General features: G+C 28.0%; 4 protein-coding genes across 4 annotated transcripts; 2 read left to right on the top strand and 2 right to left on the bottom strand.

Annotated features, from left to right (window-relative positions):
- Positions 1-1,664: 1,664 nt before the first annotated feature.
- On the top strand, positions 1,665-3,022 carry LOC136088995 (gamma-interferon-inducible lysosomal thiol reductase-like). The gene has a single exon (XM_065814354.1). It carries the CDS (start codon positions 1,715-1,717, stop codon positions 2,312-2,314), a length of 600 nt encoding a protein of 199 aa, XP_065670426.1. The 5' UTR covers positions 1,665-1,714; the 3' UTR covers positions 2,315-3,022.
- A 19,861-nt stretch (positions 3,023-22,883) lies between these two features.
- Positions 22,884-83,671, bottom strand: LOC100204420 (acyl-CoA dehydrogenase family member 10). The gene is made up of 22 exons (XM_065814353.1): positions 83,094-83,671; positions 82,296-82,454; positions 82,064-82,195; positions 81,541-81,666; positions 74,789-74,835; positions 74,649-74,717; positions 74,222-74,397; positions 60,082-60,232; positions 59,819-59,964; positions 56,322-56,618; positions 55,247-55,419; positions 54,920-55,060; positions 54,771-54,842; positions 54,466-54,531; positions 52,255-52,345; positions 40,688-40,764; positions 40,526-40,607; positions 31,285-31,373; positions 25,199-25,377; positions 23,797-23,845; positions 23,562-23,639; positions 22,884-23,460 (listed from the first exon to the last, which is right to left on the bottom strand). The coding sequence occupies exons 1-22, from the start codon at positions 83,583-83,585 to the stop codon at positions 23,311-23,313; spliced, it is 3,042 nt and encodes a 1,013-aa protein (XP_065670425.1). The 5' UTR covers positions 83,586-83,671; the 3' UTR covers positions 22,884-23,310.
- A 27,011-nt stretch (positions 83,672-110,682) lies between these two features.
- Positions 110,683-118,081, top strand: LOC101239158 (cell death-inducing p53-target protein 1 homolog). The gene is made up of 3 exons (XM_065814352.1): positions 110,683-110,838; positions 115,829-116,102; positions 117,876-118,081. Exons 1-3 carry the CDS (start codon positions 110,754-110,756, stop codon positions 117,982-117,984), a joined length of 468 nt encoding a protein of 155 aa, XP_065670424.1. The 5' UTR covers positions 110,683-110,753; the 3' UTR covers positions 117,985-118,081.
- A 7,688-nt stretch (positions 118,082-125,769) lies between these two features.
- On the bottom strand, positions 125,770-129,514 carry LOC100211519 (small ribosomal subunit protein uS2m). Its single transcript, XM_065814351.1, has 4 exons — positions 129,359-129,514; positions 126,696-126,773; positions 126,400-126,593; positions 125,770-126,285 (listed from the first exon to the last, which is right to left on the bottom strand). The coding sequence occupies exons 1-4, from the start codon at positions 129,396-129,398 to the stop codon at positions 125,863-125,865; spliced, it is 735 nt and encodes a 244-aa protein (XP_065670423.1). The 5' UTR covers positions 129,399-129,514; the 3' UTR covers positions 125,770-125,862.
- Between the last annotated feature and the right edge of the window lie 539 nt (positions 129,515-130,053).

Below are 130,053 nucleotides of genomic sequence, written 5' to 3'. Positions count from 1 at the left end.
AAAACTATTATAACGAAAACCTGTTTACGTATATGATACATAAAAAAAATTATTGGACAACAAAAGTTTGAGCTTAAACTTATCAGCAACAAACACTTCAAAAAAATAGTATTGTTGTCATGTTAAAATAATAATAATAAAAAAAAAAAAATTAACACTAAGTACCTTTCTTTTAAGTTTTCATTTTATGCGACCCACCCGGCATATCTAGTTTCACTGTCGAAATTAAAACACGTATAGAAAAGTGTTCGTCACGATCTAGGCGTAAATCAAAAATACGTTAGTTTCACGCAGTTTTACTGGAGTGTAACGTGTTTTATGAGGTTTCAAAGTCAACTTTAAATTTTTTGTGCTTTTATTACTGGTTTCACATTCATTTCATAAAACTTAGTAAATGTTATACTAAGTTTCCGTAACGGTAAAACTATGAATAAAAAACTTAATATTTTAATAGGTTTTATTGATAAATAGTAAGATTTAATTTGAAAAAATTGGAAACATATTCTTGACCCATGCTATTCTATTTATTTTTAGGAGTTTTAAACATACAACAGAAACCATGCGTAACTTATAACGGAGTTGTGCCGGTTGAGGAAGTTTAGCGAGTCGACAAAAGCCTAATTTTTTAAAAAGCACAACCAAGCCTGTTAAACTTCACATTATTTACAAACAGTAAATAATGTGAAATTGTTTTTAATCAATCCTGCTACAGTTAAAATCATGTTATTAACAAAAACTGATTTTAAACAATCATTACATCTGAAAGCTTGAGCTCATAATAAATCATGCAGCATACAATCACAAATTACTTAAATCCTGTCAATTTAATTAAAATTTCAAATGACCTCTTACTCTGGTTACAGAAAGCTGATGTTCGAAAACTTTTAAGTTTTTAATATTTAAAAAACTATGACGCTTTTTATTTTTGGTAATTTTGTAATATTTAATTTTATATATATCTCCCCCTCCACCCAATAAAATTGAATGATTTATTGCGCTTTCACAAAGAAACAAAAACATTAATTTAACTATTGTTTTAAGCGTTAAAGAAAATATTTTACTTTGATGTTAAAAAAAGGAATAATTCAGTTCAAAGTTTAAAAAGAAAATTAACTCTCATCAAAGCTTTTATTGTTTGTTCACGAATTTTTTAAACCGAGCTCATAACTTCGACATATTTTAAATAAGGGATCGTCCATAAATTACGCAACGCTAAACTTAACTTTTAAATTTAACAGACAAAACAAAAAAGATCAAAAGTTTTCCTTCGCAGTGTCTTTAAATTAAACCCAAAATAAAAATAGCCCTTAAAGTCCAGTGAAATCACCGGGCAAAAGAGTAAATGATCTCTTATTTTTACTTTTTAAATGAGTTTACCATTGCGTAATTTATTGACAATCCATATTTAAGCTCACATGATTATATATTTGCTGTCATGAGATAATACGTCATGTTTTGACTTATTATATTATGCCATTTGATCAGTCATATGCTTTTAAAGCAAAAAAGTTAACAAGCTACTAACACAGTAGTTTTTGAATCACTTACTTGTAATATTTATTTAATTTTGTTTATAAAGTTGATTTAATTTTAAAAATTCTAATTTAATTTAAATTGAAATTAAATTAACTATTATAATAAATTTGATATGTTAAATTAATGTGTCACCGATACAAATTTCTGCATTAAACCTTTTAGTAAACTTAACAAAAAAATGATAACAAAAGCAATTTTTTTGGCGTGCTTTTCTTTAATCTCGTCAAATGGGGAAGTAAACGTTGACATTTTTTTTGAAAGTAAATGTCCCGACTCAATCAAATTTATCAAAGAGCAACTATGGCCAACTTATCAAGTATTGGATAAAGAGATTGTAAGCTTCAAGCTTTATCCTTACGGAAACGCTCATACTGTCATAAGTCAAAATGAAACAATCTCATTTGAATGCCAACATGGTCCTCAAGAATGTTTGTTGAATACTGTAGAGGCATGCGTTATCAACCAAACACCAACTGACGTTTCCATCAAGTTTATTTATTGTCTTGAAAAAAACCCTACAGAAAAAAGAGCACAAAGGTGCTCTGAATATTTAAAAATAGACTGGGAAAAACTATCGGCATGCTACAAAGGACTTGAAGGTAAAAACTTACTGCGGAAAACAGGCGAAGCAACACCAGCACACACATTCATACCTTGGATTGTGGTTGACGGAGACTCTGATGAAAGTATACAGGAAAAAGCATTAAGTGACCTTTTAAAACTTGTGTGTGAAAAATATTATGAAAAAAGTGGAACAATACCACGTTCTTGCTATTAGAGAAACATATTTTCACAATGATGAAATACCATTAACAATAACAAAAGAGAGTTCTGTATTTCTAAAATGTTTATTAACTGATAACTATTTTCTAAATTTGAAATAACTTTAATTTTTATCTAAATTGTAATAATCGCGCTTCCATGGTTTTATTCAATATCATGCTGAGCTAATTTTAAAACGTTTGAAATATCTTTAAAATGGGATTATAATTTTTATTGAAATAGATATTTTGTGATAAATTGAAATCTTAAAATGAATCTTTAATTAAATCATAATTGCTACATTTCAAAGTTATAATTTGTCTGGAAAATATGTAAAAGAGAATCGTTATTTAGATTTGTTAGTTTTTTGAATTTTGTTAAAACTTTTACTGTTTTACTTTATTGTTCTTCTTTTTTATATGCCAAGTTAAATTTGTGTTAAATTTAAAGTAAAAAAAAAAATTGACAAAAATTTATGAACTAATAACTATTCTCTTTTATATACTTTACAGAGAAAATATTATTATGTAAAGCATATCAAGTATAATTTAATCAAAGATTCATTTTTAGATTCCACTTTTTAACAAAAAACTTGTTTTAAGAAAAATTATCCCGTTTTGAAGATAAAATATTTCAAGCGTTTTAAAATTAAGATGTATTTAAAATGATGTAATAATTATATTTAAAATGATGTAATAAAATAAAAAGGTCAATTATAAAATAGTGAAAAGTTTCTGTTAATGCGCAGCTATGTTCACTTTTTTTCGTCGTTTTCTCAAAATCAATTCATTCTTTTTATTTTTTTATTTCTTCTATTTCATTTATTTTACTATTTAACAATAAATAATTGACATATATATGTACAAGAAAGATAAAAAATATCCGTAGAACGAAGAAGACAGTAAAATCCTGTCAACAACTTTGTATATACGTCTTTGTATATACAATATAAGCACCGTCTTTGTATATACAATATAAAGTATAAACTTTTCTTTTTTACAACGGTCTTTATAACATAAAGAATTAAACATACAGGGGCTCAAAGAAGATGGAGATGACAATACGTATCGCAATCTTTTCATAGAGCCTTTATATACATTTTTAATAGATATCAATTTAAATACCATTATAGATATTAATTTAAATACCATTATAGATATTAATTTAAATACCATAATGGGCTGCAGCGCTGTTCAGTAAATCAAATAAATATAAAAAAACTGAAAAATTAAAATCAAATAACTTCAGAGTTACTCAAGCACATAAAAATCTCAAATTTTTTAAATTTCTTTTTTGATTTTTTTTTTTTCAACTTTTATTTCGCTCATACAACAATTTCGTTCATACAATAAAAAATAAAAAGAATTCAAAGAGAGATTTTTAAATACAAAGAGAACGTTTACAAAATATATATTTATATAAATGATTTATATAAATAGACAGAGACTCAAAGAAGATATGGATGACCACAGTCATTACAATCTTTTCATAGAACCCCTATTTAGGCTTTTAACAAGTTTAAAGTAAATAAAAATTGTTTAAAAAAATTATATAAAACTCCGTTTAAATATTAAAAAGCAAGCATCTCCGTTATATATTTAGAGTAAAAGACAATAAATAGAATAAACTTCTATAAATATAAAGTTTAATAAAAAATAAAACATAGTTATAAGAAATTAGGTTTAACAAAAGATTTATCAAAAAAGTTTGTATATCAAATTTTAAAGCTTTCATTTGATTTCAAAATTCTCTTTTTATATGAAATTTAAATGACTTAACTGATTTCACCGTATTGAAATGGCTATTTTTAAAGCTGTTCGGTATCTTAGGTCCTCGGTATGATATGCTGTGCTCTTTATATTTAGCTAATTTATGAAGGAGTGTATTAAATATGATTAGAAACTTAAATAAACTTAATGACTTTGCCATACATTTGAATCCTTTTTGATATATATTTCCATATATTTTGTCCTCGATATGCAATGCTTCATTATATTTATTAAACTAAAACTTAGCGAGTTTTAATTTAATAAATAATAATGGCTTCTCACTTAGTGAGAAGCTATTATTATTCATTAAATTAGACTTAATAAACAAATGGGCTTCTCGCTTAGCTTAAATAATAACTAATAATTTTTTATTATTAATTATAATAGTCATAATTAATAATAAAATATTTGAAAAAAAAAAAAACAGTTAAAAAAAAACAAAAAAAAACGAGACAAAAAACTAAAAACAAAGAAAAACGAAACAAAAAAGAAAAGTTAAGATATAAGGATTATTAAAAACAGTCAAAATTAAGGTCGAATCTTAAGATAGCAAGTTACACCACAAATGACCATTGTAGTTGTATAACATTTTGCCATAAAGGTATAATTTTCTACCTTAAACGGTAAGAATATGTAATATACCTTAAAGTTTAAATTTATACCTTGTTTTAGTGCGTCTTTTTGTTTCGGTGTTTTTTTCTCTGCTTGTTTCTTTGGTCCTTTTTTTTATTTTTCAAAAAAAATTATTAAAATAAAAACAAACGTTAGAATATAAAGATATATCATACAAAAGAAAAAGTACAAAATGTTTTTCTTAAAGTTCGCATTAATTACTCAATAAGGTCGCAAATCTTCTTGTAATATCATTGACAATCATTTCCATTTTTTGCAAAGCTTAACAGTCTATATTTTAATTGTTTATGCCGCCATTTAAAAAAATTGTAAATGTCTGTCACAATCCCCAGTTCTTTCTGACACAAAAACAACCGATGAAGATGGTTAAGATGAAGATGGTTAAGATGAAGATGGTTAAGATGAAGATGGTTAAGATGAAGATGGTTTATACAGATTTGTAGAGCTACTTTTAAATAGTTGAACATTTCTGGAATCAAAGACAACCATTGCTTTATAAACTTCCGCATACTTGAAAAATCTTGTTTCTATACTGATTGATCCAAATAATACATAAAACTTCAACATGAAACTTTTATTCTTTTACAGCTTCATTAGTTGTCATGAATTTTTCTTTTTATCTTTCCAAGCTTTTTTGCTAATAATGAATCTTCTAATATCAGATCCATATCTGCATCTTCTAGTAACTTGTTTTGACAGTCAACGAACAGTTTAGCAGCAGTGCTTAATAGTTCAAAAACACGTGACATTTTTTTATGGATTTGAAAGCCACATTGAAAATGTTTCAAACTGCCCTAACATGCTACTTGCTCCATCAATGCTGTCAAAAATGCACTTTTATACTTCTAAGCTATAGCTTTTTTTAGAATTTGATCTTACTTGTACAAACAACTCTTTACCTTTTTCAAATGACATTCAATAAAAGACAACAATTTTTCAGATTCCTTGTGATGTCATAAGTTATGTAAACTTGAACTAAATAAAATCTATTTTCACTGATTTTATTTAAAATTTTAAAAATAATATTAATGATATAATTCAACATTGTTTTTGAGATAAATGTAACTAAAAAGCGGTTTTTATGATTTCCAAGAACATATCTTGCAGCACGTATATATTTAATTTTAAATTTTTTTTTTCTAAATGTTGCTTTAATCGTTCATATTTTGACAATTAGAAAGCTATTTCAAAAAATGATCATTACCTTCAATGATCAAAAAATGATCATCACCTTTTTGATGATTATTTTTTGGAATAGCTACTCTACTTTATGATTTATTTAGAGTAGCTATTCCACGACCATCACATTAATGTTATCTATAAAATGAATAAGCCCTTTCATTCCTCTAAGATTTGTAACCGAGTCCTCTTTTTCAAAGGAAAAATACATTTTAAATCTTTTCGCCTATTGATACTAAAAAGTAGGTACATGCCCAGTAAACACACAAACGCCTATTAGACGTTGAAATAACGTTTAGACAAAACGTTTAGATATGGTCGATTATCCGTTTAGAATGAAATAAAGATTAGCGTTAAGAACAAACCTTCATATAACCTCGATACTCAAACGTATTTTAGACGTCTATTATAAGGTTATTATACATATATAAAGCGTTAAGATATAGTCTAAATAAGTTTATATTAAACGTTTAGACCTTGTCTTTGATTTAGTTAACGTAACTTTTATATATATAAGCTTTAAAACTTATATTTATTAAAATTACATTGTAACTTTTTGACTGTGTATAAGTATTTTATTTTTAACTAGTTAACTTATTTATACTTTGCATAAATAGTTAAATAGTTATAAAAGTATATAAGACTTATATAGGTCTTATTTTTTATAACTTTTATAATAATATATATTTATAAAATTTTATATTATACTACTTATACTGTACTTTTATACAATAAAACTGTATACAAAATTATAAACTTATAAAAAACGTTTTCATATAGTGGGGATTTAGGAACGACATGATATATTTACTGATTTCCCCATAAATAGCAGGAAAAAAATGTTTTTGTAAGATACTTATTTATGCTTTGATACGCTTCAAAAAATGTAGTCTTTGCTGTGGAAATTTTGTACTAACAATTTCTAACGTCATTATCAAATACTTTTTAGATTTTGTCTCATCTCTATGTTTTCTTGTTTATGCATCATCAAAAATCTTTCTAGTGTACCGTCGACCACTTGTTCATCATGCGCCGGTTCTTGTGCAACATCATCACCAACATTCATTTCCTGATTGTCTTCTTTAGATTCTCGATCTTCATTTATCACACCATTTTCTTCGTTCATGAGCAGGAAAAAAATTTCTCTATCCTCCTTGTTCCTTTTTGACATTAAAGAATTAGTAAAAAGTTGCGACATAATGTAAGCAGTGGTCTTTTCCAAGCCTGTTCTACCAGTTTTCTTTAGCAAATGCAATCAAAATAAAAAAATAAAAATTCTCTAAAAAAAGTTATTAAACCTCTTGAATAAAGCAAAAATGAATAGCTACTGCCCAGTGGGCATGCGTTGTCCGGGGGACGTCCGTCGGATGTCTTACGGACGTCTGGACGTCCAGGAGACGTCTTACGTACGACCTCCAGACGACGCATGCCCACTGGGTGTTACACAATCACACTAGCGTTTATAAAATGAACTGTTCAGTTGTTTACAAAACTTACGAAAAAGGTTTTTGCAGCAGGACTTTTATAACGAGAGATCAGCAACTCAAATAGTTCAACTGTGTCAGTGTGGCCATCAATGATCTCTAAAATAGTCTATTGATTTGTTGGCAGGGACGTAGCTGATGTTGATTGTCGCTAAATGAGCTTTTTAACTTACACGACTTAAATCGGCGCACCCGAAACTTGTTTATTATTTATCAAATGTTTTGCTTTCAGTTGTTTTAAGAAAGAATCTTGAAAACGTTTAACCTAATTTAATTATTTAGCCAATGAAAAATGACTTTTCAGTAGTAAAATGAAAATCTTCTTTATTTACTGAGTCACGGTTACGTCGTTTTAATGTCCGCCATTTATTTTATATATTTAATTAGAATTACTACATTTTTCATTACTACAATTTTCTTTAGCAAGTGATTGTAGGTCGTCACGCTCTCGTCAGTTTTTAACTGTTTGCTACTGTTATAACACCATTAAACTCTAAAGTTCTTAAAAAATTATTAATTAAGAGATAAGAAGCTATACATTTTATTTACTTATTATATTCGAATGAATTAATAAAGAATAAAGTTCATGAGTATCCATAACTGCAATCCAAATATTTACTTACAATAATATAATAAAATATATATCATTGAAATATTCAACCGATGTTACCTGTTATGTTAGTGATAAGATTAAATAGTTTGTTGAAATTATTTTTATTTTCGTAATATTATGCTTTTAATATTGACTTTTATTTTAATTTTTGAATTTCTACTTTCTGATATCTATATATATTTCCCATTATCTCGGCACGCCAGTTCGCCAATTTAATAATGTCATGTTTTCGCATTGTTTGTTTCATCAAGATATATATATATATATATATATATATATATATATATATATATATATATATATATATATATATATATATATATATATATATATATAAACTATGCGCAACTTCAATTATTCACTCAAATTTGTTGAACTATTTGGTTACAATTTTAATTGCATATATTTGTTCAGATCACTTGATTAACTAAAGTATTAGTTCAGTTTTAATTCAACGTGACAAAATGTTGCTCCATGCATTGGGTAACATTGAAATATGTTTACTGGAAGTTATGTAACAGTGCTAAACCAAGTTAGATCTTGTATTTTTAAATCTAATTATAAAGCCACTTGCATAAGCGCTTGTTTACCTAAATAAAGTCAAACATAGATACACTTCTTCAACATAATGTTTTTCCAACAATAAATAAGTTAACCAAAATAACTAAGAACTCTTCTGCTTTACTTGATAACCACTAATAATTTTTACAATATGTCTTTACAACATTATTAAGACTTATCAGATCATTTTTACAGTATTATTGAGACTTATCAGATCATTTTTACAGTATTTTTGAGACTTATCAGATCATTTTTACAGTATTATTGAGACTTACCATTTTTCTATTTTCCTAATAACTAGCAATATAACTAATAATATTTCTTCTAAACCTACTATACGAGGAGCCCATCTGCAAAACGCACTAACTCACAACAAAAAAATGCTCTTAGGTATAAATTTTGTTTGAGTTTCACATTCTATCTAATGAAATCTATCATCTATTTAAATATTGAACCAATAAAAAAATTTTTGGTCCTAAAAATAAACAAAGAAAGTATCAATTTTTGTTGATGTGCAACTATAAGCAGTTTAGTTTTTCGTTGTTTTCTCAAAAACAGTTTACTCGGACGGAGAGATTCTTACGTAATGTTACGTAACTAGCATGAGGTAACTTAAGTAATGACATTGCAAAAAACTTACAAACGGACTCACAGTCTTTATAAATGTAGTTACAAACCTTTTTTTTTCCTCATCAAATACCATTCAGTATTGCTCCATCAACACTCTTGGTCATGCTCTTGGACAGATGAACGGAAAACTTTTTTAATACACGAGTCTCAAATTTTTGAAACAGCCTGCCATCTAAAATAGTATGTTCAACATCTGTCGCAGCGTTTAAAAAACATCTAGAAGCATATTTGGAACATCAAATGTGCAACTAAATACAAACAAACAAAAAGTTAATGGGCTTATTTATCATGTCTAAATATTCGATTTGTAAAATTATTACCTTAGGTAATAATAACAATTTCTTCCATTTTATTTTTTTTTATAATTTATTTTTTTATATTTATAATAATTAAAAAATAAAAAAAGTTTAAAAAAACAATAAAAAAAACAACAAAAAAAACAAAAACAAACAAAAAAAAAAAATAATCTATATATATATATATATATATATATATATATATATATATATATATATATATATATATATATATATATATATATATATATATATATATATATATATAAGGTAAGTATGGGTATTAAGGCCCACCTATAAAAATGAAAATGTAAAGAAATGCTGATTTTTTTTTGCTGCCAGTGATAAAACCAGATAACTCTAATATTAAAATGTCGAAAAAAAGTTTCACAATTTATTTTTTCCCTAAGTTTGGATTAGTGGGCCTTATTACCCGCCGGGCCTTAATAACCACACTTACCTTATATATATATATATATATATATATATATATATATATATATATATATATATATATATATATATATATATATATATATATATATATATATATATATACATATATACAGTGATGGGCACAAACTTTTTTATTATAGTTTAACTAAACTACTAAAACTAAAAAAAAGTAGTTAAACTTTTAGTTACAAACTTTTTATAAAAAGTAGTTAACTTAAACTAATTAGAAATAGTTAACTAAAATTCAACTTTTTTGCGCATAAAATTCAAATTTTTTTCATCAGGTTTATCACTTTTTAGTTTAACATCTTTGTAGCACATGTTCACAAGTAAGCTGTTCATGTTATCAATAACAATAACAGATTATTAGATTAACAGTTTGAATTTATGGTATTATCAGACCAAGCGGAAATGATGTTGAAAAGTCCAGTTCATGCACTAAATAAATAAATACATAAAAATAGTAATAATAGAATTCTTGGAGTCCTTGGTCAGGTGAGTGGTGCATAGAAATAGAACGATTTATTTGGCGATATATAAAAAATTTAGTTAATAAAAATTTAGTTAAACTTTTTCAACTAAACTAGGAAAAAAGTTAGTTAAACTAAAAGTTTAACTTAAATAAAAAAATTTAGTTTAACTATTGCATTTAACTAAAAAAAAGTAGTTTAACTAAAAGTTAACTAAAAAATTAGTTAACTATGCCCATCACTGTATATATATATACATATATATATATATATATATATATATATATATATATATATATATATATATATATATATATATATATATATATATATATATATATATATATATATATATATATATATATATATATATATATATATAGCATAATATTTTTTACATCCTTGATAATAGACAGATGAAAAAATGAAATCGCTACACAATTTAAAAAAGGATTTTTTTAATTTTTTTTTTTATGTGTATATATAAAATTAATAAATATATTCATAATTATATATCAAATCATAAAAGTACTCTTATTTAACGCCTTAGAAGAAATTTAATTCATTGTCGTTTATTAGAAGAGTTTGCCTTAGTTTTGTTTTAGATTGGTTAAGCGAAGAGTGTGTTTTAAGATCATCATTTAAAAGCGTATTCCATAATTTAAGTCTTCGATTTGTAATTGAGTATTTAGTGGCTGAATAATAGGTTTTGGATTGACTAAAGTTATTTTTTGAGAATCTTGTGCTGTATATATGATTCATTTTTTTTTAAATATTGAGTTAAATAAAGGCGGTGCCGTATTTTTTATCAAGTTTAAACATAAATATAAGAATTTGATAAAGATTTATTTTGAAAATATTTAATATATTGAGTTTACAAAAAAATAATTTTTGTATGGGAGAGTCGACCTTCATTTGTAATAATCCTAATAGCATGTTTTTGTTTGCAGAGAAGTTTATTTATTTTTGTAACGTTGGTGCTGCACCAAGCAATATTGGCATAGTTTAGGTAACAATGTATAAATGAAAAGTATACGTATTTCAAAAAAGATTAGTTTAAAAACTTTTAGCTTTATAAAGTATATCAATATTTTTTTTGAAGTTTTATCCTCAATTACATTTATATATTCTCTCCAATTAATATTTTCACCAAGAATTACGCCAAAGAATTTTAACGATATTTTCCTTTTTATTAAATTATTATCAATAAAAAGATTCGGTAGTTTCAATGGAATATATATTTTTTAAATCATGATGGAATAATGTGTATTTAGTTTAATTGATGTTTAAGGATAGTTTATTGATTTAAACCATCGGCTTAGTTTATCAAGTTCTTTGTTTACTGTTAAAAATAAAATATTAATATCTTCATTGGAATAAAACAAGTTAGCATCATCGGCAAATAAAATTGAGTTTAAGATATTAGAAAATTTATTTAAATTATTAATATAAACTTGAAACAAGAGGGGTCCTAGTAATGAACCCTGGGGAATACCGCGTGTGATCATATTATCCGTTTTTCCACCTTCGTATAAAATAACTTTTAAACCAAGCCAAGTTTGAATTTCTTATGCTGTAGATTTCGAGTTTGGATAAAAGAATTATATGATCAACTGTATCAAAGACTTTGCTTAGATCTATAAAAACACCTAAAGTATACTTTTTTTCATTAAACCCTTTAAATATATCATGTACAAGATGTAAGATTGCGTGATCAGTAGAATGACCAGATTTAAAACTAAATTGTTTATTGTACAAAATATTATATTTGCTTAAGAAAGAATAGAGACTATTATACATAATTCGTTCTAGAATTTGTAGTTTTTATAATTAGTTTCTATAATAGTAGTAATATCAGTTTATCTAATAACAATCATAATGACAATAATAGTAATAATAATAGTAATAATAATAACAACAACAACAATAAAAAAAAAACGTGAAACGTAACTTTTTTATTTATGTTACTTTAAAGGTGTCCGAAAAAGACCTAACGGTCTTATCACAGAACACCGCGGAAGAGCATTTAATTAAGAAGTTTACGCCTCTTTCTTTACCGATGCATTTTTGTTTTCATCCAATTGTAAGAACTGTGACCAGTTTTTCCAAATATAAGTTGAATCAAAAACATATACTCTCACACCATTCTCACGACACTGTCTGGTCTGAGTTTTTAAACTATGTTGAAAATAAACGTCAAACGCAAGGTCATTCTTTTTTATTTCTTTATGTTTTGTTGATGTGGTTTTGATTATTTTTTCTCAAAATTCAATTTCAGAATACTTTAATGTCTTCAAATATACTGGAAAAAATATATGAACAATTGCTGAAATATATGAACATATGCTTTTAAGAAAGAAGCTGCTCAGATTATCATCTATTTTTTTTTTTTTTTTAGTTATTATTGACTTGTCGTATATCATTTTCCTATCTACTAAGAGTTTTTTTTGGCTTATTACTTATTCCATTTATTAAATACTTATTCCATTTATTTATTTGCTAATAATTACTTTAACTAGAACGTGGCGCAGTAATTAAAGCGATTGATTTAGAAGCAAAAAATCCAGGGTTGAAAGCAAGCTTTGAGCGTATTTCGTGCAATTGTTTAAAATGCTTGCAAACAACTTTGTACAAATACCGACATTTGACTTTTAGTAACGTCGTTGGACGAAACTGTTTTATCCAATTTCAGATATTTTAATGAAAAGTCCTTCTTTGTAACTATTACAAAGTATGATTTTTCATAGAGAGATTTTATTTGACACTAGAATTTTGTTAAATGTTAAAAACGCAGTTGACAGTGTGCATCAATTGGTCTGTATTAAAATAGTTGACGCAGAATTTTGTAAACTGTTTAACATCGCAGTGTTGTTGCAATCTCAATTTCTGTTTTTATACAATTAAAGAGTATCAAGCAACTTTAGATTTGGGGTTGAAATATAAATGATAGCTTTCAATACACTATTACGCACAAAAGATAGATGAAAAAGTAGAAACTGTTTTATTGTGGTTTGCATTCACTATAATTGATACTGTGTCTACATTTAAAGGACGGGGGAAAAAACTTACATTGAATCACTATAACAATTGAGATGAAGAAATTCCTAGATCATTTTGCAGGTAACTAATGTTTATATAGTATAAAAAGATAATTTTAGTTAGCTGCTAACTTCATAAATTATTTTCTTATAAGCTACTATTTTGTGCAAATTTAGTAAAATATGTTGTTTTATTTATTATATAACTTGTCATATCAAAATACAGAATTATTGCACCTGATTCACTGCTGCTGTCTGTGGGTTACATTACTTTACTTTATGATAAGACAAATTCTACTACTGACATCACCAAATGCAGAAGGCTTCTGTAAACTAAAAAGTTTCGACAGAGTGAGGGGTTAACACTTACAAAAGGCGCACTCTTTAAGCATTTAAAAAGAGATGTGTTTAAAGGAAGGTACATCTTTTTTTTGAATGGCCTTATTACCCCAAAAAATTTTGTTGAATAAAATGTTTAAAAATGATTTTTACGTATAAATATTTATTTAGTATCATCTGATGACAATCTTTAGTGTCACAACAGATTGTACCCAATGCTACTAAATGGGGTTGGAAAAAAACTAACACAATGACACCTTTGTGGATGATTCTGTGCGTCGATTTAATAAAATGTGAATGCAAGAAAAGTTACGGAACGCAATGCAAATGCAAACATTCAAGGTTAAGCTGCACAAAGCTATGCGAGTGTTCTGGTAAGTGTTTGAAATAAAAATGAACAAGCCTCATTTTTATTAACTTATTACCAAATTTTGAAAAAAATTAGTTTCATGGAAATATATATATATAAATTTAACTTTTTTTTTAAATGCCGTTATCTTTTCAACTCTGATCTTAACACAACCTTATGTCATCGGTTTAGAAGATTGTATAGTATCTATAGTCAGCTCAGTTGGGGGTTACCCTAGGACTAAAAAAATATTTTCAAAACAGGGTCTTTTTTTGTGTGAATACTTTTTGAAGTTTTATTGAAATGTATTGTATTGTTTTCTTTTCTTTGCGTTACCCTTAGTGGTTCTTTATTTGCCTTTTTTTCCAACAACAAAACTTATGCAGTTCCCGGGAATTCTCAAATTTTCACATTTATCACATATAGCGGCCGTCATGTGCGATAAATGTAAAAACTTGATGCGCCAAAAAAAAAAGCGCTAATATTAATATAAACGCATTTTTCATTGGTTTTTAAAAAGTTATAACGTCATGTATGAGGTTATGCTTTTTTAACTAACTTAAGTAATTTAAGTAAAAAAAAGAAGGTGATTTTCAAGTTATAGTCGGGTTTTTTTCGAATTTAGTTGGCTAGTCGGGTATTTGACACAATTCAGTCGGTTAAACTTTCGTTTTAAGGACCTTTTTTTTTTTAGAAGTCAGTCGGTGCTTTTTATGGATACACCCCCACCCTTATTTTATTCGTAGAATTGCATCTGTGCATAGTATTCGCTCAATAAACATTTAGATGGCATTGAAACCATTATTTGTCATTTTTTATGCTATCATTTTAAAGTAATAAAAACTAAGTAAAATACAAAATTATGAACTCGTACCTTGTACAAGTTTGAGACAGTACCAATATTACTTATTTATTATTTATTTTAAAATTTCCGAAAACAATAAAGTTATACATATTCAATATAAAACGCGACAACAACCAAGAAGAAATAAAGGAAAGGCAGTGAATTATTTAGTTATTTTTTGTAAAAAAACCATAAAAAGCTTCAACTAGCTTGTTACAAAATATTTTAATCTACTTTATAACAAAATAATTAAAAACTATCAAGCTGATAGACGGTCATTTGAAAATGGAGAAGATGTCTTATGATTATGTAATGGAAAATAGTTTGCTGCAAAATGATGATATACATGCAAAAATTTTAAGTTTTGTTTCCGAAAGCAATTTTAAAGAATTTAATAGTTTCTAATAGGTTGTCAATTATTTCAAAATTCACTTATTAAGCCAAAAAAAAGTGGAAAAAATCAAATAGAACGAGTTTGTAATGATACCTCTGCAGAGGTACCATTGCAGAGGTACTATTACAAGATCTTTTTTTTCATACTGCATCAAAATTATGTTTCAGCTTAAAATTCGCCTGTGCTTAAAGATTGTACTAGACTAATTCTAATATACAAAGCTGGCTTTAATGGTGCAACAATCTGACGATCTTTTTAAACAACAGTCAGATGAAGCGAGTGAACTTAATACTGACGAATCGCTTTTTTATAACTTGCTTTGTTCCTCTAGAACTATAATGTTTCAAAGATGAGAAAAAAACAGGTTGTTTGGAGAAATCCGAAACCATCGTCAAATAGTTACTGTAGGCCTCTCAGATTTATATATAGAAAAGAATCAAAAGAAGTTTTTGCAGAGTATGAGTCAATTATGGCTTCTATTAAAAATATAGCATTATCCAATGTATCTGTTTTATTGGAGGACGGTACAATGAAGGATGTTGTAAGTACAACATATTGTAGATATAACAATGATAGATGGAAAAATTTAAACTATTATTTCCACAGTTACCAACTCTTACCAATGCTGTTCAGTGCATCTCCAACCGAAATGAACGACCTATTTTTAAAAGTTCAAAAAAAACAACAACTTTAGAAGGCAATATCAGACATTATTTTTCAACTTTGCATGCTTGGATAAGGTTTTTAGAATGTATACTCCATATCTCTTCCAAGATTCCAGTTATAAAGTGGCAGGCTAGGATTAAAGAAGAAAAAAGGATTGTTAAACTGAGAAAGGTTCAAGTTCAAGCTGAATTTCAAAAAAAGGCGGGTCTTGTCATAGACCAACCAAGAGTAGGTTGGGTTATTAGCTCATCAAAATTTAAAACATTCTGTTGAGAAAATGCTTCGCTATATGTAGACCTGTACCCTTGGTATCCTGACCCAAACACTTTACTAAAACATAAAATTTTGATTCATGGCTATGAAGTTATTGAATTATTTACTGAATGTGTTTTCTGAAGAGGCTCTGAAATATTTTTTGAAGAGCTCAAGAGGCTACCGATAAGGTTTTTAAGATCTTTCGTGAAAATTTTACAAGAAAATGCGATCAAAAAAAAGGAATTTAGACCTTTTTCACAGTCTTTTGTGTGCATCTGATCCTTTATTTCGACATTTAGAAAGAAGATGCATAACAAAAAGAAATGACTACCACCTGGTGTCATTAAGCTATTGCATGAGCAACATACTACAGAGCATACAACAGAATACTCTAATTAAAATATAAATTTAATTAACATCCTTGTTGTTAATTTGTTGGGTGATTTAACGGAGTTTTTTATATATGGAAAAAATTGGGTTTTTAAATAATTTGCGTAATTATGTAATAAAATTTAAAAATTTTTCAAAACAAATGTTATTTTTTCCGCAGATTGTGTTTTTCAATGTAATTAACTGTTTCTAATAAAAAAAGTTAATAAAATTTTTGTTTAAGGGGTTTTGGCTGGATAACGTCACTTTTGACCCACTGTGCAATGGAGTACTATTCTACAGTTTTAGGCCCCCACAAATGCTGTATTAAGTTACCTCATACTAGCTAATAGTAAAAAATCGCTTTTTTAATAGTTTTGTCGATTGAAGTAAAGTGCTTATGGGTTGTAGTTTACAAAATAATGTCACTTACCGATAGACACGGTTAATAACATACCTTAAAACTTAGCAACTTTAAAAACTAATAAATTTGTCATTAAAAAAAATATAAAACTCGGCCTCTCCCAGACCTAATGATGTCAAATAATATAATGTAAAAACATAACTATAGTTGTAACTTCTTTACCATATTAAATTATTTGTTACAACTCTTAAGATGTCTCTGCAATTACAATGTTTCATGGTGCCCCACTCTCCCCTACTACTTTAAGTGCTTTAAGTTAGTTAAAAATGTACTTCTGATTCCGCAGGTTTCAAAGCTGAAACCTAATTTTGCTTAGCATGATATGAAAATGTTTTGATGTTTCAATTATCTATTTTATATTTACAATTTTTTTTTTTTTTATATTTTGCAATTTTTACGTTAGTAACGACAGGACTTCTTGAAGATCATGAGGATCTTGTCATGAAGCCCTTTACAATATATGATTAATTTTTAATAAAAATACAATGTCTTTAGTGAAATAATAATACACCTTTATGCAAAAACATTTAAAAATCAAAATAAAATGTTAAAAAGCTAAGATAAAATGTTAAAAGAAAATAAATATACAAAATAGAACAATAACAAAAAAAAAAAAAAAAAAAAAAAAAAATATTAAAAATAAATCAAGATATTATCAATTAAAAATATAATTTTTTTAAGTTTTTGTTTGAATGAAGCAAAAGTCAGTTGGGTAGAAAAATCAAAATTTGGTAAGACTATTTTTGTTCCAGAGATAAGGACCTCGATAAGAAACAAAATACTGGTCTTTGCTTTTATGGCAAAAAGGGGCAATAAGATTGTTATTAATTCGAAGATTATATTTGTTTTTAGGTTTCATACAATAAAGATTTTGTAATACGTTTGGCAACAAATTTTCTCTACATTTAAACATGAAACATAAAATATTAAAGACATTTTGTTGATATACATTTAAAATATTCATTTCTTTAAAAAGTTGTTTCGTATGAAAAAACCGATTTTTAAAATTTATTATGCAGGCTGCGTGTTTCTGATGAAGGTAAAGAGATTTTAGCTTTGTTCTATGAGTGCTTCCCCATATAATATTCGCGTAGTTTATATGACAATGTATAAATGAATGATATAACTGTGTTAACTGGTGTTTACATAATATATTTCTTGCTTTATAGAGAATTCCGAAGCATTTAGCAATTTTATTGGAGGTATTATCAATATGATTTCTCCAAGATAGATTTTCATCAATATATACTCCAAGAAACTTAGTAATTTTTCTCTTTTTGTTATTATATTATCAATTAAAAGGTCTGGCATGATATGAGGCAGTTTCTGTTTTTTTAAAGGTGGATAAAAAAGTGTCCATTTAGTTTTTTCTATATTTAGAGACAATCTATTTTGTTTAAACCAAGCAGATACTTTTTTTAATTCATTTGTCATATTAGTAAAAAGTATATTAATATCTTTATGAGACAAAAACAAATTAGTGTCATCTGCAAAATTTATTGTTGTTAAGTTTGATGATTTATGAAGATCATTTATGTACCAAGTGGACCAAGTTATGGACCAAGTATGGATCCTTGTGGAACACCACATGTTATATTCATTAATGGATGAGATATAGAATCTTTATTGTAAACAAACTGTTTACGGTTAGTCAGATAACTTTCAAATCATAATAGGGTTTTATCTTTAATACCATATGATATTAGTTTTTTTTAACAGGATTTGATGATTGACGATATCAAATGCTTTAGACAAATCAATAAACACTCCTAGTGTAAAACAACAGTCTTTAAAAGAGTCAGTTATATTGCGCGTAAGTTGAAGAACGGCATGCTCGGTTGAATTATCTTTTTTAGAACCAAATTGGTTTTCGTGTATTTTATTTTCAACAAGATAAGAGTAGGTTTGGTTGTACATTGTTCTTTCTAAAATTTTTGAAAAAACTGGAAGAACTAAAATAGGGCGATAATTTGTTATATTTGTACGATCCCCTGTCTTAAAGATTGGAGTTACTTTTGCTATTTTTAGTTTATCTGGAAAAGACCCTTGTGCAATGGATGCTCTAAAAATTTTATAAAGAATATCTTTTATAACATCGTAAGAATCAATCACAATATTTGTGTTAATATCATCTTTATCACGTTTTAATGACTTAAAAGCAACCTCGAATTCATTAAAAGTTAACTCAGTAAAATTTAGATTAGAGCTTATTTATGTTTTGAAATCATCAACAGATTTATCTTTAACGAACGAAATACTATCGCTTAATTTTGTACCGATAGTGGTGAAAAGCTTATTAAATTCAAATGCAATATCATTTGAGTCATTTATTAATTTGTTATCAATTTGTATAAAATTTGGGAGTAAATTTTTATTTGGTTTAAGTTTTCCAGACAACTCTTTCATGATTTGCCAGACGCGTTTTGAGTTGTGCTAATATTTATTAAGTTTGAATAGTAGTTTTTTTTTTGCATTTTTGCGAAGCTTTTCATATAAGTTTGTATAAGTTTTATAATTTTGTTTATGTTTTTCAGATTTCTGCTTAATTTTTGACGATTTTTGAGAGCTTTAGTAATCCCGGGAGATGACATTTCTTTATTGCTTAAAACTATTTCAAATAAAGGAAAATTGGAATCGCACACTTGGTAAAAAGTTTTGAAAAAATTTCGTATATTATTTTGAAATTATCATTAAAGTTAATATAACCCCAATCTATAAGTGATAATTGTTCTCTGAAAGAATTTGAATTATTATTATTATTATTGATAAGCCGTTTTTTTATAAAAACTTTTCCCTGCTTTTCTTTTTTTAAATTAACACATATAGAAAAAAAAATCGGGAAGTGATCAGAAACATCGGTTTTTATAATTCCCGTTTTTAGTGACTTATTAAAAAAAATAGGTTGTCAAAATGTTACCAATTAATGATGATGAATGACTTGTGATTCTAGTCGGGCGATTAGTTAAATGCGTTGCTCCAGTTTCAAATAAACCATTAAAAAACTTTCTTGAACTTTGATTTTCATAATAATCAAAGGAGTTTATGTTGAAATCCCCGATCAAGTAATTTTTTTTTCTTTTCAAGATCAGTTTGCTTTATTATATTTTTTAGTAAAAATTTGCCAAAGTTTTCAATTCTACCAGTTGGTGGCCTGTAACAATAGCTTATTAGTATAATTTTTGAACGCTTATTGATAAGTTCTATTGTTAAAATCTCTTTGTTTTCGTCAGAAACGCACATCTCGCTATGAACTTTATACAGAAGGTTAATTTTAACAAAAAAATAAAACTCCTCCTCCTCGCATGTTAGTACTTCGTTCTAAAATTACTGGATCAAAAAGGGAGATGGAGATTTGAGTTATTTTTAAAATCTGCTTGTAAACACCAGGTTTCAGTTAAATAAATTAAATTAAAAGAACTTTCCGCTACGCTAATAAAATTTAATAAGTTTTCAAAATTCATTTTTAAGCTATGTATATTAATGTGGACTGCATTAAGATAATCACTTTTATTATCGCTTTTAAAAATTTTTCCCACGTCACTAGGATAAAAATAAAAGGTTTCAAATTCAGGAGAATTAATTTCATTAAAATAATTAATATCCGGATCGGATTCGTCGTCTTAGTGTAATTTATAGGTTTCAAATAAATTAACTTTTTTTTCGAAATCGTTATTAGCTGTTTCCATTTTCGCTATAATTTAGATTTGGCGATAAATAATAGTATGCAATAATTTGGAAGTCTTTTAGGAAGACTTAGTGATTAACTTATTGCTTACCACAAAAAAAAATTTAAAAAGATAAGATATTACTTTTTTAGGAATTCCAATCCCGAACAATAAATTTGTCATATGAAATATACGCGTATTTGCCAGCTTGTCTTTCGACTTTCATTTTTCAAGTAATGTCTTTCGTATAACATTCGTTTCCTTACAGTAATCTTCATATATGAAAATATTTTTACCTTTTAATTTAGAAGAGTTGTTGAGAATTTCAGTTTTATCTTTAAAATCCAGAAGTTTTAGGATTATTGTTTTATGTTTGTTGTGAACTACTTTGCCTATTCTATGTGCTCTTTCAATGTTTACACTTTACACTCCTACTATGTCGTTGAATATTTCTTTTACCTTTTTTTCACATTCAACCCAGCTTTCATTGTCATTTTCAGAGACACCATCGATTCTTAGATTATTACGCCTTGACCTATCCTCAATCTCTCTGAGTTTGTTATTTATTTTTATAAGTTCATTGTTGTTATTTTGTATTTTGATGTTAGTCAGATTTTCTTTTGCAAGACAATCAATGGCGGTTTTTATATTTTTATTGAAAAGATCTTCATGAAAATTTAAACTTTCTTTGATTTCTTCTACTTCCTTTGCAATTGATGCTATTTCGGTTGAGTTTTGAAGGATGTTGAGTTCAACTCTGTCTAATCGATCATTTAATATTTTTTTGTTAGAACTATGTTGATAAAAGTATTTTCTTGTTGCTTAAGCATTTCTTCCGTCTCGATCTTAAACTTCATAAACATTTCCATTATCAATTTTTTAACTTCAACAAGTGTGATAGAAATGTTTAATAAGTATAAATTATTATAATATAAATATCTATTAATACTATTAACGATTTTTTACTTTCTTAAAGCAGCGAAAAAAGCATGCATTCACTTCAGCGTCCTTACTTAGACTAAGATTTTAAGGACTAAGACTTCTTTTATAAAAATAATATTTAAATGAGTGACGGATTTCAATATATAGCGTGTGAAAATGGAATTAATTCCAAATAGACAAATACCTAGTAGCTTTTGCCACAAGTATTTGGAGATAATCCGCAAGGAGTATCTGAAGATAATCTAACGTCACCAAAAAGCTGAAAAATGCGTATGGCATAAATAAAATGGCTAGCCGATATAGTGATTTTATTAGGACTCTATTTAAAAAGTATTGATAAAACCTGCATTTTATTTTATTTCCAACATGAGGGATTCTATGAAAAGGTTGCGATGATAGTTTTATCTTCAATAATTCTTTTAGCCGCTATCTGTCTATTTTACAATTTAAAGTGTGAAGCATTATTGTAATCGCTATAAAACTTGTATACTTTACTTTTATAGTATGAAACTCTTTGTTAAAACTTATATATTCAGAAAAAATAACTCTTTTGTGATTCTGGTTAAATCTACAAAAAAAAAAAAAAAAAAAAAAAAAAATATTAAGGGTCATATTTAACGGAAGTTTTTATAAAAAAAAAAAGAAATTTTTTTCTTCGTTATATTCATTGCCTTGTCTTCTTGTACCTTACTTTGTCTTGCTTGATTTTAGTTAAAGAGTATGTCTAAAGATTTAAATATAATTCACATAATAAATATTTAATTTAAAAAATATATTTAATAAAATAAACTTTGTTATTCTAATTACAAAATACACATCGTTGTCAATGAATTAAGTAAAATGCAAGCCTTTTAGGGAGCCACTATCTTATTAGCTGATGTAACAGTTTACATTTTTAAAACTTTTTGTTATGAAATTAGGATTAGATCCTGCAAAAAAGACATTTACTAAGATATTCGTGGACCATAAAATGTTTTGGTTTGTAAAATAGTTCGCATTTAACCGGTTCGCAGTTTGCATTTTACCAATTAATATTATTTCTGGAAGTTATAAAAAAGTGCAACATATCTTATGACATTAACAATCAAATTTTTAAAGCGTTAAACTAAATATGCTTTTAAATCAGCTGATAAAATCTAATATTTCTTTAGATGACGTTTCGTCTGACTTTTATTTTGAGAAGTTTGGTAAGTAAGGAGAAAAAAATTGTTTTTTTTGTTTTAGCATATTTTATTAACTTACACTGCGTGCAAAAAACAAAATAGAAAAAAAAAAAAAAATTAAACTTTTTACCTACAAATCAATTTATAAATTTTTGGTTTTGTCAGAAAAACACTTTAATAACATCATAGAAATTGTTTGATTCACATACTTTTGACATAACTGTTTGACGCTAATTCTTTTCGACATAATTATTTGACGGAAATATTTTTCGACCTAACTATTTAACGCTTATGTTTACCGGGATAAGCGTTTAAACTAATTTTTTTGCCTGACTTCGTTCAAGAAGTTGAGACAAAATATCACCCATCAAGCGAACAACATTTGAGAACAAATTGGCGTACTGTCGAAAGTAGTATTAGGTGCAATTTTAACTAAGCACAATTAAGCTGAATAGCTAAGTACAATTAAAACTTCAGAGTCGTGTAAGTTGTCTTTTTATTTCAATTTTGGCGATGGCTTGCTTATGTACTTCATCGGGACCATCAGCCAGACGCAAAACGCGCGAAAAAGCAAACATGTGTGCAAGAGGAGTATCAGCAGATAATCCAGCGGCACCAAAAAGCTGAAAAATCCAAGTCATTTATTTTAAATTAAACACACACACACAAAACACGCACAGAAAGAAAAAAAAACGGCATCGCACAAGAATCTTAAAATTGTTACCTGTATTGCTCTATCGATAATCGTCTGCGCTGTACGAGGAGCAATCACTTTTATCATTGCTATCTCAGAAGCTGCAACCTTAAATAAACGTCATTTTACACTTTTATGTTATTATAAAAACATCATAAAAAAGTAAAGTTTAAAACGTATCTATAAGATAACAGTAAGAAATTAAGACGTTTTGTTTTGTTTTGCATTTCATTGCATTTGTTTTGTTTTGTTTTGCATTTCATACTTTGTTACCGACTGTATCCATCATATGTGCTGCTTTTAGAGTCAATAACCTAAAAATATTTTAGAAAATCTTTTTTAAAATAACTTCGCACTGACTTCAAAACTTTCAAATATACTCATTTGTTTTAATTATTTGTATTTAAGGTGTCCTAAAGGATAAACCCTGTTTAAACGATTTTTTTTTTTACGTTTTTTAAATCTTTATTCACCTCGAAAAGGCCAATGCAGTCGAAGTCGAAAAGGCCAATGCAGTCGGAAAGGCTACTGTGTGTTAATGGTGGTTACAACCCTCTCTCAACACTAATTCCAAAACACGAACCTTGATAAACAAGACCGCTGCGCAGAGAAACAAGTTGAGCACGGTACTAACAGGGACGTGGTGGGGATCGATCTTGGAACTTTTTGCTTATGAAGCGAGCTCTCTACCACTACAATACTACCGCAATTTGTGGAATATTTCCCAAAGAAAAATCCCAATTCTAAAAATAATAGCACCTTTATTTTGTTTTTATTTTGTTTTGTTTGTAGTTTTTTTGTTTTGTCTTTCTACTTTTTAAGATTTCAAGTTATCACAAAAAAATAAAAAAAATAAAAAAAGTTGCTCAATTTATTGAAAAAAATGGAATGTTTTTTTTTTCGTCTGCGAATTTAAATTTTAAATCAACACAAAGACATTGATTAAATGTGAATTAAATGACTCTAAATCGTCTTTTAACTTTAATTTATCTTTATCTTTTGACAAAAAAAATAAATAAATAACTATATACAAGGGTACAGAACCTTTTGATATTTAATATATGACACTTTTAGGCCTAAAAAACCTCTAAACTTAAATATGCTTGTGTGCTTGTGTCAAAATGAGAATGTGTTGCAAAAAAACTGCAGTGAAAAAAATATCCCTTTAAAAACAGTTTGCTTCTCTACCTAAAAAGCAAGAAAATATTAATTCACAGACTGCACTCACCACAATTTTTGTAAAAGATTCTCATTAGACATTAGAAAAACGCAGATAAGTTTGGAGCTACCCAATATATAAAAGTGTCATACCTTAAACATCAAAAAATCCTTCACCCATAAATTTATGAAAATTCATTTGGATCTATCAACAGGTTTAAAAAAAAAATTGTGTTGCTTTCAACCCCATTATTTAATATCATAATAAATAATTAATTACACTATTAATGCATAAAATATAATTTTTTAGTTTCAAAAAACAAATACAGTAGACTGCAAGTTATAAAAATAGAGTGTTTTCCTAAAAATTTGGTTTATCCAATGGGGCTCCTTTGGTTTATCTTTTGGGGTTCCTTATTAAAGATTAGTAAGACTTAACTAGACAACCAATATTTTTGTTAAAATCTATAAACAATTTTAATTTCAAAGTAACATAAAAAAAAAATTACCGTGCTTGTTCAATTTCAATTCTGGATTCGGCAATATGTGATTGAACTGTTCCTTGTGCAATAAGTGGCTTACCAAATGCTGTTCTTGAGTTTGCTCGATTAACCATGAGTTCCAAAGCACGTTCTGACCATCCTATTAATCTCATACAGTGATGAATGCGACCAGGACCAAGACGGCCCTGAAAAAATTCATTTAACTTATAAGTAATTCAAAACTTTTAAAAATAAATTTATCACAAAATCAAATTTAAATTATTGTCCAACAGCTGAACACAATGTTATGAAAATGAATAACATGAGAGAAAATGGTTTATCAAGAAAAACTTTTTTTGCAGTGATATAAAGCTAAAAAATGTAAAAAACCATGCAGCAATCTTATGTGCATTTTAACTATTTTTTTCCCTTTTAAATCTTCAAAAACCTATTTTTAATTCAAAATTTAATGAATCCTGAGTAGTATTCATTTTAGTAAACCATATCTGAAATTATTCTCAAGTATATTTGATTTCTCTATTAAAATGAGTGAGAACTTTGTTTACCAAAATATGACATCTACGCAAAGTAAATTTCTTTAAAACAAATTAAAAATTATAATTTTTACTTTTTTCATCACTCAAAAACAAAATTACAATAGTTATTTTTTATAAAATATATTATATTATATATATATAACTATATGTAATATATAAAATATATTACATTATATATATATAATTATATAAAATCATGGCTGCCGAGAGAGAGAGGGAGGGTAGACGGGGAAGATTCCCAGGGCCCCGTGTGTGTACGAATAATTTTTTTTCATGAAGCCTTATTTATTTATCACTTATTTTTTAAAAAAAAATATTTAAAAAACGTAAAGCAGACACAAATCGAAAAGTAGAGATTGCAAGTATATTACTTATCGCCAGACATTCAAAATGAATTCATATCATGCTGTGCAGATTACTTGAGAACTTGTATTTTAAAGGAAAGAGAAACTATGAAGTATTATTCCCTTTTTGTTGACGCAACACCCGATTCTGCGCATATAGAACAAACTACATTCATTTTACGGTACATTAAAATGAATGTAGTTAACGTTAAGTCCAACAAATTTGAAATTATGGAAAGATTTCTTGCATTTGTTGACTGCAATAAGAAGACTGGAGAAGATATTGCTAATTTAATTCTTGAAATGCTACAAAGGTATAATATTCCTATAATTGACTGTTGCGCACAAGGATATGATAATGGATCTATCATGAGTGGATCATATAAAGGTGCACAAGCTCGCATTTTGCAAATTAATCCATTGGCAATTTTTTCTCCTTGTGCATGTCATTGTTTAAATTTTGTGGTGTTCATGCAGCAGAATCTTGTATTCATGTTGTAAGATTTTTCAGCACTATACAAAAATTATACAATATATTTAGTAGTAGCCCACAAAGATGGAAAATACTAAAAAATAATACTGGATGTTCTTTGCACGCTATGTCAAATACATGGTAGTCTGCAATAATTAAAAGTGTTAAACCATTTGCTGAAAAATTAATGAAATTAAAATAGCAATAAACGCTGTTTATGAATTAAACTTAACATCAGAAACTCGATCAGATCATATTAGAACAAAAAAATATATGGAATCTTTTGAATGCTTAGTACTGGCAAAAATATGGTACAAAGTTCTTGCAGCTATAAAGTACAGAAGTACTGTTTTACAAGCTCGCAGTGCAACAATTGATGTAGAAATAACCAATTTGTTGAGTCATCTTGTTGAATTAAACACGATAAGAGATAGTTGGGATACTATTTTAAATGAATGTAGATTGTTAGGCACATCTTTACAGATAAACAGAATTTTCGGGGAAAAAATATACTAAAAGAAAAAAAACAACACACAAGTTAATAAGGACACCGGCAGAAGAATTTAGAATTAATGTTTTCAATGTTTTCATGGATAGCATTATTGGAAATATGACAAGAAGATTGAATGCAGCGAAAGAAATAGATTCTTTATTCAATGTATTATGGTTGTTCCGTGACTTAAATGATTAAGAAATACAAAGTAGGGTAGGGTGGGGCAAGATGACCCGTGGTGTAAGAAGTCTTTTTGCTTATGTGAGAGTATCATAGAACGGTAATGTTTTATTCCTCTATAATACTATTCATAAAGTTAAAACAAAATCGTGGAATAAAAATTGTTTTTAATATTGTTGGTAGGAGAGGTTTAAATCGGTTTATAACTTTTTGGAATATTTTGTTAGTAAGTTACTTCTAATTTTGAATGTTTATTGGATTGGCAATACTTGTGCGATTAAGGCAAGAAATGTGTTGTTTTATAGAAAACTTATCCCACAATAATATATAGTAAAGTAAGTCGCGATTTAACGGAATTTCTACCAATTTTAAAGTGTGTTTAGAACATAAAAATGTACAAATTTAGTTATTGACAATGTTTATATGTTGGTTTATATGTTGATAACTATTATACATATTTATAAATAGCTTTTTAAAATAATTTTGTATATTAAGTAAATGTTATAATATATATGCTAAGTAAAATGAAGCTGTATCACATGCTATTTTTGCAATTCGATGCATATTTGTAAAACTTTTACAAATATGCATCGCATTCAGCTGAATGAAGTTGTATTAATACAACTTCATATATTATTACATGCGCGTAATACAATTTTTACTAAAAGGAGCTGTGTTTAGCATGCAACATCATAATAATAATTGCAACATCGTATTATTGTTAATAATCTTGAGTAATTTTGTATGTACATGTAAATTTAGTAAGTTCTTATTTAACTCAAATAGAGTTAATTTATAGATGTTATGTAATGTATAAAATAATAATGTATTAAATAATTATAATAATACCGGTATGTGTTTGTATGTTTATATAATTAAAATTTTAAGGTTTTAATATTTCTTTAGATACATATTTAAATATTTCAAATAATGGTGAGAAACTATGTGCGAAAAACACAGAGAGATGCAACAAATAATAGAATAAAGTCAGCATTAGATGTAATAAAGTTGGGCTGCAGTCTAAAGAATGTTGCAGCTGGTGGTTTGTCTCTGGGTGGTAAATTTCCTATTTTTAGTAAAGAATTTGAATTAAAGATTGTTACACAAGTTCAGATAATGGAAACAGGATTATTTGGCTTGACAACAATAGATGTGTATTGCCTAGCATATGATTTTGCTAAACAAATGGGAATCGATAATCCTTTTAATAAAGAGTCAAAAATGGCAGGAGTGGGTTGGCTGCGAGGATTCATGTCTCGCAAATCACAACTTTCTATTCAAACTCCACAAGCCACCAGTATAAGCAGAACCATTGGCTTCAATAAACCAAAAGTAAATCAGTTTTTTCCAGTATACAAGTCATTATTTGAGGAACCTAAGTTTTCAGCCAAACAGCTCTGGAATATGGATGAAACTGGAATCAAAAATGTCCATAAGCGAGGAAAAATAATTGCAACGAAAGGCAAATGACAAGTTTCAAAAATAACTAGTGGAGAAAGAGGTGCTACTGTGACAGTTGTGTGTGCAATGAGTGCAAGTGGCACTTATGTCCCACCCTAATTTATATTTCCCTGTAAGCAAATGACTGATAATCTGGCTGTTGGTGCACCTTCAGGCTCAATTATTAGAGTTAGCTCCAGTGAATGGACTGATTCATCTTTATTCATTGAATGGTTAACACATTTTGTTGCTGTGACTCATGCTTCTAAAACTAATGAGCAATTAATTGTACTTAATGGTCATCACAGTCACAAAACACTTGAAGCCATTAACTTTTATCGTGATAATGGGATCCATCTCATAACTATTCCACCTCATTGTACACACAAGATGCAACCTTTAGATCATACATTTTTTAAACCATTGAAAGTTGGCTACAATGCAGCAGCAAGCAACTGGATGTTATCAGGGGCGTAGAATTTCATTTTTTGACATGGCAGGTATTTTTGCAACTGCCTACAACTTCACTGCAAACATTGACAAAGCAATCAATGTGTATAGATGCTCTGGTTTATACCCAATAAATGACCTTATTTTTAATAATGAAGCCTTTGACGCAGCTTTGCTCACTAATGAAGTTGAGCCATTGAAAATCTGTCAGCAATCTAGTGAATTGCCTAACTTGCCTCTTGTTGCACCTATACAGTTGGCAAATGTCATGAGCACAACAACTACTGCTGCAAAATTGAAGGCTGTTGATGATGCAGATTTGCCAATTGTTGATGAGTATCTTGGCCTTAAGTCTCCTTTAAAAATTTTGGAAAAGATTTCTCCGCATCCCAAAATTCCTGTTTTAAGACAACGAAAGAGAAAGACAGAGTCAGCTGAAAACCTTACTTCTTCACCTTTCAAGAAGCGACTAGAAGAGCATGAAAACAATGTAAAAAAAAGCAACAAGCAGTCATATTGCGTAAAGAAAAAGCTGCACTTAATAAGTTGATTAAGCAAAAAATGAAATCAATAAATTTAAAGACAAAAAAGGTAAAGAACCTGAAAAGCAGAAAGCAGAAAGACCTAATGGAATAAATGAAAAGGAAGAAAGATATGGTTTCTGCCTCTGAAAGTTTTATCACTGATACAACTTTATGCACCATATGCAACTGTTTCAAAGGTTTGGGGCAAGATGCACTCCTTGGAGCATCTTGCCCCATGGCTGGGGCAAGATGTCTCCTTGCACAATTATTAGTTTTTTTAACTTTAAAGTTTATCACCAGTAATAAAGTAGTTATTTTATCTTACCAATGTCTTCTCTTATAAGTAAACTTTGATATTAAAAAGAAAAATTACTAGAAAATGTAAAAGTGTTTGTTATATACGCTAAAGTTTGTTAAGGGGGGCATCTTGCCCCACCCTACCCTAAGTGTGGAAAGTTGCAAAAAATGTATGAAAATGATATTGATGATCATCAATATCATTTTCATAAATACTACATTTGAAATCAATTTATCATGCCAATATACAAAATATTTCAGCTTGTTGAATTGTTAAATGAAATTAAAAAAAACAAACTGGATGTGCTGTTTCCAAACATTATAATTGCAATAAGGCTATTTTGCACAATTCCAGTGACAGTTGCCCAAGCAGAAAGATCTTTTAGCATGTTGAAAAGAATAAAAAACGTATTAAGATCAAGAACGACACAAAATCGTTTAAATGACTTAGGACTTTTATCTATTGAAGCCGAAATGGCTATGAAAATTAATTTTGAAGAAGTTATTATTTTGTTTGTGAGTCGAAAGGCTTGCAAAGCTCTATTATGAAACAGTGTAAAACATTGTTTTTTATACACTTTTTCCTAACTTTAAATTTCAAAAGATTTAAATAGTTTTGACTTTTAAAAGATTTAATTAATTTTCATTTTTAATTTTTAATGACCAGAGCACGCTTTCTGGTCATGGGTATATGATTAAGCATATTGAGGGCCCGTTAAGAAAACTTCCCCAGGGCCCGAAATTTCTCTCGGCGGCTATGTATATAATATATATAATATATTATATTATATATATAATATACTGTATTAAAATTATAATAGTTATAACTATTCAGTTTTTTTTCCATCTTTACTTTGCATGTATTATACTAAAACCATAATTTTTTTTTTACTCTGTCTTTATTAAACTGAAATTCTTCAACTTTTTCATACTTTCATAACACCCTTATAAAACATCATCAAAAGAAGTATTAATTAAATTTTATCAGCTAAACTAAAAACTTAATTAAAAAATTTTAATACAGTAAATTACTTATATAAGATTGTAACTTTATCTAAAAAAATGACAATTGTATAAAAGTTAGAATTGGCTAATTATTATTTATTATAAATATATATCTATTAAATATTTGTAATAAATAATAATATTTCAAATAACTGAAATGTTAAATTTGAGAATTTTCTGTCATAGTAGTGATAAATTCTATGACTTGACAGTTAAATAGTTAATAAAACAAAGCTTTACTAAAAATCAACATTTTTGTATAAATAAAATGTTAAAATAATATTCAGGGCCAACAACACGAGTTTAGAAGTAGGAAAAATAGCGTTGGCCCTGATATAAATTTTCTATTACCTGGGCAATTTCAAAACCACGACCTTCACCAACCAGAATATTAGAAACAGGCACACGAACATTTATAAATTCTATTTCTGCATGACCACCTGTAAAACGATAAATCAAATCATATGCACAAAATTGCATTTCATTACCTTTAAATGTATTCTGAATAATATAATAACACTGGAAATAAAAAAAGTTTGAATTAAAAATATTTTTAGAGTTAAACATTTACAGAGTATCTTAAACATTTACCTAATAAATATTTAGTTATATTAATTATATAATATATTTATCTAATTCAATATTTAGGAAAAAAACCCTTCAAAAGTAGGTCAACCTTGTACTCAAAAGAAGCAAAATTATATACAAATCTCAAATAATATTTGCTTTATAAAAAAAAATATAGAAAGAAAAAAACATATATTATCAAAAACCTGTTAAAATGCACCTTTTTTAACTTTTAAAGTGCTTACAATACAAAAGCTAAGGTAATTTTTTCAATGGGTTCTAAATTATTTCAATTCATTAACTTTTATACAATTAAATAATATTTTTACAGGATAAAAATTGAGAAATTGTTGAAGGAGTGGACAAAATTAAAAGATGAAAGATACAGAACAAATTTTGCTGAAGTAAATAAAAGACATTTGTTTTAAGAACAAGTTAATAACGTATTTTGGTTAGGAGAACATCTTCATGTTATGTTTGAGGAAATATTAAAAGATATAATGCGAAAAAATGAAAGAAACAAAGAAGATATTGCTTTCTTAAAAGACCAGCTTGGTGAAAGAAAAGGAAGACTTGGAGGTAGAGATGAAAGATATGAAGAAGTAAAAAAAAGAAAATTCTGAAGAAATAAAAGAAGCATATCAAAGTTAAATAAAAATCAGCAGAGTAAGATTAGTTTAGATTAACTAAGATTTGCTAGTTGCACCAGAGAAGAGTTAGGCTAGGAAACAAATATATTGTTATTGATCAATTTTGAAGTATATGGGCAAGTTTTGGGCACCACCCAAATTCAAAATTTGAGGACTTTTTTTTAACTTAATTTTATTGGCAAGTATTGTTTTTTTTCTCAGAAAAATGCCTTTATTTAGTTATATTTTCATCAATGTAACCTTACATTTCTTGGCACAGGGGTACCGTCACCCAAATTGTTTTTGTAGAATAGCTCCTGAAATAGATTTAAATTTCACTTACCATTATACCAAGGAATCAGTTTGCCATTTAAAATTTATTGGAAAAGGTTTACAGTATTTAAAATTTATACTATTTAAAATAGTATCTTTTAATGAATGAATTTCAAAACCTGACTGACAAGCACAAAGTAGAAATAACTGTAATGGCTTTATTAATTTTTCATTTTTATACAGAGTGGTTTGGAAAAGCAGAGCTAGCTTCCTTGGCACAAACACAGGTATAAAATATTTTTATATTTTAATGATAAGTTAGAAAGCTCTTTATTGATTAAAGTGATTCAAAATGTTAGTTTATACTATTTATTAGGATATGAAAGCTCAAAGACAAATGAAAAGATTTGAAAAATGGATTCTACTTGGCACTCCAGCTGCTTCAAGCTCTATTCTCGGACATACTTTGGTAGTTTTTGTCCTAGCAGGTAAAGAATGTAGGGAACATGATAATATGGCTGGAAAACCATACAGTTTACAAAGATGTCCAAGTGACAGTTTTCCTTTGGAGCACCAGAAATGAACCAAATTATATTGAATAGTCTCAACTTAAGTGAGGATGAGCCACCTAGTTTGACTTCATTAACAACAGACAAGTTGTTGCTAGTTTTCGACATAGTTTGACATGAAAAGGCAGAAACTCAATGGATGAAAACTTCACTACAGTTTTGGAAATTCAACAATTTTTATCTAGAATTTAGAGCAACATTCAAAGGACTGGATGTTGTTAATCAATTCTTTAGAGCAACATTCAAAGGACTAGATGTTGTTAATTCTTTGAGAGGGTAGTTAAGCTAGTTTAAGACCAAATAAATAGAGCATATTCTGAGGAGAAAAGACAGGGGACCTTTCTTTTTACAAATAATTATAAAAAAACTGAAAAGGGAGGAAAAAAACAGATAACAAAAAAATCGCTATAACAAATAAAGTCTTGTTTTTTATGTTTTTTATTAACAACTGTTTTTAAAGAGAGAATAGGGAGGATTATAAATTTACTGGGATTGCTGTACTTTAATTTAAAACAAATTTTACTATTGACTTAACAATTTTTCTAGTTTTCAAATTTTAATTTTTTTAAATTTGAGTAAAAACCGTATGGTTTTGACTATTGACTACAAAAAACTTATCTTTGTTCCCTGTCCAGGCCGTCTCTTTTACATATTTTCCATAATAAACCCTGAAGCTGGATATAATTAAGAAATCAATATAGCACTCTATTAAAAGTAAATTGAAAATATAATATACTTTTATGAGTTTTAAGAATTAAAAAAAAATATTTTGTACTTATGTGCTTTGTTATGTGCTTTGCTAAATATTTATGTGCTTTGTTAAATATTTATGTGCTTTGCTAAATATTTATGGATTTAAGTGATTTTTGAAATAATTTTTTATAAGTTTAAAACTTTTTTTTGAGAATAGAGCCCCTTTTATTTCGATTAAATAAGTCTTTACAAACATAAATATAAAAAAAAAAAAAAATTAAAATTATCTATTTTAATACTTTCTACAAACTGTTTTAAAATTAGTACAAAATACCTCTTATTCCCCTTGAAGGTGCCCTTAGGATCTTAGAAAATTAAAAAAAAAATTTTTTGGTACTAAATCATGGTCTGGGCAGATGATAAGCTCTTTGTTTTCTTTCAGACATTACCTTTTCTTGAAACACCCTAATATATATATACATATAGGGCGGGTAATAACCATACTTTTTTTAAAAATTTTGACAAGCAGCATGTGGTGGTTATGAACTGAGATAATCAATTATATAAACTATATAAAAAAAATTTACACATAAAAATTTTTTATTAAAATCTCTTAACAATTTTATTTAACTCATGTAATACTAATTTCAAAGTTTTTAGTTATATATATTTTACTTTTATAATTTTAATATAGGATTTTATGCTATATATTAATCTAAACAATATTATCTTGCTATAACAAAATTTATATTGATTTGAAACAATTTGTTGTATATTTTGTAATAAAAATATATGTATTTTAAGTATTTATTCTTAGTAATTTAAAATTGTATATAATTAATAAAAAGCAACTCATTATATCATGGCAGCATTTCATACTTGTGGTAATACTGACAACTTAACATTTGAACAAGATTATAAATTTTCAACAGCAATGGTACCTACAAAGAAAGATGTCAAAGTATCAAATTAAATGAAACTAATGATGAAAATGACAAATGTTATGAATCTGATGATGTCTTAAAAAAATATAACCAGAATAGGATTGGCAGATCATTATTGTGTCAGTTGCATTAAAACTGCAGCTATTGTTAAAGCTGCTCTAAAAGATATGGGAATAATAAATGAATCAAATATGCTTGATAGGAAAAAAGTAGAACAAGGAAGACTTCATGTTGGTGAAGTCTTTCTTGTTCTACTGAAATGTGAAATTTTGAAACTACTTTAAATGTATTGATGTAAGAAAAGATAATTCAATAATAACTAAAGGGACAGTTAAAGAATAACATATTAAAATAGTTAGAAAACCAAGAAGCAGCTATATAGATCATCTAATATCTGATAACCTCTCGATGTATTGCTGATGAAATTCTCTATTTAATATTTAAAACTGGCAATAGTGGTTCTTTAAATGCTATCTTATGTGATGCAACTGTAGTAAACACTTATAAGTTTGGAGGAGAAATAAAACTAATAAAAGCAGAACTTTGATAAACCAATCCAGTGGCTCATTTGTCAACTCCATTTAAATTAACTTCCATTTAAATATTTGTTCTTCTGGCCCAGCGTTATTTAAAGGAGATATTGGTAGAAAAATAACAGAAGACTCAACTAATTTAGCAGAAGTTCATTTTAAAAAAATCAAAGTGTGCTTTTCATTTACTTGCTGATCCTAGGTACATTAAGCTCAGATTAAAAATATCTTTACAGTACCTTTTTATTTAATCAAGTTTCAAATGAAATATCTTTAAGTGCTCCTCGAAACATTCGTCATTCTTGGTGGCTCACAATACAAAAGCTTAGGTAATTTTTTCAATGAGTTCTAAATCATTTCAATTCATAAACTTTTATACAATTAAATAATATGTTTCATATGAGCCAGCAAGAATGACGAATAATATTCGTCATTCTTGGTGGCTCACAAGAGCAAACTGTGTTTCACTTTTATATATTTCTACTATAATGCTGACAAAAGAAGTTTTTGATTTGGTAACAATTCTTATGCAATACTATGCAAAAGGATGGTTCCATATTACATCACATTGTTTGGCGATAAATGGAGCTAAAAATTTATGGTATCTGACTCAATTAATAATAAATGCATTGATAATTATTGATAAAATACAAGGTGATAATAATGATAATTGATGCAGTTATTGATGTAAAATACAAGGAGGTAATGCAGCAAATTTTAAAACAAAACTCATATTTTGCCAACACTGAGAATATATTATTGGCAATCATAAATGATGAAAGAAAAGAAGTTAGAACTGCAGCCAGAAATAATAACCAATACAACAGACATTTTAAACTTTCTGCAACACTAAATCTTGGGTTCAAAGATTACATTGAATTGATAATTTGAGACATTGAGGAAACAAATAGGTAACAAAAAAGGGACATTGAGAAAATTAATTCAGCACCTTTAGCGAATGTCTTGTGGAAGGAAGATATTTTGAAAGCCAATGACGGTCTATTGAGTATTCCAAAATACTGCTGTCGTAGTCAAAATGCAGAAAGAATTGTTGAAATAGTCACAAAAGCATCAAAAACTAGATATGGCTGTGAAAAACATCATAAATTTGTAATAAACTTATTGGAATCCAAGAAAAAAATACCTAAGTTTGATTGGAAAGAACAATGGAAAGACATTTAAATAAAGATATAAACAAATATAGTTTTTTAATAATGTATATTTAATAACATCTAAAGTTTTTTTGCTACATTTTTTCGTTTATAAAAGTTCATTTTATAAACTAAATCACTACAATTTAATGGTATAAAACACAATTAATTAAAAGAAAATTAAGATGAAATTTGCTAAACTTAACCACATTTTTCTTTAAAATGCTATAAAATCTGATTTTGTGTGCGATCCCTACAAAGGCTAGCGCACAACTCAAAACTGCTATATATCCATTATATATATAGGAACTCTACACAATATACTGCTTCTTGAAAAAAATTGATATGCCCTAATATATATATATATATATATATATATATATATATATATATATATATATATATATATATATATATATATATATATATATATATATATATATATACATATATATATATATATATATATATATATATATATATATATATATATATATATATATATATATATATATATATACATATATAAATGTATATATACATATATAAATAACACTGTTGTAAAAAATGACCAAAAACTGAGCTGACCCGAGAAAACCGCTTTGACAGGATGAAACTACAATGTTTCCTGACTCCAAAAATGTAAAATTTGAAATCTAACTATTTCGTCCAAGAAAATAATTTTGATTTTTAGTTTTTAGTACTTTGCACAATAGGGCAAAATGACAGCTTTTCAAATTTTGCATTTTTACAGCATTCAAAAACTCTCCAAAATTAGCATTTATTACTCTAAAACATAACAGTCTATATAGCAAGTATAATTTGTATTTATTTTAACTCAGAAGATAAAATTTTACCTACAATTTCATGGTTGAACTATATTATAAACATTTTGTTGCATCAAAATTGTAAATAAGCTAAAAATTCCGGGAATAGGCAGTGAACATGACTATTTTAAGTTTTGCATCAAAATTGTAAACAAGCCGAAAATTCCGGGAATAGGCAGTGAACATGTTTGTTTTAAGTTTTGCATCAAAATTATAAACAAGCTAAAAATTCCGGGAATTGGCAGTGAACATGTTTATTTAAAGTGTTTCACTTATCAGTTGTGTAAGAAAAATTTCAAAATGCCAAATTTTTCAAAAAATCATGAAGATTGTCGGAAATCTGTCTGTGTCTTGTGACTGAAGAAGTGCTCTCGAGAGTTGACACAGTTCCTTGTTGAAAAGATCCTCAAGCATTACCATACAAGTCTTGATTTGACTGATACCAGAGTGCCAAGAGGCATTTGTGACTCATGTCAAACAATTCTTCGGAGAAAAGATGAAGGAAAAGATGTTAACCTGCCACCTTTGTTTCCTTTCTCATCTATAAAAGTTAGACCACCAACAAGAGATCAAGGTTGCAACTGTCTTATTTGTCAAGTTGGACATTTGAAGTTGAATGAGAAGAGCCCAGTGGACTATTCTAAACCTGTGGAAGATTGTACTCCTCAAAGATGTGGTGATTGTTTGAGTCTAGTTGGAAGAGGTCTGCCACATCAGTGCACTCCATTCACTTTTAGAGAGAATCTCAAGCAGCTAGCTACAGCTGATCCACTCGCTGCAGAGCAAATAGCTACTCAAGTCATCTCTACTAAACTTTCCACACCTGGTGGTACTGTCAAAATATCGCATCCTAAAAGCAGCCCACCACTTAGAGTTAAAACAGGTGATACTTTTATATTTACATATAAAGATGGCAGATTCAGAGGGAATACGTTTAATTTTAAAACTTAAAATTACAAAAAGTGTTAATATAATTTCATTTTTAGGAAGCTCAAGTGCAAGAGCTCTTTTTCCTGAACCCAGCATCAAAACTGAAGATCTTGTACAAGTTCAGCTAAACACAGGACTGTCCAACCTTGGCATGAAGAAATTGGCATCAACCATCAACAGAGTCAGTGACACCAAGATTGTGGAGACTAGTTTTCTTGCTAAGTTTGAAGCCATTGGCAAACAGTTGTCTGAGTTTTTTACTCAAACCAGCATCCAAGTTTTATCAGAGAGTAACTCCACTGACTTTGTGGTTGTGCATTGCAAGGATCTTGCCGAGCTTTTGAATGAAGTCCTGCTTTCTCGAAGAGTTTTCCAGAATCATATTGTCAAGTTGGGAATTGATGGAGGTGGAGGATTTCTGAAAGTTTCTCTTGGCATCATGGAGTTGGATTCTCACTGTGATTCAAGGTCACCACCATGGAAAAAACTTTTAACTCAGAGGACTGCCAAAGACAGTAGTGTAAAGCGTCAAATGCTTGTGGCTTTATCAGAAGGACTACCAGAAAACTTTGAAAATGTGAGGCAGATCTTGTCTTTAATCAAGTTAGACAAAGTCAACTTTGTTGTCTCATGCGACATGAAACTTGCCTACATCCTTTGTGGCCTTCAGAGCCATGCAAGTACTCACCCTTGCTCTTGGTGCAACACAGAATCGAAGCATCTTTCTCAATCAGGATCTTTGAGGACACTAGGCTCACTTGCTGCCTGTTATCAAGAGTTTGCTAAGTCTGGTGGTGATATCAAAAAGGCAAGATCTTTTGGCAATGTAGTGCATGAGCCTTTGCTGTCTGGTTCTGAAAACAAACTCATCTTGGAGCTCATACCACCAATGGAACTCCATCTTCTCCTTGGTGTGGTCAATCACATGTACAAAGCCATGACAGAAGTTTGGCCCAATGTTGTCAAGTGGCCCTCAGCTCTCCACATTCAACAAGAACCATACCATGGTGGGCAGTTTGCAGGGAATGCCTGTCACAAGCTTCTCAGCAATCTTGACCTCCTTCAAAGAATTGCAGAGACTGAGTCTGCTTTTCAAGTCTTTGGAATCATTGATGCCCTTCGAAAGTTTAAGTCTGTGGTGACAGCATGTTTTGGTATGGTTCTGGAGGATGACTTTTCTGAAAAAATTGATCGCTTCAGAGACTCATATTTGGCAATCATGAACATCAGTGTGACTCCAAAAGTTCATGCTGTTTTCTTCCATGTGAAGCAATTCATTGAGATCAAAAGGGCTCCCTTGGGGATCTTTAGTGAGCAGGCAACAGAATTAATGCATCATAATTTCAGCTCACATTGGCAGAGATACAAAAGAGACCGCAATCATCCTGAGTATGCAAAGAGGCTTCTTTCATGTGTTGTGGACTACAACAGCAAGCATTTGTGAAGAATCAAATATTGAGAAGAATTTATTTTATGTACCATTTGCTCTTTATGTGTTTAGAATCAAGAGGTTGTTTTTGTGTTTTGGCTTAGAATAACTAAAAGAATTATTTAAGAAAGTGTTTATTATTTCCATCTTGTTAATGAAAAACTATATCAGTTGTGTCAGAATAAACTATTATTCAAGTGAATTTTAGACAGTTATGTTTTGGAGTAATAAATGCTTATTTTGAAGAGTTTTTGAATGCTGTAAAAATGCAAAATTTGAAAAGCTGTCATTTCGCCCTATTGTGCAAAGTACTAAAAACTAAAAATCAAAATTATTTTCTCGGACGAAATAGTTAGATTTCAAATTTTACATTTTTGGAGTCAGGAAACATTGTAGTTTCACATTGTAGTTGTCAAAGCGGTTTTCTCGGGTCAGCTCAAAGTAGTTTTTGGTCATTTTTTACAACAGTGATATATATATATACATATATACATATATAAATGCAGCATTAAACGCACACTGATAACATGATACTAAAACAAGTAGTTGTGGGGACTTAAGTACATGAATCAACTATCTTATAGCCTGCTGCCACAAAGAAGTCCTACTACATGGACTGAGTTTTGGCATGAGGGAGCAATCTCTTCTTTCATTATTCTTCTTTTTTTTTTTCTTTCTGAAAAATTAAAGTGCGCATTTTTTTATCAAGAGCGCAAAAAAAAAATTAGGAAATTGCGTCCTTAGATATGAACTGTTTGTGATATATAAATATATATATATATATATATTCATATATCATTGTGCTTCCTTCTGTATCACTTTTTGGGCTAGAGCTGGCATCGAACCTTGAACCTCTTAGTTTTGAGCCAGAACTCTAACCACAGCACCATGGCTACTTATACTGACTTTGATTTACAGCAAAGATTAAAACAAATTGACCAAGAGATAGATTTACAAATTCATTTCTTATCTTTCAAACTCAACATAATATAGTTTATTATCATGCATATAAATCTATTTAATAAATTAAGCTCAACTAAAAATAGTTACTTGGTGCATCTTCATAACCAAAAACAGAAAGTGGCCTTATTACCCTCACACCTTCAGCATTCATTGGAATAAGAATCATTGACTAAAAAAAGTTTGAAAATTAAAAACAAACAGTTATTTAACTTTATAAATATTTTATATACCTACACACCAAAACAATACCTGCTGCAAATGCTTAGGGGCAGAAGGATTAGTCTTACCCATGAAAATACAAAGAGCACATCGTGGATCCATCGCACCTAAAAAATAGCACATTTTTTTCATAATTAGCATTTTTATTTCCTAAATAAAACACACACACACAAATTTAAAAAAAGAAAAAACACATTTAAAATCAAACAAAAGTATTTAAAATTGGATTTTTATGATTCTCAAAAGATTCCCCCCCCCCCCCCCAGTTTTTTCTTAAAAGATATCAGAAACAGGTGAATTTACTTACAGTATGAAAACAACAGCTAACTGATGGCTCAGGTTAGGGCAGAAGTCATTGAATTATAAAAAAAATTTGATTTTTTTTTTCATTAATCAGCCTTGTTTATATGTAGACAATTCCTGCCCAAAACCAAAACCAAATGTAGCTGATGCACTTTCTGCCCCAGTGTATCCTTATGATAGTGTACACTTTCTGCCCCAGTGTATCCTTTCATGATATCATCAGCAAAATTTCATGCAGACTTGAGTTTACAGTTTAATATATAAACAAAATATAATTTTTATTGATTGATATACTTTTAAATTTCATGATGTCATCAGTAAAATTTCATGCAGACCTAAGTTTGGAGTATAACATATAAACAAAATATAATATACTGAACACAAACACATTTTAGTGAATATAAAATATAAATGTATATAAATACATTTAACATTAGCTTTGTAGAAAAATCCATTTTTTAAACCTTACATATGCTTTACATACCAATATCAATATTTATGTAGAACCATACAAATAGTTAATTCATTCTGACCCATTACAGCTCATGAGGGTCAGCATAAAGGCTAAAGTTATCTTTACACTAGAGTAAAACTTAAATAAATAATCATCAAGCATCCATTAGATATATCTACTGATTATATGTCTGTTTTTTTATCTCTGGTAATCATTTTTAATTAATCTGAGTCTGTTTTGTGTGATAGCTTATTGTCTCTACTTATCAGGCAAGATTATATATTTCATACTATTGGATCAACTTTGGTTGAAATATTTTAACTTGGTTGATATATATTCTAATTTGGTTAAAATGTAATAGTTTATAAGTTGGTAAAAATGTCTAATTAATGTCTAAATATCTTAAGATGTGTTGATTCTCAAGTAAAAATGTTATGATGCATTGATGCATTGAAAATATTCTCAATAGCTAGTTAAACATTTATTTAAAAAACTCCCAATCTATGATAATATCTGTGAATAAATCAAAAAATTTTATATAAAATATACTCACAAAAATTTGAAATAAGATTCACAATCTATTAATTGACCATGGTTATTAATTTCATAAAAAAAACTCTTTCATAATAAAAAGTTTCTATTCAGATAAATCCAATATGGCTAACATCTTTTTTGCTTTATTATTTCCATAAATTTATTTGACATTTTTCAAAATATACTATGGTATATGTTTTTTAAAACTACACATTTCAATTATCTACCGTATATCACTTTTATATGGTTATATATGGTGATATATATTATGCACTTTTGATTAAGGTGTATTGAAAAACAAAATTATCGAATTTCAAATTGTAACAGAATGGAAATAGTGACATAAGTAGTAACTGTGCCAAATTTAAAAACTGTTTTATGAGTTTTTGCCAAACAAGCTGCATTAACCATTTCTTTCAACATGTGAAGGTTCTCTACATCCAACATAATACTGAAATATTTTGTTTACAGTGACCAGCTACCTGATATTGGTCAGGTTTTCCAGGATTTTAGTTATAGCAATAATTTAGTTATAACTGGATAGACAATAACCTGTAGAAATAAATGTAAATAACCTGTAGTAACTATGCAAATATTAAGTATGTAATTTTGGTTAGATCTAAGAGATTTTTTTACTATTTTTGGTAATGTAACACTGACTGGAACGTAATTAATATTGGCTAGGTATTATAAGACTTAATTTCACTTCAAATTGGTCCAGGACATCCATTGGGTTCTGACATCAAGAACTTGATGGCGTAGGGGCAGATCATTGGCATGTATTTGACAAATAAACAAGTGAACAGATCTTTTTAGTATTGTATAGTTGTTAATACTGAACACTTTTTAGTATCCGCTATTGACAACTGTTCTGTCACAACCCAAAACAACTAATCTATTAATGTTATTTTGAAATAAAAAATATGCTTATACTTTTGTTAACGCTGTTCATTCTGATTCATTCACAACATGTCCCAGATACTTTGATTCTAGTTTCTCTATGTAGTTTTCGTATATTTTTCTCTTTGTTGGTACCAATAACTAATATTATATTGTATCTATTAGTCTATTTTTCTTTCATTCTCTTTGAAATTTATTTTTATTTGCTAACTTTATATTACTTTAGAGTCTCCTTTTGAAACTATGTTCATATCTTCACTGTTATATACTATAAATATCTTCACTGTACATGCTGTAAATGAAACTATCTTCCAGCACTGTACATGCTATAAATGCAGCTTTATCTGCTTGAAACACCTACTTAACCTGTCATGAACAAGTTTTTGGACTGGAATAGAAGCCTTATTTTTGGAACAAATTGTTTTTATTTAAAACACAAAACTTAAAAATAATAATAAAAAAATAGAATTTTTTTTAGTACTTAAAGAGAAAAAAAAATGTCTTGTATAGTCATGTCTTCTTGTATAGTCAAGTTTTTTCCTAAATATGGTTTTGTACAAACTCAAGATCCATTTTACCAAGACAGCAGATAATTCTAGATTTCAAGATTCTTAACTGTCTAATTGCCTTCATAAACTTTATTTTATAAGTTTCCTCAAAAGTCTTCTATTGGCAGTGTTTTAGTAATATTTGCAGAACTGATTGATCTTGGTACAAAATTTATTTTTTGCTTATTTAGGTTATTTACCACACTTTTTGCATAATGAGCAGATGCCAAGTCTAGCCAAAATACCCACTCTCCTGTACTATAAAACTTATTTATAAAAGGTACTAAATAAATTTTAATTATGGTTTTTAGGTAGACTGTTTTGTTCATTGCCATTCTTGAAGGAATAAAAAACAGCTTTGATACGCCTTTTGGTGAAATACAAAGCCAAACCAATAATTTTTTTTCATATTTGGCTTTAAAATCAAACTTTACATGCGGGTAGGGGTGGTAATAAGTCTGGTCTAGACCAGACTAGACCTGACCTGTTAATTCCAGGCCTGGTTCTCATTTTTTGGGCCTGAAACTCGCCAGACCCTGACCCATCAGACCCGTTAACCGAAAGGGTCGGGTATTGATCTTATGTCTAGACCCATTATACCCAGACCCGACTAACATTTTCTTAATTAATATGTTTTCATTATTATAATTTTTTTATATACTTTTTTCATTATATCTTACTTAATATTAAACATATGCCGATGAAAACCAACAATGATTTCAGAAATATTTAAAAAGGTTCATAAACCAGATTATAAAACCCAATTTTATGCACACTTTTAAAAAAGATTTTTTTAAGAAAAAAACTTTTCAAGCTAATGTCAATGGTATTTTGGAGTCTAAAAGTTTCAAATTTAATCAAGAAACAAGCAGAAACGACTTGGCCCACATGATAATACTTCATAAATATCCTTTTTCAATTGTTGAACATTGTGGTTTTAGAGAGTATAGTAAAAATCTGCAATCGATTTTTAAAATGGTTAGTTGACGTACAATTACAAATGATTGTTTGAAAATCTCAGAGGATGAAAAGGAAAAGTTATATGGTGTAATGGAAAAGCTACAATGTCGAATTAATTTCACAAGTGATTTGTGGACATCTATTCAAATTAAATCCTACATTGCCTTTACCTGCCACTATATTGATAATAATTGGAGACAAAAAAAAGCATATACTTAACTTTATTGATATTGATACGCCTTGTACTAAAATAGCACTATATAAAACTTTACTTGAGAAGCTATACAAATGGAGCATTGATAAAAAAACCATGTGTTTTGTTCTAGATAACTGTTCAACAAATGACGCAATGATTAGAATTCTCAAAGAGAAGTTGAATACTAAATTCATCAGTGATGGTAGTTTTATTTATGTTAGATGTTCTGCGCATATTGTAAATTCGGTTGTTCAAAATGCAATTGAAAGCATTAAACATATAATAGTAAAAGTTAATGAAAGTGTGAAATATGTCAAATCAACTTTGAAACGGCAACAGTTTAAAGAAGTAGCATCCCAAGTACAAGCTACTAGTAATAATGTTGTTTTAGATGTAAAAACAAGATGGAACTCTACTTAACACCATATAAATAAAATTTCAGACAAATTTTAATTGCATTTATTATGTAATTTATTTCATGCACACAAAAAACCTTTATACTTATTTGAAAGAGGATTTTATAATCTATTTAAATTTAATTTAATTAAGTTAAAAATATTATTTAAATATTGAAAATAAAATAGTCAAAGTTAAGGACCTCGAAAAAATTATGAAAATTTTTTTCCAAAAAAATTGAGAAAAAGGTAAAGCGTTTGTTGCTAAGCAGTTTATGGAATGGGGTTTACCCAGATCAACTGCTTACAATAAAACTATGAAATTGGAGAATGGATCTCTAAAAATAATAGTTGGAAGTGGTCGAATCGCTAAAGTAGCTACTAAAGAAAATATTTCAAAGATTGCATCATTTTTTGAAAATAAGTCAGAGTGCTCCCAAAAGAAAGTAGCTCAAATTTTTAACTGTAGTCAAACTTGAATTTCCCAAGTATTAAAAACAATTACTAACATTTGAACTTTCAAAAAAACAAATCGCCCAGATTGTAGCCATCAGCATAAGAAAGCTATGTGTCCTAAATGTCGTAAATTGTACGAAAATTATAAAAACTTGGGTTTTGTTATGGATGATGAAAGCTATTTTACCTTAAGCAATAGCGCATTAGCTGGTAATGCTAGGCTTTATGCCGCTGATCATTCTCAATGTTCTGACCAAGTAAGATACAATTTGCGTAAAAAGTACAAGGATAAGCTATTAGTTTCTTGTTGCATCAGCCTCCATGGAATAAGCCCTCTTTATATTCATCACAGTAAGCAGGCAATCAACCAGTACACTTATAAAGAGATACTAGAAAAAACTTTACTTCCTCTAGTATCAGAATATTATAAAAAAGACAATGAGTTTATTTTCTAGCCTGATCTAGCTCGATCACATTACACAAAGTTGGTCATCAACTTTTTAAAATTGAAAAAAATCAAAGTTGTACCCAAAGATATAAACCCAGCTAAGATTCCAGAAGCAAGACCAATTGAAAACTTTTGGGGTGATTTAAAACGGCTAGTGTACAAGAATAATTGGAGAGCTGAGAATTTGGAAGAGCTTGAAGCAAGAATTAGATATTGTTATTCAAACATGAATAAAGAAATTTTTCTTACTCAAATAAAACATCTTTCAAAAAAACTCTATAATATTGCTAAATATGGTATTTGAAATAATTATTTTAATATATTTATAAACTACATATACTAACATCTTAACAGTTGAAATATTAAATAATAAAAGTTATTAGCTTTTTAAAATATCAACTTTTAAATTTTGTCCAAAATTTTATTTATGAGGTGCTATATAATGTTGGATACTGCATTGATACTGAATTCAAAAATGCCTTTATTCGTCTAAAAGAAATTGATTTAAGTTACACACATTCGCTAAATGAAGATTGGACAAATGTTAATGGTTGTTGTGACTATTTCAAACCTTATCTCTACAATAATAAATCCAACAGCAAACTACTATTTTAATCATATTTGTGAAATTTATTTACAAATAACTGATATGGGTAGCAATCATTTTCAGTTTATCTGTGAAATGGGGAGGAAAACGACAGCAAAATTTTCAAAATATTGTAAAATTAGTTCTGATATATTAGCCATTGCATCTGCGTTGGACACGCATTATAAAATGATCAGCGTTGAGTACTACTTTAGGGAAATTTATGGTGTTGCAACTGAACTGAAGTTAGAAAATATTAACGGACTATTAAAAAAAGTTGCATAATGAATACGCTCCTAAATATTTCAACAAGGTAAACACTCCAGTGCTAAAGGAAAGTATTTGAAATCAGTCTTCTGCTTCTTTTTGATATTCAAAAAGGATTATTTCTTCTGAGTCACCTTTAGCGCAGGTGATAGAGTTCTTGATAAATATTGTAGTTCTATTATTCCAAGCACATTGGAAGCCATTGTATGCTCACAAAATTGGGTAAAATCTGAACTTCAAGGTGTTTTAGTTTATAGCCTTTAATTTTAATTTACTTTAATTTATTTACTAATTTTAATTTTTCAATTATAATAAAAAATCGGTACTGCAATCTCCATTAATGAAAACGAAAATGAAGCTGCTCTAATTTCTTAGGAAAAAAAGAAAAATACTAGTGACCTTTGTCAATATGAAGACTTGTGCAAGATTTTGTTTGGAATTTACATGAAGTTTAACACTGTTATTAATAATGAAGTCTAACAATTATTAATAATGAAGTCCAACACTGTTATTAATGATGAAGTCTAACACTGTTATTTTTTAGTGAAGTCTAACACTGTTATTACTAGTGAAGTCTAACACTGTTATTAATAATAAAATCTAAAACTGTTATTAATAAAATTATTGCTATCTATCATTATTGTAAAATCATTTCTGAAAAAAGTTTTCTGTTATTATTTTCTAAAGTTTTAATTCACCGTTATCTGAAATTATAACTTCATTAAAAAAATAAGGACCCAACCACGTTAAAAGAAAAACAAAATCGTTAAACAAAATCAAGTACACCTTTTGATTTTGTATAAAAAAAAAAAGAGAGTTAAACGTGGTCCTGGTTTTTAGCTATTATAATAGTTAAATTATAGGAGGGGTTTGGTACATACATAAGTAATAAAAAAAGTACATACATTGGTAATAAATAAGGCCTTTTAATTGTTGGCCTGTGAGTCTCAATTATTAACCAGAACCCTTCATATTCGGGTGTGAATGTCATATCAGAAGGCCTACATCGAAAGTGTTTGCATAATGTAGGGTCTTACCATTCTAAGGCCTTCAGTTTGAGACCCACAACCTAAGAAGTATATTAATGTGGGGCTTTCAAGTTGCAAATAAAAGTCCTGAAAGAACTTTTTGAATTTTTGAGTATGAGCAACACTGGAAAAGCATCTCGCATGAGGTATCTTTTCATAAAGCATACTAAGCAGGGTCTTCTCAAACTAATGTAGATAATATTAAAAATAAAAAAAAGTGAGTCACGAAAGCCTTCAGACACTCTAACGCATAAAGATTTTCTTTATATTTCCATGGTGTCAGTAGACATACTTTAGCCTTGCTCTTTTAAAAAGCTTCCAAGGTCTTCTGTTTTAAGTGTGTCGTTGCGTGGGTATTAATGTAAGCTCTGAAGGCCTTCAAAGACCCTTACGCATATAGATATCACCCCTCCTTACATTATACGATGGAATTTATAATAGCTAAATGCTTTAGTTTTTCAATATTTTCATTATTTACAACGCTCCACTCAATATGATGACTGAGAAAAACTACTTAATTACCATACAGTTTTTGATGGCCATGATGATACTTGCATTAATTAGACCAATACCAACTCTTAAATTCTGTGACAAGACTATTAGGACTTCTTAGAGCACTTTTAAACAAAAAATGCTCTTTTTTTTTTTGAAATAACTGAAAGGGTCAGGTCTGGACCCAGACCATACCAAGACCCTTCTTTTAAAATTGGATCTGGGTCCGGGTCAGGTCTGTTGAAACTCAACCTAAACCCAGACCTGTTTATAAAAGTCGGGTCTGGGTACGGGTCAAATTGTCAGGCTGTGATGAATGACTTTTTTTTAATATATCAAATGTTGGCTTTCGAAGCAATTATAATAAGTTTACCACAAGATATTTTTCTTTTCAATGATTTGAGTTTTAATAAATATAATCCAATTATAAACAGATGATTTTGCATACCTAAAAGCTTAAAATGGTAAGCGATTTCCTTTTTTTTTGTTTATCTGGATTTCCCAAAACTTGTACAAATTGTTCTTAATGTTTTAATTTTTTGCCATTGTTTAAAAGAATTAAATAATTTTTTTTTTCTTTTGATTCTTTCAAATACAATTTAAGCACAGCTTTAAAATGAGACTATTACAAATTTTTAAAATAAGACTCTTATGTATCTTTGCAGAGATAACTTAACATTAATTCAAGTACAAAACTTATTCATAACCTGTTATTGCAGGCATGTGATTTTTTATTCTGTTTTTTCTTGCTTCTTTGCACCATAGCTTTGAAATATTTCTAATATAAAGACCTTTCATATACATAATCTGCATAAATCTCTGATTGCTGAAAAAATCATGCTCTCTCTTGTACTTTTTACCCTTTTTACAGATGCATTTAGGAAAATCCAGGCACTTGCATGCTGCAACATTAAAGTATTTTTCGCATCCTTTCGGAATGTGATTAAGTTTGAATAAGTTAACTTAAGTTGGAAAATGTTAAATTTGTCTGTATGTTTTGTTTATTAAACACACTTCATAATATTTCTATACTTTTGATTGTAATCAACATTTTCACTGAAATTATGATACACAGTAGGAATACTTTTCTCCATAAATCTTCTTTGTGCGCCAGGAATTAAGTTTTTTTTACACTTTGTCTGAATATATTTAGTAAAAAAGAACTTATGGTAAATGATAATAAAATAGTAATAATAAATAAGAAGTAGTAAATAATGATTAAAGTAATTAAGTAATTAATGAAAATTAAATTGTTGACATAATTAATAAAATTAAAACTATATTTTCAATTTACATGCTTCAATGTAATATTAATAATCATTGCTGTTACCAATGGTCACAGAATATTTGCTCCATAACATTTTTATCATCATTATCCTCAACAAAAAAAAACCCTCCTGGTGCCAACTGAAGACATCAAAATTAAAAAAATTTTGTTGACACAATTAATAATAAAAACACAATCACATTAATCATTTGTTTAAATGTTTATTGACATATTCTAATAAAAAGAATAAAGTTACCAGTAATATTTTACTCTTGTATATTTGTACTTTGTTGCTTATGTTTTCTTGAGAAGAAAAACTAACTTTTTTATTTTAGTCAAAGCTTGCCTTTTTTGTTTTGTTGTATGCCAAAAAGTCAGCATAATATAAGCCGCAATCTACAGATTTGATAATTTATTCAAGCGCGTTTTATTTCTAAGAGTTTTAGTACATGGTGTCATTGTCTTTTTTGTTTGTTTACATAATGGATCTTTAACACAAGCAAACAAAATCAATGTACTGAAACTTGAAATAATATAGCTTGAATAAATTATCAAGTCTGTAGATTGTGGTGTATATTATGCTGACTTTTTGGCCTATAACAAAACGATAAAGGTGAGCTTCGACTAAAATTAAAAAGTTAGTTTTTCTTGATATGCATTTATTCTTTTGTTTTAATCAAAAAAATTTAGCCCAAACATTTTTTTAAATCATTTTCTTTAATATGAACACAACTTGTCTTGGAGGTTTGGGATTCCTTTAAGGTATGGATTGTAGATTATACTATTGTAGTCAAAAAAGTGAAATTGTTTATAAAATGTAAATTCTTTATTTATTCTTCCGAATCAATTTCATCCCCTTCAAAGTAATCCCCATCTGATAAAACGCACTTTTTCCAACGCTTTTTCCAGTCCTCGAAACAGTCGGAAAAGTCTTTATCTCCTCAATCGGGCCTAAATGGCATCCTTGCATTGGCCTTTTAAGTATGCTGAATAGCCAGAAGTCAGATGGGGCCAAATCAGGCAAATATGGTGGTGGCAGAACAATGTTAGTCAAGTTTTTGGCAAAAAAGTCGCAAAAAACCGATGCAGTATAACATGAAGCATTTTGGTGATGAAGAAACCAAGAGTTGTTTGCCATAATTCTGGTCGTTTCAGACGAACTGAAGCATAACGCTCAAATAATATTCTTTGTTGACAGTTTAGCCCGGCAGAAGGAATTTATAGTGCATCACACCACAATAATCAAAGAACACTGTCAAAATGACCTTGATTTTCAATCCACTTCGCCATGGTCTTTTTGGTCTTGCTTCAACTTTTGCACGATATTCACTAGATTGGTCGATGGTTTCAGGGTCGTATGCATAAATCCAAGTCTTGTCTCCAGTAATAATGCATTTCAAGCAGCCCTGATAGTCACACAACAAAGTTTCATACACATCAATGCGACTTTTTTTTATCCAAAAAATTGAGCACCAATCGAGACTTGACACCTTTGAGACACAAAACATTCTTTAAAATGGTTTGGGCCAAATCATATTTCAACACTATCAGCGAGATCCCTAATTGTCAATTGACAGTTTTCAAGTACCAAATCTTTGATTTTTTGGACGTGTCCCTCGTTGGTAGATGTTGATGGTTGTCTAGAGCGCGGCTTGTCTTGCATTCTCGGCCCTCTTTGAACTTATTGTACCACTTATAAACGTTTTTTTGAGCCATAGTTTGATCACCAAAGGCCTACCGCAATATTTTCAACGTGTCTGCACAAGAGTATTGGTTCCGCAAAGAAAATTTGATGCAACTTCTTTGCTCAACAAAATCACCCATTGAAGAAATCGAAAAATTTACTTTTGCTTGTTTACAAAAATATGTGTAACTCGGAGATAATAAAACCTTTTGGCAAACAGACGCCAGACAGTCCTACCAACCTAGGAAAAAAACTTACCTACCTTCATAATGCCCAGGAGTTTTAAATGATAATTTCACCTTACTTTTTGTAGTATTATCAATAGACTTTTTGTCAAATTATCATTAAGGTATGGATTGTAGATTATATTATCAATGACCTTTTTATCAAATCATTATTAAGATAGTAGATTATTTTATCAATAAACTTTCTATCAAATTATCTTTAAGTTATGGATTATTAAACTGCTGCATAAATCAAGCCTTTTACAGGCTTTTTACTTTTAAGTTACAATTAAGTTAAAATCATCAAAATAATAAGTAAACAAATACCCATCTACTAATAGCAATAACTGTAAATAACAATTAATTTCTCAAGCTGAATTGTTATAATTTCCTTAAAATACTTTGTTTACATAATTAAAAAAAATTAATTAAAATATCAATTAAAGAAAAAAAATCACACATGCTTTATTTTCATTCTAGTTACTCTACCATCTTTATATTATAAAATATTTTTGATAATTTTATTGCAAAGTTGTATTTTAATGAATACAGCTTTGCAATGAATTCAAAACATAAAATGTAATAGTGTCATTTTTAATTTGCTGTTTTAAAATCATGTTCAACAATAAGAATTTAAGAGTTAATAGAATAATTTAAAACTTCAAATTTTTGATTAAAAATCCCTTTAAGCAGAAACTTTTTTTAAGCACTAATCAATTAAGTAAAAAGCAATATTCAACAATTGGTTGTATTATTTTTCTTTTTATTTATAAAAATTAAATAGTTAAAATCAAATGTATAACAGAAAATAATTATTAGTTTATAAAATCAAATCATTTCATAAAAAATTAAAACCTGAAATCCACCATTTTTTTCCATTAATAATATAATTGTCCCCTTCACGTACAATAGAAGATTCAATATTTGTTGCATCAGATGAAGCAACCTAAAACAATGTTTAAAGAGATAAATAAGACATAGCTGGTCTGGATTTTAGATATTTTGGATCTGGATCCTATCTGGATTTTAAGGATTTGTATCTTAATACAATTTAAAATTAAAAACATACAAATAAATTATAAGTATTTTCTAGCTGTTTTTACTGATTGTTATTACTATTATAGTTATATATCATTTATACTGAAAATATCATAAATATATACACACTTCATACTTTATATCATACTGGAAATATCATAAATATATACACACTTCATACTTTATATCATACTGGAAATATCATAAATATATACACACTTCAGTAAAAATTGTGTCTATTTGTAGTAAATTAAAAGTTAAAAGCATAAATACATTGTCACAAAATTAGGCAGCATAAAAAAAAAGCATAACACAAATAAATGTAACTTAACTCAATTTTGATATTTGTTGAATAACATCAATATTTTAAATTACTGCATTGCGATTAAATTTAATTTCAAACCAATTTAAAAATGGTTTGAACAGTACAAATGAAACAAAAATTACAAATGAAACTTACATTTAATATTTGAAAACAACTTTTCTTCATTATTTATTTATTAAAACAATCTTTTACATAACATTACTTTGAGAAATTGTTCATGGGTGAATTTCTTAACTTTTAATCACTGAATTTTTTTTAGACCAAGTTAATTGACTATTTTTATTAACAATTTTGAACTTTTTCTCTTATAAATAAATAAATTTTAAAAACTTATACATAAAATATTAAGTTTAATATTTCTGAAAATTTCAGTAAAATTTGTCAAAGTACGATCCAATTAGTAATTAGTCAAAGTATAAATTCCACCCATAACATTTGTTGTGAATGGAATCAATTATGCTTTGAATTCGAGTTGAACGCACTTAGACTCTTAGACTGGCTCTTTCAAAACGTCATCTATCATAGGACTGGTAAAATTTACTGTGTTGACGTGTTCAACTAAATTTATAAAAAGGGTACTTCTTTCTCTCACCACAAGCTATTATTACAGCTGCAAAACAGCCCGTTGTCTATGTTACCAACACGACAGCCAGTAATATCACTGATGCTAGATTAACCAGAGCATCACCCACAACCGCAAAAATTCAGACCTAAACCAGACCAGCCTTTTTTGTAATAGTCAAGACTATTACAAAAAAGAATTGCGTAAATTAAAAGAATTGCATAAATTATTTGGCATTATTTGCCAAATAATTTACGCTTAAGAGCATTATTTGACAAATAATTTATGCTTTTAAGCCAACAACTCTCAAAACATCACAAAACTTAGCTAACAAAAAGACTAGCAGTTACGTTAATAGAAAACCAGCTGCACCACATGTTTTTTGTTGAAATATGGTTCAACAAAATATCGAATACAATCATCAATGGTTACCAGCTACACTGAATTGATAAAAACAACAGAGGTGACAGAGTTGTCATCTACACAAAAGACAACTTGAAGATGTCAGAAGTCAGGATAAACCAACTGAATTCAAACTCAATAGAACAAGTTTGGAGAGTAATAAATTATGGAGGTGAATTGTTCTTGCTAGGCTGCACCTACAGGCCTCATAATCAAAACAACTTATACATCAAATATAACTTATACGCCAAAATCATCGCCAAAAATGCACTGATGATAGAAAATTGTTCAGCTGTGCTTCTTTTTGGCAATTTAAATTTTAGCCACATGTGGTATGAGTCTATCATTGCCGGTGGTGTGGCAACTGCTGGTCACATGATTGATGAACAAGCATGCCTTGCAGAAACACATTTGACACAGCTTGTAACTTTCCCCACTTAATGCCAATCGTGTCTTGTACTGTCAAAAACAACCCTTGACCTAATAATTAGCAACAAGCTGGACCAAACACTGGATTATTCAAAGACCAACCCTCTTGGACACATGCCAATGCAAAGTGGGCCAGAATTAACTTTTACTGGATTAAATTCTTAACTAAATTAACATTAGGGCTAATTTTATATAAAAATAAAAATGAAAAAGTTTTAGATTTAGTTTTCAATTTGAATTGATTTTACTCTTGAAATTATAAAAACACAACTTAAATAAACTTCACACTTCAACCTAATTTAAAAAGTACCTGCGGTTCAGTCATACCAAAGCATGAACGAATTTTTCCTTCCAGTAAAGGAACCAACCATTCATCCTAAAAAATGTCCTAAGATAAAGAACCTAACATTAAGTCCTAATGTTTAGGACTTAATGTTAGGCTGAACATTAAGAACCTAACCTTAAAAACCTAACATCAGGAACCTAACATTAGAAACCAAAAACATTAGGAAACTAACATTAGAAACCAAAAATATTAAAAACCTAATGATTAAAAAATATTTTTAAACAGTGTTTATCAAACTTTAGACTTTATTCAAAATGTTTTCATTATACCTGTTGTTTTTTATTTCCATACTTAATTAAAACTTCCATATTACCAGTATCAGGGGCTGAACAGTTAAAAATCTATCAGTATATTAAAAAATAGCAAATTAAAAACAGATAGATAAAAATGCTAAAAGCAAATAAGGAAATTGAAGTACCTCTGGAGCTGAAATCACCTTTCCCATTTCTTCACAAATAAATGCGTATTCCAAATTTGTCAACCCTGCCCCAAGTTTGCATTCAGGATCAGTATTCAATGGAATAAATAAATTCCATAAACCTGCTGATTTTGCTTTGTCCTAAAAAAAATTAATTCTGCAATAAAATGCATAAAGTTATTTCATACAATATTTTCAATTTTATACTATTATTATTATCGTTATTATTATAAATATATTTCAGACAACAGACATATACAATTTAAGTGCCAAGTCCATAGTTTTTAAAAGAATAATATTATTTTAAAATTCGATTATTATTAATACCTTTAATTCTTCCATTTCAGTGTTTGTTGTCCACTTTAGTTCCCCAACTTTTTCTGACATAATTTTGTTTTCAATTGGATACACATTATTCTTCATAAATGCAACCACATCAGCATAAAGCTTTTGGGCATGTGGTGACAAGCCTGATACACTAAATGCAATTACTGAAGATTCTAAAATATAAATTTTGATATTTAAACATTCAAGTTGTATGATTGGTATGATTTTCATTGTATAATTTAAAAAATAATCCATCCATACATACATACATACATACATAAATGCATATATACATATATATATATATATATATATATATATATATATATATATATATATACATATATATATATATATATATATATATACATATATATATATATATATATATATATATATATATATATATATATATATATATATATATAAATTAAAATACAGTATATCATCTTATGTCACATAATAAATTTAGCTTAATCTCTGAAAAGTTTTTTTTAATTGATTGATTGCCTGCCCAAACCAAAACCCTTAGTCAATGTAGCAGCACTCCTAGTGTGTTCTAAAAAGTTGTTAAGAGCCATTAAATATATATATGTGTGTGTATATATATATATATATATATATATATATATATATATATATATATATATATATATATATAAATAAATATATATATATTATATATATATAACATATATATATATATATATTAATATATATATATATATATATTTATATATATATATATATATATATATATATATATATATATATATATATATATATATATATATATATATATATATATATATATTTATACATATAAAATTCATAATTCTAAAACAGTAAAATGTGAGATGTCGAAACTACAGTTGTATTCTTCATAAATCTAAGCTAGTAAAATAAAAAACATTCTTATGCAAGTCTTAACTTTTTTGGTAAATTTGGTTAAGCTATTTATTAAAGTGACTAGTTCACTTTTTTATCAACAGTGTATTACCATTGCAACAACTACTACAGCAACTCTACAGAAAATAAACCATCATTATCAGCTATATTTGAAAAAAAATCTTACCATTTTTGGTAAAGTTTTTAGAAATACTTAAACTATCTTCTTTATCTGCAAACTGACATCCAATCGTTGCCATCATTTGAGTATATTTTTCTAAGTATTTAGCTTGGTCTGAGCTGGATTGATTATTTAAAGATCGTTTATAAACACCTTGAATAATGGCAGCAAGTCGAAAAAATGAAAATGCCATGTACACATTCCATTTCTTTATTTCAGAAATTTTCATTGCTGTGCAATATTTTTTTAAAACATCTTGTTCAGTTGGAATGCCTTGTAACTTTAGGTCAACACCATGTAAACCTAAATTATTTCAAATCAAACTTAAAAAAAAACATTTAAATAAATAAGGTTTCTTATTCTAAACCTAACTCTATGCCCAATTAACTATATACTTATAACTCTAGAGAACAGTAAACTAGTAAATAAATAAAAATGAGAAAAAAATTTATATATATATATATATAAGAGAGAAAAAAAATTAAAAATATATTTTTTAATTATTTGATTGCGTATCTGTTTGTAATCATGTGTTATTATTTTAACATATTATTTTTTATATTTTTAACAGTTTTTAAATTGCTTTTTATTGATATATTATTGTTATATTTAGCTTAAATTTTTGTTTGAAAAGATTGATGAGATTTTTTTTTATCATTTATGATGGCGGTCCACTAATATTATGGATAATATTATAAGGTTCACGTTGTTTTCTTTTAAAATGAATGGCTTCCCATTAACCCAACTTTCTGAAGGTATAGCATAATTTCTTTTAAATATCTACATAAATTACTTTTGTAACTATTCCAATTTATTATCCCAAATTATTTCATTCTATTTTTACAATGTCGCCTCTGACATTTCAACCAAAACAGCCCCTACCTTAACACTACATCTACCATATTTCACAGTCAATAATACACACTGTTTTATCATCCCTATGTATAATAGGGGAGACCAGGGCTAGTTGCAACGAGGGTAAAATGCAACAGCGCCATTCCAAGGACGGTTTTTATAATAACTTTACATTATGTAACTATAATGATAACACGTTAATTTTTTTCCGATATAAAATTTTATTTAAATTTTCAAAGTCTTTTATAATTGTAAACAATCTATAATAATGGAGGTTGAAAAACTTTTTATGTGAGAAAAATTACTATAGCATAGTTTAATATAAATTACTATAGCATAGTTTAATATAAACATCATTTTTCTGAGGTCTCAGAAAAATGATGAGTTAGTTTATATTAAACTATGCTATAGTAATTATATATATATATATATATATATATATATATATATATATATATATATATATATATACATATATATATATATATATATATATATATATATATATATATATACATATATATATATATATATATATATATATATATATATATATATATATATATATATATATATATATATATATATATATATATATATATATATATATACAGTGTCTCAAAAAATTATCCGACCAAACACTTTTTTAAATATTTTTCCAAAAAAAAGTGCTGTATTTTCGTAAATTTAGACTTTTTTGGTAAACTCAAGATTAATAAAAATAAAAGAACATGTTTTTAAATAGATTTTCTTTATTTCAATGTAAAATATGAATCACAAAGTTTTCAGTCTTTAAATAAATGAACTTAGGTCGTTTTTTTATTGTCAAAAAAATATTCGACCAAACGCATTATTTGTTCCATAATAAATTATTATATAACAAAACAATTATTTTAATACTTTGTTGGGCCTCCCATTGCTTGGATTACAGCTTCTAGACGTCTAGGCATTGATTCGACTAAAGATTTTGTTTCTTCTGATTGAATCTTTTCCCAGGCTTCTTCAATTGCCACTTTGAGGTTTTCTTTTTTGGAAAATGACCGATCTCCAATTTTTTGGTCTACAATTTCCCACAAATGTTCAATGGGATTAAGGTCCGGTGATTGTGCAGGCCATTCCAAGACCTCAACATTATTTTCAGCAAACCACTCCTTTGTTTTAGTGGCACAATGCTTGGGATCGTTATCTTGCTGAAATGTAAAATCAGATCCTAGCCGAAGTTTTCGAGCAGATGACTTCAAATTTTGCTTTAATATGTTTCTGTATTGCACCTGATCCATTATAGTATCAATAAATTGGAGTTTTCCTTCCAAGCCATTGAACCCCATACCATCACGTTACCGCCACCATACTTGACAGTTCCTCTCACGCAGCTTAATTTGTAGGCTTCTCCGGCTTTTCTCTAAACTTTTTGGGCTCCATCAGATGACTTTAAGTTGAATTTCGATTCGTCGCTCCACAGGATCTTTTTCCAGAAACTTAACGGCATGTTTTTGAACTTCTTAGCAAACTTCAATCTTCTTTTCATGTGTTTCTTACTCAAATATGGTTTATTACGCACAATTTGTCCTTGAAATCCCTGGTCTCGGATACGATTTCTGATTGTCTGATGGGATAATTTGATTCCATAATTCTCTTAAGCTTGCTCAGCCAGTTTTCGAGCAGAAATGAAGCGATTTTTCTTGACTTGTATAATTAAGTTTCTATCAAAACTCTTAGAAGTCTTTTTTTTGCGACCCTGGCTTTCTTTTGTGGCTGTTGTTCCGATCAAATTATACTTCTTCATTATGTCGGATACTGTATTATGAGGAATTCCAGTCTCTTGCTGCACCTGACGATAGGTTTTACCCTGATTGACTAGATCGACAGCTAAATTTCTCTGAGAAACAGTCTAGTGACGTTTACCTCCAACCATTTTACTTAAAAAAACATTAAACCTTTTTTTTATACAAAACTTTTTTTTTACTACAAAAAAACAGTTTTTTGTTATCAATTTCATTAATTGTATAAAAATTTGCTAAAATATTTCAACAAATTTCACATAAAATTAATTAAACTTACATAAATATGGCTTGGTCGGATAATTTTTTTACAAGCTTATTCAGTACTAAGTTTCTTTTAGGTCAAATAATAAACTAACTGAAACATGAATCAAATATAATGAACGCTTAATAACATACTATTCCCAATAGAATTAAAATGACAGACAAAATAAGTATCGCTATTCATTGTTTTTAGTATAATTTAGAGCGTAAACATTTTTTATTGGGAAAAACTTTTTTGCTCGGATAATTTTTTGAGACACTGTATATATATATATATATATATATATATATATATATATATATATATATATATATATATATATATATATATATATATATATATATATATATATATATATTAATAACAAGTTGTTGCTATTAATATATATATATATATATATATATATATATATATATATATATATATATATATATATATATATATATATATATTAATAGCAACAACTTGTTAACTAAAATTATCATAGTAATTTGAAGGTATTTACTTTAAATTAATACTTTTACTACATGTAAATATTCCCTGGAATGTAAACAACTATTTTCAACATTTTATTGGATTTTAATTCTATACTAAAAACTTACCCTGAATAAGTGAAAAATCTTTAGGAAGATGATATATAGCACATAAGTAAGCCAGATCAGTGATTGGATCGCCAATTGTAGACAACTCCCAATCAAGAATTGATTTAATTGAATATGAGTTCTCATCGAATATGCAATTATCCAGTCTAATATTATAAATAAACTTTTTTTTAAAATCTCTCATAAATTTTAATAAATGAATTTATTAATTTGCTTAACTATTTAATTAACTTAATAACTTTCATAATTGTTCAATTAAATACCTAAAATCACCATGTACAATAGTTGATTTCTCAGTTTCTGGTAAATTCTTTGGTAGCCAATCCATTAAATGATCCATTTGAGGAACACTGCATGTCTTACTTGCTTCATACTGCGCTGACCAGATAGAAATTTGTCTTTTCATGTAATTTCCTGTAAAAAATATTCAGAAAAATGCTTAGCTTAGATAATAATAAAATAATAAAAATAATAAAGATAATAATAAAATAATAAAAATTCAAAGAACTTACAATTGTAATACTTAAAAAGATTTTGTGTTTTTCTTTTTTTTGTTGTTTAATTTTAGAGCTAATTATTTAGAGCATTATTTATTATCAAATATACCATTACTCATCATTAAATATTATTCAATATCATTAAAATTGATTTAATTATAGCATTATTACAATTAATATATACATATAGGCCCGACACTAGACTTTCTGAAGGTGGGTGAAAAAAATATTTTGGTGCTTTAATAAAATAAATTTCAAGTTTTTAAATGTATCTTAATCCAAATTTTTCAAAAAAAAGGTTATAAAGTAATTCTTTTTATAAAGTAAATCATGAAAATAATACTTTTCAATAATACTTTTATTTGAGAAAATCTCAACCGCAAATCTTCACTATTTAAATTAGCAGTTATTTTATTTTTAATGGAAATCATTGCAAGAATGTATAACCTATCCTGGCCCATTGTTGATCTTAAATAATTTTTGATAATTTTTAATTTAAAAAAAAGATCTCTAGGCATTAGCTACTGTTGGTAATTTGAGAAGGATTTTTAATGCAACAGATACATTCTTTTACACAAATATTTTAAAGCATTTTCAGGATCCAAATTTTCAGTAAAACGAGAAGAAAGAGACATTAATTCAAAACTTAGTTCCTCACCAGAAATATCCTTTTTTCCATTTCCTACTAGTTTACTTTCTAATGCAATGCAATAAGAGTTTAAAACATCTGTCATAGCTGTTGAGAGTTTTTAATATTGAATAAAAAGCTAAAAGGGACAATTCCAGCTTTAAAAGCATTAAACCTATCTTTTATTGCAATAGTAGCACATTTAAATATTTTATTGAAAACCTCTTGTTTGTACTTTTCTTTTAGACATAATTGTTTTGTTAGGGTTTATCAAAGAGTCTCATGCTTTTTCTTATTTTTGAAACAGATTCTGCTTCAAAACTTTCTTCTGCCTTTAAAAAGAAGCAAGTTCTTGTGCAATACAAGTAGTCAAAGTTTTCCTGGTTCTAATTTTCTTTTTTTTTAAAAATCATTCTTTCCATTGACTTTAAAGCCTCTAAAACAAACAATATTATGATCAAACACAAAAAACCAAAGCTTGCTATTTTTAAAGCAATCATCTGTGATTTTTGCAATTGTTTCTTAAGTGGTCTTGAGCATCATGCAGTGCTTTGTTAATTTTTGACATTTCAAACCAAAGAATTTTTAAAGCATTGATGTGGCTTTTCCTATCTTGTATCACTTAATGGTTTAACAGTTAAAGATGGAAATTTTGATTGCAAAATTAACCATCCTTTTGTTAAAGAAAAAAAAAAAATTGTAAACTTGATCAATGATATTGAAAAATATAGCAATTTTAGGTGAACATCTAACAGAATCAAAAACTAATAGAATCAAAATCAAAATTAAAAACTTTTTTAAAATCAATTTTTAAAAAGTAACAGAACTAATATTTAATGAATGACTGCAATGAATGACTGCAGCATGGAATATAAAACACTCGAACTTTTTTTTTAAGAATATGTACACAATTTTTTCTCCTTTCTTATCCTTATTTAGATTTGAAACACTATCAGAGCTCTGACCTCTGGAATGTTTTCCACTGACAAATTATATAAATCAATAAATAATATATAATTTAAATAAAATTATATATATAATTTAAAAATAATATATAATATAAACTAAATAAATTTAAGAAAATTTTAAAATTTTTTGATTTATTATAGTTTTTATCATAAATTAATAAATAATTATTCTTACATAAATAATTATATAAACTTTGCATAACTATTCTTATAAACTTATATATTTTTATACTACCAGTAAAAAAAAAAATATTCAATAAAAATTTGGCCATTTGAAGCCTTGGTGCTTGGATGAAAATTACCCGATGTACCAACCTTCCGCTGGGCCCGAATGCATAAATAGAATCATATATGTATATATATATATATATATATATATATATATATATATATATATATATATATATATATATATATATATATATTCAATTTACCTCAATTAAATTTAATAAATATAATAAAGTATTTATTGAATTACTGTTATAATTTTACAAAACCTTTTTATAATAGTTATTCTTATTTTGTATGAATTCTGTAAATCCATTTGTTTATCATGCATAACTTTGCTGTATGACACATACAGCAATATTATGATCCTTAATACACTTTAAAAAGTTAATATAAATTTTTGAGGGGATATTTATATGGGCCTAGTTGAAAAAGACTCCAATACTTTGAAACTTATATTATTGTGATATGTAAATAAGCAATTCGTAAAAATTTAAAAATTCGTTATTGGTAAGAATAAGCTAATAGAGGAGAATGTGTAGTGTCAACCAGAAAATTTTTTATGAGATGCATGCCTTAATGGAAATGTTGATCTTTGTATGGCTTATTCCTATTTTAATATTAAAGAATAGGAAGCTGTTAAAGACAAAAAAAAAAAGGACAAATTTGGACTTTCATCTTATTTTATCTTGATCTTAGTAACAAAACATTATCCATAGCTTGTGTTTTGTGTCTTTACTGGTATCATTATGAATGTTCCAGGTTAACTAAAAAGCCAAAACAATAACTCTGGTTTTTTCAGATTTGCAATAAACCTAAAATTTATTTAGATTACTAAAAGAATTTTTAGTAACATTTATAATATTTTTGGCTAATGAAAAATATATAATATTGTTCAAGAAAATAAAGAAACCAAATTAAATTAATATGTAAAATTTGGTTTGTAACAAGAAGTAATTTTTAGTAACAAGAAGTAAATTTTGCTATTTTTATAGCAATTATAATATTTGTTATAATTATTGTAATATTTATTCGTTTTAGTTTATAGTAGAAGCAACTTTTTATTTTTATCTTTTTTTAATACCTTAATTTTTTATTATCTTGTTAGTGACCACTCATGGAAACTATAAATACAACCCATTGCAAAGTTACTGTGTGCTAAGCCTGCCTTTATCGTGCTTGCCATTTTCTTACTCCTGATTCCATTCTCTACTTCTATAAACCTTTTATTTTTCCTTGTAAGAAATACTGTTGTCTTATTTAGGCTGATTCTTCTAATGATGCTTTTTCTGTTTTAGACAAGGTCAAAAAAAGTATTGTAAATGCTGTCGGAGCAGCTCAACCATTTCAAGCTTGAGCCTGTTTACCATCATTGCAAAGTTGCATTACTCTTTTCTACAAATAGTACCTTGGATACTTAGAAGCTTAATCAAGCTACCAACACCTGTTCCATCAACTAAAACTCAATCTCGTGTTACTTGCCATTGAGCAAAGTTGCATTCTTTTATTGCGATTGTTTCTCGTGTAAGGAGCAGTTTTTACAGGAACTGTTCATAGTAATAGTTAATAATAAATTGGATGAGTTGTGTTTTTCTAACTCATCCAATTTACAATTTTTTAAGTTTTTTGATACTAGAGGTGTGCCAGGTACCCAACCTGGACCCAGGGATCTGATATTTCAGCAGTTTTCCCAATATTCGTTACTAGGTAATAAATAATATTTTTGACGAACATGGCCTTTAAATCAATCAATCGATAAAATTTATTGACAGACTTAAGAGCCAAGATAATAAATAAACAATGGGTAATTGAAGTGGATTAAAAAAATAACGCAAATGAATATAAACATATCATATCAATTGAGATCAAATGATCTAGGTATTTATATTGCGGAGTGTAAGTGAGAACAATGTTAGATAATGTGAAACAAGGACTATTTACAATGGGTTTATATTTTTAAAAAAAATTATTTGAGGCTTGATTATAAGCTATATCATGTTTCACAGCATACGCAAGTCAAGCAAGATCTGGAGACCTCTGGCTAACGGTGCACACAGGACAATATCATGCAAAAAGAAGATGGTTAATGAGAGAAGGAACCGAGCAGCAGCCTGTGGTAGCTTTATTGAGTAGAATACTAAGATTGCTAATATATATATATATATATATATTAAATAGCACATGTCTAAATATACAACATGTATAGTATATACATTAAATACAGATGTATAATATATACATTAAATAGCAGAGGAGACAGTACACCTCCTTGTCAAACTCTATTACTGATGGTAAATGTTTTAGATAACATGCCATCTCATAAGATCTGACCAGCATACCAGAAAATAAGTAAGAGTAAAGTTACACCAGAGAGAGTTTCGTAAATAGTGTGTCAAAGCAAACTCTATCAAAGGTCTTACTAATCTCAATGAATGCTACATGCATATTTGAGCCATACTCATCTTGGGCAGATGTTAAATGCATCCAGCTACTGTCTTGTAGAAGGCCTCCTAGGCAAAGACTTAAGGGGTAAACAGATTCTATCTGTTGACCAGCTTTGCACCCCTTCTTCATCTATTAGGCTGGCGCAGATGTATTTTTAATACATTGTTTCCAGTTTAGGATGTTGAATGCTGGATCTTCTTAACTCAATGCATGGGTTTTGCTTGTGTCTCTGCTTTTATGACTAGGCAACTCATTCTATTATATCCTAATGAGGGTACAGCTCTAAAACTCAGTTTTATGGTTCTGAGGCCGGCTAGTAGTCAGGATTACTAAACTCTGTGGTAGCTCTCAGAGAGGCTGGTTCCATCAACAGCTGAAAAATATCAAAATATTAACAGTGCCATGTTGCGCATGGATGGTGTCCCTGTTTGTACTTTTAGTGAGCATTGCAGAGGCCGCATTTGGAGCCCTTTGTTACAGCTTAGGGTTTATTAATAGTAATGAGGCAATTGCTTGGGCTATTAAACAGTGTTCTGAGTACTATCTATGCTTTGAGTCAAGTTTTTCAACAAATTTAAAAATGAATAAAGTACCAAAAACTATAAAACACAAAAAACCATCATCATCACCAAGTTCTCTAAACCTATCATTCACTAATACTCGTGGTCTTCGAAGTAACTTTTCTTCTGTTAAGTCTTATCTCTTGCAAAGTTCACCAGACCTACTTGCTCTTTGTGAGACTAATTTGAGTTCAGCTGTGTCATCCTGTGATCTTAGTGTTGATGGTTATCTTCCTTTAATTCGTAAAGACTCCAATAGTCACATGCTTGGCCTGGGCATTTACATTCGTAAGAATTCACCCAGTTCTCGTGAAACTAGGTTTGAATCCACAGACTATTCTTCCATGTGCGTTCGTTTAGTACCACTTCACTCTATCGCCTTTCTCTTTGTTCTATATCGTTCTCCTTCATCTCAAGACTGCACTCTTTTTGATGCTATTTCTGGTCATACTGACCAAGCCCTCTCTCTTTATCCATCAGCTAATATTGTTGTTGTCGGTGACTTTAATGCTCACCATTCTGAATCGCTTGGCTCTAGTGTCATTTTGCAGGCATTAACGCCCACAACTTTTGCCTTTATCAATCCCTAACTCAAATAGTCAACTTTTAAACTTGCTTTCCAGACAACACGAATCATTTACCTTCTCTACTCGACTTATGTCTTGTATCTGATCTTAGTCAGTGCTCAGTTTCTCCACATTCACCCTTAGGTGCTTCTGATCACAGTTTGATCTCTATATAACTAATATCTCATTCTTCTTCATCACCTGAATCCCCCTATTATCGAACCTCTTACAACTACAGTAAAGCTGACTGGGACTCTTTCTGTGATTTTCTTCGTAATGGCCCTTGGGTAGAAATCTTTCGTCTTCCTGTCAACAAATGTGCTTCTTACATAACTACGTGGATTCAGGCTGGCATGGAATCTTCTGTCCCCTCTCGACAATTCTAGGTCAAGCCTCACTCTCCTCCATGGTTTTCCTCACACTGTGCTGCTGCGATTGCCAATCCAAACCGTTATTTCCATATCTATCAGCAAAACAATTCTCCTGAAAAGAGACGACTGTTTATTACTACTAGAAACCATTGTAAAAAGGTTTTGTCTAACGCCAAAGCCCGCTATTCTCAGGCCATGAAATCTTGTATCTTATCTCAAAAATTAGGCTCTCGAGATTTCTGGAGAATCTTTAATAGTATTAATAATAAAGGCAAATCTTTATTCCACCTCTCTTGTATGGTTCAGACTTTGTCAGCTCACCTAAAGACAAAGCTGAATTGTTTGCTAAAAACTTTTCATCATCTCTTGATTCCACTAGTTGCGTTCTACCTGATATTCCCAACAAACGGGTTGATCCATTGCTTGACATTTGTATCACTCCAGCTTCTGTATATAAAGTGATTTCCTGCCTAGACTCTTCTACAGCTTGTGGCCCAGACAACATACCTGTTATTGTCTTGCAGAAGTGTTCTCTAAAGCTTCAACAAGTGCTTATCAGAGTCTTGTTTTCCAGCCTGCTGGAAGGTGGCATCTGTTATCTTCAAAAATTCTTGAGAGCGATCTGATTCATCTAATTACCATCCCATTAGTCTTCTTCCTATCAAAAGCAAGGTTTTTGAATCTTTAATTAACTAACACTTAATTTCTCATTTTGAATCTAATAACTCACTTTCTGACCATCAATATGGATTTCAATTTTCTTGTTCTACAGCTGATTTGCTAACAGTTATAACCAACAGGTTTTATCGTGCATTAGATAAAGGTAGAGAGGTTAAGGCCATTGCTCTTGACATTTCAAAACCTTTTGATAAAGTTTGGCATGCTGGTCTTCTCCATAAGCTTTCTTCTTATGGTGTAACTGGCAACATCTTTAAGATCATTGAATCCTTCCTTTCCAATTGTAGCATAAAAGTTGTCCTCGATGGACAGCACTCTTCCTCTTATTCTGTAACTTCAGGAGTTCCTCAAGGTTCTATCCTTGACCCTATACTCTTTTTAATTTACACTAACAATCTTCCAGATATTCACACATCTAAGGTGGCATTGTTTGCTGATGATACTACCACTCATTTTTGTCGTTATAAGAAGCCAAAACTCTCATGGTGATGTACTCGATGAGTCATCTACTCTTCATCTTCTAGGATTAACTCTGATCTGATTACTTCTGATCTTTCTTGGAAAACATATATCAAATCAGTTGCAAAATTAGCATCTGCTAAGGTTGCTTCTCTTTATTGAGCTCGACATTTTCTTACTTCGGATTCTATTCTCTATCTCTATAAATCTCAAATCCGGCCTTGTATGGAATACTGTTGCCGTATCTGGGGTGGATCTTGTAATGATGCTCTTTCTCTTTTAGACAAGGTGCAAAAATGCATTGTAAACATAGTTGGACCTGCTCTTGCAGCCAACCTCCAACCATTATCACATTGTTGCAATGTTGCTTCTCATTCTCTTTTCTATAAATACTATAATGGACACTGCTCTAAAGAGCTAGCGTCTCTTGTTCTATCTACTAAAATTTATTCTCGTGTTACTTGTCTTTCAATTAAGTGTCATCCTTTTTCTGTGACTGATCCTAAGTGCTCCAAAAACTCTTATTTGTCTAGGTTTTTTCCTCGAACATCAGTTCTTTGGAATTGGCTTCCTTCATCTTGCTTTCCTGATTCATATAATTTGCAATCCTTTAAGTCGTCCGTCAGTCGTTATCTTGCTCTACAATCTTCATTTTTTCTCTTCCAGTAACTTCCAACTTTATTTAGTGGTTGCTTGCAGCCTTGTTGGAAGCGAAGATGTTTAAAAAAAACAAAGAAAAAACAAACAAACAATGACAGGTAAAAATTTAAAATATCTTTCAAAATAAGAACATGCATAAAAGTGCTATGTTTTTTTCTTATATCTGAATGGAAACTTTCATTAACACAAGAGACAAAAAACAAGTTCCAAAATCTTGGAGAAAATTGTAACCAAAGCATTTGGACGATAACTAGCAGAATCAGAGATGTTACCATTCTTATCTTTAACTACATGAGAAATAGCAGAGTGTGAAGCACCAATAGACATGTATCCATGGCAAAGCGTGGAGGAAAAACACAATGATAATATATTAAAGTAATTGAGGCTAGCATAGAGATAATGCTCAAACTGAAGTCCAAAATGGTCAGCTGCCTTTCCACAGGTCATATGATTTATGATAGATTGGACTTCATCAGGAGTGACAAAATGGGCATCATCATCAGAAGAATACAGCATTTAACTGTAAAGGTATCATTTATATTGCATGTTGGCTTGACTGAGTTAAACAGGGTACAATAGTTATTATATGGCATACATTATCAGAACCTGAGTCAATAAAAGGTGGAAGACTACATTTAAACATACTATAACTGTTTGTTTAGGTAATATTTTAAGTTGTATAGAAAATTATCAGGGGTATCATTTGATTTGCATAAACTTCTTGATAGCTACAGATTCTAATGGAGTCAACAACACAAAAGTCTCTATTAGGTATGAAGTCTTATTTGCGCATCAATAATTAAATCTTATTTATCAATTTCAGAAACCTTTAAGGTAAAAAACATGTGAACTTTTTGAGATGTGAAATTTTCAAGATAAAAAACATTGTGAACACTTTTTAACAATTAAAGAAGATTATTATCTTCTTCGTGATTAATTTGTGAAATTGAAATTTTGTTAATAAACGCTGTTAACATTCTTTTATTAATATTTTTTAAAAAAACTTTATTAATTGAAAAACTTTCCTTTTTCATGTTTTTTTTTCATTTTCATTTTCGATTTTTATGTTTAACACAAATAGTTGTTGTTAACAAAAATTCATGATGTTTTCAAAGTTATTAACAAATAAAGTTTTTATACTCCCTTCATATTCTAAAGAAAGAATAAATAAATATCATAATAAATATCATGTTATTTCATGAACAATTTTAGTTTTCCATTTTCTATGCTTTTTAATTGGGTCATTGTTAAGAACTTTATTCTCTTCTGTATTGGGACTTTTTACAGCCTATTTTTTTCAGGTTCTCAAAAAAGCTACTTTGCTTAAGCAACCATTGATGATAATAAATTATGCAACCATTAATGACAATAAATTATGCAATCATTGATGACAATAAACTATGCAGAGACTGCAGGTTTTACTGTTAAAATATTATTGGAGAGTTGGAATCAATAATATCTCATGCTTTTTTTGGTCTTAAATTTAATAGAAGTTCTTAATTTCATTCTGCATAAGTTGAAAAAAGAAACTTTTTATTCCATCATTTATTGTAGCATTTCAAATCAATTGTTCTAATGAGTTGCAACATTTTGTGAGGTACTTAATTGCTGCTGAATTGATTTTAATTTTACGTATGCAATTGGCGAATGATTAAGATGTGTTGTTATTCCTATGCATAAAGCTAAAATGTCTTTAATTGATTTTTGGCTCAATATACAGTATCGGACAAAACATGGTGGACAAACTCAAATTTAGAACAAAAGTTTATCAAAAACTAAAAAAAAAACTAGTAAAACAATTGTACACATTAGCTTTTAAATAGTTTATTATGTTCTTAATAAAATTTAAAACGTTTGAATCATACTAAGAATCACAAAAAAAATTTATAACACATTTTTCTCGACAAACATTTTTCCTTGGACAAAACAAGGTGGACAAATCAAAACGATGCTTTTTTTTATAAAATTTCATTGTCGTTATTCAATTTAATGTATTCTTTTGTTTTCACTTTTAGCATAACATTATTCTAAAATAATAAAATAGATTTTGGAGCGTCTGACCAATTATTTTTTCAATTGAACTAAAAATAGATTTAACTCGTGATATTGAGTGTAAATTGGCGTAAAAATTGGCGTAAAAATAGATTTAACTTGTAATATTTGGCGTAAATTGCAACTTAAAATGGCTTACGACAAATTAGGAAGTGTTTTACGTGAAAATATTATTAAAGATTTTAAAAGCGGAGAATGCCGAGCTGAAATTTGTAGAAAATATAACATATAGCTAAATCGACTGTAAGCAAAACTGTCAAATCATTTGGATCTCTTGACTGCTATTAAACGAACCATCGGGGGACGTCCAAGAAAAATATCACAAAGACTAGATTGAATAATTGTTAAAGAGCTTAAAAAAGATCCGTTTTTGTCATCCACAAAGTTAACCGAAAAACTTGAACTACAAATCTCTAATCGCACTGTGCAACGAAGAGCTAACAAAGCAAAATTGTTTTCTCGAATGCCTGCCAAGAAACCACTTACTCCTTTTAAAAATAGAAAGCTAAGACTTGCGTTTGAGAAAGCACACCAAAATTGGACTGTAGACCAGTGGAAAAACGTACTTTTTAGTGATAAATCAAAATATAACCTTTAATAAGCGAATTTATAAGCGACTGCAAGAAGTGAGTCTGGAGACCAAAAAACACCAGATTCTATACTAAATATACCAAGAAGAGTGTAAAGCATGGAACGTCTGCTATGGTTTGGGGATGTTTCTCAGCACTAGGAACTGGTCCTATTCACAAAATTAATGGAACTATGGACCACTTTGTTTAAAAAGATATAATGGAAGATATTACGTTACAACATGCTGAATGGGAGATGCCCCTAAAATGGATTTTTCAACAGGACAATGAACCCAAACATATGTCAAAAATTGTAAAATAATGGTTCAAGGTCAAGAATATTAACCTAATGGAGTGGCCTGCATAAACTCCTGACTTGAATCCCATAGAAAATTTCTGGGAAATAATTGAAAATAAGATTGAGTGTGCAAATGTGAAGACCAGTGAGGAATTTGAACAAATCAAGAAGGCCTTGCGAGAGATTGATATGAGAATTGTTGACTCATTAATTGAGTCTATGCCTCAAAGAATGAAAGCAACAATTGAAAGTAAAGGAGGTCCTACTAAATATTAAGTTAATTTTTGAAATTTTATGAATTTTCAGTCAATTTTTTGAATGTCCACCTTGTTTTGTCCTAAGAGAAACTTTTTTAATGATTTTGAGTATGATTCAAAAGTTTTAAATTTTGTTAACAACATAATAAACTACATAAAAAATAATATGTTCGATTGTTTTACTAGTATTTTTTAGTTTTTGATCAACTTTTGTTCTTTTACTGTAGATTCATTTATATAAAGTTGCAAGGTATGGATAAAACATGGAGCCTATGTTATTCCACTGTTTTTATTCAATTTAAAAAATTAAAGGAGATGGCATCTAAATATCTTACAATCCTTCTGTCATAAATAGAAAGTGAAAGATGCCAATCTTGGAGTTAAGCTGTTTAACAGATCATTGAGAAATTAGTTTAAAGTCATCAGGACAAAATTAAATAACTTCAAAACCATTTGTGAATGTTACAGTTTACTGTTATTAAAGCTATAATTATAACTCTATCCAAACCTTCATTCCTTATATGTAAATTTAACTTAGTTTATCCTACTGTTAATCAATGTATTCAAAATTATTAAAATAAATATTAAAATGTAGATTTATTTATATTGAACTTAATAGAATATTTTCTATATGTCAAGTTGATAGTGTAAAGTTTGTTAAATAACAAGTTGACAGTCAAGTTCTTTAATAAATTTAAAAATGACTAAAGTACCAAAAACTATAAAACACAAAAGGCCATCGTCATCATTAAGTTCTCTAAATCTATCATTCATTAATGATCATGGTCTTTGAAGTAACTTTTCTTCTGTTGAGTCTTATCTCTTGCAAAGTTCACCAGACCTATTTGCACTTTGTGAAACTTATTTGAGTTCTGCTGTCTCATCTTAGTGTTAAAGGTTCTTTTATGTGCTTTTGTTTAACACCACTTCACTCTATTGTCTTTCTCTTTGTTCTATATCGCTTTCCTTAATCTCTAGACAGCACTCTTTTCAATATTATTTCTGATCAAATTGACCAAGCTCTCTCTCTTTATATTTCAGCCAATATCGTTGTTGTTGGTGACTTCAATGTTCATTATACTGAACGGCTTTGCTCTAGTGTAAGTGACTCTGAAGGCATTAAGACCCACAACAAGTTTTGCCTTTCTCAATCTCTAACTCAAATAGTCAACTTTCCAACTTGCTTTCCAGACAATTCAAATTATTTATCTTCTCTTCTCAACTTATGTCTTGTTTCTGATCCTAGTCAATGCTGAGTTTCTCCACATTCACCCTTAGGTGCTTCTGATCACAGCTTGATCTCTCTAAGACTATTCTTCTTCATCATCAGAATCCCTCTACTATTGTACTTCTTACAACTACCTTAAAGCTGACTGGGACTCTTTCTGTGATTTTCTTTTTGATAACCCTTGGGTAGAAATGTTTCATCTTCCTGACAAATGTGCTTCTTATGTAACTTCTTGGATTCAGGCTGACATGAACCTTTTATTCCCTCTCAAAAACTCTAAGTCAAACCTAAAGACAAAGCTGAATTGCATTAATATCATCTCTTGATTCGACTAGTTACATTCTACCTGATGTAGCTGACAAACAGGTTGATACATTGCTTGGCATTCATATCACTCCAACATCTGCGTCTAAAGTGATTTCCTGCTTAGACACTTCTACAGCTTGTGGTCCAGATGACATACCTGTTATAGTCTTGCAGAAGTGTTCTCCAGAACTGTTGTCTATGCTTTCAAAACTATTTAAAAAGTGCTTATCAGAGTCTTGTTTTCCAGCCTGCTGGAAAGTGACATCTGTTGTCCCTATTTCCAAAAATTCTGAAGAGCAATCTGACTAGTCTAACTACCATCCCATTAGTCTTCTTACTATTATAAGCAAGGATTTTGAGTCTTTAATTAACAAACACTTAATATCTCATCTTGAATCTAATAACATACTTTCTGATCATCAATATAGAATTTGATTTTCTCATTCTACTGCCAATTTGTTAGCGGTAATAACTGATAGGATTTATCGTACATCAGATAGATGTGGAGAGGTGAAGACTATTGCTCTCAACATTTCTAAAACTTTTTACAAAGTTTGGCATGCTGGTCTTCTCCATAAGCTTTCTTCCTACAGTGTATCTGGCAACATCTTTAAAATTATTGAATCCTTCCTTACCAATCATAGTATGAAAGTTGTCCTCAATAAACAGCATTCTTTTTCAGATTCTGTAACTTTAGGGGTTCCTAAGGGTTCTATCCTTGGCCCTTTCCCTTTTTTAATTTACATTAGCGATCTCCCAGAAATTCTCAGATCTAAGGTGACATTGTTTGCTGATGATACAAACATTTATTTTTGTCTTAAGCCAACTTTTAGAGGGACATTTGAGCTTGAAAAGGATCTCACTCCTGCTATAGCATGGGGCTCTCAGTGCATGGCAAACTTATTCTCATGTTACTTGTCATTTAATTAAGTCTCATCCTTTTACTGTAACTGTTCCTAAGTGCTCCAAAAATTCTTATTTGTCTAGTTTTTTTCCTTGAACATCAGTCCTTTGGAATTTGCTTCCTTCATCTTGTTTTCCTGATTCATATGATTTGCAATCTTTTAAGTCGCCTGTTAACCATTATCTTGATCTATAAAGTTCATCTTTTTTCTTTCAGTAACTTCTAACTCTAATAGTGGTTGCTTGCAGCCTAGTTAGAAGTAAAAATGTTGAACAAAAATTTTTTTTTTTTGAATTTTAAATAGCATTTTCTTTAAATTCAAAATGCAAGTATATCATTTTTTTTTTTTTAACATTAGAAGTCCTTAAATATTATATTAAAAATATTTAACTGGTTTAAATGGATTGGAGATCCAACAAGAATAATAAATTATTATTCTTTTTTTAAACAGCTATGGCTGTTAACTATTTTTTTTCTTAAACTAATTTTTTTTAATTAAATAGTTGATTATTAGTTGTATTTTAGTTGTCTGGAATTTTAATTTTTTTTTCTTTACAGTTAATAAAAACTACCAAAAAAAAAAATTAATACTGTACTACTGAAAATCACAGAAGACAACTCAAGTAAGACATAAACAATATAAAAACGTGTAGTTACATTGCCAACCTTGACTTTTGGAGAAAAAATAAAAAATTGGATAAAATAATGAATTTTGACTTAATTAGTTACCTTTTTTTCCAAAATCTGTAAGTCCAGATCTTTCAATGTCAACAGAATGTATCTGCTGTAATACTTCAACTAAAGAGTTGTATACATTAGTTCTTTCAATAGGAGAAACATTTGCAATGTCTTTAAACACCCTACCATGTACATAGTCCATTAAAAAGAAAGATGTGCCAATTATACTAGAGTAAAAAGCAGGAAAAAAAATTTTGTGAGAAATTTTAAAAATATTCCTTCCATTTAATGCTTTTTTACTAACAAATGATAACAAATGATAACAAACAAACAAAAAATTAAACAAAAAATAAATAATGTTATTTTTTCTTCTTCTTTTCAAATTATCAATAAAAAGTTATTAAAAAATAATATTACTGAAAAACTATAAATAAAATCATATTGTTTACTTAAAATATCTAAAAACACTAAATTAAACCTAGAATCTTCACACAAACAAAGCATTTTAGGAACAGGTACACCAAATTCATTTAAAGCTTTCATCACCCTATGAAAATATAATGCATATATTAAGGATTTAATCAATTGTTATATAAAAAACATATAATAAAGTATTACTTATATTCTCTCTCAATTGAATGAGCAGAAGGTAGCAGCTTTCCTGGCTAAATAAATAATATAAAATTAGTAAAGCAAAACAAAAACAAAAAATCTTTTTTAAAAAAATAAAATATTTATTGAAAATGAGAATTTAACTGAAGAAAATAATAAAGCATTAAGCAAATTTGAAACACTTTTTAAATACTTTATCAATATTTAATATTTCACCGACAGTTTGTATTTTACAACAAAAAAGACAAATAATGATTTATCTTTTCTTAAAATAATACAATTATAATTATACATATAATATAATTATATATGTGTGTGTGTGTGTGTATATATATATATATATATATATATATATATATATATATATATATATATATATATATATATATATATATATATATATATATATATATATATATGTATATATATATATATATATATATATATATGTATATATATCTATATATATATATATATATATATATATATATATATATATATATATATATATATTTATATATATATATATGTGTGTGTGTGTGTATATATATATATATATACATATATATATATATATATATATATATATATATATATATACATATATATATATATATATATATATATATATATATATATATATATATATATATATACATATAATTATATTATGTGTACTTATAATACATAACATAACATAATTATCATAACCTAATACATAAAATAAGTCTATAATACATAATATGATACATAACATAATACATAGCTTAAGTCTACAATACATAACATAATACTATTTTGTTTATGGTCAGCCTGTAAGATCAATGGTTTAGACAGTGACAGTATGCTTAATTTGATAAGCTTGAATAAAAAAACATATTATTCATCCTTTGCATCCTTTGCCATCCCAATTGTTCCTTCTTACAAATACTTGTCTTTCCTCAATGCAGAAGATCGCAATGCAGAAGATTGCATATTTGTTTATTCAGAGATGCGTAGTATGGTGAAGAAAATTATTTCTTCTTCAACACCTTAGGTGATACACAAGGACTCAGGCAGTAAAATATGGACAGCTTTAGTGAATGCAGTCATTTAGATCAGAGCTTTTAGCTTTTTTGCATGAACTAACTGTTCATTAAAAATATTGCTTATTAAATACAAAATTTGGTTTTATACTTGTTACAGTCATATGTTTGTAACATTAATGTTACAAACATATATACATAACAAGTATCATTTGATGCGTGAGAAAAAATTTTTTTAGACAAGCTATAAAAGTTTTTACATTTGTATTTTAAGAATTATTACAACAATTAAAAATTCCACAACAAAAGTGAATTATATATTAATGTAATTTATATATAAAATATATAATTAATTACATAAAGTAATAATTATTATGCAATAATTTAGGGTGTAATATTTTTATTCTTTATCAATTAAATAATTTTATGTTTTATCAATATAATTTAAAGTGTAATAATTTTACATTTATTTGTTAGCCCAATCTAATCAAAAACATTTGCATTTTTATTAGTACACTTTTTTAATTTTTTTTTTGTTGCAACAACTGTGATTTTTAAGAAGCATTACAGTTTATTATGCAATTAATTTTTATAAAAATGACTTTGCTTTTTTTATTTTAGTTACAATGATAATTATACTTTTGGGAGAAAAAATTATACTTTTGCGACAGACATAAATTGCTCCCTTAAATCATTTTAGGTGAGTGAGGGCTAGAATGATTAGCTAAATGCTAATGTTTATAATATAATTTAATATTGCAACTCTGAGTTTCATGTGTTACCACAATCATCAGGCAATTAGTAAAAGTTTAATTTTGCTACAATTTGTTTAGTCGAAGTTACAGTTTATACTTGTATTTTGGATCGTTACGAGACAGAAACTGATTAGTAGTTAGGCTAATAATATTATTAATTTGTTTTTAGTTAGCTAATAGTTGTGAAATAGTTATGTTTAATGTTGCTTAAAATATTTGTTTATGTCATAATGTGCATTATTTATATATTAAAAAAATTAAAATTGATATAAAAATATATCTAATATTATGAAATATATTGCAATAGCTGTGTATGTGAGTAATTTATTAGTAAAAAATTTATTAGTTTGCGTAGAGATATATGAAGTAGAGTAATATAGTTATTGTTTCTAGTTAGGTTTGTAGCGAGCTTTATAATTTTTTAATAAGAATTTATTTTCGTGGCAGCACTTTGATATTATATATATATATATATATATATATATATATATATATATATATATATATATACATACATATATATGTATATATATATATATATATATATATATATATATATATATATATATATATATATATATATATATATATATATATATATCAGTGGTGTACACTTGGATTTTGGTCGGTCACCCAGCGGGCGACTGAGAGTAGTAGTTTAGCTAATCTCCGTTGCCTGCCAATATTTTCAGTCGTCCATTTTTTAACAAAATTCGCATTTTGCGTAATTCTCATGCAGTAAAGTCTTAACTATCTCTCCTAAACTCAATTTTTTTTTAAACATTAAATTTTTTTTTTCTGGCTTTCACAACTTTATATTTAATGATGATTACATTATGAACAAACAAATGAGGAGAGAAAAAAGAAATCGACCGATAATTGTTCAAAATAATTTTTTTATTTTTTGCAACGTAATTTGATTGGTAGCAAAAAGAGGTTAAATAAAAGCAAACTTTTTACGTATTATTTTTTTAAATTATATTTAATGATGATTACATTATGAATAACGAGGAGAGAAAAAAGAAATCGAGCGATAATTGTTCAAAATAATCTTTTTATTTTTTGCAACGTAATTTGATTGGTAGCAAAAAGATGTTAAATAAAAGCAAACTTTTTATGTATTATTTTTTTTAATTATGCAACTTGATATTTATCATTTCTCTTAGAATGTTACAACAAGATAATATTTAAATAATAAATAATGCATACGTACGCAGAAGGGAGTGGCCATTATTATGTTAAATAAAAGTCATCATCTTTAATTTTGGGCGCATAAATTTTGCTTATAGAATTATTGAAATAATAATAATAATGAAAAAAAAATAGAGTCACCCGGTCGGGCGATTAAACTGCATCAAAATAGTATTTCCAGTAGCCCTTCCAAAGATTCTGGTGGCATTTGAAATCGAGCGACTGCTAGTGTACATCACTGATAAATATATATATATATATATATATATATATATATTTATATATATATATATATATATATATATATATATATATATATATATATATATATATATATATATATTATATATATATATATATATATATATATATATATATATATATATATATATATATATATATATATATATATATATATATATATATATATATATATATATATATATATATATATATATATATATATATATATATATATATATATATATATATATATATATATATATATATATATGAAGACCTCAGTGGAAAAACCGGCGTTGTCACATTTAAAAAGTATTGAGAAAGTATTTGTTGATCATTAATAAATGTCTTTATTTAAAGCAAAGAAAAAAAAATTTTTGTTTAAAAAATTACAAAATGTTTTGTTTTGAATAAATTTTAAATAAAATAATTATAATATATATTTTTTTAAATTGCTTAGTTTCATTTGCTTTAAATAAAGACTTTTATTAATGATCAATAAATACTTTCTCAATACTTTTTAAATGTGACAACGCCGGTTTTTCCACTGAGGTCTTCATATATATATATATATATTAGGGTGACCCAAAAAAACAAAAAAAAATTTAATGCTGAGGTACCCTTTGGTTTTCAATAATTAATATGAGTTCCCATGCAATATTTTGAGCGTTATGAACATCTTATACATGTTTGTATAAGATATTTAATAAGATGATTTTAAACATAAATAATAAATAAAATGCTAAAAATCAGTTTTTTAACAGATTTCAGTAGACAGCCTTTCAAAACCAATTCCTGTTCAAGGTGCTAATGTGACCATGTCCACCAAATCCTCCTCCTATCCTTACCCCAACCTAAAGGACTCCTACACCTGCTACTGTCTGCTATTTATAGTTATAGCTATATGAGGAGCCGATCTGCAAAAGTCACAAAAATAAAAATTTTGAGTTAATTCCATTTCCAGATTCTATAGACTGAAACCTATCATGTATATAAACATTAGACTAATTAAAAGTTCTTTTTGTCCTAAAAATAAACAAAGAAAATATTAATTTATGTTGATGTGCAACTATGAGTAATTCAGTTTTTCTTCATTTTATCAAAAGCAATTTACTCAAACTTAACGCGTTTTGCAAATGGGCTCTTCATATATGGTTCTTATTACATAAATACTCTACTCCGTTAAAATTATATATATTTTTTTTATTTATTTGTTGTTTTTTTTGTATAGTTTTTAATTATTTTTTATATTTTATTTTGAATAATTTTTTGTTCAAATTTTTGAATATTTTAGAAAAATCGAAGGAGCAAAAGCAAAAAAAGAGCTATAACACTGATCAATTGCAACCCAAGAAGATCTCTCTACCTCTCTGAAACTCCACTGTGCCCTCTACCTAACAGACAATTACCTACTAATGGTCATGTTATCAGATATTTTTTGTAAGTCATTTCACCAGGGTTAAAAGATTCATGCCAATGAAGACTTATTGTTTAGTTTAGTTTGTACCAACCAGATGCTAACTATAATGCAAAGCTTATGTATGGCAGCATCTACCTAGCACTTTTAGACATACGTTTTAACTAATCAGTATTTATATCAATAATTGTTCAGAAGATTTGAGTTTCAAAGGCTAACTTTATTTTTGCCCTATACTTTGTTTCTTTATAATTGAAATTCAGAAAAGTTAAACATGCACTATTAAATGACCTCAATCATCAATAAGGATTAGGATTATGTGGTTGATAGTGCTTTATTAAAAAGGCAACTATACTTGTTGTCTTTTCCTGAAGTGTGTTATTTTGGCGTTGGCTGATTCTGATCTTGACAGGTCTACCAAAATTATCATGGGTTAGCTACTTACATTCCCTTTACCAAATAACAAAGATTTAAGCTCAGAAGTTCCTGGTACAATATCCATCTTGAAGACCTAATCACAGAGTAGAGCTGAATGCTTCGCAAAAAATTGCGATGATTGGAGCCTGGGAACAAAAAAAGCCCCAAAATTTTTGCTCCCCCGCCCCAAACGTGAGGGCAACAAGTTGATGAAATATTCTTTATTCATCAAGAAATTTTAAGTTTCATAGTAAAATTTCTCAGTGTTCAAAAATTATGACCATATACATTTTGCAACCCCCTCAAATTGAGGGGGGTTTAAACTTTATATGGTCATAATTTTTGAACGCTAAAATATTTTACTATGAAATTTAAAATTCATTGATGAATATAAGTTTAGTTAAAAATAATACAAAAAATATTTCATCAAGTTGTTGCTCTCACGTTTGGGCAGGGGGGAAAAAATTTGGGGGCTTTATTTGTTCCCAGGCTCCAACCATTGTAATTTTTTGCAAAGTATCCTTATTTGAAATAAGTATAAACATATAAATGTTTGGAGTTTGCTCTATGTCTGGAAGTCAGCTACCTCAAAGACCAAAAAATGCTGGATCTGCCCTGTATATATGTATATATAAGGGCTCAATTTAACGGTCGGACATTGATGCCCCCCGTACTATTTTCAAGATCCAATTTTTTTTTTAATCAGAAAATTAACAATGGTTTGTTGCCCTTCTCTAGCAGGTCTCAAGAATGGTCTGAGGGGGCAGCCGTTGTCCGACCGTTAACTTGAGCCCTTATAACACTTCGTCCGTTGCAATCCTTATAACACTTCGTCAAAAAATTGCAATCTTTGTTTATACGAAAAACTCCTTATTTTAACATATAAAGGTGATAACTTGTTAAATAAACGAAATGAGTTGATTTCAAATTTTAGCGATTTTTTTTGTTTTTGAATTTGTATTCAATGGCTAATGATTGCCGTATAGGCATGAAACTTAAAGTACCATAGAAAAAGTTGTTTTTTCTTCGTTAATATATATGTATATATATATATATATATATATATATATATATATATATATATATATATATATATATATACACACACACATATATAAAACTTATACTAAAAATTAATTTATACCATTTGTGTAAAAAAAAGTCTTAATGGCTCTTTGTGTTTAATCTTGACAAAATTTTTAAATAATCGAGGAAAGTTATTAAATTTTGTTTTTAAAAAAACCACAAAAACACAACTTAATAGACTAGAATATTTTTAATTTTCTTAATTCAGAATATTTTTTTTTACTGCACTTTTTATTTTTTATGCATGCACCTCATTTTGCTTTTGTCTATAAGTCAACCTAGCTATAAATGTTTTATGCTTTCTGTTTTATACCAATCTTAACTTGACAAGAAAATTACAAAATATTAAAAAAATTGTATATAGTGTCTATTGAAATTGCTCACAATTGTCTGATTTTCATAAAATTTAGCAGGTGGCGTTTTTAGGTTTTCTTGAAAATACATAGTTTAATGAGCTATGTTTATAGGTTTTCAAAAAAAACTTAACTTAATGTTAAACAAATCTTTCAACAATAAACCATTATTTGTAAGTAAAACTTTTGTTAACTACAGTAAACAAAATATGTTTAATAACTTAAATAGCACCTTTAGAAATAATCATAATATTATTAAGAATAAACTTACTGGCTTTTTTCTTAAAACAATTTCTTGACCTACACACTTAATATAGTATGTGGGATTAGACTGACCATGTTTAAACTTTCTTAGTAAAAATGGTTGTCCATCATCTTTTAAATGCAATTTAGAAATCTATAAATAAAATTAAAAAACTATCTGGATCAGTTTATTTGTATATTTATCAGTTAATTTGTATTATTTGTATCTTATAAATATACAAATAATATAAAAATGATAAAATTATTTAGTTAAAAAACAAAAATGATATAAATGTAAAAAAAAATGATTTAAAAAATGATACCAAATTATACAAAAAATAAAATATAAATTAAAGTTATACAACAACAAAAAAAAATAATTTGTACAAAAATTATAAAAAAATTTTAAAGAAAAAATAAAATTTAAAACAAAAGTCAAAAAAACAATATATCCAAAAATAAATTATAGACAATTTTAAATATAAATAATTAAAAAAAAAATGAATTTAATCATATTTAATATTTTATTTCTTATTAATTTTGAAACTTACTATAAAATCTTTTAACAATTCAACTGGTAACTGATGAGGCTCTTTAACATCAGTTGTTCCAGGGATAATGTGTTCAAACGTCATATTTAAAACTTTTTGAAGTTCATTTAAGGCAGAATATTGATCTGAAACCTATGCGGACAAAAAAACTATAACTGTTATTTATATATTACACATTAATTTAAATAAATAGTGTACACACTTGAAATGAAAAATAATTAACTGTATAAACCTTTATTGTATTTATTCCAAGAGAACGAGCATTTTTAAGATTTTCACCAAGGTCATCTAAAAAAACAGCTTCTGAAGGTTCTACAGATAATCTGTCTAAGGTTAGTTTATAAATGTTTACATTTGGTTTACGCAATCCTTCAACGCACGACTCTACAATCTAAAGAAGCAATAATACAGGCCAACATAAAATTTTTTATGTCCTGGCAAGCATATTTTGTACAACATTTCACATTTTGATTTTAAATATGCAACTCATTTTCTACCATCGCACCAAGTTGTAAATATATTTGTGTTCAAATTTTTATCATTTGGGGTAAAATCTCTAATGCTGTTAAAAAAAAATTATTCAAAAGTATGTCAACCTGGGTCTCAAAAGAAGCATATTTTCATTGAGATTTTAAAATAATATTTGCTTTTAATAAAAAATATATTTACTTATAAATACTTTTTATATTTTTGCTGAGAAACATTTTATATTATTGCTGAGAAATATTTTGCATTATTACTGAGAAACATTTTGTATTATTGCTGAGAAACATTTTTTCAAAACTGTTTTAAGAGTTAGAAGCATTTTTTCACAATTTTTTTTTCAATAAATTTTAACTAAAAATACTAATTTTTTCTGAAATCTCAATAAAAACATGCTTTTTTTGAGACCCAGATTGGCATATTTTTGAACAATTATTTGTTGATAATATAAGAGATTTTCCCTAAATACTAAAAATTTGAACCCAAATATCTTTATAATGAGAAATGTCATCCAAAAATTGATTTGTAGGAATTTAAAAAAACATACCACATCAAATAGATTTCTATCAAGAGGCATTGCAGTTCTATTACCCTCAATGAATGCATTATTTGTCAGCAACGCAGTTTTTATTCCAACTGATCGTATTTCTTTGATAGCAGATATAACATCTGGGAAAGGTTTAAGGTATTCATTTGATTTTGTCCAAACTGAGAAAATTTCATCCTCTAATGGAATTCCAATAACTTTTTTAGCTTTATCAGAGAGAACTGATGAATATTCCTGCAAATTAATATATCCCTTTTCCAACTGACCTAACAAGCTTGAATCACCACCATCAAAAAATAGTTTATTCATTTGATCATCAGACAAATTATGTTTCTTTGCAAATTTCTTAAACAAAGGCAAAGGTGAAGGAACTATTACACCACCCATGTCAAAAATTACAGCTTTAATAGATGAACATTTATTTGACACTTTTTTTATTGTTACCATTCTTAAATGAAGATTTAATGGAATATATTTGTGCAGTTGTATCATTCTTGTATTTCTACAAAATAAGAATTTTGAAAAAAAAGCGATAGTTCCGAATCCAAACAATACTTTATTTAATTTAATTAAAACTCCTATTATGGATGTAACATTTTATTTTTTTGAATTAATTTTTATACAATATTTAAAAGGAGTATAGATACCCTCGTTATCAAGTACAATGCATATGTGTATATATGATATATACATTATTCTTGCATATGTGATATATACATTATTCTTGATTACGAGGGCATCTATACTATATAAAATTGATTCAAAAAAAACCTCTGTTATATTTAATATTTTTGTTTAATATTTAACTAAATATTAAACTCTTTAAAAATGTTTTTTAAAATTTAAACAATATTTTAAGATTCATCTAACGTCAAGTTTAAAATTTTTATTATTTTGGATTTGTTTTGAATTTAAAAAGCCGAAACGCATGCGTAAAAGTATGGCAGAAAACCTTTACGTCGCGCAACCGGATGCATATTTACTCTATACAGTACGCAGCACAGTGGGCCAGAATGCACTTTTACTGGACAAAATTCATAACTAATTTAATATTAGAGCTATATTCACTAAAATTAGTATGAGTACTAATATGATGTCTGCGCTTTTTATGAAGGTAATATTTTTTTATTTCGTTGCTATGGATACCTTTATTTTGCTTAGCAACAACCTACTTTTGTTATCTGCAGATATTTTATAAGTGCTATATTCACTAAATTTGGCACGAGTACCAATATGAGATCACACTTCTTACAAAAGTGATAATTTTTTAAATTTAGTTGTTATGGATTCTTATATTGCTTAGTTACCGGATACTTTCCTTAGTTACAAAGTGGTAAATTGATATTTGAATATCTTATCGGATTTTTGACCCACCTATATTGAATAAAAATTGAGTATTTAGGTAAATAATGTTTTAGGAATAATAAAAGCAAAAAATAGTGCAAGAAAACGTTATCAATTTTAAATTACATCAAAAAATTATAAAACAATAATATCGTTTGAAGATTGTTTAAGTAATTGTAAAACATCTGAAGGAAATGCTTTATGATTTGTTTGGTGTGATGTTGATTTACGCAATGATGAAATAACAGGATCACTGGAAACTAGGAGTCTATTGATAAGATCAGTATTTGTTGCTTTTCTGGATGTTTGAGCCTCTTGAGCTTCCTCTGACATAAGTCCGATGGGTAATGTAAGGCTTTTAATTATGTCATGTCCATGTATCAATACTTTGTGAACTGATTGAGCCATGTAATACCATGGATAAAGGGACACATATAGTCTAAAAGTGTAAAAACAATAATCCTTGAACTTTAAGCAGTCTATTTCATATCCTGAAGAGAGCGTTACCAGGATAATGTAAAATCTGAATATAAGGTTTTGGTCAATACCCAGAATTTCAGCTGTTTGTTCATATGCTGCAAAAGCACGCCTTGAGGTATTGCCATCATTACTTGTTCCAGAACCACCACTTTTAGGGAAATCAACAACAAGTCCTATTTTGTTCATAAAATCAGTCTGAATATTTTGTTTAGCTACAGATGCCTTTTCTTTGTGTTCTTTAGATCTTGCGTGCCACTTTCTTGTTTCTTTTTTATATGCAATGTGCAATAACATCTCAAAAAATCGAATCCATGCATGAAGACTGGAAAGACCATATTTGAACTCTCTGTTAGTATAATCTATATTAAGGATATCAAGACTATTCATATTTTTTGGAGAGACACCACACACTGAACAGCATTGGTATGAGTTATTTTTTTCAGATAATATTGTTTGAACCTTCCCATCAATCATTGTAAGTTCAATAATACAATTCACTTCAATAGAAGATCCGCAAACCTCTAATAAAATCATACCCAAGCTTTCTATCTCACTTTTAATGTACTGATCTTCTTCAATCACAGATTCCTTGGATTCCATTTTGTATGCAAATCTTATGGGTCTACAATAGGCTGTGGAGGACGACTTTTGATTTCTCCAAATAGGCACCTTTTCGTTGCTGTTGTTAAATCCAGTCAAATCCAATGGGACAAGACAAGTAATAAATAATGATTCTTCACGCTTTAAATCTCTGTTAATGTCGGGTTCTGATAAAACTTGTTTATAAATGCTTTGGCCAGTAGCACCATCAAAACCAGCCTTACACGTTAGTGTCATTGTTTTTATTGCTTTGTCGTTCAATATCAAGTGCCTTAGCACAGGTTCCTGAACTGCACAGATTCTTTGCAAAGTATGAGTCATTAAATCTTTTAAAGGAACTGAAGCTGAATAGTCCTCCATTGTTATGTTTGCAGGATAACATTTCAATTTTGCATCTCTGACATCATTGTAAGCGGGGTAGATGTTATATTCTTTCTCCAAGGCTCCGCTTCTAATCAATTGATAGGAAGCTTTTGTCAGACTTGCATCAATTATTAAAGCCAGTGCTTCGTCTGCTGAATATTTAGTTGCTTTATCTGTATTTGATATATTTAAAACATTCTTGGCAGCAATAACAACAGATTCATCTCTAAATTTTTTATTAGCAGCAAAAAATAATTCATTGGATGAATGAGATTCAATTAAACAAGATACACGCCGTTTTTTAGTTTTATTAGAACTATTATCAAATGCAACTGGTTTTCGACCACGTCTACTTGCAGTTGGTTCATTGTCTTTTTTTTTGACAATTAAATATTCATTAAGCCAGTTCACAAACTTCTTTTCAAAATTTTTCACAGTATAGTTTACAGATTTCCACTTTTTTTTATACAAGTAAACAAATCGTTGAACAGCATGTCTAAAATCAACGTCTTTAAAATCAGCAAATTTTGGCTGAATAAATTTTAATATATCTTCAGTAATATTTTGTTTTGAAATACTAAGATTGTTTATTTGGAGAAAATTATGAATGTCTAAGTTTAACAAAACCATATCTAAATAATTATTGTAACAAGTATTTTGTATTTAAAAGTAAAATGTTATAATATATATGCCGCCTGGACTACTAATACTTGTTAGTAATTAAGTTACTACAAGTGTTAGTAATTAAAATTAAAAGTAATTAAATTACTGTCAGTGTTAGTAATTAAATTACTAACAACTACCGAAAATATGTTGTTGCTATGTTATGCAAAGTAAGGTATCCATAGTAACCAAAAAAAGTTAACCTCATAAGAATTCTGAATCTCATTTTAATACATACCCCCAATATTGTGTATTTAGCGCAAGTAAAATACTGTTAAAACAACGTTAATGTAAAAATGAGTTGTTGCTATGCAAAATTTAGTACCATAGCAACCAAGTTAAAACATACATAAAATTTGAACGGGGATTTCAGGGGACGAGCAATCAATTAAAACTCGATTGAAGCATCATATAGCTCAAATAAATATAAGACAACACATGGCAAATTGTGGTAATTATTAGTTATTGTGCGGCAAAAAATAAGTTTCTTATGAAATTTATTTTTTTGATCTGTGATTTTCAAAGTATAACTGAGATAACATGCTATGGCAAATTTATTTCACACATTGGTTTTTCTTATCTCTAAATACTCTAGAATAACATGTACTAATTTTTTGTTTCAAAAACGTAGATGTAATTGAAATATAACATAACGTTGATGTCAATGTTAATTACTTATTTATAATTTTTTTATTTTTTTATTTTATCTCAATATTCAAATGCTTAGAGTCCTGGTAACTAAGGGATTTAATATAAATAAATTATCAATAAATTTCTCCTAATATATGTAGATACTAAAATTAAATAGGTTTTCAAGATTAGACAACTAAAATTTTTCCCATTTTGTCCACCTACTGGCCCACTGTGCGCAGGTCCGTTTTTAGGGGTTGGAAAAACTACAACTTTGCTAACTTATTTTCCCATTCTATGCTGTCATACAAGACTTTCCTTAAAAAAAATTTTGAAAAATTTTAAATTTCCTGACCTCGCTAGGGGTTTGAATATTTTATATTTAGTACATTTTTAGGGAATTTTTTTTTAATTTGCTGTGCCGGACCTATGCGGAGTTATAACAAAATAATAAATTTTGTGAAACTGCGCTGCGTTTGGAATTAATAAAATTTAAAATGGCAATATCAACACGTTCAAATACTGAAATAATTTTATTAGGACAAACCCACGAAATTGATTGCAGAACTTTGCCTACAAAAGGTGACGTTTTAAGATATTTTTATCACTGCTGCAGATTACTAAATTTCAAAAAAAAAAAAAAAAAAAAAACACCGAAATTATTTCCTGCCCTCTAGATATAAATCACGAGCTGCTATGTAATGATAAAACATGTCAGCCCAAATGTGTTGTTTCTGCTCTTAGAAAACCGTGGCTTATGGGTGGTATACCGCACAGTTGCAGAAGTATTAGGTAACTATTGATTTAAATAATGTTCATAGTTTATTACATAATTATTGATAATTATTGATATAAAAATTTAAGCTAAGTGACAAATGAAAATTTATTAAATTATTTTAGGGAGAATATTTCCAAATTAATATATCATCACAAGAAACTGGTATCATATCGTTCAAAAAAAACGGAAACACAAAAGCAGCATGAAAATATTTTTTTGGCATTAGAAAAAGAATTGTTTGACATAGGGCACCCAAAACTTTATGAAATAATTGAATAAGATAGAATTTGATCAAAAGATGCAAAAGAATACCATATTTTATTTTATGAAGACCAAAAAACTGCAAGAACAATTGACAAAATAGACAATGTTAAAAAGTTTATTTCAACAGAGGGTTTCGCAAAAGGAAAGCCAAGGAGTTTGAGCAAAAGGAGGAATCTGCCACAAAAAACTCAAAGGTAAAACAATTTTCATCAAATAGCAATTGTATTAATAAAACTTAATTGTTATTTTTGTTAGAAAATTTTAATAATGAAGAATTTCAATATAATTACTTTGATGACATTGAAAAACAATCAACTAACATAAAACGAAATAAAATGACAGTAACAGTAGATATTGATAAACTTATTTAAAAAACTACAACATTTTGTGGGGGTTTTGGAATTTCTGTTGGAGTACAGACAGGATTATTAGCATTATTTTTAAGATGTGGAAATATCAATCTTAATGAAGTAAAACTTTCAAAGACAAAAGTAGAAAAATAAAAAAAGATTTATATGTAAACGAATCAGAATTAATTAAGGAAAAAATAAAATAAAAAAATAAAAATAGTTATTTATTTTGCACATGGATACAAAAAAAGTTACGACTTTAAATGAAGACTAAATTTCTGTAGTAAACGAATTTCTAGCTATTGTTGTTACAAGTCCAGACTGGGATTAAAATACAAATGGAAAACAGCAGGATGAGCTGCTAGACATAGCTGAATGTCAATCGGGAAAAGGATATGATCAAGCATTGGCATGTTATAATGTTATAAAAAAGTTTGGAATTGAAAGCTTTATAATTGAAATTTGTGCTGACACAGCAGCATGTAACACTGGTTGTAATAAGGGTTGTATAAGTATTTTAGAAGAACTTTTAAATTGACCTTTATTAAGACTTCTTTGTAGAAAACATTCTCAAGAATGACATTTTACATGCAATAAATGCAATCACTAAAACTAAAAGCAAAGGTTCATCAAAATCTATTTATATGAGATTCAAAGCTGCTTGGCCAATGCATTATGAAAATGTTCAAAAAAATACGGATCAGTTATCAAAGTTTCCATGGTGCGAAGTTAGTAGAACTCTATTAGAAAATATGGCTAAAAAAAGTTAATCTTTTTGCAAAAATGCTTTGGAACTTCATACTTTCCCCAGAAATGATTATAAAAATCTGTGTCAATATGTCATTGTTTTTATCGAAAAAAGGGAGGCAGTTCTTGGATTTATTATACACAAACCAGCTGCTGAATATGAAGCTAGATTTATGACAGACGCTTTATACATTTTGGCAATGAAGCTTACTCAACCAACCATAAAGTTTTTAACCCTAGAGGAAGAAACAAAATTTTCAAACAAAATTTTCAAAGATATATGTAGCTTCAGTTCATGCAAAAAACTTTCTTCAATCAAGTCAAATTGTTTCTGCTGCTCATAATGATTTGTGTACGGTTAAAGAGATGATAAAAATGAAAGATTTTGATGTTGATGTTCCTCAAGCTTTTATTTCAAGCTATCTTAGACACTTAAACACAGTTATTATCTTTCTGAAGAAACAATTGTGACTGGAACTTTTACAATAATTTTTTTTTATACGACTAACTTTTTGTTTGAAAAGTAAAAAGGAAGCGATGTTCCAAAAGTTATGTTTTTGTCCAAAAAACGCATGTCTTAATATCTCCCATGCGCATGCGCGAAGCCTGACAATACTATAATGAATAATGAAATGGTCAATTAGAAAGATTCTGCCGATAATTAACCACCATTAAAATGTTGGAAAATTATTGACTTGTCATTAATAGCAGCTGCCACTAAAACTCCAAGAAACCGCTATAAAATGCCTATATAGGTCCACTGCAAATCCACTAAATCAATGTTTGCTGGGAACTTTTTAATTATAATGATATTCTCTAAAAAACAGACAAAAAAAATAACAATATCTCAAAAACGTCTGAAAATATCTCTTAAATAATATTTAATATAAAGTGCTACACACAAAAAAACAGATATTTTTGTAAAAAATTGTGCCCACTCTTTTATTTATGCTTGGTATGATTTTAACACAGAAAGTTTCATGTTTCAAGTTTCTCCACAGTGCTTTGTCTTAGAGCATATAAAAAGCTTTATTGGCCACCCAATCCATGTTTTGTTGCTAAAGTCCTGTAATACAGGACTGTGTACATATAATACAAAGGTATGACACAATCATACAGTGTATATTTATTTAATTCAAAAACATGGATTGGAAAGGCAAAAACAAATTGGAAATATCAAAATTGTTTCTTTTAAGTAGTACTTGATATATTTAATTAAAAATTTACCTTTTTAAGATCATACTTTTGTATAATAATTATTAGAGGTAGGTAGGCAAAATCTATGCTGCTACCTTGGCCGCAGCATAAAGATTTTATCATGTGCTTTTTATAAAATACCCTTTACCATGTGCCTGTAATAAAATTGATATTGTTAACTGTTTTATAAAACTTACATATAAGCTAAACAAAAATTTAAATATGTTCGGCTTATATCATTTATTATAAACTAAATGGGAGCTTATAAAACCAATATATGCTTCAAAAGAAAGAATTCAACTATTTTGTCATTACTATCCAAGAGCAAGGCCAGAGCAATGGGGGTGTGACCCCCCCCCATATCATCGATTTTTTCGTTCATTTAGTCGGCCAATTTGACCCATTTCGACAAGTCAGTCGGCAAATGTAGACCCTTTAGACAAGTTAGACAGTAAATTTAGACAATCAGTCGGCAAATGTCGATAAGGCAGTCGGTAAATTTTAAAAAACAAGCACCTTTTTTTTTTTTTTATTCGGCAAGTTTTGTAATGGCACCCCTCTTCCCACGTGACACCTACTCGCGCCTGCCTGTCCAAGAGTTTTTAAAATCTGTAACAGTAAAGATAATGAATATATATATATATATATATATATATATATATATATATATATATATATATATATATATATATATATATATATATATATATATATATATATATATATATATGTATATATATATATATATATATATATATATATATATATATATATATATATATATATATATATATATATATATATATGTATATAAATCATCTCCTTTATGCTGATGATATTGTCATGTGCACCAGGGCCAAACATATAAATTTCACTTCTTTTGTTAAGTTTTCAAATAGTCTCCAGGTTTTACCGAGAGACTCATGGTTTGATAACTAATCTCACGGTCTTACGGTTAATCCAAAACTCTCACGGTAAATTTTAAAAATTTCAAATTAATTTTTTTCGAATTTACTTTCGCTTAAAACAATATAAATCTCAAAAAAGGTTGTCGTTACAACATAAACTTATGAAAATTAAGTGCACGAGATAGATCATAAAACCGGCACCAACATAAAGCTTTAAACATGGGTTTATTTATATTATAAATCAAATCCAAATTTTAAAAAATGGCGTCAAAGCAAAAATATAAGAGCAAATTTAGCTTAACATGGTGGGCAGAATACCCGGTTAGGGCAATAATTTTGATGATAATGCATTTGAAAAGGCTAAGGTGTTTGATGAGATTTTTGAATAATGATTTTAAAGACTATTATTGAATAATAAGTAAAATTAAAAATGAATTTTTAAAACCCAATACTTTTATATGTTACTTAAACACGAATTTTGCAATCAATTTTTTCTGATATTAATATTTTATTTTACTAAGCTATTGCGGTTAAATTTATTTTTAATGAAATTTTGCTAATCGCATATTAAAATTCTTCTTCTTCGTCCCATATAAAACTTAATTAAAATTAACTAAATAAATTGACTTGTTGCAAAACTAATTATTGAATATAGTATTGTCATCAAGCAAGAGTATGTATGCAAAATTTGAAGAAAATCTATCATCAGGAAGTGACTCAAAAATAGATAGCAAGATTTAATATTAACAGTCAGATTAACAGACAGAGACGAGGAGTTAATAAAAACATTGGGAATAAGGACAATTTTAGCTAATTTTGGTACCAATATGAAACGTTTAACAGAAGTATTTGAAACACTCATTTATAAAATAAGGTACCATAAAATGTCGATTCTGTCTAATGCCATCAAAAATCTTTTCAGACACCTTAGAAATAATATTCCTCATAATAATGCTGAGTTGGAAAGGTTGTTTAGCATTGTAAAAAAAAAGCAAAACTGCCTGAACAGCTGTTAAAAACCAAAAAGAAAGCAAAATAAATTTGTAATTATAAACATAATGAATAAATATGAGTTTTTTATTTATCAAATATAACTTATCACACTATTTTAATTTTTGTTGTTTGAAAAAAAGTTCTTTTTGAAAAACTTTTTATGTGTATCCAGGTTTTTGTGTAAATCTCAAGGTTTTAAAAAAAAAGATTGGAAGGTCTGGTAAAGTTTTAAATAATATTATTTTGATTAACTCTTCTTAAATTTTAGGTTTCATGTTTTTAATTTAACGTTTTACAAAGTTAACTCTTTTTTTAAACTTCATAATTTATGCAAACTTTTTTGTTCGAAAATACTTTTGAAACAAAACTTTTCTATTTACTTTTTAATCGCAATAAGTGAGTTGCGTTTTTTTCTTAATTGGTTTACGTACACAAAATACGAGACAGTCTCTATTTTTAAACTCTTTAATTCACACACGAATTCTCCTGCTTTATTTACTCGACTGTAATCGTTTGTTTCCCCCCATCCAAGATGGTAACATTTCGCGCTATTGAAATATCGTATAATCGCGTAACTTTCCGACTGAGAGGACTATATATTTTTAAATAATCGTATATAATATAATCTTAACTAACTTATATAGTTTAAACATGGTGTTTCAAATTTAGTTCAAGGCGAACAATATATTTATAAAATTTTGATTAAATCATCATGCCAAATAAATATTGTGTGTATGCTTGTCACACTATATTTGTGTATGCTTGTCACACTATCCAAGTGAAAAAAACAAAATTCAACTAGTGAAGTTAGTAAGGTATCAGTGTATCGAATTCCAAGTGATAATGTTGAGCGTGAAAAATAGATAAAAGCTATTCCAAACTCTAATTTTGTTGTTACCAAGTATACTATTATCTGTGAATTACACTGGCCTCCAAATTTTGATACAGTTATAGGGGTGCGTCTTAAAGTCGAAATAACCCAAAATAACGCGAAATAACGTACGAATTAACTGTAATAAACTTAATGTATTCAAATACTTGAGCAACAATTTATAAGAACCCAAATTAAGAAGGTGCTGCGTTAAGGGCATCCCGTATTTTAAAAATTCAGTGGTTCAAAAAATACTTATCTGAACATTTATGGGAACAAAAAAGGTGCACCCAATTGGAAACGGGCTCCTTTGGAAGCGCTGCTGATCTACAAAACACGTAATTGAACAACGATTAATTTTAAATGATATAATGATGCAGAAAAAAATTAAAGATAATAACAGTACTTGTTAGTTATAAATACTGAAATTTTTTAGCTTCTTTTAATTAAAAGCTGTTAAGTGCATATCGACGCAAATTCCTTTGTGCGGATTTAATTTCCAAATGGAATTATCTTTATTTAAAACATTACCAATGTCCCGAAAGAGTTATACAAATCGCTAATGCTAATGTCCAAAGAGAATTTTTTGTGTTAAAATCATTACAAAAAGTTAAATTTTTTGACGGATAGTGTAACAAAGAGCAAATAGTATTTTTTTGAAGCTCTTTTTCTTTCTTTGTACGACTTTCATTTTGTATTTATTTCAATATGAATTGATTGAAGAAAGATCAAGTCAGATACCCTTGTGTAATGTGCTCTAAAGAGTGTGAAGATGGCACAATTTGTTGTGGGACATGTAAAAAGGGGGTTCACGCAACCTGTCTTGAGATGAATGATGAACTGAGATGAGTGGAAAACCCCAAAAACTTTTGGAAAAAATTCATATAAATTGTCATTTATATAAAAAGACATCTCAATTTTAAACAATCAATAGTGGGTACTTTTACCAATTTTTTGAATCACTTCAATCATTCTAAAAGGTAAAGAATCATATAACTTTTTTGTGTACGAAATGTCATTTGCATCCCATGCAGATGCGATGGATGATTTCAAGTCAGCCAGTGAACTATGTTGTTTACCACCTTCAAACACTATATGTGACAGCTGTGCCCAAGTATTCTCAATAATGTTCAGGTCTGGAGATCTAGCTGGCGACTTCAACGTTTCAATTTTACTGCTGTTGAAATATTCCTTTACTATCTTTGCTGTAAGAACGCTAGCATTATCTTTTTTTTTTTTTTAAATTTAAGGTTTTACAATAAATTGTGTAGGCATAAACTGCCTGTCAACCTAATTATATAATACTTGACAATTACAGAGTTTGTATAACTAATAGAAAATAAAATGTGGATTAGTCATAGAGAAGCCATTCATTTTTTAGATGATTGTCTAGAAGCAGTTTAAACGTTTTTAAAGATAACGCTGATACAATGTGATTAGGAAGAGAGTTCCATTTATTTATTATTCTTAGAGAAAAAAATTTCATACGTAAATTTAATCGCGAAGATTGTTTTTTTAGTTTATATATATGACCACGAGTAATAAATTTACTATCTATTTCAAAAAGACTTCTGTCACTATTGTTGTTTTTGCACCATTTGTAGACGTTGATTAGGTCTGCACGAAGTAGCCTGTATTTTACAGTTGTCATATTTAATGCCAACAATCTTTGTTCATACGGTAGATCCTGTAATCCATTGATTCGTTTCGAAGCTCTTCTTAACACATTTTCTAGTTGCCGTTTGTCTTTAAGAAGTCCAGGGTTACAGATTGATCCACAGTATTCTAGGTGAGGGCGGACTAGTGCTGAAAATAGTTTTTTGAAGGATAATAAGTCTGGATATGATGTAAATGTTCTTTTTATTATTCCTATTATTTGTGTGGCTTGAATAGTTGTGTGTTTGGAAAATAATAAGTTCGAATCTATGTGAACACCTAAATCTCGTTCGCATTTTGTGGTTTTAATGTTTACTTTTATATTTTGTTCTGGATCATGCATATTATAAGTATGGGATTTGTTGTTGTTTCCTAAGTGCATTACAGAACATTTATCAATGTTAAATTTCATTCCCCATTTTTGAGACCATGTAACAAGAGCGTCGATGTCATTTTGTAATTCTTGCGCAGATTGAGTATTTTCAATAGAACGGAAAATTTTGGTATCGTCAGCAAAAAGAGCAGCTTTTGATTTGATTACTTCAGGGATATCGTTGACATATATAATAAAAAGTAAAGCTAAAAGGACGGAGCCTTGGGGAACTCCACTTTTAACGGGTACCCAGTTTGAATAATTTCCATTAACAACAACTCTTTGTCTACGGTTTTTCAAAAAGTTTTTAATCCAATATAGTATTGATCCATTTATACCATAAGCTTTAAGTTTCGAAATAAGAAATTTATGTGAAACTTTGTCAAAGGCTTTTTCAAAATCAAGATAAATGTTGTCGATGGGAAGATTTTTATCAAGTGATGACGTCCAATAATTAATTACAGTTAAAAGGTTAGTTAAGCAGGAATGATCTGGACGAAATCCATATTGGTGTGGACTTAATAAGTTATTTTTAATCAGGTGTGTCATAATATGATTTTTTATAATTTTTTCAAAGATTTTTATTAAAGTACAAGTTATACTGATAGGCCTATAATTAAGTGCTTTTGATCTGTCTCCTTTTTTGAATATGGGTGTAACTGTTGCGTCTTTCCATATTTGGGGTATTGATCCACTCTCAAGTACTTTGTTAAAAATAGTAGATAGATGTTTAGACATTTGAAAGCAAGTTTTCTTAAATATTATTGGGTGTAATGCATCAGGGCCTGGTGATTTAGATGAGTTTAGACTTTTGAGGTATGTTTCGATATTTTCCGGACTTAGATTAATATTGTTTGTTAGTGGATTTACATTTTTATATGTTAGGTTAAATGGTGGTGTTGCTGTTATTTTTTTGTTTGAAAAAGTATCAGCAAAACAAATATTGAATAGATGAGCTTTATCTAGATCAGTAGTTGCAACAATATTATTGTATTGGATGTCAGGGAATGCTTCTTTGTTTTTTCTTTTTGATTTGACATACGAGTAAAATGCTTTTGGATTTTGGTCTATGTCTCTCGCCAGTTTTTTTTCAAATTCAATAATTGCTTTTCTGCACGCAGTTTTTGCTTTGTTTCGTGAAATGCGGTACTCATTATATGTTTCTTCATTTCTGTTCAATATATATTGACGATATTTCTCTCGTTTAAAGTTAAGTTCGTTGATTATTTGAAAGTCAATCCACTTTGAGCGTTTTTTATTATTAAAGTTAGATTTTGGGATATTATTGTTGATAGTAGTTTTAAGTTTATTGAAAAAGATACTCCATAGTTGGTCTGAGTTGGATGTTGGACAGAGTTTAATATTTGCAAGGTCTTCATTAATTTTGTCATAGTTCCCTTTTGTGTATAAATGCTTTGATTGGTATTGTGGTAAATTTATAATAGATTCAATCGATACAGCAAAGTAGAGTAGTTGATGATGACTTTTGCCAATGGGTGCTAGATGAGTTAAAAAGGAGATCATGTTTTCATCAGAAGTAAATAAGAGGTCAATTGTAGAAGGATTTTGATTTTGTCTGATGTGTGTTGCATTTGAAATATGTTGGGTTAAAAAAGAATCGCGAATATTTTCAGTAAATTTAATTGATTTAGAGGAATTTGTAATAGGCTGTTTTGGATTTTGCCAGATGATATCTGGGTAGTTAAAATCTCCTATAATAAGAATGTTTGGATATTTGTTTGAAAGTTTGGCAATATGTTGATTTATGCAGTTAGTGTTTTCATCGTTACTATTTGGTGATCTGTAATATAAACTTAACAATAACTTAGAAGTTTTCGTTGCAATTTCACAACTGAGCGATTCAGATGGAAATATATCTAGGTTTATTAGGGATGACTTTAGTTTGTTATGTATAAATATTGCTAAACCTCTTCGGCAAGAACTATTCTTGTGATTTGTATGTAGTAAGTAATTTTCAATAGCAAACTCAAGATCATTAACTTCAATTTTTTTATTTTTAGGCAGAGTTTCTGTTAAAAAAAATAATTTCGGGTTTCAGATTGTTTACAATTTGTTTGAGCTCGTGGCGTTTATTTAGGAAGGAGTCGATGTTTGTGTATATAGCTTTGACGGATTTAATTTCAGTAACTTTTTTAATGGTTTGAAAATTAATCCAATTTTTTATAGTTTTTTTATATTTTTTGTTTACTGAAATTAAGTTTGATGACTTCGTTGCGGCTAATGCACCATCGAAAGGGTGAGTTTGGTTCATTTTCAAGGAGAATTTGGTTTTTCTTATTTCTTTCTTTTCTAAGTTGAGAATCGATTTGCCTTTCGGCGAGTGTCATATCTGGATTAATGAAGACGTTTGTATATTTTATCTTTTTGCGCAATTCCCTAGCGGCAAGTAAAACTTTATTACGTTCGCTGTTTTCAGGAAGTACTGCAATAATGGGCGGAGGAGTTTTTGAGTCTTTTTTGTTTTTTAATCTTATTATTTTATTAGGTTTTTCATTGCCTTTACCAATTTCCTCAAATATCTCGTCAATTATTTTTTTGTCGTCGTTGTTTTTTTCAAGTTCATTTATTTTTTTTGATTCTGGAATTCCATAAACGATAATGTTCTTTTCACGCTTTTTTTTTTCTTCCTGTTCAGATAATATAGTTTTGGTAATTGAGTTTACAACAATAGCTTTTTCTGCAGATTTATTTTTGTGATAAAGATTTGACCAAAATGTAGCTGAACTATTTTCGGTTTCTTTTTTCGATTCTAATAATTCAATTCTTTTTATAAGTCTGAATAGTTTTGATCACGTATAATATCGGATAGTTCCGAACAGCTAAGTTTACCTTGCTTAATCATGAATATTGTTATGACGTCGTGTCGATTTTATGAAATCAATAATGAATAAATAATAATAACGTAAAATATGAAAATAATAACAGGATAATATTAACAATAATAGTAAAATAAAATTTACAATTAAAAAAAAAGTCTGAAAGAAAAAAAAAATATATATTTATTATGTTTATTTATTATGTTATATAAATTTTATAAAGAAAACAAAAATATATATATATATATATCGACTAAAAATTAAATTGAAAACAAAAAAATGAAAAATAGAGAAGTTTATAAAAATTTGCAAACAAAACGACAAGAAAAAAATAATTTTGAATAATAATTAAAAAAAAAAAAAATTAGTAATAATTATGTTTCTTACGTATTCAGAAAAAAAAAAAAACGGCTTGTCACGTTGAATGCGGAAGTCGCGGAAGCTGGCGAATTCAACGTTTCAATTTTACTGCTGTTGAAATATTCCTTTACTATCTTTGCTGTATGAACGCTAGCATTATCTTGCTAAAAAACAAAATTTTCACTATCTATTCCAGATGCTTCACGTCTTAAAAATTCCATTTTTCCATTAATAAAATGAATTTTTGATTAACCATGATACCCAATCACACACCAAATCGTAGTTGACGTACTGGTTCTTCATGCAAATCGTGAAAATAATAATTCCATCTATCCGGCCCATCAAGACAAAATCGTTTTTCGTCAGAAAATACTCCTTGTTGTCACTCTTCTTTCCTTGTCTTGTGGTCCTTTGCAAAAGTTATTCGATTGTTTATGTGATTTGTTGTCAAAGGTGGTTTAGCTGAAGTTTTTTGAGCGAAAGGTGAAAAGCATTATGAATAACTCGCTGAACTGTACGTAAATTAGCAATCACACCTGCTTGTGCAGCAATTTGACGTACAGTTAATGAAGAATTTAAAGGTTGTCTCAAAAACCTTTGCCTATCACTGTCACTTAATGTTGATGGATGCCCGGGACTTTTTTTTATTCCATACATATGAGGACTATTAACGTAGTTTTTAATCACAGTTCGGCTGCGTCCAATAGCTTTAGCCCTGTAACTAACAGAGTGATCCATTTTCGATAAGTTAGAGAGCACTTTTTTTCTCATTTAGACTCAACGGTGCAGCACGACCCATTATTAATTAATTTGTTATTTTATACTTAATAAAAAAAACCTAAACTAAATTTTTGACAGTTCACAAAAGTTTACAGTTAAATAATGGTCTTTGGTTTTTACATCAAATAAATACTCTTAATTGCCAACAACTGCGGTTTGCAAATAAAACGTTTTTTGTAAAATTGTCTTATATTTTTGTCGCACTGAAAAAACTTTTTTTTTTTATAAAATGCGAGGTACGTTAAAAATAAATTTGTTAAAATGCTGTTTAGTGTTGTAAACTCTTTGCTTTCATTTACAATAAAAGTTAGTTTTTAAATATAAATGTATAGTAGAGTTTTATAAATCTTTTTGGGGTGTCTTATCATTATGTCGCGCAGTGTAGGCCTCTTATTATTGGCCTCTTAAATGTAACATACACAGCCGTGCATTATAGTAGCCATGGGTGACTTTTAGTCAGCCATGATCAGCCATTTAGTCAGCCATGATCAGCCATTTAAGAGGCCATCATTAGATCAGCCATTTAAGAGGCCAATACTAAGAGGCCTACACTGCGCGACATAATGATAAGACACCCTAAAAAGATTTATAAAACTCTACTATACACCTGAATTTTAGATTGAAATCTAAGCCAACTTCAAGTCAATGTTTGATCGAGCTTTTATTGCTGAAAACATATATTGTTACCGCACAAATTCGGCCATCAGATCTCATTCCAGGATTGGAAGATTTAATACACATTTCGCTAATCAACAAAAGTCAACCTCAAATTCTGCAGAAATGCACACTAAGATCTACAATTGGTGATGGCAACTACCTCTTCCGAACTGTCTCACTAGCTCTATATGGTGCTGAAGATCATCATTTGAATCTCAGGGTTCCCACATCCATTGAGGTAATAAAGCACAGAAGTAAGACATTATTTATATGGATTAATTAAGTAAATATGGTTTATAAAAATAAAAATTGTATTACCAGGTCATTCTTCCCCTTCTATTGGTTTCTTATAAATAATAGTAAGTAATAAATATCGTGGAGAAGTAACTTAAACTTATATCAAAAACAGTTTAAACAATGAAAACCAAGGTAGACTATTATTGAACGCTTTATGATATAAATTGCATATATGAATGTACAATGTTTATTTTTAGATTGCTATGATTCATCATCCAAAAAATATGCACAAACAATCACGGACACCAGAATTGAAACACCAACATATTCAGTGTTGTTGCGTTATGTCGTGTCTATTGGTGGATATAATTAACTAATACATATTTATGCATTAAGTGCTGCTCTTGCAGTGCTGATTCATTCTGTTTTTTCCAGCTGATTGCAGTTTCTGCGATTTTGCACATCCTTACAATGTAGTTGTTTATGGACGAGGAGTTAGTAAAATATTAAATCCTGAAATTGCAGTACTCTGGACTTGTGCCAGTGAAGAAACAAAAGTATAAAACCATATTATCTATCTTGCCAAGCGTCTACCTGCAAGTGAGGTTGACTTCATCATTTTGGATGAAAGTCTTTCAGACAGAATCAGGTTGGTTGAATAACACAATAAATAATTATTATAAACGACGTATATAGGTCAACCAAAATACAAAATTAATATATTTTATTGAAAACAAACAAGATATAAGAGTATAATGATTAATCCACAACATATTTTTTTCTTTAGAAGCAGTACACCACTAGCCAATGAAAATGATCTCTTATTAACTTTCAATGAAACAGATATATCAGACAATGAAATAGAGCAATATTTACAAAAACAAGCAGACGATGCAGTTACCAAAATATAGTTACCACTGCAAAATGCCAGCAACAGTCTTCAGAATCTAAAATTTTTAGAAGCTGTTAAGGTTATCAATAAATTGATCAATCCTTCAAAGCATATGTTAGAAACAGTTCCAAAAGGTCCAAAAGAAAATGTCTATTTTCTTGTTAAGAATAAAGAAAATATTCACAGACGTGCAAATGATTTACAAAGCTCCATGTTGATGACTGTGGGGCATGGACAGGAGCGAGTGGATCTTCTCTAGTTTCTTTTTAAATTTGTCTATCTTCAGGTCACCTTAAAAATGTCATAAAAAGAACTAGAAAATATTGTAAAGCTGTTAAAAGTAGCAAAAAGTTCACTTACATTGATAAACCACAGCCATCTGAATTCATACAGCTTCATCGATACTATACATGTTTGAGAACAAGCAATAATTTAAAACGACGCTTTCGTTGAATACAAGAAGAGACATTGCCAAATTCAGAATATGTTTGCCTGGTTGAATACGTTGGAAAACATCCTGGATCATGTCCACATGGAAACAGCAACAATGCACAATCGACATATGTACGAACATCCAGATCAGCCATGGATTCTATTGCCTCACAAATAAAAACCGGACAACCTAGAGAGATCTACCAGGATCTACTGCTAAACCAAAAAGAAAACCAAGGGACGCTCCAAAGAATTTCAAACAGATACGCAACTATAAATATGATAAGATGAAAAACACGACATTAAGATTAACAGGAAACCAAAGAAACTTCGCAGACAATATTCAACAAGTCAGTTATGTTCTTCATGATCACCGCTTTGTGCAGAGTTTAGAGCAGACAAAGAATAAAATTCTAAATGTAATCCTTTATTTGAAAGAAACAATACAGCAAATGAAAACTATGTATTCAAGTGGTTGTCCATCAATCATTGGAGTTTTTCTAACTTTTAATTTATGAGAAGTGCAGGTTGTAGTCCGCAATGATCTTCAATTGAATCCGATCTTCATTGGGTCATTGTTCCTGCATGGTGATACAGTTGATGGTGCATACGCCCATTTTTTCACACATTTACAGAATAAACTCAAGGAAGTGTCATGCAAACCTGAAAATTTATTTTTGGAAATTTTAGTTTTGGATCAGGAAAAGGCTATGATGTCAGCAATAAAAAATGCGTCAAGTAGTTATGAATAGTTTGTTTGGAAGTCAAGGTGCAGTGTTGTCAAGGTGCAGTGCTGTCAGATGATTCGATAGTATTTAAAGAACGAATCAAGTTTGTCTAAAGCATCTGCACAAAAAAAAGGAGACCATTTTATCACATTTTCTTTAAGTATCGGAGTCCCGATACTTTAAGAAAATGTGATGAAACCTCGTCTGGACAGAAATATCCGAGATAACTGGACAAACAATAATGCAGAATCAGCCAACAATATTCTGAAAAGTGAAGTTAACTGGAAACCACAACCATTAATGAAACTAATCGCAAAAATTTAGAATTAAGTACGTTTCAACAAAAATGTTAATGCTACTTACAACCTCATACCCTACATTGGTAAACTAATTTTTTTGTTTTGCAGGATCTGCAGCGAGCAATTACTGGCTCAGGATCATTCACTCTGGCACAAGATTATCAACAGCATTTTATTTCTCCGCAACAATGGTCACAGGTATCAACTGAAGACAAACATAAAGCAGTGAAGAAGTTATTCTATGCGAGGATACCAAGCACAATGCCAATATCAACTGACGGAAAACTCAAAGTTCCTATGCCCAAGGGCAGTAAGAAACCAGGTCAAAGGAAAAGGCCAACAGCTGAACGATCAATGACAATGACGAAACAGCAAAGAAAAACATGCTTTGACAGAAATAAACTGGATTGTCTTCTTTAAATATAACTTTATAACTTTACGACTTGTAAATAAGAAATTAACGGATAAGTGGCGCACCAAAGAGGGCCCGGTTTCCAATAAATGTTCAGTAAAACATTTTTTATACGACTGATTTTTTAATATGCAGTATCCCCTTAATTTGGGTTTCTTATAAATAGTTGGATGAAAGTCGATGAGCCACTGTTGCAGATATCTTTATTGCTCCATTTATTATCAATATAAGTCAACAATAAGAGTGAAAGTTTTAGTCAATTATTTCAATAGATTAGATTTATTAAATTTAATTACGTTATTTTGGTTTATTTTGGGTTGATTATTTATCAATGGTATATTGTCTTATCGGTCAATTATTTGAATAGATTAAGTTTATTACAGTTAATTCGTACGTTATTTTGGGTTATTTTGTCTTTAAGACGCACCGCAGTAATAACGTGTTTAAGAAAACGTCTACCAAAAAATGCTTCTTTTGCTTGGCTGGGAGTACCTTTATTTTAGATTCCAACTGCTAACCCAACTGAAAAAACTACCAAAAGACCTTTAAGTGGCATTAAAAGCACATTAGATGATGAGCTAGACATTTTTCTTAAAAAGGATAAAGCTTCTTTTTGTGACATCAAAAACAATCAATAGCACTGATCACCAATATCTAGTTATATCGTTTATGAATGATGGCTATGTTGTTAAACAATGTTTGCAATTTTTTAATGGAATACCAATTTTGTACTTAAAACTTACGAAAATCTTACTTTGAAACATTTCATTATGGTTTTAAGAGTAACACTTCTTGCTTTACAATGAATCGAATCATAACTGTTGACACCTGGTCTAAGTTTGATAAGATACTTCGTTTTTTAGGCTCCTTAAATATGGACAATAAAAAAGAAGAAATTGTGCAACATATTTCAGTTATGGGACCAAAAACAATTGAAAATAAACTTTATATACCTGAAATAAATGATTATTAACTTCCGTCTATTTCATCACTCACTGGAATTACTTCAAAAATTTCAAATGTTAATGGAAACAAGTTTATTTATTCAATTTCAATTCTGTTCCGGATATTATACTACATGATGAAATATACGTTAAAAAAAATTTACTTTACCATGGTGGAACTATTTTGGTAGATTGAAGGATAACCCAGTGGAATTGGCTAAAACATTGTTAGGGATTGTGGCTGTTTGTTTAAATGGGGGTTCAAAGGTGTCAATTAAAATGATACCAATATCAAAATTACAATCTGAGTTTTTATTTGAACAGATTAGTTTGACCAATCAAATAATTGATTCAGTCAGTGCAAATGTAAAAGCTTTTATATGCGATGTGAATCAGGTCAATCAGGTTAACAGTAGCTGGAAAATATTTAGTTTATGATTTTGTACACCTCATTAAAAATATTCTTAATCTATTGTTTACTCAAAAAACTCAGGAATATTTGAGAATAAGAGAGTAACTGGGCTCATTTAAAATGACTTTACAATTCAGAATCCAGAAGCTTTCTAAAGTTATCTGACCTGAATCAAACTTCTATTTCTCCAAAACTGTTAAATGACAGTGTGTTTGACGGTTTTAAGAGTATTTTTTGAAAAAACTTACGCTACTCTTTTGCAACATACTTACATGATTCATAGTGATGTTAACGACACTGCTATATTTACCGATAAAGTCATTTTTTTGGTGAAAAATTTTAAATTTAAAAGCCATTGGTGCTGATACAAGGCATAATGATTATTTGCAGGCTGTTATCAATAATCCTCACAACAATAGTTTAAATTTAATACTACAATTTTGTGATTTGGCAATTAAAATGGCAGGTCCCCAATGTAAACTGATTAAACAGCTAAAATAAACTGTAGCAACTAAAGATACTGCAACTTGTATACATCACACTTGTTATGAGCTAGAAGGTTTATGTCAATATTTACTTAACACTACACAAAACTATGTTTTTCTTAGTCAATTTACATCATATCACATGGAATAAGGATATAATATACTTTAAAAAGGTTCTGGAATACATATTTTCTCAGTGTTCAACAAGTTATTAAAAAATCGTGTATCAAACATGCATCTTTACTTTTGAAATTAAATGTAGATATTGACAATTTAAATGTGAAGTCTGGTCATCAATGTACATTATGCCAATTCAAGTTGTCTAAAGACTGCAGCAAAATTCTTGATAACTTACAATATCTGGAATCTTCTATTGCTGATAATGTTAAAATGTCAATTATTCACATTACTGGTTATGTTACATGAAATGATAAAGAAAGAACTGATTAATTAAGTTCAAGCCATGATCCAAGTATGTATTGTGAGTTTCAAAATAGGTATCACAGATGTAATGGCTTGCAAAGCTGCTCAGTTTTATGGCTTTTTGTTAAAATATTTGTGCTAGTAAATATCAAAAGAATGTACAAGCAAAAAAAAAAAAAAGTTTTTTGGTTTCATTTTATTTCTGAAAATCCTTTTGCATCTTGATTATATCTCGATTTCAGAAATTATATTCATTCAAATTAATTAATATTTTTTTTTAGATTTGGATTTTATTTATATTATTTCAAGATATTTTCACATAACCTTCATAAAAATATAGCATATTCTAAACATGAAAGTAATTTGTTTCTATTAGTTTTAATAAATATTACCTGTTATAAAAATATCAATAGGATGACACCTTTCCTAACGTTATGCTTTTTTTTTTTTTTTTTTTAACAAATTAAGGTGTAGATGTATATAGTAGTTCTATTGATTTAAGATTACGTTAAGGTTAGCTATTTAATCCACAACATATCTAAAACTAGGCTGTTTAACAAACTATGCAAGTTGCAGTGTGTGTAGGTTTATGAAATAGAATTTAAAGATCAAATGAAAGTAGAGCATGTATGATAAATTGATAGGACAGTAGTAATTTTAGGTATTGGCAGGCTGTACTTCACGACTTACCTTCCTGCAACGAAATTAAAAGAACCTTCAAATACAAGCAAATTTAAAATAATTTTCATAGCAGCATTTTTTAAGAAGAATTTTCCTTTCATTTTATTTACTAATCAGATTACTTATATTTCATAATTTCTTTAAATAATTTTTGGAAATTGTTTAATGTTGGTATTTTACAAAATTTTAAGTTTAAAAAATTATTTTACATATAGATTTTTAGTTTTAACTTTTTTCAGGAGTTTAATTATAATTGATGTGTCCATGTTATTAATGTGAGAGTATAATCTCAAGATATAATTAAAAAATGGTAGGATGAGATATAGGCCAATGATCCATACGTTTTGTTTTCTTATAAATCAAATTCAAATTTAGCGCAAAATGTCTGTATCGATAGAAACCACTCGCAAAAATTTTTGATATTGATTGGTCTATTAAAAATTTATTGTTATTTTTACATGGTTTCCACTTACTACCCAGCTAACACAAAACGTTTCAGTACGTTCGACGAACGTTGCGAACGTTCGAACACGTTCTATGAACGTTCTTCAACGTTCGTTGAACGTTTTTGTGGTAGCTGGGTATGACAGTAAATGTGAAAACACGCGCAAACTGGCAATCAGAAGATTTTTGAACAAAAATTAACCCCGTGTATGCCAATTTTTGCAAACACTTTGGCGAACTTATGACAATTCGCATTTATGACGAATTTGACAGCTGCTTCGCACTTATGCCAGTTTACACTTATGATATTCGCACTTATTTAACCTCCCGAAGACGGAGACAATTCTTAGATTCTAGTTAGACAATTCTTACTAAATCTAAACAAGGATGTAATAATATATATTTTACGCCCTTGATCTAACAGATCTTAATAACGATGCGTTGGATATGCATAATTTTCTTACATTGGGGAAGATAGCTTAAACTGCTAAAAACTGGTTAAAAAAAGTACATTTTTCGAACTGTTTGAGAAGATATCGCCTGAAGTTTCCCGAGCTGTTCAACGTGCCGGGTAAATTAGGCAAGTGTGTGGGATAAGTTAAGCAATCAACGAATTAATGAATATGCATGATTTAGACCTTGAATAAACCATAAAAAAAATTTCTAATAATAGGCGTTTCTATAGATTACGAACTTTTTATTTAATACGCTTCAATGGTGTAAGTAAGAAAAGAGAAAAAACTAAATAATAAAAAAATGTCATATGAAGAGCTCCCATGTAAAACCTGACAAATCCAATATTTATCAATGACGAGATTATGTGTACTGCATATAGCAGACGATGATTTCCATTGGCTTGTGAATGATTTTTAAGCAAAAGCAGGCTCTTACATAGACAAGTCACTAAGAATGTTGTCAACTCAAAACCAGGAAATAAAAATATCAAGATATGTTAAAATACTTTGAATATGCATTTGTCTGGTTTTGTGTGTAAGCTTCTCATATATAAATTTAAAAACCTTTGTATTTAAATAAATAATTATTTATTTTAAAATAATTTAATATTTTAAATTTAAAATATTTTAAGTTTAAAGTATTTTAATATAAAGTTTATCTTTGTAATTAAGTAAATAGTTATTTAATGATTAAAAATATATAATAAATATTCCATACGTATGATTTCGAATGAATATAATTAATCTTAATTCTAAAATTTTATATACATATGATTTTGAATGAACATAATTAATCTTATTTTCTAAAAAAAAATATTTTTTAAACAGCTTTTATATTATCAAACTTAAAATAAATATTTATATATATAATGTAAATATATATGTAAATTATATTTGTAAATATATATGTAAGTTGTATAATAATATATAGATGCTTAGATATGTAAATGATCGCTACAAACGACTTGCCACAGGCGTTAGCTAAATGTATTATTTATCCATCAATGGACATTAATCGTGTTTGTTTTCCTGTGGTTTAATGCTCTAAGATTCATAGTAGGTTGTATTTAAGTTAAATTATTTTGCACTTGCAAAGTTGGATTGTATTCATTGTTTTAACATTGATCCATATACATTGAATCAAAGTTGGGTTATATAATTTAGATTAACGTTGATCCATGCTCATTGAATCATTTAGATTGTAAAAACAATCATCTTTTGCGATGTTACTGTGCATGCTGTTTTTAATGCGTCAGTATTAATCTTTTCTTTGATGAGATTGTTAAAGACTTGACATTAAATCAACGTTGGATTTGTATCAGAAACAATAGCTGACGTTCGCAGATGTTTTACATACTTTGGCTTAACGTATGCGTGCCAGCTGGGTAAAAATGTGTACATTAATTTCTTTATTTTTTATTTCTGGTTTGTTTTGTTTTATATCAGGAGAAGAAAAAAAGCAGATCTTCAAAAACACAACCACTGCATAAAACTTTGAAAAACAAAAAAAAAAAAAAAAAGTCTTGTTTGATCATGATGCGAGGAAATGTTTGTACGACGCATATTACAAGTAGTATGTTTTTCAAAGCAATTCTTTACAAAGAATAAAATTAAATAAATATATTTGTTTAAAAAGCATAAAAAAAAATTATTTCTTAGTTTTTTTTCTTGTTGTATAAGTTCCAGTATTTGTATCAAGTTGTTATTTGGTGTTTTTAGAATTATATGCTGATTGCATTATACTTCCTTTTCCTTAGTCTTATTTTTTTAATTTCCTGTTATTCGCTTTTAAGTTGTTACAATAATAAAGGTTAGAATACAATAATAAAAAGTATAAAACACTTATCGTCTGAATTAAAAAATAACAACACAAATTTAATCGCTAAAATGGTTCTTGAAAAGCGACGCTATCTTGATTAATAACATTTTGACCAATGTAAATGTTTCGATAGCTCTCAAATGGCTTTTGCCTATTATTAGTTTATGCGAATTTGTAAACACCTTATAGTGAAATTGTAAACACCTTATAACACGCTAACAGTTCGTAGCTGTAGTCATTCATCGTATCTTCTTGATGTAATATTTATAACTAGAGAAAGCTAATATATCTACATCAATAAACATATAATTGTATTCTTGTCAGTTTTATACCCAAATACAATAGTAAATATGAAACGTCGAAAAAAGAATGATTTTAGACTTCGAATGTTTAGTTTTCAGAGACTAAATGTATAAAACGGTTGCCATGGTTGCTGCTATATGAATCCAAACACTCAATGCAACATGGTACACATTTTTCTGAACAAAAATATAAGTTTTTTCAATAACAATATATGTAAGTTTTTTCATCAATAAGTACATATTTGGTATAATATGGAAAGATTATTTTAACCACTATTATAATCCGGTAAAAGTTATGCGACTATAAAATCGTCAAGCGTAGCTTTATTTAGATAAGATGTAGTTTTCAACATAAAGTACCTTGGGGCTCGGCTATAGATAAGTCTATGGTTCGATTTTTTCACAAAAGCACGTATTGGTGTTTGGTTTCAATGAATGTAACTTGACATTTATAATCAGACATTATTTGGGAAAATTATCCATGAAAAACCATTTTTTTAATGAAAATTGAAGTTATTATTTTCAATACCACACCTAAATGAGTATGTTTAACAATAATGTCACGTTAGATTCAGATAAACTATGGTAGTGGTAATTTTTCTACAAAAGTCGATTTTGCATAAATAATCACAACTTTTAGACCTATTCAAAAAACTGTTTTCGGTATTTAGTATCATTTTTTGAAATACTCGAGACTTATTCGGACATCTTGAAAAAATAATTTATTCCATTCAGAATGCGTAAACAATTAAAAAACAGAGGCGGTAAACTTTATTAGCAAGTTACTTTCATTTTCATATTCGTTTCGTTTTTATATCAATAGTAAACATTAATTGACATTTGGTTTCTTTAATTTTTATAACAATAATTTAAAATTAACATAAGTTACATTTAATTTATTGTTATAAATATATCTTTGAACACTAAGTCGATAGAAATAGCTATTATGGCTTCAATAATGTATAAATACTTTTTGTTGTTAGCACAGCGCAAAATGAAATATATATTACATAATTCATTCAAACTACTTTTAAAAGTAGCATATTTTATATAAATATACCAGCACAAATGTATTAATTTGTAATTAGCATCATAAATTATGTCAAAAAAACACTTCAAGATATTCATATAATAATATCCATATATATCCATATAATAATATGGATAAATCTCCTGCAAAACTAACAGAGCTTCATATTGTGCTATTATTTACGAATTCTTTGTTTGCATTAATTAAACCAATAAATAAAATGTTGTTCGGTTTGCTACTAACAACCAATTGGGTTTGTTTAAAATTATCGGCTTTTTTTTTTTTTTTACGAGTTTGTTCCATGCCTTAGTTGCATTAAGCACCTTCAGGTGTAAAAGATTTTTTTTACCAATGAATTCTGCGTTCAATTGTATGAAAGAGAATTTGCATAAAAAATTTTTTTTTTTAAATAACCATTTTTACCAAAATAATTTTTTAAAGTTTAAAAGTTATAAACATTTAAAATTTCCGCCCTCCCTAAAATGATGGAGTTGTCAATTTTACATGGTCATAACTTTCGAATAAATCTAAAACCTGTCGATGAATTCAAATTTAGCATAGTATGTTAAAAAATATATTTTTTATTAACAGGCCTGATTGTAAATGTAATACAAAATTTATAAATTCATGATAAAATTTATAAATGGATAAAATAATTATTTACGTCACTTATAAAAATTAGTTTATTGAGATGAATTCTAGTGTTTTCGAAAATGCCGCTAATATTTTTAGCACGTTGCGCATACATAATGCCGCAGCTGAGTGGAAGGCTCTTTTATTGATATTTACTTGGATATAATTTATGGTTTAAAAAATGTTTAAAGAAGGTAACTTACCTCACCTACAATCCAGTGTGAATGAAGAACAAAATCCGCCTCAATACCAACCATCAGTAAATGGCAAGTTTTAAATTTTAATTTATGAATTATTTAAAATTTGTAATTTATAAAATAGTAAAAAAAAAATTTAATCAACTTTATCTTGAATCATTTTTCAATTTTGAAATTATTAAAAGTGTATAAAAGATTAAAGATAATTTTTAGTCCGATACTAAATATGTATCCAACTAAAAATACATTTTGTTAGAGATTTAGTCAGAGATTCAAACTAGCTAGAAAGCAGAGAGAGTCAGAAACCAACTAGCAAGTGGAGTCAGAAACCAATTAACAGATCAATAAACGTAGACGTAAAACTTAAAGAGACTATATTTCTACACTTATTGAAAGCTTTCAATACACACTGTTACAGAAAAAGGTGTTCATGTTAAAGAAAAGAGGTGTAGACGTGTGATATTATAGGTTGCTGTAAAAAGGTGTTGCTGTAAAAAGGTGTTCATGTAAAAAAGGTGTTCACTTTACATTATTACCCTAATGTTTGAATAACGCGTTTGTGACGCAAATATTTAAATATTCAACAGTAAACATAACCTTCTTAATCTTTCTGTTTACTCATGATGGGCGTGTTTTTAATAAGATTTTGTTAAAACCTAAAGTCCTGTTCCAAGAGCACACATATATATTTAAAAAATATATATATGTGTGCTTAAATACACATTAAGACTATAAATATACCAGTAAATGTTAAGCTATAACAAATATCATAAGCTTAAAACATTTTAACTATTTGAAATAAAATTATGATACATATTTTTATTGTTTTGTATTTTGTAACTTTAAAAATTGATACGACTTCATATAACTTGTTAAGGCTTCTTACGACTTCACCAGTTTTTTTTTTTTTTTTTTTACAATTAAACACATTGCCGTGCTGAATAACGAACTTGAAATAAATTGTTAAAACAAATAAGTATCCACCTTTCACGCATGATGAACGGTTCTCTAAAAATAAAGAAACATTTTTAAATATAATCTTATTTTATCAAAATATATATATATTTATATATATATATATATATATATATACATATATATATATATATATATATATATATATATATATATATATATATATATATATATATATATATATATATATATATATATATATATATATTATGTTACTTTTTCATTTACTTGAAATTATGCTGACATCCGATATCTCAATGGAAGCTCTTTCTCTTAATTTGTATTGGTCAGAGGTTCAATCTTTCGCGCCTTTCCGTTTATTATATCCTTAAATAAACATTGCATGAGAACTAAGATACGTACCGTAAAAACGTTGTACCAATTTTGATAAAGAATGTAATATTTTGATTAATATAAAATATAAATACAAACAATAAAAATAAGTTTAAAAAAAAATAAATATATAGCAAAAATTAATTTAAATAGCTATTATCCTCTAAGTCTAACATTAAGTGAACATTATTTTATCTTTCAGATGCAGTTTCTGCTTCACTGTCATAATCCGCTAAAATAGATTTTCCTGGTTTAATTTTGAGTCGTTTTTTGACATTACCATCACCATTTGTGTTTTTTACAAACATTAACAACACTAGCGTTCAAATAGTAGGAAAAATTGTCTATTAATACTTTTTTTAATTTGTTTCATTACGTATGGTAATAACGCCCAAATTTATCAATCCTGAAAACTGACTATATCAAACCAACCAGGTTTGGTTCTATTAAATCGAGAATTCTTCAGAACTTGTTTTAACCGTTAGTAATAATGAATAAATAATAATAAATGAATAATTTAAAAACTGTGTATGGTGGCATAACTTTTCCTAAATAATATCCACAAGATATCACAGAGAAGAATTATCTATATAGGATAATTCATTTTTTTCACATTCATTCATTTAAATGTCATAAAAACTTTTTAAGTCCAGGGTCATCACGCAAATTGGTTTCGTTATTGTTCCGAATATTACAAGGTGGAAATCCTTTAAGTTCATGTTCCATGTTTTCGAAATGAAGTTTTAATTCTTCTATGTTTATAGCTGCAGTTAAAAAAATTACACGTTTTTTTTTTTTTTTATTTGATGTAATTTTATGAGTTAACTGTGAAGGCTTCATAACATTTGAAACCAATCATCACCAGTTATATTTTTTGAAAAAAATGTACTGTATACTGTATGATATTAGAATTTTAAATAAGCAGCAACTAACATTTTTACATCAAGTTTATTTAATGAAAATCCCCAATTACATCTAACCATTATTACAGTAGAAAATAAATGCTACTCCATCATAAGTGAATATGGTTGGTGCATCAATGCACTATTTATGCTTTGAATTCATTTTATTATGGATATTAATTTTTAGGATATTAAACCTTTTTGAAGTTCGGCGATCAGGGTTTCCTTTATGAATTGCTTCCATATACTCTTTCAAAAGAATGATGTTAGAAAAAGTATTAAATATACGATTTCTCATATTATGTTTGTTATATTTACGAGTCTTTAAACTTAAAAAAGTAAAGTAAATATAAGTTACACAAACTCTGCAATTTGTACTTGTGAAAAATAAAGGTGCGGTTATTAACTTATTTCTAAGTTTGATAAACTACAATTTATAGTTGGCAGTCACATCATTATTACATTGCTCAATTATTGAACACTAATTAACTTATCTTTAGATTTAATAAAAATATAGAGTTTTATAAATTCGCAAAAACAACAACAACAATAACGATTCAGCTTAAAAATAAATAATCCTTATTATTATAGAATAAGTTATTTAAATAATATTTTTTTTTAAAACCATTTAGGTAGAATAAATAATGATTAAATTTTAAATGTGTATTAACTCATTATACTCAATAATAGTTATTATAATTAATATAATACATCAATAATAGTTATGTTATCCCGAAAGTTTATAACCTTTTGACAACCAAATCAAAGAATGCTGTTATTTGAGCTCAAAAAATAATTGTACATTTGAAAATTTCAAAAAACTTGTTGCAAATGCTCTTCATTATATGTTGAAGAGCATTTGCAACAAGTTTCACCTTACAACTTATGCAAGAAGAATAATATTTAAAAATAAAACAAAAATATCACAATTTTACTTATCCACTCCTACATATACATTGTAGTACTGCAAACCATAAGTTTGGAAAATTTTGCAGCACTTGATATACAATATATATCAAGTACTGCAAAATTTAAAAAAATATATATATACACATAAAAAAAATGAAAAAATTTATACAAAAATAAAATATATAAACACAGACACACGTATACGTGTGTATATATTTTATTTAAATGTCAAAAAAAATTCAAGTATTTTTGACCATAATTGACATGGCCGACGACACGGGTTTCAAGTGGAGGGGTACCATCGTCATATCTTAAAAAAAGTTCTCTATATCTTGAAATTTCTTTAAAAAAAAAAAAAGGTGTTTTAGAAAAACATGGGGGGGGGGGCTGGGAACATGTTCCCTGATCACTTCTCACAAAGAGAAGCCATTGTAAATATTTATCGCACCAAATGAATAACATTTTATTTATAACAACTCATACGCATTTAACGTCTTGTTATACGCCGACACCTTTTCTTTTGAATATTATCACCTTTTAGTGTTGGTTAAACAGTTGGAATTATTTTATCTTCAACACCTAATATAAGAACATGAACACCTATATAGGTGTTCATGTTCATATTATCAACATCTTTAAACGCTAGCACCGTTTTTTTAAACACGGACACCTTTTTCCGTAACAGTGCATTAAGAAACAGCATAATACTTAATAGATTTAATTTCTTTGGGATTAAAGAAATAAAACTTAAATGGGTAGCAGATTATTTGTTCTACCGTTCACAAGTAGTCGCTTTTAATAGAGCGATATGAAATAAAAATATCTTAATAACGGAGTATTTCAAGACTTACATGTGAGTAAGAGTCATAGGAAAAATTTTGTTGACTTTGTTGACTAAAACTAAATTTTCAACAAATCAATTTACTTTGCAAAATTACTTTCTTATGTAGAAGGTAGACTGTTAACTAGGATTATCGCATAAAAACATAAACTTTACTTATAACTTTTTAACTTGTGCTTTTTTCATAATATTATTTCTATTGGCTCTTTGGATATTTTACCGAACCAGTAATCATATTAATTCCAAAGTACAGATTTGAATATTTAAGTACACGATATACACCCTTCATTAAAAAAAACCCCGTAGAGTTTACTGACATTTTAAAAAAACTTTAATTGGTTAATTTAAAAATATTTTCAGATAATTTTTATTTTCTCGTCATAATTTTGGGTTCGCCCCTCGCATTTGCCGAGAACTGTTGAAACAATGTGGACAAGTGCTTCGCAGGTAAAGTTTTTCTTTTTAAAAAGGCACATTTTCTGAGACACCTCAATTATGTTGCTACATAAATTAAGACTAAAGAAATTGTTAAAGACCATTGGACATTTGATAAGAGTTTGATAAACTAAATGTTCAAATAGAAAAAGATTTGTTTAGTTTAAACAGCATTTTACCTATATTTTAACAATTTTTATATTTCAAACGATAATCCATTTAAAAAAATTTAATTTTCACGCATTTTATAGGTAAACAATTTTTATATACTATCTTTATTTTTAATAAAAATTCAAATTTCACGCATTTTATAGGTAAACAATTTTTATATACTATCTTTATTTTTAACACTATATTAAATTAGGAATAAAAAAATTGTAATGTAATCAAATCATAGTGGAGAATTTGTCTCTCTCTGAATTCTGTTACTTCTAATAATTCAGGTCTAAAACCTCGTCCTCCTCCTTCTCGTCGTATAATTATTAAGCTAAATAATCAAAATCGGTATCTGTGCCTGATTGGCATCAGGATCGGTATCTGTACCTAATCGGTATGAGGATCGGTATCTATTCCTGATTGGTATCAAGATCAGACTTAGTTTGAAACAAGTTAATTTAATTACTTTTTTAAAGATTTTTCAATAACGTTTATGTTGCTTTTTAAGGTTATAAAAATGCTCAATCCCAGCCGTATCCATATCAAACACACCAATCCGAACCATATCTTAAGCAGAGCGAAGTTCTCAACCAGCAAGAATATTTTCCTCACAATACTACTATGTACTCACCATCACCAGTATACCTCACAAATGTCTTGTACTTCTCAACATACCCAATCCATATTGTATGTCAACATTGCCGTGCCCAAGTTTTAACGTCAACTATGCATACCTCTGGTGTTGCTGTTTGGCTCATTTCATTATTAATTTGTATTTTGGGGTAATCAATTTTGTCTTTTTATTTATTTGTAAAATATATATGCTTTTTTTTATGATAAAAACCTTAAGTATACTTTTTATCATTATTTTTTTCTTCTCAAAAACTTTTTTTTTAATAATTAAGCGCTTATAAAGCGCCCACTTTAGACATGAAATAAGTTTATATGCATATAAAGGTATCGTACAAAATGTTTTTAATTCAATTATGAACACCAACAAATTTGTTTGTGAAACACGTATCCATATTTCACAAAGAGAATGAATTTATTATTACATATAACTTCTATGGATTAGTTCACTAAAAATAAATACGATTCTTGTACTTATAATATCAGTTACTTGGACAGTTGTTAGTTTGGACAATTTATTATTTGTTAATTTGTTTGTGAAACATGTATCCATATTTCACAAAGAGAGTGAACTTATTGTTAGAAACAAAAACAAAAAATTCCTCATAGGGACAAAAATCTTTAAAACCTTTTTTTATTAAAAAAAGGTTTTAAGTCATAAAACCTTATGAACTTTTTTCTTATTTATTACTAATGATCTGCACATTAGTAATCCAATATTTCTAGAGCTCCTGGACACCAGAAACCAGAAAAAAAGAAAGATTTAAAACCGGAGTCCTTTTGGGACTCCGGTTTTAAATCTTTCTTTTTTTCTGGTTTCTGAATCATTTGTTCAAACTTGTTTTTAAAGATTACCAAAAATATTCTAATATTAGCTGTTGTTGTATATAACAACAAATGTTACAACAAATGATCTTCTACTTAGCCGGAAACCGATATCATGGTTTCAATTTCTTTGAGTAAAACTAACTATAACAATTAATTTCCTTTCCATAATAAAAAGTTATTTTGAAGTTGGTTGTTATTACTTTTTGATTTATTTTAAAATAAATAATACAAAAAAAGTCAATAAGCACCTACTTAAACTATTGCACTTACTAAAAGCCAAAATAAACACCACTGCCCTTATTCAATGAATCACAACAAGTTTCAGACACATACTAGACCTATTTGGTGTTCTAGGTTAATGCATATAGAGTTATGATAGGGTTATGTCAGATAAATTAACTTATTGCGAGATTTCGATTTTCGAAAAAAAGATTCGACTTTAACCTATAAAAAAGTTTAAATCTTGTCCATGTCTCCAAGTTTAGCGCCAAAATACCCATGGCTCGTACCAACTTTTTTCATATTTTTCACATAAATATAAGTAAAGTAACCCTCCCTCAAGATGCAATATATGAAATAAATGAATTAGGTCATTAAATCAGTGTAAGGCTCTTGCTTTTCTTTTTTTATTAATTTTGTTTTTTATACATATAATACAAAAAAAAGTTATGAAGTTTTAAAAATTAGACCCTTTAACGTTCTGCAAATTTGAAATTACACAAAATAAAGTTAATAACCCAGTGGGCATGCGTCGTCCGGAGGAAGTCTTAACGACGTCTCGACGTCCGTAAAACGTTTGACTGACGTCCCCCAGACGACGCGTGTCCACTAGGAATAAAATGTCTTTAAAAAAACAACTCTTAAATCTCTAAAAAAGCAATCGTTAAATATTTTATTAAAACATTTTATCAATAAAAATTGGGCCGCTTCTATGGATTACTTCACTAAAAATAAATACGATTCCTACGCAGTGGGTACGACGCATGCCCACTGGTTATACTTATAATATCAGTTATTCGGACAATTATTTATTATTATAATTTTTTTGATTTTTTTTTGGTCAGCAATATTCATAATTGTTTATCTCATTTTTTAAGAGGTTTTCTTGGATGTTGCCTCCTTCCGTTTTGCATCGATGGACTAAAAGATGTTGAACACTTGTGTCCAAACTGTGGTAAAGTATGTGGAGTATGCAGAAGATTATAAAACTGAGTAAAATTTATAGTCGGGTGTATAAATTAAAAAATATATTATAAAAATATTTTGTAAATAAATTTTTGAAATAAATATACTTTTTTAATGATTGAAATTTCATTGATTTCTCCATTATATATAACATGTTTATTATAATCAAAGGTAGAGAAAAAAAGAAATCATTTAGCATATCTCAAAAAAAAAACTTTTCGTAATTTAAAGCATCCATGTTTATATATATATATATATATATATATATATATATATATATATATATATATATATATATATATATATATATATATATATATATGTATATATATATATATATATATATATATATATATATATATATATATATATATATATATATATATATATATGCTTTTAATTAAGAAAAGTTTTCCAACATAAATTTTTTTTTAACTCTTTACTTGAATTCCTGCTATTTTTAAATCTCGAATTACGCAAAAAACCTCTTCTGCCATTTTAACAAACAATTTTTAAAATCCAGATTTTAAATCTGGTATTTCAATTACTGATTTTTTTGAACATTTTCCTACTTTTCACATTGCACATGGCATTGTATCTATTAATGATAACAAAAAATACCTTATCACTAAAAGAAACCTTACTAAAAAAATCTTGATAATTTAAAAGGTAAACTATTTGAGGAGTTATAAAAAAATGTATACTCAGCATGTATAATAACATCTGAAGCAAAAAGCAAAGTGTTAAAATATCCACGGATGACGGGTAACCTTATTAAATCATAAGCAAAAAAATAAAAATATCTATTTCTCTAGCTTTTGCTTTCTAAAATAGTGTATTACTTTATTTAGCTAAATAAAATCAAATTAGACATAAAAAAGACATGGTCATATATTGAGTCAGGTCAAAGGTAAAGGAAAAAAAAATCTTTTAGCATGCCTCAAAAGATGTTTGGTGATAATAAACACACTACAATGAGAATGAACTTAACAAATGCATTGTAAATCTTGGTTCAAGTCTAGTTTCGAAACGAGTGAAGCCAAACAAGAAGTATGACGAGTTTATTGGAGAAAAACTTATCTAAAATCTTAAAAATAATTTAATAAAGAACTGATTGAACAAAAGCAAAATTAGTCATGCGGATATAACAACATTAATAGCAATCTACCAATCCGCGCTATTGAATGTATTCATAAACCCTAAAATCCTGTTTATAGAAATAGTTATTGTAATAATGTCTAACTACCGTCCAATATCCCTTATACTAGTGTCGGTAGTGGAACTATTTTATTTGTTGCAAAGATATTTAGACAATATAATATTACAATATTTCTAAAGGAAATAGAAGAAAAAGACCTACAACTACTAGTATATAATTTTTTTGCTTATTTTTATTAATTAAATTAAAAGACTTTAGAATTTAATTTATAGAATTTAGAATTAAATTTAACACTTTAGAAAAGTTCTAGCTCTTTTGATCTTTTGAATCATGTCCAAATTAAGGACGTTTTTTAGTTTTATTCAAAAAATTTGAAGCAAACGGACTAAGCAAAATTTTAAAAACGGACTAAGCAAAATTTTAAAGAAGTTCAAAGATAAACTTTATAAAAGTCTAAAATTCTGCAAACAAAAAGAAAAAAAAAAAAATTAAGAAAAAGTTTAAAACACAAAAAGAAGAAGCTGTATTAAACAAGAATAAATTAAAAAATAAATTTCATTTATTTCGTTTCATTTAAAACCTTTAAAAAAGTTATAGATTGTCAAAGAGGAGATTTTTTTAAAAAACTTCGATTTAAGTTTTACTAATTCGCCTTAAGTTGAGCGGATTTCATAAAACAGGTCAATCGATATCTGTACCGTTAAAATTCCAGATTTGCAAAGTTTCTTGCAAGAAACTTTTCAAATTTTTCCCGTTTTATCGTTATTTTTTATGAAAAATTTCTTTACTTTTCATAAAAATTATGAGGTTTAAAACTAGCATTACATTGTATTAAACAAGTATTGACTAATTATTTATTAATAAAGTTCTGTTAATGAAAAAGTGTGATTCAAAGTTTAAAAAATAGACTTAAATGTTTGATGGTTGCTAATTTTAGGGGTAAACCTTTTTATTTCTATCTGTTAAATTCTATTAGATCTAGTTTCATTTTTTTAAACGTTGTAGGAGCGATTACAAAATTAAAATCATAAAAAATCTCAAAATTAAATTACCAAAAAAAAAACTCTAATTTTCAGTTGTGTGCCACCGTAATAAACCATTAATTCGATAATCCATTCTATTTAGATTATGAATTACTCTACAAGGATGGTTTTGCAAGCCTTGTAGCTTGATTAATTTTGTTTTGTGAGCATTAACTTAACACTATTAGCATATGTGAGGTGATAAAGTAAAGTTTATTTCTTGAACATATATCAAGAAACGAGGCAGATTTATATAAAAGACTTTTTACGTATGATATTTTTGATTCAATGTGCCCAATATGATAAATTTTCAGTAGAATGGATAATCGAATTTACGGTTTATTACGGCCATTATGAAAATGTACACACTTTTATAACGTTTTAACTCTTAATAATAACAAGCAAAAATATAAATCTACTGCCGATACAATATCAAGTTTTCAGGTTGCAAAAGAAATTGGTTACTAAATTAATGAAGTACTAATGGAATATAGTTTACTAAAAAGACAAGAAACTACCGTTGTATTGTCAATACAATTACGGTGTTTTATCAGTATTTTACAACTATAGTGTTTTATGTTTGCTGGAAAATTTTTTGAATTTCAGTTATAAGATAATGATTGCCATACTTTAATTTATGAATGGTGGTTATTGCAATATATCAAATTTACACTTATATTTAATATTCGCGGACTATGACTTCAAAAAGCTTGTTTCTATACAAAATAGGGTATCTGTAGCAACCAAATAAAAAACAACTTTAAAACAAAAAGTCTGCAATTACGTAAAATAGCTTGTTGCAATGCTAAATTTGGTACCCATAGCAATAAAACAAAAAATACCATTGTTTAGAAAAGCGCAGACCTCATATTAGCTGTCATGCCAAACTTACTTAATATACTATTAAATTTAACATTAACATTAAGTTATACAAACTACTTACCATTTGCATTAATATTAATACACCCCTAACACTAAACTATGCAAATTATACTTAATTATTGTATATTAATTTTTTTTCAAAATTGGCTCTGGTACACTGTTCTGGTCACCCAATTTTTTCCAAATTTTTTTAACTTTAATATAAAATAAGTTTTTGTAAATATAACAAGTAAAATTAGAAACAAGTTTTTAAAACCCAATGCTTTTATATGTTATTAAAACACAAATTTTGCAATCAATTTTTTCTAATATTACAATTTCATTTTATTAACATTCCTCTGTATGCGTGTGAATAAAAACAAACAAAAATTCAAATAGAGGGGGGTCTCGAACCACAGACATTCTGTTCACGAAGTCAACGCCTTATCCAAATAAACTGAACGCGCATTTAAGTGGGAACCAATAATATATTTATTTTAAAAATTCTTCTTCCCATTTAAAAAATAAACTTAATCAAAATTGACTTAATTGAAAATTGACTTATTGCAAAACTAGTTATTGAATTTTTTAATTTTTAATTTTTTTTATTATTATTATAAATTTGCCGTTTAAAATAATTACAACTCTCGTATTGGTAAAATATACACATGGCGGGGGCAAGAAGAAGACAAAATAGTCTTATCGCCAAGCTCCCAATAATCCTTAAATAATATAGCCATTAAATCTTGTCATTAAAAATGTTGTCAAATGTAAAAAAAAAAAAGAAAATTTTTTTTTTAAATAAAGATGATAAATTCTAAAATTTATTTTCAAATATAATTTAACACAAAGCAAAAATAAAAAATAAACAAACGAAAAAAAAAATCAAAATTATATATAAAAGTTTTCAGTTATTGCGATTAAGAATTCCTAATTAGGAAATATAATGAAAAGAATTTAATATTTTAAAGAAAAATTTTTAGTTTTTCATAATAAGAAAATAAAAAATAAGTTTTTAAAGAACTATGTTTTTAAACCTTTGCAAATAAAATAAAAATATACTATACAATATTTTAAAGGCCAGCAAATAAATATAGTTCTAGAAGTAGTCCTTCATGTTTTGATTAATAAAAATTATTTCTTTTAGTTTTGATTTAAAAATATTTGTTTGCGAGCGTTTTGCCCAGTGGGCACGGTACGTTTTTAAAACGTTTTTAAAACATTTTTTAGACGTTTTTATAAGGTTTAAACCTAATAAAAACGTCCAAAAAACGTTTTAAAAACGTACTGTGCCCACTGGGTGATGTCGTTTTTAATTACTATACTTCATAGTTAGGGGCCTTTAGCTGAGATAGAAAACTTAGTGGCTTCAAAGTGAGTTTTATCTTGAATATAATTATGGTTTGCATGTCTAGAAAGATATTTGTGCTGTATTTTTTTAAATAGCGTTTTAAAAAAAAAAAAAAAAAATTTGGCATCGTATCGTTATCGATTTTATACATAAAAATGAAATGATGATATATATTTATTTGGTAAAGATTTAAAATTTTTAGATTACTAAATAGTGGTTGTGAATGAGATAGACGGTCTGCGTTGGATATTATTCTTATGACATGTTTTTGTTTGTTAAATAGTTTGTTTAATTTTTTATTATTATTGGTGCTGCAGCAAGCAATGTTAGCATAATTGAGATAACAATGAACAAAAGAGAAGTAGATATATATTTAAGCAAATATGATTTAGATATGGTTTTATCTTATAAAACCATATCTAAATCATATTTGTTATATTTATTTTTAATTAATTTTAAGTGGTTTATCCATGTGACATTTTTGTCAAGAAGAACATCTAAAAACTTCATTGAGTGTTTTCTTTTTATAAATTGATTCCCAATGTTAACATTTGGGAGCTTTAGAGGAATTTCATCTTTTTGATAAAGGCGATAAAAAAAAAATTCTTAGTTTCGGTTAAGTTTAATAAAAATTTATTTGTATTAAACCATTCAGTTACTTTTAACAGTTCTTTGTTGACTGTTCGCGAGGTTAGAATTATTTTGTTCTAACTCCATGTTTTTCCGAACTGAGAAAATCGAATTCAAAGTTTTAAAAGGACCTGTACACCACTTAAACATAAAAGACGTAAACAAATTAGATTCATATTAATTTCCCATACTTGCTACCACAGTTTAAAAGTAAATAATTCAAAAGATATAATGTGCAGGTATCTGAATTACCACACCCTGATTTGGAGATAGAACAGTATAATACACACTTATTTTATAAAATACAATATTATTTTGTTCTATCTCCATTTTTTATATAAAAATATAATACAAATTAGTATTTTGTATATATATTGTATATATTGTAGCAAGGTAAAGAACTGTTTGGCATATCTCTGTTTTATTGGAATAAAATCTTACTTTAACTAGTAGAAAAACTTTATAAATGCAATATTTATAAAGTTTAATTATCTAAAGTATGTACCAAGATTTTTACAAAAAAATAAAACTTTGGTTGAAATAAGCTCCTAGAACATATTATCCAAAATACATTTCACAGTGAAATGAATTTCAAAGATTAAATTTAGCAAGGTAAGCACACCTGTTAATTCATTAAAAACAACAATTTCAATAAGAAGCCCATTTAACACCATAACATAAACATAAAACATAAATACTTTGACATTAAAATAAATTATTTTAAAATACTATTATAAAATGTAATGTCTACAGCAGGCATATACTTGAACATACTTTGAAGGTCCTTAGCTTTATCATTAGAAATTTGAGCACACTGGTTTAAGACAGAAGCCATTGGTACAACTGCAAGAGGTCTTGCCACAGCTAATGAAGATCGTGGATTGTTAGGAAGACGCTTAATTCGTACTTCTGAACAAACATCAGTAAATGACTTTCTGTAGTATATATGATCTGAAAACTCTACCCAAATAAAGCCCTGTAAACCAGATGCTTTATTTGGGTATAGGGAACAAGGTTATAATTGAAATAGCCTGCAATAGCTGAAAAATGCTTAAAATCCAATCTTAGACAGAAAAAGGATTTCTCTTTTGAATATTAGCAATTGCTCTGATTAAACCAAGTGGACTAAATATTTCAAGAGGAGCTAGTGCTCTATCAATTTGACTATGTATATTGTCAACCTCTTGTATACTAGAATGCCCTGATTCACAGAACTTTTGCTCTATTACCCTGAATTTATGGGTAACGTATCAAAAACTCACGTAAGGCAATGGACATGTGACTATTTCTATTTTGAGGCATGCAGGAATCAAACCATAGTATGAGTTTATTAACATCTGGGTGGTCAGCAATTATCTTCTCTAGCAAGCATGTTACACTACTTGCAAGGTCATTTCCTGCACGACCTGAAATGCCTTCATGCCAAAGCATACAATAACCTTTTTTATTTAGGGAGCAATGCCCAGTTAAATTATAAGCTGAGAGTTTACGTTTGTAAAAAAATGCTCCTATGTTTGATTTTGGTAAACTTATTACATTTTCAAGGTCAATACATACTACAGCTACATTGTATCAAAGGAATAATCCTCATTTATGTAAATATCCGTTCCTTTGAGTTTGTGTGCGTTTTTTAATATTTTAATCTTATCTTTATAATTGAATAACTTTATTACTATAGTTCTCGGATTTTTTGAACTTATTTTTCCTGTTCTGTGTGCCCGTTCAATAGTAACTCCTTTTATGTTGAGATTGTTTTTAAATACTTTAATGACTTTTAATTCGGTTTTCTCACAAATTTCCGATTCGTTCTCTATAAGTCCATCAAGTCGTAGATTGTTTCTTCTTTGCCTGTCTAATTTTATTTTTTTCTGTCTGACAGATTTCTGTTTTGTTGTGAATTTTTTCAGCATAAAGACTAAATTGCAATTAAGGTGTTTTTAATTCTAAACTGATGTATAAAAAATCAGCGTGATATATTTTTAATTCAATTAGTATATAACTTAGCAACACAAAATATATAAAAAATGTTACTCTTAAAAAAACGGGACGACTGAACAAGTGCGAACTGGCGTAAGTGTGAAGCAGTTGCAAAAACTAGCATATGTGCAAAGGAATTACAAAAATTGACTTAAGTGGGTCAAATAAAATTGCAAATATTAACATAAGTGCAAATTGGCATTTCGCACGTCTGTCAATGTACGCAAATTCTTTTAGCGCAATTATGCCAGTTTTTGCATCTGCTTCGCACTTAATCAACTTCCCGAAAAAACGGTTTTGTTTATTACCTGGCCCACTGTGTAATGATAACTATGCAATTCTGAAAACTACGTGTATTCGTGATAAAATTATATTTCGATGCTCAAAATTAGCTTAAGAAATGATAGTGTAGAATAAATTAAATTAGTTCTTAGTATCACATAAAAGAGAACGACCAAACCAAAATTTAAATTTTTTTTAGAAATTGACCCACTTTATTCTTAGGCTTATTTACTAAATTTCAGTTTTCTTAAAACTTTATTGAAAATACTTATATTTTTAACGAGAAAAATATTTTCTGATCATGATGTTAATTTATACCTGCTTTTTTTTCTTTCACTATTAATAAGGGCATAATTATAAAAAATATTAATTATAATTACACCTTCTTTAACATTTTTTCTACATTACCATTCTTAAGCCTTAAAGAGATCTTTATTTATACTTTTATAAACATTTTTTCGTTAAACTGTCAAATTCTTCTCATGATGCATTATGCTTTTTTTCAACATTAATAAACAGCAAACTTCATACAAAAATTTTCTTATTTTTAGTGACCCACAATTTAAACATTAATATATTGCTTCATAAAGTCTTTTTATAAAAACAATAAAATTTAATCAATTAAGTTCATTGCGCTTTAATTTAGCATTCAGAATGGCTTGCTTAAATATATCGCATAAATGACTAACTGAATCGTATGTATCATCATTAGCAGGAATGGGATAAGTTATTAACCTTGGATCACAATCTGTATCAACAATTCCGATAACAGGTATGTTGCACATAGATGCCTCTATTATTGCATCCCGCGTTTTTTCGAATCTTGAATTATTAAATGCAATTACAAGGTCGGGAAGCTTCTGTGTACCAAGTTTCAACGGAGAGTTGGTGAACAAACCTTTCTGCCACCCATGTGTAATAAAATATTCTTCACAGTCCCGAGCTGTTTTTTGAATAAGATAGTCAAATCGCGGATTCGTTGAGATGAATAAAACAATTCCTTGGTTGTAAACAATGTGACTAAGAACATTTAATGCACACTAAAATATATTTAGATTTAATATTATTATTATCATTATTATTATTATTATAGATTTTATACATTACATATTTTTAAAAGAAAATGCTTGAATAAATATACTTATAGAAAATACATTTAAGCACTCGACAGTCTGGTTTAGGTCTATAATAAGCTGCGTTGAGCGTTGACCATAAATATATGGTCTTGTGAGAGGGTTCCAGGTCCCTTCGTGATGACCCAAATGTACTCGAGAATCAAATAACTTTTTCAAGTCAACAAGCTTTTTTACATCAAAAAAGTCATCCTGCTCTAATAAACTTTTATGACCTATTATTACAAATAAGAATGGACTTAAATTAGTATCAAGCAAACATTACTTTTATTAATAAAACTTTATAGAAAAATTGTAAAAACAGTCAATTATCAAACCTTGTATAGATGATATCTTTTGAGAATTCAACACAAAACCATATGATGTATGCACTTTTTTGATTAATACTCGAGCGACTAATTATAAATGACAGAACTCGTGTTAAAAAACTAACTTATATTAAATTAATTTAAAATACTTTAATTAACCAAAAAAAATTTATCCTTTATTATCAATGTAAATATTAATATTTAAAATTATTCAATTCAAAAAAGTATTTTCTAATAATTAGGAAAATATTTTATTGTATTCTTAAGCATATATCTTTGAGTCCCAGAAAAACTACAAGAATAATAAAATTTAAATATATAGAAATATAATAGAAAAGTTTTATCTATTGCTCTTGATATATCATAGACTTTTGATGAAGCCTAGCATTTTTTTAAACATCTTCACTTCCAACAAAGCTGCAAGCAACCGCTATTAAAGTTAAAAATTACTGGAAGATAAAGTTCATGGAACAATATAATGATTAACAAACAACTTAATAGATTGCAAATTATATGAATTAGGAAAACAAGATAAAGGGAGAAAATTCCAAAGAACTGATGTTCAAAGAAAAAAAACTAGACGAATAAAATTGTTTGGAACACTTAGGAACAGTCACAGTAAAACGATAAGACTTACTTTAATGATGAGTTACATGATAATGAGTTTTAGAGATGCTCTTTAGAGCAGGGTCCATTATAGTATTCATAGAAAAAAGAGAAAAAGAAGTAATATTACAACAGTGTGACAAATACTCATGTTTCCAAACATTACTGAAAACCATTGATTTTTGATGATAAAATGTCAAAAATTTTAATAAATCTCCAAACTGTTTACAAGATAATGAAACTTATATAAACTTATATATAAACTTACATATTACAGACCCAACTCTTATCTTTGAAAATTTAACAGATTTTTTTACAAATGTTGCTCACAAAATGAAATCCAATATTCATTTGTCTCACGTCAACTATCAAAAGTATCTTAAATATACAATTTTATAGCCTACTATCACCTCCGACAAACATTCCTGAAATTTCATTTTTTTAATAAAAATTGAATCCAAAAAAATTATTAGATTTAAAGAGCACTCCCACAAACATTCTAATAGATTTTAACTATGAATTTTCAAATATTCTTTCTAAACTATTTAACATCTCATTCATAAATGTAACATTTCTTGATATGTTGAAACTATCTTGTGTTATTCTAATATTTCAAAATAGCTCTAAACTTTTATGCACTAATTTTAGACCTATTTTTTTAAATATAACATTAGTAAGCTTCTTGAAAAACTTATGCATTCTAAAGTGTACTCTTTTCTAGACTATTTTTAATTGTTTAAAGAACTTTTAATTAAGTTTTTTTGATCAAAACAATACCTCTCACATTTTTGTTGTTGTAATTTGTTATTATTATTATTACTTATATTATCAGCGCTAAAGTTTTTATTTTTGTGTGTGTGTATTGTTATTAAGGTACTCCAAGAAGTCTAATCACAGAGCATTACTGAAGATCATTTAAATAGAAAGTTCACACTTCCTTCCTTACCAATGTTACTTATCTGGCCAAGACCTGGCATTGAACTTTGTATCTCCTGGTCCTGAACTCTTACCACTACACTATTATCATAATTTTGGTATCACTTTTTGATGATATGATCTAATGCCTAATCTATAAGTTTTATAGTTTCACTTGCTTTAATTTCAAAATAGAACATACTTATTACTGGTTTATGTTGTTACATTTACATTTATACACCAAACCATAGCTCACAAAACATTTTTTTTTCAATGTAAGCATCAAATACAAGCAAAAGAATGTGGACATTATTCATAATTTTAGTCAAGAGCAGTGATAACTAAAAGACAACTCAACACTGCAAAAACATCAGATGCAATTTTAACCCAGATCCAATCAGAAGTGAAAAATTGAGGCTTTACCATTAAAAAACCCTAAATTATATTCAGTTAATTTTCAATTAAAAATGTAACTTTAGTGCTTTAATTAGGATTTAAAACTTATTTATAAATCTGTATTTGGAAGATGTCCATATAGAATTAGTTGTAAAACGTACCATGCCTCATTTTGTTTATTAAACATTGCTAATAATGTTAATTATTTAAATTTTAAAATTTTTTTTAAATGTAAACGCCATAAAAAGTACAAATATTATCCACATTAGATATTAAACAGTAGCCTCTACGTAAGTTTGAAAGATATACAGAAAAAAAAAGCATAAATGGATGAAAGTAATATTTAAATTAAATTTTACTTTAAACTGCTGAACTTCCAAGAAAATAGTAAAATGGTCTTGAAATTGAATTAAAAAAATCATAGCCACAAGTATAAAAAGATAAAGAAATATTTCTGTTATATATATCTATATATATATATATATATATATATATATATATATATATATATATATATATATATATATATATATATATATATATATATATATATATATATATATATATATATATATATATATATATATATATATATATATATATATATATATATATATATATATAAAACATGTTTCAGAAAAAAATTATATAAAAATTTCTAAAATTTTTAGAACCTACACTTAAATATTTTTTTAGCTAAAAAACTTTTGATCTAAAAAATAAATCTTGGAAATAATTGTAGGAACATTAATTACCTTGTCGCGATAAAAGTTTCAGTGATGTTTTACAACTCATTTGTATTCATTCCAAGAACGCTTCAAAGATTTGTAAGATAATAAAGTCCAGAACGCCGCATCTTTATAACATCGTCTAAATACTTATTTGTGTATATATTTTCCATAATAAACACGAGGTCTCTCGCTGGAATTTGGTCAGCGAAAATTTTTATCCCGGACCGAAATTTTCGTTGAAATTTATGGTCCGGCCGGATTAATTTTTTTGATAATTTTGATCCGCTTTGAAAAAAACGACCGTGATTTTATTTTGATATTTGCGCACAAATTTTCGAGCCAAAAATCGTTAAAATTAATGATTTGTGAAAATAATTTTTTCAGTTCAACTTTTTTTGGTTTTTAAAATTTAAGTTATATAAGTTAAATTAAAATATAAAAAGTGAAAAGAGTAACAAGGGGGGTTGGAATAAAAGGGGGTTGGGACTTTAGTCAAGATCTTATAGATTAGGGGACGGGGATGGGTGGGTTAATTAAAGGCGGAAGGAAAGAGGAGGAAAATTTTTTCATAATTTCCGAAATAAAAAAAATTTAATTTTAAAACAATTTAATTCTAGCATGATTTGCGATCAAGTGCGCATTTTCTAAAAGCTGTTTTATCATAGTTTTAATTGAGTTTAGTATGATGATAAAACTTTTATACTTTGGTAAGAAATAAA

This window comes from Hydra vulgaris, chromosome 12 (assembly GCF_038396675.1).
Source record: "Hydra vulgaris chromosome 12, alternate assembly HydraT2T_AEP".
NCBI classification, from domain to species: Eukaryota; Metazoa; Cnidaria; class Hydrozoa; order Anthoathecata; family Hydridae; genus Hydra; species Hydra vulgaris.
The sequence above is the reverse complement of the archived record's forward strand: the minus strand, read 5'-3'. Positions and strand labels throughout refer to the sequence as shown.

What these genes read in the sequence shown, in the direction of transcription:
- LOC136088995 (XM_065814354.1), top strand. Translation starts at nt 1,715, where the DNA reads ATGATAACAAAAGCAATTTTTTTGGCGTGCTTTTCTTTAATCTCGTCA.
- LOC100204420 (XM_065814353.1), bottom strand. Translation starts at nt 83,585, where the DNA reads ATGATACAACTGCACAAATATATTCCATTAAATCTTCATTTAAGAATG. An exon ending in TGGTTATGAAGATGCACCAA is followed by an intron (nt 31,374 to 40,525) that starts GTAACTATTTTT and finishes ATCGTTTTACAG; the next exon opens with GTGGTCATGCAGAAATAGAA. An exon ending in ATTGAAATTGAACAAGCACG is followed by an intron (nt 23,846 to 25,198) that starts GTAATTTTTTTT and finishes AAATATTTTTAG; the next exon opens with GTTATTGACTCTAAAAGCAG.
- LOC101239158 (XM_065814352.1), top strand. Translation starts at nt 110,754, where the DNA reads ATGTTTAAAGAAGGTAACTTACCTCACCTACAATCCAGTGTGAATGAA. An exon ending in ATACCAACCATCAGTAAATG is followed by an intron (nt 110,839 to 115,828) that starts GCAAGTTTTAAA and finishes TTGCTTTTTAAG; the next exon opens with GTTATAAAAATGCTCAATCC. An exon ending in TTATTAATTTGTATTTTGGG is followed by an intron (nt 116,103 to 117,875) that starts GTAATCAATTTT and finishes TCATTTTTTAAG; the next exon opens with AGGTTTTCTTGGATGTTGCC.
- LOC100211519 (XM_065814351.1), bottom strand. Translation starts at nt 129,398, where the DNA reads ATGAGTTGTAAAACATCACTGAAACTTTTATCGCGACAAG. An exon ending in AAAGATATCATCTATACAAG is followed by an intron (nt 126,594 to 126,695) that starts GTTTGATAATTG and finishes TTGTAATAATAG; the next exon opens with GTCATAAAAGTTTATTAGAG. An exon ending in AGACTGTCGAGTGCTTAAAT is followed by an intron (nt 126,286 to 126,399) that starts GTATTTTCTATA and finishes AATATATTTTAG; the next exon opens with TGTGCATTAAATGTTCTTAG.